Source organism: Osmia bicornis, chromosome 8 (genome assembly GCF_907164935.1).
Source record: "Osmia bicornis bicornis chromosome 8, iOsmBic2.1, whole genome shotgun sequence".
NCBI lineage: Eukaryota > Metazoa > Arthropoda > Insecta > Hymenoptera > Megachilidae > Osmia > Osmia bicornis.
Genome location: NC_060223.1, coordinates 2,490,440 through 2,634,618, shown reverse-complemented (window position 1 = coordinate 2,634,618; position 144,179 = coordinate 2,490,440). Strand labels below are relative to the sequence as shown.

The 144,179-nt window shown below is 39.4% G+C and overlaps 10 protein-coding genes and 1 long non-coding RNA gene across 12 annotated transcripts; 4 read left to right on the top strand and 7 right to left on the bottom strand.

The window, feature by feature from the left end:
• Window positions 1–21,050: 21,050 nt before the first annotated feature.
• LOC114882082 lies at window positions 21,051–22,517 on the bottom strand. The gene is made up of 2 exons (XM_046286650.1): window positions 21,533–22,517; window positions 21,051–21,444 (listed from the first exon to the last, which is right to left on the bottom strand). The coding sequence occupies exons 1-2, from the start codon at window positions 21,823–21,825 to the stop codon at window positions 21,162–21,164; spliced, it is 576 nt and encodes a 191-aa protein (XP_046142606.1). The 5' UTR covers window positions 21,826–22,517; the 3' UTR covers window positions 21,051–21,161.
• Window positions 22,518–36,729: 14,212 nt separating this feature from the next.
• LOC123988039 lies at window positions 36,730–47,790 on the bottom strand. Its single transcript, XM_046286668.1, has 2 exons — window positions 47,639–47,790; window positions 36,730–38,372 (listed from the first exon to the last, which is right to left on the bottom strand). Exon 2 carries the CDS (start codon window positions 38,089–38,091, stop codon window positions 36,730–36,732), a length of 1,362 nt encoding a protein of 453 aa, XP_046142624.1. The 5' UTR covers window positions 38,092–38,372; window positions 47,639–47,790.
• Window positions 47,791–56,642: 8,852 nt separating this feature from the next.
• LOC114882233 lies at window positions 56,643–58,896 on the bottom strand. The gene is made up of 2 exons (XM_046286667.1): window positions 57,672–58,896; window positions 56,643–57,568 (listed from the first exon to the last, which is right to left on the bottom strand). Exons 1-2 carry the CDS (start codon window positions 58,894–58,896, stop codon window positions 56,643–56,645), a joined length of 2,151 nt encoding a protein of 716 aa, XP_046142623.1.
• A 6-nt stretch (window positions 58,897–58,902) lies between these two features.
• On the bottom strand, window positions 58,903–60,453 carry LOC114882234. The gene has a single exon (XM_029199114.2). It carries the CDS (start codon window positions 60,451–60,453, stop codon window positions 58,903–58,905), a length of 1,551 nt encoding a protein of 516 aa, XP_029054947.2.
• A 6,798-nt stretch (window positions 60,454–67,251) lies between these two features.
• Window positions 67,252–68,110, top strand: LOC123988024. Its single transcript, XM_046286652.1, has 2 exons — window positions 67,252–67,796; window positions 67,907–68,110. The coding sequence occupies exons 1-2, from the start codon at window positions 67,479–67,481 to the stop codon at window positions 68,075–68,077; spliced, it is 489 nt and encodes a 162-aa protein (XP_046142608.1). The 5' UTR covers window positions 67,252–67,478; the 3' UTR covers window positions 68,078–68,110.
• A 7,311-nt stretch (window positions 68,111–75,421) lies between these two features.
• LOC114882148 lies at window positions 75,422–76,986 on the top strand. Its single transcript, XR_003790379.2, has 3 exons — window positions 75,422–76,621; window positions 76,696–76,865; window positions 76,942–76,986. It is a non-coding gene; the product is annotated as an uncharacterized LOC114882148 (long non-coding RNA).
• Window positions 76,987–91,630: 14,644 nt separating this feature from the next.
• On the bottom strand, window positions 91,631–92,258 carry LOC123988025 (protein nemuri-like). Its single transcript, XM_046286653.1, has 3 exons — window positions 92,176–92,258; window positions 91,958–92,104; window positions 91,631–91,799 (listed from the first exon to the last, which is right to left on the bottom strand). Exons 1-3 carry the CDS (start codon window positions 92,191–92,193, stop codon window positions 91,644–91,646), a joined length of 321 nt encoding a protein of 106 aa, XP_046142609.1. The 5' UTR covers window positions 92,194–92,258; the 3' UTR covers window positions 91,631–91,643.
• A 7,233-nt stretch (window positions 92,259–99,491) lies between these two features.
• Window positions 99,492–119,742, bottom strand: LOC123988022. The gene is made up of 2 exons (XM_046286646.1): window positions 119,655–119,742; window positions 99,492–103,043 (listed from the first exon to the last, which is right to left on the bottom strand). Exon 2 carries the CDS (start codon window positions 101,918–101,920, stop codon window positions 99,638–99,640), a length of 2,283 nt encoding a protein of 760 aa, XP_046142602.1. The 5' UTR covers window positions 101,921–103,043; window positions 119,655–119,742; the 3' UTR covers window positions 99,492–99,637.
• LOC123988026 lies at window positions 109,441–110,873 on the bottom strand. Its single transcript, XM_046286654.1, has 2 exons — window positions 110,621–110,873; window positions 109,441–110,560 (listed from the first exon to the last, which is right to left on the bottom strand). The coding sequence occupies exon 2, from the start codon at window positions 109,754–109,756 to the stop codon at window positions 109,448–109,450; it is 309 nt and encodes a 102-aa protein (XP_046142610.1). The 5' UTR covers window positions 109,757–110,560; window positions 110,621–110,873; the 3' UTR covers window positions 109,441–109,447.
• Window positions 119,743–121,721: 1,979 nt separating the features above from the next.
• LOC114882172 lies at window positions 121,722–123,553 on the top strand. 2 transcript variants are annotated; one of them, XM_029199055.2, is made up of 3 exons: window positions 121,722–122,584; window positions 122,662–122,793; window positions 122,975–123,553. In XM_029199055.2, exons 1-3 carry the CDS (start codon window positions 122,119–122,121, stop codon window positions 123,019–123,021), a joined length of 645 nt encoding a protein of 214 aa, XP_029054888.1. In that variant the 5' UTR covers window positions 121,722–122,118; the 3' UTR covers window positions 123,022–123,553. The 2 variants fall into 2 exon arrangements, with proteins under 2 accessions (XP_029054888.1, XP_029054887.1); XM_029199054.2 differs by having other exon boundaries at window positions 121,722–122,605.
• Window positions 123,554–137,984: 14,431 nt separating this feature from the next.
• Window positions 137,985–139,881, top strand: LOC114881631 (elongation of very long chain fatty acids protein 1-like). Its single transcript, XM_029198466.2, has 4 exons — window positions 137,985–138,206; window positions 138,787–139,058; window positions 139,146–139,448; window positions 139,632–139,881. Exons 1-4 carry the CDS (start codon window positions 138,161–138,163, stop codon window positions 139,797–139,799), a joined length of 789 nt encoding a protein of 262 aa, XP_029054299.2. The 5' UTR covers window positions 137,985–138,160; the 3' UTR covers window positions 139,800–139,881.
• Window positions 139,882–144,179: the final 4,298 nt, after the last annotated feature.

Below are 144,179 nucleotides of genomic sequence, written 5' to 3'. Positions count from 1 at the left end.
ATACATAAACTATACATTAACTTCTTATATCACCAAACTTTTAATGATTAAAAAATTTGTATATTTCTGACACAGTCAGCTTTTTGTCTGTGGCAGCGTTTATTGCCTGAACGATCATTTCGGCAAATGCACGCACGCAGATGCATGTAGGTGTATTTTAGGTGTCACACTCCGTTGTTCGTTCTCTTTTTATTTTGATATTATGTTGTCTTGTTATTCGGTTTGATATTGTGGTATCTGCTTGTAACGGTCTTGCACTCCGGCGTTCAGCTTACAGTGTGTGTGATGGGCTTATTGATGACAAACGCTTCGCTTACAGTATGGTTAATAAATCTTATACGCTTACCTTGTTGGTAATTACTATTCTAATTTTCTTACCCTGTCTGCATAATACTCCTATGTTTAATCTCCTGATAGTCCTGCTGAGCTGTGTTTATTCACGAGTTCTGGGTTTGGGAACGGTTATGTATGATTTGTTTCATCCTATTCACTTACATTCTGCTTTCTTTTCCTTATTGCGTCTGGGTGTCTCTCCCTCCCCTTTCTTCCCTTTTCGGTGCGCGTCGTTACATTGAATGCCTTTACGCGTGGAGGAGCTCCGGTCTTGTTGCAGTATATAGATGATGTACGATCGAAACTCTTCCACATGAACAGTTCCAATACTATTCTTTGATATAAATTCTTTGGAAAATTAAGTATGTGATCTTGCTTCGTCCGAGGTTCGAACAAGAGTGCCCATCCTCTCAAAGTCAGCTCTCTTCGATCCGTTTCCCCCCTTTGATTTTAGATCTTCAACGCGCTAAAGACTGAGAGCGATAAGGGCGAGGTTCTAGGAAAGGACCGTGACTATCGAATGTTTCGAAAGGAATGTTTAGGATTTGTCGACGCTGGTTTGACAAATACGTATTCGGCATTAATAAATGGTCCAATAAGAGTTTATTCGGTGAATGCAAATTCCTTTTTACTCATGATTTCTGATAAGTACGCTAGTAAAGGGGTTCGTCGGTTTCTCGTCTAGGATACAGTCGATTAGGGTTTCTGGGTATAATATCCCTACTTCCATTATGACGCGCCTGCGCTCGGCAGCCCATCGAGTGCAATGGAACACGGTGTGTTCTGCATCGTCGATTATGGGGGGATCACAGAACCAACAGTTCGGGGTGCTGCCGCGCTTGATTCGGTACAAAAACGAGGCAAAGCACCCGTGATTAGTTAGAACCTGGGTTAAATAATAATTTAAGTACAAGGGTGCGTTTTTCCTTACCCAATACCCTATATCAGGTATCAAGCGACGAGTCCATGCGCCATTACGTGAGTTGTCCCAGTGGCGTTGCCAGCTGGCGTAAGCCTCTCCTCGCACGGCGGCTATATATCTGTCGTGCTCGCCCACTGTGTTGGCTTCAAAGCCAAATCGTTGCTGACGGATTTGTATTATCAGGTGCCAGGGCATGCAACCGGTTAGGACGGTCAGGGCGTCGTGCGAAACAGTATAGTAGGAACGGGCTACACGTATTAGACCCAGCTTTTGCGTCGATAATAAATACGAATCATGTTTTTGTATTTCACGGCTTCGTGCCATACTGGTGCGGCGTATAATACAATTGACTCGGTAATATAGCAAACGAGGCTTATATCCTCCACCGCGTAGGTTCGGCAGAAGCCAGGCTAAATGTTGAGCAACTCTGCTGGCTTTGTTGGTGACGTTTAATATATGACTGCGGAAGGTGCGGTTGTTACTGAACAACGTACCTAAATACCGCATGGAGGAGACCGTCTGGATTACGGATGTTTCGTGCCGCAGGGTCAGGCCGGCGCGTACTCGGCGACCTGTTAGGAGGACGACTTCGGTTTTTTTGCGTAGCTAGGGTTAGGTTGTTTTGGCGATACCATACGCTAAGGAGTTGTAGGGCAGTCTTGGCTTTTTCGCGTAATTCACTTAGCAGGCCTAGTATAATCAGGGCTAGGTCATCTGCAAACGCGATGGTTGTTACGTTACGGGGTAGCGCGACTTCTAGAATTGAGTCATACGCCAAGTTCCACAGGAACGGTCCTAGGACTGATCCTTGTGGAACACCGGCGAACACTTCTTGTTCTATCCACGTGCCATCAGGCATCGTGGTACCTATAAATCGACTGCTCAGGTAATTTTCCAGCATTGCTATTAGGAGCGGTGGGAAATTGCGGCGGCGAGCGGCAGAGATTATATTCTCCCATTGTACGGTATTGAAGGCGTTCTTTACGTCTAGACCGATTAATAAGCAGTAGTTTCCAAAGTTGCAGACGCGATTCCACTCCGACATTACTACTTTCATTGCTTGTAGCGTTGATCGCTTTCGACGGAAGCCGAATTGGCGGGGGGATAGGTCTCTAGAATTTTGTAAGGCTTCTTCTAAATGTTCCCGCAGGGCGTATTCAAAGCCTTTGCCGAAATTTGACAACATGCAAAGGGGGCGTAGATCGGAAAATGTGTTGAAGGGTTTCCCGGGTTTAGGTATTATGACCAACCGTCCGATCTTCTATGAGGCTGGAAAGTATGACAGACGATAGCAGGCATTGAACAGGTCACGCACCCATTCTGGTGCCAGTCTATAAATGGGGCGAAGGGCTTCCCCGGTTATCCCGTCGCGCCCAGGCTCTTTTCCTTTCGATACTTCGCTAAGGGCTGTGGCGACGTCTCGGGCACTGAATGGATGGGGTACTCGCGGGTCTTCCGGGACTTCCTGGCGGCTTGGCGCGTTGTTTGACGGGGTAGGATTGATGTCTGTGGCGATTGTGGCTTGATTGCTGACGGAACATTTAAATCTATCGAGGCTCGACGCTTTGGGCGGGCGTTGCTTGGGCCGGGTTGCGGGCTGGGATGTCGATTTAGGATGGTAGCTGTGGCAATGGCGCTGCCGGGGTTGTTCATGTGGGTGATAGGAGGAGTTGTTTCATCTCTTGCAATTAATGGGGGTTCCGTTACGAATAATTGCGACACGGCTGTCTTGAATTCGGTTTCGTTAAGGCGAATTAGCTGCGAGCTTCCTTTCAATCGCTTCATTACGGCCTTATAAGGTTTGCTCCATGGATACCGGGCTACTTCGTTAATCATTTCGGACCATGAAGCATCCTTACTTTTACGAATAGCTTTGATTAAAGCATGGCGATCGGACAGCATGCGTTGGCGGAGGGGGTGCTCGTATTCGAGGGCGTTCGTTGCGCGCTAGGCCGCGCGGTGCCATTTTGCGCGAGATCGTGCTGCGGACAGTCAGAGTTTCGTTAGCTCTCTGTTCCACCAGGATACATATTTCCTCTTTTTCAATGTTCTCGGAACTCGTGCGGCTTCATACCACGATTCTAATTCCGATATGGCGTTGTCTATGTCTGCGCGACTTTCGAAGTTGAAAATGGTTCGTTCGCGAATCCAGGCGGGCGTTTCTGGCGGCAAAGCTAAATTGGCGGATATTATGGAAGCCCATTCTTCCATGCCGGGTGGGCTATATTGTATAGTCCATTCGGAACTCATTGAGGAGTTTGTGAAGGTGGGTGTGGCGGCGAAGCGGTGAACTAAATAATTATGGTCGGAGCCTGTATATTTTACGGATATGAAAGAACGGGTCAGGCGCGTTCTCAATTCGCGGCTGCACGCCATTAAATCGATTCGGGACTTCTGGCGATTGCGGGAAAAGGTTGGGCCACCCTTGCTGTTCACGGGTATTAAACCGGTTTGCTCACAGACGCGAAGTAGTCGATATCCTCGCGCGTCCGTCCTATCCGATCCCATTGTACGGAGCGCGCATTGAAATCTCCAGCTATGATCGTGGGCTTGGACGAAACGATTCCGGCCGATAAACTATTTAATTGGCCTTCATACGTGGCCATTGGTACGGAAGGGGAAAAATAGCACCCTAATATGATAAAATCGCGGGTTTCCAGGCCAACGCAGCCATCGGTGCTGTGTATCTTACGTATTGCGCCTAGCTCGGCGGCTGGCGGCGGCCGCTGCACGCACCACACACTCAGGGTTCCGCTGGGGTCGGTGTGCCACTCTGGGCGCGATGTCGGCATGATAATCGTGCACGGCTTGCCAGAGTATGTCCTGTGCGGCGGCGCGACAGTGATTCAGGTTCACTTGCAGCACGGTGAAGGCGGACATTGCTGTTTCCTGTTAATCGAATTGTGGTGTTAGTTCATGCGGATCGTTTAGTCGTGCATGTTATATCTACTATCTACTATCAATTGCGTTAACTGTGTTAATGATGTTTGAATCGGCTGATGACTTTAAGTAATTTGAGATGGCTTACTTTGAATTAGGGCAACAATTTCTTTTATTCCCTTGTGTTTCTCTTGTCTCTTCTTCTGCTCTTGTTCTTCTTCTTCTTTCTTCTCCCTCTTCCCTGGCTTCTTCTTCTTCTCAATAGGTCTTGATCTCGTCGATGTTCCTGCTGTAATAGGCATATAAGTATTTATTTTACAAGGTTAAGGGATATTTGCACCATTTGAAACGCAGTTGGACGGACAAGCTGTAGGGCGTTTTAGGTTGGAACGTTGTGAAACGTTAAGGATGCAGTTTGTACGATTGGTCAGCTGTCAGTTTGGTCTGAGAGTTCTCATTAACGATTGATCAATTGATCAATGATATGAACATCACTTCTGTCGGTTTACTTACTTGAAATGGATCCAAGGTCGCGATGTTTTGATGCGATGTACGTTCCTGGCTGACAGTTCAATGGATTATGGGACCGTTGAAGCTGTACGGGATGGATGAGCGGCGCAGTTCGTCTTCCCTTTCTCGGAGGGGATTGGCTGGCGCGATGGTCTCGACTACATGGGTGGGAGAGCTGGGGCGTGGTGAACGGAGGATGGGTGCGTGTATAGGATCAAACTTTATGAATTCTTGATGCGTTAGATTGTTCTGCTCCCTTTTAATTTTAATTTTAATTTTAATTATACCCTATCTTATGGTCATATTTCATTTGATTTCTGCTCCTTTGTCGCGCGTCTTGTATGATGTCTGACTGCAATTGGATGATTCCTGTTGCTCGGGTTGCTCAGACTTGATAGAATAAGTAAACGTGCCTTTGGCTGACGTTTTATACGCTTTAGTACTCGGCTTGTTTAATTGTAATTTAATTGAAATATATGATCGGGAGTTGGGGTTAACAACGGATATGGGTATGCTTCTTACACTTTTATTCGTCTTTATTCCCTGGTTTTGGTACATAATACTCGTATATTGCATCATTTCATTTGCACTCTTGCTACAATTAATTTCAGTTAATTTCCTAGTTCCGAATGTCATGAAATTTAGGCTATAGTTCCGAATGTCATGAAATTTGGAGGGTTGGTTGGAAGCAGGTAGACGACCCCAAATATAATATTAATAAAATACCTTAATGCCTCATACTTTCTTTCTGAAAGGCCTAAATCTAAATATAGTGCAAGAAGTTCGTGAGGTAACACGCCACTATGTTCCTTCTCATTTAATGTTGTTGATTTTTTGAGATCGCAGTAGCGAACTTAACTCATTATATCAATGTGGCATTTATTAATGGTTCGACGCGGCGGTCTTTTAGTTTTCAGTGATGCTTCTTGAAAACGTACTAGAGGTCTTCCTCGACTAGGTCCTGGCACTGAGTCAGGTACTTCTGGTACAGGTGAAATACGTCGATATTGATCTCCTTATTTAGCCACTCTGATGACGTTTAAAATAAGTAGCGTCTATTCCGTGAGCAATCTTTCCATTTTCTTTGGAGTGCTTCGCAAAATGTATGTACTTTTGCTTCCATTTGATCAGAACACGGTGTTGACATTCAACAATCCACACAATTTTTCTCTAACCCTTGAAATTTTTTCTGAACAGCTATCTTGCGCGATCCATTCCTCGACCAGATCCCAATTACGGATATATTTCTCTAATTAAATGATAATAACATCCAGTGTAGCAGTCTGTCGCAAAAACAAATTATATGGCAATTAATACAATAGTTTTTGATACAGAACCATAAAAATTACAGGATGATTTGAACCGTTTTTATTTAATTGCTTTTTTAAAACAAAAAAGGAATTTGTAAGTTGTAAACCAAAATTATATATACCTTTGGTACTATTTTCCATATTTAAGGTGTAACAAACAGTATTTGAAAAAAATCAACGAGAAAAACTAATTATACACGAGAACACTAATTTTTGGTATCTAGGTTACAATAAACAAATTATGGTAATTAACCCTCTATTGATTTCTAATGGTACTAACTATACTTACATTCGTATTACTAACTCACCAACTGATGATATTATTGCATAATTAGATTAACATTAAATCTTAACTTTTTTCATTTTGTCCATTGCATTCCGCACTGTGCGCACTAACGGCGCGCTCTGATTGGCCAGTGTTTTCGTTAATAACTCGAAAACGAAGCCTTTACCAACATTTTGACAAAGAAAAAGTTGTTTAGAATGACCTCACCAGTCATCCCTCTTTGGCTCCCTTCCAGTTCTGGGACCACCCTGTAGATGCAGATACTATGCCGGTAAAATAGAGAGTAACATTCATGTGATAAATTTTTTTTCGAGTCGCCAAAAATCCTTCTCGCAATCATCATTTTTATCAAAAAGGAATCTATTTCCAAAATGTTAATCAATTCGGAGCATGAAGGTTTTCGGACCTTCCACATAATGCTTTTTGCCTAAACAACAATTGTGTGCAATTTCAACCCCCTACCCCCTCTGATAAGGGAGGTATGAGGGTAAACCCACAAAACTTTACTATTTTTTTCTCGGAAACTATTTAAGATATTTGAACACATTAAAGTGCAAATAGTAGGTACTCATTAGCTGTATTTCATAATTGTTTTTTCAAAATCTTTATCCAACAATTAAGAGTTGGAAATTAATAAATAATTTTATGAAGGAGATTTTTATAAACAATCCCTTGAGTGACACCCACCGAAAAAATTAAGAATAATCCTTTACTATTTAAGTATTATCTGTAAAAGTTTCAAGAGTGTTGGATTTGTACAACATGGTTAAACAAAAATAAAACCAGTGCAACGCCCCTTCATAAGGCAAAGCCAGGCTGAATATTAGAGGCGCTCAACCTAACCGACTTACAGGAGAACACGTTGCACCGACCCGCCACGTTTTCTCGTACCAGAAACAGTTCTCAGAAAAGCATAAACTGTGTGTTAGTTAACAGTCATTTATTTAAATAATATATTAACAATGAAAACTTTTAATTAAGTTTTCTGGTCTCAACTTCTAACGTCCGTGTTTTCACGGTGTCCCTCGTTTTAAGTATGTGAGAGCTTTAAAAAGAGCTGATTATGTTATAGGTTACAAATGGCACCCTTATTAATTGTAACTACGGTGTTTCTCGTTTTAAGTATGCGGGAGCCCTAAAAAGAGCTGATTGTGTTATGTATAGCCAGGTTTTGAAGTAGGTGATCTGAAACAGAATACTCGAGAACTTAAAAAAAAAAAACACGCTTGTAAATAAGTTCTAATCTTCGTCGCTATTTTCATAAATAATTGGAATAATGTTAGTTTTATCAAATAAGTTAGTTAAAATTTCGGATGGTTTAATTATTCTTGATTTATAACGCGGGTGGGAACAACCTACCGTTCTGTTACCATTCGGACAATCACATGCATATTGCTTTATACCCGCGTAACTATTTACGTTTCATTCGTATTCTAAATAGCAGTTGCACGGTTTAGCGTTTATATGTCGCGACCGAACTTTCATTTTTATAATATTATTGTTTGCTGTAAATATTGTACATTGTAACCCTTTCGGGGGTTCACTCTTTAAAATCTTTGTCGTTACTAAACTCTCTCACAATCCTTTAGTATAATCGTTGGGCGCCAGCCACTCGCGGTGGCAATACGAAAATTTGAAAAAGGGGGCAGAATGGGGGTCGTTACAAGGGATGGGACACGGGGCAGTTTCGTCCTTACAATATCGCGGGGGAGTACGCAAGGAGGACAAGTGGTCGGAAGGGAGATCTCAGGTCGGGAAGGTTCACTGGAAGTTCGTTACGTTACGCGTGAGAAGAATTTTGTGAACGGAATTAATAGGGGGGGCTGGACAGAAGGGTTTCGCAAACGTGGAGACGTCGAATCGTCGGTACAATACGCGGACGCGAAGATACGCAGACGAGAAGATTACCGGAACTCGGAATACAATTTTTATATAATATAATGGGCTCACCGGTGCTGCACACCACACACAGACTCACTCCGCAAAATCTCAATGTCGTCTCTAATCGGTACTTTCGCAAAATCTCTCTATGTTCTTTTTGTGTTAGATAGCCTAGGCTCAATGACGGTTCGTCGTCGCGGCAGCGTCAGGACCGTCGCGGGATGATTTTTTGGGGAGGGGATGGGGAATATGAAGGGGCCTCTTCTGGCAACGGAATAGATCGGTTATCGATTGTCGATCTGTCGGTGTTTGGGGTCGATGGGGCCGGCGGAATCTCCTGCTGTGGCGGGTGGGCTGAGGTCTTCGGGCTCGGCGACAGATGGCTCCGGGTGGACGTTTGTATCAGCTTCTGGGCCGCTTCGTCTATTTTTTCCGAAGTCCCGCGTTGCTTTTCCTTTCTGGAAGGGTTGAAGATCTGTCGCCGGCCTCGGAGCTCCTTTTTGTGGGTGATCCTTGTTGCCTCCTTTCCGTCGCCTCCATCGGCCCGACACCGGTGGTCAGGGGAAAGGGGTAAGGTGTTAGAAGGGTTCGGGGTCATTTTTAGGTGGGATGTGAGATGGGAGAAGCGCAGCGATTGTAACGGGGGCGGCACAGGTGTCACCACGCTACAACATTTAACGCGTCATGTTCGTCAATTAATTCCGCAAGATAACACACCGCTTGAGATAATTGGTATGAGCCCGTGAATAATATTTTTAAATTATTTTCGTCTAATTTAGGAAAATTTATTAAACATGTATTAGATATTGTAACAAATGGTTTTTTACGTCGATTTATTCTTTCTATTTCTATAAATGTTTGTAATGAATTTTGTTCCTGTTGTCGTTCTTTCATATATGAAACTATGTTTTCGGTGAGTTCCGCGTCAGAATTTAATTGTTTCCCGAAAGTGTGTTGCAAAAATCCCGCTATTCGGCACACGGACCTTATAGACGGTAACATTTTATTATCAACGATATGGTGTATTAAACGATATTTTTTCCTATGGCTCCACGAACGGCTTCGACTACCCAACGTACTTTTGTTACAAATCGCGATGAATTTACTTCTTCTGAAGTTTATTGGGCCCGATTCCCTTTAAATGCTGGCATTAAAACATTATACCCTTCATCTTGGAGATGTTGTAGGGCATCCCGAAAACCGCGATCAACAATACAAAAAATCCGGTCTTAATACTGATTTTATTCCTATCGGATCTTCTAATAATATTTTAATGATTGTAGCATCATTTATAGTGGCGTTAAAAGGCCCTGCAATATCTAATATGTAGCCATTTGTGGTGCAAATAGTGAATGGCTTACACAATGGTACCTTTTTTTGTCCGGAGTACGATTTTCTTTGATATACGTTGTTTTTGCTTTTTTCATGTCTGATATATGTTCTGTCAAATATTATTGCTAATTGGGTTTGGTCAAAATTAAAATGTTTCGTGCTACGGGTGCGGTTTCATTTTCAATAAAGTACTGTCGGGATTTAGTATGTAAGCCAAACCGGGTTGGCAAAACATCTTTTTCAAAAGCATAGATTATCTGATGGTAATAATCTGATACTTGTTGTTCCTGTTCTAAACCAAGTATATTTTTTATGATGTTATTTGAGCTGCCAGTTCTAAGTTTAAATAAAAATACTACTAAAGCTTGCGTTATGGAACGAGATTCGCTACATCTCATACTAATAAACATATCCTGAATTTCTTTAATATTTTCCCAATTAAGCCCGGTAAAAGCATGTAACTGTTCATTTGATAATGAAAAATCCCCGATCTTATCGTGCAACGAAGAATCTACGTTAATTGCTAATTGATTTAAAAATAATTCTACATCGGATGCTTCTATAGAACTAAAGTTAGAATGTACGCGAAGAAGCTTGAGTTCATCTGTGAAAAATAATTTGTTAATAATGCGTGACCCGCAGCATCGATTATCTTTTGGTATATAAATTCTTTCAAACGCGAATGTTTGAAGGTGTGCTTCTAGGGGTATTATAATAACTTGCCGTTTGAATGACAAAGTGTGCAATACCGGTGCATAGACGCAACTCTTTTAAACTGTAATTCTATTTTGTTACTCTTGCTGCTTACCTCTGTCGTCAAATCAACGGAGACGGTTTGGTAGTTTAGTAATGTATGGTTTATTGTTCCCCATCTGGGGTTTCAAGGCGCTTTTTTGTTACGCAAGGAGCGTTCCCCCAACCTTGCTTACACTGATATCCTGCAGTACAAAATTATAAATACAGTTGTAAATAAAATGAACATAATCAAATAAAATAAAATAAAATAAAGTACAACACAGAAAAAAGCACATAAAAAAGCAAAATAAACTAACCATTTCCCCTTGCATCTGCCTCATACCATATTCTATTATTACTTTTAATTAAATGAACCGAAATTAACAAAAATTATATCTGCATACAACCGCTACTAAAACTAAATCAAAATAATCAAAATACCTTTATAGAATATAATATGTAGACTATCTAAACTGTACAGTTTCTTCTGATAGCTAATCCGTAGTATACTGCAAGTTTATCGATCATTTTGTCAGTTAGTTTTCCCTTCTCATCGACGATTGTGGTAACTGATTTTTTTTTCACATCACGAAGCCGTGTACCCATTCGTTTCTGGACATGTCCAATACATTCTTTTTTATTCACTAACGTTTCACCATATGGAGCAGCATTTAACATTCCGGTATATGTTTTAGAATCAGCGTCGCCTACGTAGTTTGTGTATTTCACTCCATATTTTTGTTGAGATTGCTGGAACATTTGCACAATAGAATCTACTTCCATTTTCCCGGAAGAGCCAGAATAATTGATACTGCATTTACTTTATGGCTTCTGCCCACCCTTCATACTCAATAGTATCAGTTTTTTGGGTCCAAAATTCACATGCTTTACAGTATGCACTTTTCACTACGAGATCGAAAACTTTTCCTGTGTAATAACCGATCAAAGAAGAAACGCCATACAGAGAGGTAAAACCTCTTTTTTTTCCACGTGCCGTCACCAGACACAGTTAACTCTAATGTATTTCCAACATTCTGCTTTTTACAAGTCTCTGCGATCTCTTCTTTGACGGCTTTACTAAAAAGTTTTTCAGCGACCGTTGTTACGCAACCGTGCATATGCTCAATTACTAAATCATAAGTTCCTTGTGCTAGAAATGGCGGCATATCCATCAATCCGCAAAATTTTTTACATCCTCGCAGCCCTATTCCTAATAGTCTCATAACAAAAATAAATCGTCTATTTATTTCATAAGGATGACGGATAAATGGACTCGAAGGAATATCCCGAGGCGCACAGTTGTTACATAGCACAACAATCTTGAAACCGAGGCCACGTGTTTGTGCTGTTTCAAATTTAATATTTTCTCCACATTCTTTGCACCTTACAAATATGGAAATTGCAGCAAAAACCGTGATAAAGTTCAAAATTCGATACTCAGACTTGCTATCTTCAGGCACGATTATTTCATTCTGAGCCTTCATTTTTTTTCACTGATGTGCTAAACGAATTCTCGTCTGTTTCGACCGTTCTTGGATTATAAACATTTTTTCGTTTTTTTGACCTCGATTTACGAAAACTGCTAACGTTCTCAAATCTCTCGAGCCTTTCGCATTCACATTCATTTTGGAGACGAACACCTTTTCTTCTAAAACAGACTTATAAATAGACACGACTGTACGGATCGGCGTCTGGAACAGCACTGCCCCTCGACCCTTCGGTCTACCTTCGAAAACAATGGATTAGATGGGCACCCAAAGAAGAAAGGGAGAGTCGCGCGGCAGCTGCAGCCTGGCTCGGCCGTTTGCGGGCCGACGGGTTGATACAAAACAGCCTGTATCTTCGACAATTTTGAGCGGCAAGGTTTCAAACTTTCAGAAAATATACTTAAGACTTTAAGAAAATAATATTTTTGAAAAATCGATTTTTTCAAATTTTCTAACTGTATATAATCCCTTAATATCAAGAAATAGAGCAGCAACTTTCTCTCCTTTATAGAAGGCTTGTTGAGTAAAATTTACGAAAATATTAAGGTTATCTATGCAAGATTTACCTTTTCTAAATCCAAATTGTGAGTTAGATATAAAGTTATTACGTTCTGTATACCAGGTGAGAAGATTGTTTATGATTTTCTCGAATAATTTAAGGAAGCATGATGCTAAAGCAATCGGCCTAGCTTTGTTACGAAATTAATTGGGTATTCCATGAGTCAGGATACAATCCAAAAGAAAAGCAATCATTAAAAACGTGCAGCAATATTCTTTGAAGAGCTTCTGGAATGAATTTTATGATTTCATAATTGATTTTGTCTTCACCAGGAGCTGAGTTACTTTTGGAGGATTTAATAGCAAAATCAACTATAAGGCGAATGTGTAAAAATTTCTGTTCGGAACGTAACAGTCCTCCCTCCTTAGAATCATCGTCGTCCCCGACGATGTCGAAAGTATATTTCGCAATCGGGTATTAGTTTTACGGCGCTACGATAAGCCTGGGATACTCCCGTAATGCTAAGCACTGGATTTATCGTAGCTCGGAGGTCAATCTATGGAAATAATGATAATGATTGGTATCTGTAATGACAAGTTCGCCGATTATACTGTACGTGGAGAAACTTGTTTAGTTGGTATGCAATAAGGGAGCTAATGCCGGTTCCGCCCGCGTATATTGTTAACAATCTGTGACTATTGGAAGTAACGTTTTTCGCACAGTCTAGTACCGGTTTTCCAATATTTCTACATCCCTCTAAGTCTATTTCGATCAATTGTGTACAATCCCTTATGGCAACGCAAATATCTTCGTCCATGATACCTAGACTGTCTCTACAGCGTATTATAGTTAATGCTTTTAATAAACGGAATACTTGTCCTCCCACCGACGAATGCATGCAGTTCACGTCCAAGATCCTTATATTTTTCAGGAGTGAAAGGGGGCCCAGACCAGAATTTCCCAGTATGTTGGTATAACCACTTAGATCGAGGGTGGTCAGGTGCGGCATATTTTCGCTAATTTCCCGAAGTAGATACGTTGTTACCCATCCACAGAAAGTCAGGCTGAGTTCCTGGATTTGGTGATAACGGCGCGGCAGTGGGATGGCATATTCCACCGGCCCAAGATCCAATTCAACAAAATCCTCCTCTTCTATGTCTTGTAGGTTCGTCCCTACCTCAAGTGATGGTTCCGTGAATGTACAGTAATGAAATCTGATTGTGTGTAATGTATTAGGTAGGCGACTATTGTTGGAAAGAGCCTGTAAAATTGTGTGATTAGTTAGTGATAGGCATGCATTTATGTCTATGGTTTCTAAAGTCTGTAAATTCGCTATGGCAGCGGCCAGAAAGAATGAATTTAATCTGTTGCATTCTTGTAAAATCAAACGTTGTAATTTTGGATTGATACTTATAAGCGCCCTTCCAGTCATCGCAGTTTTTATAGCCTTTATGATGGTCAAGGCTTTAGCTGTTTCGAATAATGCCCGTAATTCTGATTCTATTACGCCCCTACATCTCTCCAAACCTAAGCTGGTGAGTCTCGCTCCTACCTCTTTTAAGCTTCTAATTGCGGAAGGTCTGACTATTGCGGATGTTAAATCGATTTCGGTTAAATTCGGGCAGTGCTTAATGGCAACTGCAATTATTTGTGGGTTTAGCTTTTCTGCTATAAATTTTTCTGTTATTTTAAATGATCTAAGGTATGTTCCTGCTCTTTTGATTAACCAGTAAGGTGTTTTCGGGGTCACCCTTTTTCCTTCCCATCTGTTCGGCCAACGCCAATCGTTGAAATCCAGATGTCGGATATCGGTATAGGATGAGAGACTTCCAAGTCGCCACCACCTCGACACCAGTTCCAGTCTGGAACGATCCCCAAAGGTTAGGTATTGGGATATTTCCACCATCATTTCTAATGGTAACAGGTTCGCTGGAGCCAGATCGACCTCCGGAAGGGAATGCACGGCAGGCAGTGGTGGCATGAGTTTTACTTCATGCCGAGGATCCGCTGGAGAAATCTTGAGTCTTCTTCCTTGACATACAATGCCAAAGCTTCCTGCTTCCAACGCCTGGTTTGCACCCTCCTTAGTCCGGAACGTGATGAAAGTGTGGCACCCTGTTGATCTTCGCAGAACCGCTGCATTTTCCGCCCCATACGGTAAGAAGATCTCCAGAAGTTTGTTCTTCCTCGTATGCGGTGCCAGTCTGCTCACCATCCTGTTCTCCTCGCTCTCCTGACATGCCGCCATCCCGACCTACAGTACCAAATACAGTGGTATAAGCTATGGGAAGCTAACCGACCAACCGCGACAGGGGCCACATCGGAACATTCCCGTGGTTTTAAAAGTCTGTAAAATAAATCGAAGGAAGTATATAATTCAAAGACCGCCATAACCATTAATCCATTATTATTCTTGGAGAAGGTGATGGACGTGTGATAACGGTTGCTGATTCTTCTAAGGGAATTATTGTTGATCCGACTGTAGGAGTTGGTCGTCTATTTCTTCCGCAGAGATGGGTTACCCAAAACAATGCTCTCGTTGATCTCCAAAAATAAAAGAGTACTATTCCCAGTATTATTGTTGCTTAAGCTGCTATGGTTCCGTAGGTTAGGCCAAAATGAAATCTTTTCTCACAGTGATGTACTTCCAATCTTCCCAATTCATTTTCTATCTCATGTAAGGAGCCTATTGTGTTTTCTGCACCCTGTACAGAGTCGCCTGTTTGGTAACCATTTAGTGATTCTATTAGATGGCTTCGCTCAACATTGGGGAAGACTTCATTGATGTTTAAAAGTAAATGGGGATTGTAGAAAAATTGTTCCGTATTCACAAAAGTTTGTGTTCCAATTTAACGGAAAATTTCAGACATCGATTGTGAATCAATCTTTGACCTGGGTCTTTTATTGAATTTATCCAACGTAATGAATTTATAACGTTCATGATCACTAACTAAGGTGAATTTACGTCCGTATAAATAAGGTCGAAAATGTAAAATTTCACATAGAACTGCTAAACATTCTTTTTCAGTGGTAAAATAATTGTATTCCGGTTTTGTTAAAGTTCTAGATAGATATGCTATCGGTAAGTCATGACCATTGAATTCTTGACTGAGTATCGCGCCTATTGCATAATCTGAGGCATCTATTGTTAACGTAAAAGGTTTATCAAAATTTGGATATTGCAAAATGGGACTTCGGCACAATGCTTTTCGTAATTCTAAGAAACTTTGTTTTTGTTCTTTACCCCAAATGAATTTTGCGTTTTTCTTTAATAATGCTGTTAAAGGTTTGGCTTTTTCTGCAAAATTTTTAATGAAACGTCTGTAATAACCTGCTAAGCCTAAAAATTGCCTAATGTTTTTTCGGATTCTTTGGTCGAGGAAAATGTTTTACTGCTACTATTTTCTTTGGATCTGGTTTCACACCATTTCTACTGACTACGTGTCCTATGCTACTTCTGTTTTTAAAAATTCACATTTGTCCGGTTGTAAAGTTAATCCTGCGTCAGCTAATCTCATAAATAATCTTCTAATTTTCTTTTTATGTTCCTCTAAATTTTTCACATAAACGATTATATCGTCCAAGTATACAAAGAGTGCAATACCTTGCAAACCACGCAGTACCAAGTTCATTAATCTTTGAAAAGTTGCAGGTGCATTTTTGAGACCTTCAGGACTTCGAACGTATTCATAATGACCTGTGGGTGTGGTAAAAGCTGTTTTATAGCTATCTTTTGGATCCATTTCTACTTGTTGGAATCCACTGGTTAAATCGAAAGTTGAAAAATACTGTGCATCTCCTATATGATCTAATATTTCAGAAATGTTCGGTAACGGGTAGGCATCGCCTATTGTCTTTTCATTTAATTTCCGAAAATCTATTACCATTCGCCACCTTGGATTGCCTTTAGAATCAGGTTTCTTCGGGATGATCCAAAGCGGTGAATTATATGAAGAATTTGATGGTTTAATAATTCCGTCAGATAATTTATTCAAAATTTGGTTTTCTATTTCTTGCCTATGGATCGGAGGAAATCTGTATTGTCGCATATTAATTGGAATATCATCTATTGTAGGTATGTTTTGTTTGATAAACGCTGTTGCTTGCAATTTTTCATTAGGTAAATGAAATCTTTCTGGAAATTCTTCTATAAGACTTATTACATGTTCTCTTTCCTCGTCATTCAAATGATCTAAACGTAATCTTTTGATAATTTCGGAAACTCTGTCTAAACCGCTTATTGGAATTTTGTTTGAATCGGAGTCAAAATATTCTTCCTCCTCCGGAAAATTATGATATTCGAAGGGTACCAATTCTTGTGGAGGTAATTCTATTTTTAAGTCTTTTTCTAAGGTGTTAATAGCCAGGGCATGACACACGCCATCGTCGTTAACCGAGACTGCAGCTTCAAGCCATCAATATTATCAATTCGCGGTAAATATCCTTCTTTGAGATTTGAATTTACAACATCTATTGCTATTGCTTGTCGTGTACGAGCTTTAATCGAAAGTATTCGCGGTTTTAAATTCCTGCGTTGTGTAAACTGTTGCATTGAATTTTCGTCTATGAATCTAATCGGTCTAATCGGATCACTTTGTGTGACTAAAGTATTATGAGCAAAAGAGATTTCTGCCTGTTCTTGTCTGAGATATTCTTGTCCTAGTAAACCGTCATGTTTTAATGGAAATGTAGATTTTACGACGTGAAATTTTATTGGTCTGTCTTGCAAAGTTACTATTGTTGTTCCTATGGTTTTTAGCTTTTCCGGTGTTATTCCACTTAATATAGCCGAATCATCTATCGAAACTGTTGCATCTTTATGTAATGAATTTAATTTTATAATATTTATTTCCGCGCCTGTACCCACGAGAAAATTTGCTGAGCCGACTCGTAATTCTTTTGCATACATTTTAACTATGGGTGAATTTCGTTCCATTTCTAAGGTAAAAGATGTTCGTTCTCTTCCAGAAATTTGACTGTCGGTTGAAGCTGCGTCTTCTTGAAGCTCGTTGTCGTGTCTACACGACGAGCGTTTTATGAGTTTAAATGTTCGTGTTTATCTGGATTAGTTTTAACTGGATGAGCTGAAGGTGAACGTGATCTTGATGTAGAAGATTGATTTTCAAAAGGTGCGTTAGATGTTTTAGTTGGTGTAGGAGAATATGATCGAAATTTAGATTCAGGGTTTCTTGGACAGTTTTGTGCATTATTGGAATTGGAATTATTTGAATGAATATCACGATTTTGATAAGAAGTTGAACAACATGCTGGTGTATTACAGGAATGATGACAATGATGTTTATTAGGTTGGTGATTTTGTGAACAGCAAGAATGATGGTGTTGTGAATATCTGGATGTTCTGTATGGACTTGGTGTTCTAGAGCGACTTTCATATTGGACTTGATAGTTTGGAAATTCGTAATTATGGTATGGATACGAAGGTTGATATGGGGTATTAGAATATTCGCGGTAATTATTAGATCTGTAGTTTTCCCGTGGTTGATAACTATTTCTATGATCGGAATTGAAAATAGATCTATTTGGTTCATAAGATGGTATAATGCCTGATGTTATACGTTCTTCTACTTTTATTGCAATTTCTAACGCCTTTTCTAAGCTATCCGGATCTCGCGCTTCTACGGATCTAGCTAATCCGTCTGGTAAACCTCTAATAAACGCATTAATAGCAGTTGCTTTTACGGGTTTTAGAATTTTTGTCTGCGTCGTCACCGTAACTGTCTTTTAAAGAAGTATGCAAACCGTTAATCAAGATTCGTAACCGATCATAAAACGCGTATACTGATTCATCCCTTTTCATTCGGATATTTGAAATTTCGTACTGATAATATTCATATGTTTCTCCAGGAGCGAAACGGCGTTTTAAGGCCCGATACACACTAGCGGTTCGCTCCCGGTCCGGTCTCGGTCTGGTAAAATCTTACCGTACGACTAGATCCACACTATTCGGTTCGGTCCCGGTCCGGTAAAATCTTACCCCCTACAGATCTAGAGTCCCGAGCACTGTTCAGTCTAGAATCGTTTGTGCTCCAAGTCAGATCGAATCCAAAGAAAAAATATCAGAAAGATGCCATTTAATTTTTCAAATAAAGAATTAGCTATTATAGCTATTCTGTTAGATGAAGATGAAAAAAACAGAAGAAATGGAAAGAAAATAAATCGAACAATGTGGGTGCATCCAAGTTTAAAAACGAGACAAAATGAAGGCGAATATTATACGCTGTATCATCATCTAATGGAAGATGAACAAAAATTTATTAAGTATTTTAGAATGGGTTCTCGTACGTTTGAAATGGTACTTACAAAAATTTCGACGAAAATTTCCAAGAAAAATACCACGTTTCGAAAAGCTATTTCTCCGAGACAAAAATTAATGGTATGTCTAAGGTAATTAATTGTTTTTATTATATTATATACAGTTATTATATTCTTATTATATTATACACACAATCTATATACACTTATAAACTATACACACTTATAAACTATACACACTTATAAACTATATGCACTTATCAGACGTTAATTGTTATTAAAATTATTACAAGGTCGGGGAGTTGTGGATGGATAGGGTGGATCATATTGTGGGTCGACTATATTATTGCTATTGTGAGTTGAGTGTAGTGATGGAATGAAATGAGGTGGGGATGTTATGTGATATGAGGTGTGCGGTTCGGGTGAAAAATAGTTTTGTTCTTGAGAGGGTGAAAACGATGAAGAAGGGGAACTGAATACATATTTTTTTTCAATTTCAGTAACTAAATTGAATACTTTTGTTTTTACAAAATGTTGATCTTTTGCGTTAAAGTTTTTAACTGTTGTCGCCATTAATTAGAAAAAAGTGTCAATGGGTTGTACATTGTTCTTTCGGTCTTCTTTTTATTCTAAAATATACTTCATAAGTGTTGTGGAAGCGTTTTCTTCCTGTGTCTTGGCTTTATTTTTTCTTTTCTGTATTAATGGAGTTAATTCTGCTTCTTCAACATCCCTTTCTACGCCTTCTTCAATAGTTTCATCTTCTGTTATTGACGTTAAACGCGGTCGTTCAACATTGACAAACGTATTTAAGAATGCCATCTGGTCAGAGAATCGCCATTTCATAATCTTGGCTGCGGCTTGTCCGCTTCTAGTTTTTAATTTGGCCAGATATTTCCGGTACTGATCTCGTAACGACTCCCAACGAGTCTTTGCACCTGTAATTAAGGAAATAAAACATTTATTAAATAAAATCAAATCAAATTGAATATTTCAATCAATATAAGCAATCGTGTAATAAATAATGATCTTCGGTTTTGTATATATACAGGGTGTCCAATGACTACGTGTTCAACGTTTGAGGGATGATTGACAATGTGATTCTAAACAACTTTTTCCTTTGCCAAAATGTTGTCGGACGCTTCGTTTTCGAGTTATTAACAAAAAACACTGGCCAATCAGAGCGCGCCTTTAGCGCGGGCCGAACCACGAGAGTGTTGAGTTTGTTCTGCGTTCAAGCCGTGATCAAGTGCATCGGCACCACGTCGGTATAGTAGGACTCGTCGGGCAAAAGTTGTACGGAATAATGAATGAAAAAAAGGAAAGAATAATATAATCGAATTATTGGTTGCTCATGAACAACGAATAAAGTAATGAATAGGTGTCATGCAGAATAAATAAATCGATACTATTATTTTTTTCCTTTTTTTTTAAAATAAGTTTGCAAATAATAAAAATAGGATTAGAATGCAATAACTAATAAACATGTGGGGTAAACTACGTCTCAGGGGCCCAAAAGGGGGGGGGTCCCAGTACCCCAATGTTCTTCGGAGTGTCTGAAATAACGAAAAAATAAGTTTGTAAGTCCAGGAAATTAGTATTATGTGAGATATGATGTTACGAAAACTGACGTATTAAGCGCATTTTGTGAGGTTAGTGCGACGCCATGTTGTTTCCGCGCATGCTCTGATTGGTTCGCTTAAATGATTTGGTAACTTCCGCTTACCTTACTTAAAAACGTAGTGCTCCTTTATTGCTGCAATTAAGGATTCCATCAGGTCGATTTTGTTGACTCTGCAGAACCTCCTCCACAAAAATTCGCATAGGCGATCGGCAAAATCTGCATCGTGGAAGCGGCTCCTTCCACGCATTCAGTCTTTTGCCGGTCGCCAATTTGCTTCTATTTTTTGGGTGTGGGTCCCGTCTTCGGCTGTAATTAGATGTACAAAACGTTTCTTTTAAACTTACATCATATCAAAGTGACTGGCCACCGTTAGGTGGCCGGAAATTAATATATCCTAACCAACCCAACCAAGATGATTACCAACAAATTCGACGCTGTGGTTCACCATCTTATGTGTCAATCCTTGAGCAGCGAGACCCATATAACTCCTAAACGAGTCCGTATGGATCTCGCTGCCTGCAGCAACATTCTCCTTAATTAGGCGGGTCAATGTTGTCGCTTCTCTGTCTTCAACGACAAACATCCTGCAATCGTTGGTCACTGTGTCCACCATGCCGAGGACCCAGTGGCCTTCGACGATTCGGCCACGATTGTATTTTCGTTTGCCGAATTTGGCTTCATCGATCTGAAATAATATTTAAAGTAAAATAGTTAAGAAATTGAATAATATCAAAGTTACTTTAAAACAGTATCTAAATTACCTGTACAACGATTGCAGATCCGTCTTCACTGACTCCGTCTAATTTAGGCTTGCCCGCTTGCATTTTGCACCGCAACAGGACTGCTGCGGCCAATCCACCTGTCCTGAAAGGCTTCATTTAAATAGGCCCGGACATTTGTGGCGAAATGTGCAGGTGCACCATCGTGTTGGTAGAACATGCCCCTCCGAATTTCGGGAGGAATTACCTCCGCGAGATTCGGAAGGACATGTTCTAAGATCACTCTGTATGATGGGCCGTCCAATCTATCAGGTAGAAGGTACGGCCCAATGATAAAATCGCCGCAAATTCCGGCCCATACATTGACCGATCAGCACACTTGTCCTGCTCGTGTTCGAATCGCCAAAGGATTCGCATCGTCCCACACGTGCGAATTGTGGGCATTGAAGTACCCCTCCCTGGTGAAGAGGGCTTCATCAGTCCACAAGACGCACTTGCAGAACGTTGGATTCCGGGCGATTTCGCCCAACAACCACCTGGAATACTGAATCCGCTGGATATAATCTTGCGGATTCATGTGGTGCACCCGCACATACTTGTACGGGTGCATTCTACCGTCCTTCAACATCTTGTGGACCGTAGATGGCTTGATACTTAAATAAAATACAAAAATCACATAATTAAAACAATGAAACAATTCATTATAAAATTTTGATTTCTTTTATACATATTAAAACTCACTCTAAACGCTGACTGGCTTCTCGAATGCTCATCGTAGGATCACGTTCAAATGCACCTAAAACAGCATCTGTGTTGCGGTCTCGTGATCTTGTGTCGCGGACCACTTCACGTCTCTGAGGCATTGTTGAACCGGTATTGTACAATCGCGATGCCATTTGGCAAAAACTGTGTGCACTTGGCACGCTTGTTTCCCCATGAATTTCGCGATATTTTCGCACGGCAGCGTTCACGTTGCTGTTACACTGCGCGTAAACGCACATCATATTGTAGTATTCCGCACTGGTCCTTAACATTTTTCTTCTGGTTTTCTTGACGGTCTGACTTGAAATGGGATTGCTAGCTTTAGCGTTTGCTAAGTGGGTCCTATTTTCATTAGAAAGGGGATGTTCGTAGAAACTAACAAAGTAAAAATATGCTTGACTTGGCTTTTGTTCCTACGTTTTACATTTCCTGTTTAATACAACCTCACAGAAAGAAATGACGCGGTGTCAAGTCCGGTGAACTCGGTGGCCAAGAAATTGGTCCACCACGACCTATCCACTGTTGTGGAAATGCTTTATCCAGCCATGCCCGGACTCGGGTAGCGTAATATGGAGGAGCCCTATCTTGTTGGAACTACACGTTTCACCTAGTGGCAAGTGTCAGATCATCGAAAATGTTCGCTAAGTATAACAGTTTTCTAAGAACGCCAGATATGTTTGGGTCTTGACAGGTCCTTCAAAATAAATCGGTCCATAGACTTTTCGATTAATAAAAATACCGTATCATACCAGAACAGAGCCTCGGTATTGATGGTTGGTTTCCCTTTTCCAATGAGGGTTTTCACTAGCCCACATTCTGATATTCTGATGGCATATTAGCCCGTCGGTAGAAAATACTATACATTCGTCTGTTAGTAACATGTTTTTCATGAACTGATTGTCTTCCGCCAGCTTTCCCGTATCGCCTCTGCTAAATTGCAAGCGGGGTTCAAAGTGTCTGTCAAATAGTATATTGTTACGTCGCGAGCGAGTGATGCGGCGCGCGACGTACAAAAAAAAAAAAAAAAAAAAAAAATCTGGATTGATACGCGGATGAGAACGGTATTATCGCTGCCACCAGTCCCAATCGCGCTAACGATTGGAACAATTTAAAAGAATCGAGAATTTATAATAAGATTCCGAATTGATCAATTGAGTTCGTCAATGCTCTGGTCCCATACGGGCCCCTCGTGCGAATTTATGCAAAGATGGTTAGCGTGAATGTTAGGAATGTGTTAAACTAAAATGAATCGGAAACTAGTTATGTGTAACAAAAAGAAATATAATTTCAAAAGTAAAGCATAGACAGTAAATGAAGCGGTTTACAAAAGTTCGAGCTGTTGAAAATATAGGAAAAATGCAATTTAAATATATGTTTTAACAAGATCGGCGAAAATAGGTTATATTGAAAACTATTGAATTGTAAAACGGAATTTAAAAATGATTCGAGCGGCGATTTCGATGAACAATTAAATAACGTTGAGAGGAAACGGCCCCAAGGGGAAAAACTTCCAGAACCAACGGTATCATGGGCCGCCTCTCGTTATAACCAACGGAATTATTGTTAAAATTGCAAAATATTCTTCGATACCTTAATAAAATGTTGAACAGAACGATCTTGGGGGAAAACTTCCAGGACACGCGGTTTCAAGATCGCCCGTTTTGCCTCACTATATCCGGATTCGTCGTAGTGGAGAAAATGAAATAAATAACTCACCAAGCTCGTTGTAAAATAATATACGATAATAACTTTGGATGTCTTAACGGTTGCTGGTGTAGTCTGAAAATCTGGAAGGCGAAGAAAAGATGAGAACTTTGTCACACGCACTACGCGTTCGCGATCGGCCTTTCGACGGTATTACGATTACAAAAACGAAACGACAATTGCAAGATTATTACAAACGACGCGACGCGAAAAAAAAAAGAAAATATATTAACTATCGAACGATTTAAAAGCAAAAGCGAAAAGATAGAAAATGAAAAGTATGAAAAGAGTTTAATGTATTCGTAAAGTCTTTTGCCGCGGAAAACGCGAACTGCAATCTCCCGGCACTCTGCCTTTTTCAAGGACTTTACCGGGCAGCTAATTACAACGATTTTCGCACGACAACTCTTGCTTAACGCGAACACGGGCTCCCCGTCACGTACCTCACGATTTTTCGACGAAGAGTGATTTGCCTCAGTCAGCGATCGTATCTCAGGGTTCGACCCGCGATCATGGGCCCAAAGTGGGGACATCATTTGGCAAATCAGGGTACGTGTCGAAGGGGAAGGCCCGCGCGTATTGGTTTCGTCTAGGCGCGTTTCCCGAGTTCTCATCCCTTCTTGACCTTTCTTCCGACTCTATCTTCCGTAAGCTATCTCTTTCTTTTACCCCTCTAACGCTACGCGGATTTCATGCGTCGCAATTCTAAAGTTTCTAGAATGTTCGAAATCTGTTACGACTTTACTTGTTTGAATTTATTAATTAAGGAGAGGTTTTTATAGATGATATTTATAAATTATATTTCGGTAACGAAGAACATTTGCCCTTTAATAGATGATTAACTTACTATACTGAATAACTAGTAATGAATAACGCGAAATTTTTTCGTTCTTATTTGTATTCCGACGGTTTACGGAGAAAGGCAATCGATATTCATAATTATTATCAGGTCGCGGATATATGCAAATATGTTACTGCATTTAATCGTTATTTGTTCCGCATACGTCAATTTTTAATGGTTTTCGTATTTTCTAAACGCTCTACGTTTAACGTTTAGTTCATTGTCGATGTTTATTGCCTTAGTCGACCTTCGCTTGGAACGTTCTTGAACGTCGGTCGACAATTTCAAACCTCAGTGGTTGTCACGCAAACCCTCGCATTCTATAGTCATTCAAACAGTTTCATTCCGTTTCATGCTAGCTGTTTCGATCTTAATTGCATTCATTCTTTGTGGAAGAGTCGGCTGACGCATGCTTCGCAGGTAGGAGAGGTATCTCGCTAGCAGGGTCGAACAAGAATTTTCTTTGAAATGGCGCGGTTAGCTGAGAAATTTCCAAGTGGGTCGCACTGCTTAACCGCGCGGCGAAGGATGTTTATGATACCTCTCCCTTAACGGTTTTGACTTTCGAAGTTTTGAACTACGCAGTTTCGACTAGGCAATCATCCCAACGAAAGGTTGACTTTGTATTATTTGAAAGAGCTAAATATAGCCTCCTTTGTGTGCCTCGCCTGGGATTACTTCCAAATGCTACGCACTGGCGAGGTACGCAAACTTGGTATACTAACGGTTGAACTATTGAAGCTAATCAGAGAAAAGAAAAGGAAGAATTATTATTTTAATCTCAAACCTCTTTCTTGTGCTGCTCGTGTGGAATATTTTCAAGTGCAGCACACTCAACGAAGAGACACAAGTTAGAGGGAGCGCGAACAAGATACGCAAATGGGAAAAATCAAGAAAAATGCCCTTCCTTGCGCCTCCCGTAGGGGAAATTCTTCCGAGTGCAGCGCACAAGACGGGAAACGCAAGGTCGGGTTATGGAAAATTAACCCGGACGTAACAAGGGCTTCATCAGTCCACAAGACGCACTTGCAGAACGATGGATTCCGGGCGATTTCGCCCAAAAACCACCTGGAATACTGAATCCGCTGGATATAATCTTGCGGATTCATGTGGTGCACGCGCACATACTTGCACGGGTGCATTCTACCGTCCTTCAACACCTTGTGGACCGTAGATTGCTTGATACTTAAATAAAATACAAAAATCACATAATTAAAACAATGAAACAATTCATTATAAAATTTTGATTTCTTTTATACATATTAAAACTCACTCTAAACGCTGACTGGCTTCTCGCATGCTCATCGTAGGATCACGTTCAAATGCACCTAAAACAGCATCTGTGTTGCGGTCTCGTGATCTAGTGTCGCGGACCACTTCACGTCTCTGAGGCATTGTTGAACCGGTATTGTACAATCGCGATGCCATTTGGCAAAAACTGTGTGCACTTGGCACGCTTGTTTCCCCATGAATTTCGCGATATTTTCGCACGGCAGCGTTCGCGTTGCTGTTACACTGCGCGTAAACGCACATCATATTGTAGTATTCCGCACTGGTCCTTAACATTTTTCTTCTGGTTTTCTTGACGGTCTGACTTGAAATGGGATTGCTAGCTTTAGCGTTTGCTAAGTGGGTCCTATTTTCATTAGAGAGGGGATGTTCGTAGAAATTAAAAAAGTAAAAATACGCTTGACTTGGCTTTTGTTCTTACGTTTTACAGTTTTATTGCTCTGTCACAGAGCAACTGACCTTTTCTACGGATCTGGTTTATTTCACCCGTACATTGCTAATGTCGCCAAAAACAGATAGTTCAGCCCATGACTAAAGGATCTCAATAAAACTTTTCCGTTTACCCTTGAGAAATTTGTGAGGAACTCACAAGGAACCATACCGAAGTGTCAATCGTCGTTTTTGATGAAACTTTTAATTATACTATAATATGGGGCTGCAGGTATAACACTTATCTGCGGCACGCGTACTGTCATAAAGTAGTGTAAGGGTCGAGACACACTATCGGTCCGGTCCCGGTCCGGTCTCGGTTCGGTAAAATATAGTACAATGTATTTCTTATGGGCGTATGCACACTGTCCAGCTCCGGTCCGTTCACAGTCCAGTCTCGCTTCGATATTGCTTCGATAATAGCTAATTCTTTCTTTGAAAAATTACACGGCATATTTCTGATATTTCTTATTCGATTCGACCCGACTTGGAGTACGAACGATTCCAGACTGAAGAGTTCTCGACATCTGGCAGGACTGAGACCGAGACCGGACCGTGACCGAACAGTGTGCATCTAGTCGTACGGTAAGATTTTATCGGACCGAGACCGGACCGATAGTGTGTCTCGACCCTAAAAGGTAAAGCAGCTTGACGAGCTCACCGATATGTTTTTCCGGATGTTTGACTGTGCCTCTTGAAACCGATAGCGAGGGTCTACGGCAGGCCCGAAAAGTAAGAAACAGGGAAAGTATTATTTATCACGTTTAATTTGTCGTTAATAATTTGAAAGGTTGGAACATTTATTTAAGGGTTTTAGCTGAAGGTAGATATAAAGATATAACTTAATTTTAATTTCCCTTATATTTTATTATAATAATTTATACTGTTCGAAATACATATTTCAATTCGTTTTGCAGATTCCTTTTCCACATTTATTAAAATGTGTATTGGGATGTTTTCGCATACAGTTTGAATTTTGCTTTTTAAGTCTACAATGTTTTGTATTGGCGTTTTATAAATTTCCTGTTTAATACAACCTCACAGAAAGAAATGACGCGGTGTCAAGTCCGGTGAACTCGGTGGCCAAGAAATTGGTCCACCACGACCTATCCACTGTTGTGGAAATGCTTTATCCAGCCATGCCCGGACTCGGGTAGCGTAATGTGGAGGAGCCCTATCTTGTTGGAACCACACGTTTCACCTAGTGGCAAGTGTCAGATCATCGAAAATGTTCGCTAAATATAACAGTTTTCTAAGAACGCCAGATATGTTTGGGTCTTGACAGGTCCTTCAAAATAAATCGGTCCATAGACTTTTCGATTAATAAAAATACCGTTTCATACCAGAACAGAGCCTCGGTATTGATGGTTGGTTTCCCTTTTCCAATGAGGGTTTTCACTAGCCCACATTCTGATATTCTGATGGCATATTAGCCCGTCGGTAGAAAATACTATACATTCGTCTGTTAGTAACATGTTCTTCATGAACTGATTGTCTTCCGCCAGCTTTCCCGTATCGCCTCTGCTAAATTGCAAGCGGGGTTCAAAGTTTCTGTCAAATAGTATATGCACTGCTAGCGGCTTATACGGTTTCATATTATTTTTCTTTAAAATTTTGCGAATTATTGATTTGGATATCCCACAGCTCATTGATGATTCTCGAAGTGATGCTGCCAATTTTGTACTGACAGCTGCTAGCACATGTATTTCATGATTACGCGTGTCAGTGGAAACCCTCTCTGTGACACCCTCTGCCTCATGTACCATACCAGTTATTTGAAACTGCTCACAAATTTTTTTTATCTGAAAATTTAGTGATTTTATACATATAAGTGCAAGTACTTATAATAAAAAGATCCTTTACCTCCTCTTGTGTATTTCATTCTCTTCAGTTCTTTTTTTAGATCTGCGATCTGTAAGATGAAACATAAACATAATTATTATAGTACACTTATATGGGTGTTGAGTCCACGCTGAGAAATCGCAATTATATGTATATACTTACTTCTTTTTTGTATTGTATTAATAATTTTTCTAACTCTGTTCTTGAGTTGCGATCTTCACGCCTTGGAGATCTAGATATAGACGATCTAATATTATAATACATCGTTCACGACGTTCATAACCACAACTCTCTTCGATCTTTCGGCTCTCGGCCGACGATCTGCTTGCAACATTCATTTTTTCCTAAACATACGTACAGTAAATAAACTTCTTATTTCATAGAATAAAGAAGACACGAATGTATGTGCGTGAGCAAGTCATGGACTTTTAAATGTGAAAAATCGCACATCACACAACACATAGAATAGTAAAAGTGACAGGGATAGTGGGGAGCGTAAAGGTACTTACCATGTTTTCTTCTTCACAGTCTGTGACTTTCTGATGCTCGGACCTTTGGTAGTCCCAAAAGGGTTGCTCAGACCCATATCGTCTTTCTCACTCACTCGTTATTTTGTATTTCACTTGCACGAAGGACCGAGTGGCGCTGAACATTTCCTTTGATCATGATCGTTTACGCTTAATGTTATGATAAACAATCCATTTATCATCTCCCGTTATGTAGGACAGGGGAGAAAAAGGCGTTTCGTCTCGGGATCGTCTGTCAGACTCGTCCAGTGGGGCTGCCCCAGACACCTCTATTGTACCGCTATTCGGAACTTATCAGGCCTATCCGACTCTTATACAGGGTGATTCTCTCGGAGCGCAACAAAATAGCCGCCCCGCACAATGGAACCCTGCTGTGTTTGCGGGCAAAAAGACCGCCGGACCCAAGACTGCTCTGTGTGTGTTTATGACTAATCGTAAGACGAAGACAAGAAATGGAATAGAAGAATATGGTCAGAAAAATCTTATTCCAAATTCAGCTTTCTTTATTTTATTTATTTTTTTTTGTTTATAACGAGGGGGAAAAATGCTTTACGCAGACCGGATTAGCTGTTGTGTAATCCGGTACTGTGGGGCTCTCAATTTGGTTTACCCACTAAAAAACCCACCTCGATTTCAGCTAGAAAATTTTATGTGAATTAACGTGAATTTTATATAGTTATTAATGTGAATATTTATAAATACTTATGTTTACAACATATGCTGAAAATGCTCACCTTTGGCTTCCAGACATCTTTGAATGCGCTTCTCAAAATTTCTTGAAACATTTTGAAGCATTTCTGCACTAACATTCTCTATTTCGCGGCGGATAGACTGTTCTAATTCGCTAATCGTTTGAGGTCTGTTCTTGTATACACGTGATTTTAAAAATCCCAATAAAAAAAAGTCCGGAGGACTTAAATCTGGTGACCGGGGTGGCCATAAGTTTTTCGAAATTATTCTATTCGCAAAAAAACTTTGTATTTCCTGCATACTAATGTGTGAAGTATGGCACGTCGCCCCGTCCTACTGGAAATATCCGTCCGATAATTCCATGTCCGTTAATTGATTGACGAATTTATCGAAAATTCGTAAGTACGTTCCCGTACTAAGAGTGTTATAGAAAAATATCGGACCGATAATCCGCTGACGAGAAATGGCGCACCACACCCCGACTTTTCTCGAATGTAAAGGCGCGGTGAAAATTTCATGAGGGTTTGTTTCATCCCATATTCACGTATTTTGGGAGTTTAAATATCCATTTACATGGAACCAAGCTTCATCCGTGAAAAAAGTGTAATTCAGAATGTGGGTATCATTTTCAATAAGCTGCTGGAACCACTGGCAAAACTGCACCCGTTTCGCGTAGTCAGGCAGAAGCAGCTCTTGTAATGCGATACGCATGCAGCTTTGCCGTTTTTGCAGGTCTTTGACACGTTGAATAAGGCACCTGAATCTGTTGAGAGAGGTGCCTCAACGATGTCGATGGCTCTGCTAGCAAATGATCCCGCACATTCTGAAACGTTTCATCGGACATTTTCCGGCCTCCCCCGTGTAGTGGCATAACACTCCCGGTTTTTTCAAATCTGTGCACTAGGGTCAGTGTTTTTCTCTGAGCCAATTGTCGCCAGTCCCCAGAAGTGTTCGCAATCCCGAGCGGCCAGGCTTACTCTCTCCTCGTTGTCCGAACCCAATGCATCTATGTTGCCGTTGGACGCACGCATCTCGTGGTTATGAACGCAAGCTGCAGCCTCCAACCACCCGGGTCCGTTTACCCCCTCTGACAGACGTTTCGCTCTTACAACGTCATCATCCCACTTCGGGTTAAACAAATATTAATCCCACAAAGGGTTAAACAAATATACTGAAATTTGGCGACTACTTGATTTTGACGGTAAAATAAAAAATATAATTTTTTACGTTCTTCTCAGTGAATACAACTGCTTCTCACAAACGGAAGCAGCACTGCCACAAAATAGCAAATCCTAATATCCGGAAGTAATCGAATAAACGGATCTTAGTTCTTTGTAGCGGCCTTTTGTTACGATGTCGTTTATTTTTCTACTGAAATTCCATAGCAGGTGATTGGTGCATTCTATTTTTTGTATATCATATACTCTTTATATGGATCATTGTCCAATATCTTCTTGTACACACTGCTATCGCCATCGGCAACTAATATAGAGTATACTAGATCGTGCATTTCTATGCTGCATTTGAACCCTTCGACGATAGCAGCACTTTCCATACCGGTTGAACTTTGCTGATGACCCCAGTTTTTGAAATAGCACTGCTCGCGCGCTGCTTCTTTCTTTTTGCTGCTGTTTGGCAAATCATACAAAATGTATTTTTTACGCTGATATACAGCACTTTTTTCGTGTGGTATCCCACAATAGCTCCTACGCCAGAAAGAGAAGTAGTCCCCTCCACGGTATGATCTTTTCATCCAGCTGCCATCTGCGACAACTGCAATCCACGGCATATTAGATACTGGATGTATATCGCCTCTTGCTATAGCTAATTCTCTTTCTTCTTTTCCAGCATCTTCCATTTCGCGTTGTGCGACCACTTCGAAGAAATCGATTATGTCATTCTGACATTTCTTGTAAATTCTTTTCTTCATACAGGACACAATTTACACCAGTCAATAATTCTTCTAGTTGATTATATCCGCCGCCCGTCACCATTGTTGTGGAAACAGCGGTGTGGTTGATGTCCATAGTGCCATTGCTCTGTCGAAGACAGGGTATGCGCTATACGTAATTGCACATTCGGCACTGTACATGGTACACTTTTTCCAATCCGTATTGTTGACATCTAACTATGTCAAAATGTTCGATGCCACATCCAATAGTCGAATGTGTTGCAAGATTTTTTATTTGTTCAAAAACATATGCAAAATCAACAAAATTTATTCCTTTCGAAATTTGCGTTTCCGACTGTTGTGGCTCCGCTTCTTCTACCACCCAGTCGCTGTTGTAACTTGCAACATCTTTCATCATTCACTATCAGCTCATTACATTCCGACACTGATTTAATTGTTTCTTCGCCTTCATTATTGTTATTTATTTGATTTTCTTCGGCATCGCACACTTTCTTCGTGTGATATCCCACGATGGCGCCTACGCCAGAAAGAGAATTGTAATCTCCTCCGCGGTATGATCTTTTCATCCAGCTGCCATCTGCGACAATTGCGATCCACGGTATATTACATGCTGAAAGTACATCGCCTCTTGCAATAGCTAATTCTCTTTCTTCTTTTCCAGCTTCTTCCATTTCGCTTTGGGCGGCCACTTCGAAGCCGTAACTTACCTTTCTCGCCACTTCTTATTTTTGGACAAACGCTTTGTACATAAATTAGGCTTGTTCCTTTTTGTATTGCCTTTCAAATACCGTTTGTTTGTATGTGCGACTTCCATTTTTTTTCCATCGCAATGGAATTATCGCGCACTACCATTCCACTACTAGCACACTTATCAGCACTACAATTACGAATGACGCAGAAATGGAACAATTCACAAAGAACATTCTTCTGCGTCTTCATCGTAGTGCGAACGACAGAAAACTGATCAGCTATCGTTCTCACTGCATTGGTTGCAGATCCTAAGAGGCTGAACGAAAGATAATGGGAAAAGGACAGATACAGTCACTCACAGTGAAAATCGTCCACCCGGGCGTATATTAGTCTAAATAAAACAATAAATACAAACAAAATACAATGATTGCGCATATTAAATTATTCTACATAAATAACTACGTAATATAATCTAAAACCAAAAGATTCTGAGGAATAATAATCGAGATATTGAAACATATTGAAAGATAATGCATGGACATATTGAAAAATGCTTTATAATGATGGCTCGTTCGCGTTGTAGATTTACAATAATTAGGCGGCGAATAACACCTACAGAGTTTTTTTTTTCGTGGATGCGTCGAAGGGCAACTTCCTCGGACAGTCGGTAGATATTCCTCTTCTGTTTGTCTTAACCACGCCGTTGTGCTGGCTCGGCTTCTTCCTGGTGGATTCGTCCAATAATGGTAATACAATAATTTAATGGTTATGATTTCTTCTTCGACGTGCGTTATTCCGCGTCTCAGACAGCTCTCCTTCCACACGCTCATCATTAGGGTGGCCCTTATTTTTCGACTTCCAATTTTTCTTCGTCGCACCCGCTAAAATTTTGACACTTGGTGAAAAAATGATAATTGCAAAGTCTCAGCATGATTGAACAACAGCAACCCGTGCCGCAATCGAGTTGAAGTTTTAAAATTTATACGATTTCGCGTTGACATCGAATGTATTTGTATCATTTTGTTTTATAAATAGTAGCAAATATTTTGTACTAAAAATATAATTTTTTACATGTATAATTTTATCGTTCGTGTACGATTTTCAAAAATATACTACAAATTACTGAATCTTACCGCTAAAGTTAATATGAGTCTTATTGCGTAGTTGCGGAAGCGGCTATCTCAAATACGAAAACCAATCTCCTATTCAGCTAGCCCTTAGAGTTCTTATATAAAATAAACCAAATTAGACAATATATTCTGATATTAAAAAAATGTATAGTAGAAGCTCTGCATGATAGATATACAAAAAGGTTCCCGGCAGTGGTGAATATTACCTGATCAAGGGATTAAGGTTTTTTGGTTTTTCCCAGCAGAATATTTTGGAAGCGATTGCGTTATATCGTTCGAGGGTGTTTTATGATATTACCTGGTAAAGTCTCTAATGACTAAATGTATCTACTGTTAGTCACAGCGGTCATTTTTCATTCTGTTTTGTGAGTTCGAAGTGTTCGTATCGTGAATTTAGTTTGAGAGTATAGTGGAATTGAAAAGATGGAAACCAGAAGCGCTGACAGAATATTTTTGTTGGGGCATGATGAAAGCCAAATTATTGGCTCCAAATTACCAAGCAATGGACAAGTTTTGCGTGTTCTGTTTTATAATGTGCATAAAGTTAAACTGGAGCTCCGTCCAAGCGCAGCTATAGTGATAAAGAAAGCGGAAGCTTTCTGGGCTAAAGCACGTATACCTACAAGAACAACGTACCATAGCATCGATAAGTTGTTAAAATTGCATAATAATTGGCATTTGTTACAACAATCTCGAAAACGCCGAAATGAGATATAAGAAAGAAAGGAAAGAGAGTTTCTTGATTCGTTGGATGATCTTTTTGACATCGCTCACTCTGACGCTTTAAATATTATTAAAATCGAAGAAGATAAATTTTTTCTACTAAATCAGCGAAAAAAATGACGACCTTTTTTGGAAATGCTTGGTGCTGACAAAAATATAATGGCGAAGGAAAAGCGACAAGCAGTTCGGCTCCAGCAAAAAGAGTTCCGAAAAGAACGATTTGAAACCATGATGGAGGTTGAAGGTATGACATATTTTTAATAAAGTTTTTCTGTTGGTCTATGCATTCTATATCTTATTTATGTATCTGCATTATAGAAGAAACAGAACTACAGTCTTCATCAAGTAGAACAGAAAATATTGTACACGATACTACAGATATTTCATTTGTGTCTGAATCTCTTACAATACAATCAAGATTATTAGAAAATTTACTAACTGTTGAACAAATTATATACAGCTCCCAGTTGCCCAGCAGTCACATTATCCGGTGGCTCAAACGCTACGTTACATATCAAGTTTAACGCTAAAATTTAATAATTTTGTGTATATTGTTAAAAGCCGAATACACATGCCAGTTTTACACGTGTAAAAAATTATATTTTTATTACATAATAGTCACTGATACTTTCAAAATAAAGGGCCCCAAACATATCCGATGTTAACCTGAAATCTTATAAATTTTAAAACTTCAACTCGATTGCGGCACGGGTTCCTGGTATCCAATCATGCTGAAATTTTGCAATTATCATTTTTTCATCAAGTGTCAAAATTTTGGGGGGTGCGACCATGAAAACACGATGGAATTGATATGTTGCGCAAGTCTAGCATGGCGAGAAAAATTGAAACAAAGCCGAAGCCCATGCTTCTGGTGGTAATACAAAGAGTGATGGCCTTTAAGGTATGGATGGATTCTAACCTCTCTGCAGCCGTTTGCTCATTTTTGACTCCCGGAAGGAGTTTCTCTCTAAGTGCTTTAGATAGTTCAGCGTCTATCAGGGCACCGCGATCTCGTCTTAAATCATCGACACGCTTACGTTGAAAGTTACGGCGAGCCGGTGACAAGCGGGGTGGTCTGGCGGTTACTACGTGGTCGTTGATGTTACGCGATAAAATAGGCATTGCCTCGGCGCTGGTAGGCGCCTTAACCGCTGCCACAACAGCATTTGAATGTTTAAAGAACTTTTTAGAAGACATTTTCGTTCCTAGGCTGCAATCAGTACCTATAAAAATGCGCGTCCATGAAAAAGTCGAAAAAAATTTGGAGCTCTATAACTAAGTGCGACCCTACTCATCACGCGAGGGCCTTCGCGAGGCCCCCCACTCTAGGGACGGACGCGACATCTAGAAACGCTCGTTACAATATGGCATTGCAAATAGAATCATGTCCAAAATAAAATAATTTTTAACAAAAAATACAACCGACTTCGAAATGCACTAAAAAGTATGAAATAATTTCTACTTCATTTATACAAATACCCAACAGCTATTAATAAAACCTATTTACTCGTTAAATAGTATACTAAATACATTTAAACCTTTTCGTAGGCGGCGCAAAATTAAAAACTTTTCTTATACTAGAAAGATTCAAGCGTCGATAACCTATCAAATCATTATTGACAGCATCGTATATTCGGGTATTTTTAATTTTGCGCCGCCTCCGAAAAGGTTGAAATGTATTTAGTATACTATTTAACGAGTAAATAGGTTTTATTAATAGCTGTTGGGTATTTGTATAAATGAAGTAGAAATTATTTCATACTTTTTAGTGCATTTCGAAGTCGGTTGTATTTTTTGTTAAAAATTATTTTATTTCACACTTTTTAGTGGAACGAGCAGTATTTGTAGGATGCCGTAAGGTGGTTTACCGTTCTTATTGGTTAATTGCAACAACGATAGTTTTTAGTGATAACAAGTTCCATACAAGTTATAACAATAGTTATTAACAATAACAAATTGCATAAATTTTTGCAAGTGAGATATCGCGGAAATGTGAAAGGTTTCATCGCAATCGGTTCATGCCTTGGAAAGTATACATGTATACAAGAAACAGTAGAGAATCGGCGACTGCATGCTGACTCATACACCAGTAAAGACACGTAGGCATACGTAGAATTCAATGTAGTAGTAACAATAGTTTTTTACGAATATCTCGGAAACTAAAGCTTTCCGTTAATTATGCATAATGAAAAAGTTGTTCAGAATCATTTCCCCGACAACATATTAAAAGCTCATTGAAATCGTCCAATTTTGACATTAAAAACTTCCTGTATTTTACAATAACAATGAAAAAATGAAAAATTTTTTTTCAATGGGACCAACCGGAAGACATACCCTACAAGATATAAAAGGTTTCGTTCCGATTGGTACACTTATCTCGGAGTAATCGGTGAACACACACAAAAAAAAAAAAAAAAAACAACAACAACATACATACTGATCGAATTGAGTAACCTCCTCCTTTTCGAAGTCGGTTAAATGAACCTCACAGTGAAAATCGTCCACCTACAACAACGTTTGATAAATTGCAATAGCTATTTGATTTTGTAATTTTTAATGAGTGACGCTTATAGATTTTTGTGTGCTGAATCCGAATCTCTAAACCATTTTTATCTAACTTTCATAGTTTTCGAGATAATCAATCTTAAGCAGAAATTGCAAATATTCAACTTTGGAAATGATTTATGCTTTTACAATAGCAGATATTCAGGTTCTTTTTGCACGCAATAATTCTGTGGACTCTACCGAATAAAATGATATACAGGGTGTTCGACAACAGGTGGGCAATATTTTAAGTTAATATTCTAGGGATCAAAATAAGACGAACATCAAGAATAACGAAATAGCGTTTACGGCTTTGTTTTCCAGTTGTTAACGTTTTAAAAATTCGAGTAAAAAGTGCCAGAATTCTGCAATCCGCTCAGCACCGACGACCGAATGTCAGGTTAGCAAGGGTCGGTACAGTCATAAGCAAGAATCGTTGAATAGTAGAAACTTACCTCGTGCTATTCTCCTATTTTTTTTTTTATTTTTCATCTCGGAGGAGGGGAAATGCTGTTACGCACACCGAAACAAAATTCGGTAGAGTGGGACTCTCCGTTTTCGATATACCCACCAAAACCCCTCCTCCTGCACCACACAATCACCAAATTTAAAAATAAAAAATTTAACATTAAAATCACATTAACTAATGATCACTATTAACACTAAAACACATCACATCAAATGTTCAACATGTCCACCGTTCTGTTCAACACATACGCGAATGCGTTTTTCGAAATTCAGTCTGTTACGTGCGGCGCGCGCGCGTGTGACTGTGACGCTACTGTGTGGAAGTGTCAGCTGATGTATGAATGTAAGAGTATGAAATGTGGTAGTGTGTTAGTCGAGCAATGCAACTATCGATAACGTAACGCGCGTGTGACGCCGCGATCGCTGGAGTATCTTTCCTGGTTCCTCCTGTATCCCATATTTTTATTCCACACATTATAATCCCTAATTTTTGAAGGAACATTCATTCTTTCCCATTTTTCGTTTCTATCATATTTGTCTGTTCTCAACTTGGGGAATTCTTTTTCGCTTTCAATATCAAGATCATATCTACGTCCCACGTATTTGTCCTTGAGGATCTCTCTAGCCTGAGAATAAGAAACATTTTTGTAGGCCATGGTTTTTTTAAGCTCGCTCTCCCTTTGAAATATTAGGCACTCTCTGGCATTTGCCCTATGAGCCTCCCCACAGTTTACACATCTCTGCTGTTTATTACATTCACCATGAAATTGTTCGCTGCCTACCATGCATCTTCTAGATTTTGCTTTACATACCGCCTGTAAGTGTCCGAAACGGAAGCATCGGAAGCATTGCTTAACAGATTCAATGAAAGGTTCCACCTTGAGCCACACGTGGCCTTGGCCTATATACAATCTAGTAGGGAGGGAATCCCCTTTGAATGTTAGAAGAATAGCGTCACTATCCTCCCAGACAGCCTTCCCATCTCGTAACCTGTGTCTTTTTAGTCTTTTTGCCTCGAATTCACCTTGTCCTACCATTATGCACTCCTTTAACTCATTCAGTGTGCCCTCCCATTCTTTTGTGACACCTCGTCTAGTACGCTTTCTCCTAGGTATGTACGCATTGTACCCTGTTTCTCTTCTCCTACCATATTCTATAATTCTGTTTGCTTCTTTCCTTGATCCCATAGTTAGTTCGGCCCTTGAGAATTCGACCATTCTTATTTCTCTCAGCTTTATACCTAGAACATTAATTATACTGTAAATCTTAACCAAATTATATTTCCTTTTGGTGGACATTTTTTCCTTGTTTAAATTAAGACATATGGTATACTCCCCGCTTTCCAGTTCCTCCATATAAAATTCTTCATTTTCATCCTTTACTTTGTTATACGCGTGCTCTCTTACCTTGTTTTCACTTTTACTGATTTTCTCTGTGGGTTTTCCCAGCCTTTGCGTAGTAATCTCTTCTTCCTCACTTTTGTTTAATTCTTCAACTATTCTATATTTATTTTTAATACCAGTGGATTCAATTATTCTGACTTTATTCGCTTTAGTTTCTCTTTTTGCTTCCTTGCCGTTGTTCTCTTCCTTTGTGTGCTCCTTTGAATCTTTTCCGTTATTTGTAATACCAACTTTAACTTTACTTACGTCTTTGTTGTCAGTTCTTCCTTTCGATTGGTTCATTTCTCGCACTATCCTTTCTGTTATTGGTTCCGCCATACTGCCAACCTTGTTTTTTACGTTCATGTTTCCCGCTTCTTCTTCCTATGAAGACTCTTCTTTATATTTTCTTTTGATGATCTTTCCGGGGCTGCTATCCTGGAATGTGATCATTTCCTTTATTTTACATTCCTTACCTGTTCCATATTCTTTTCTTCTTAATTCATCATCTTCTTCGTCATATCGGGCTAGAGGAGGCGCCTCCCCATAACCCCTTTCTTTTCCGTCAGTTTCCTCTTCCACCTTATCTCCTCCTCGCTTGTTACTATTATTCTTTATTTCTCCTCGTACGACTGTCTTGGGTCTTTCTGGACAAAGAAAATACGAATTTCAATTATTAGTTTTGATGCGCCGTGAAGCCGGAAAATTTATTAAATATGTGGGATTTGGAAAGTCTGGATCAGGCAGAATAAGCGATGATAGACACATATATATATATATGTATTTATTTAATAAAAGGAAAAAAGAGACAAAGGTCAGCTACTACTATACTACGTCGCTCTACGTAAAACTGCGGAGTTTCCTCTAAGGCGGTCGCAACTGGTCTGCCCGTTTTCCTATCGACAGGCACTTTCGTCCCCATTCTCTCTCTCTCTCTCGTTCGTTCCTTAAAACTAACAATAAGAAGGCAGGCACGCGGGTCTGCATCGTGTCGTTCTACCGCGCCTGCAGCCAACCCAAACTCTGGGCGACCCTATCATAAACAGTGCCCACTTGAGAGCCGCGCTTGCAGGCCCGCAATCCCACAAATATTTGTGAGTTCGGAGATACGCTAGTCCCATACGGGCCCTTTCATCAGATCGCTAATATAATAGGATTTATGAAGGAGGCTGATAAAAGGTTATGTCAAAGAAAATTAGATTTGATTAAAATGAATCAAATGGTATATTATAAAATAAAAATGTTAAAATATAATGGAATACATATAATATTGAAAGGTATAAAATATATAAAATATTGAAATATAATAATAATAGGTGCAAAATATAAAAATATAATGAAATATAATAATGCGATTAAATATAAGAAAATGCAGATTTAGCTCGTGAACAATTTAGATTTGAGACACAATTATTGGCCGGAAATAGACAAATACATGCGATGAAATACAATTTAGAATTAGGAATTTCCAATTGAAGAAGACTCTTACAATCAAAATTGACGTAGTCAATTCCTGGAAATTCACTACTGGAAATTCCTCGATAAAATATTCATAAAACGACCGGAAGAGTAATGGAAACGACTCACCGGATTATGGGGAAAAATTCCGTATAATGATCCAAATTCTATTGCTGCTATTTTCCTGATGTCAGATTTCTGGAGGAAGGAGAGTAGAACACACACCCTGAACTGTTGCACCGATACACAATTTTGACGCGTGAACTATTGCGAAGTCTATTAAACTACGTAATTGCATATATTTATTAAGAAATAAAGTTAAATTGAAGAATGAAAATAATGAATAAAATAATAATCGGAATAAACGAAAAATAAAATGAATACACGAAGATAGAGTCTTTTGCCCTATTTGCTACTTTCGAACAACTTCGAACAAAACTCGTCTCTGAACCACTTCGCGGACCTCCGACACGCTGCTGGCGATTGTACGTCGAAGAGTGTCGCAATCTGCACCTCTCGGAGAAGACCAGAGCGGGCCTCGTCCGAAATTGTTTACATTGCGTTGTTGTGCGCCCAACGAATTAGGCGGCGGTGTCGATGCGTAAGGAGGCGGGGTTCACTTATCGGTGGTGCAGCAGGGCTATGTGCGTTCCTTTCTCTGTTTCAATCTTTCTCTTTCTAATTCGCGAATATTCCTTTACTCCTCCTGTCATACTAAAGATTTCGTTATTCATTAAAATATAATAAATTTGTTATATAATGTTTTGATCTTAACGTTATAGGAACGAAACATGCCTTTCAAAACCATTACAGATTACTGAATTTGAACGAATGCTAAATAAAAATTTAAATTCGCATCTTGGACTGACCGGCGTGGTGGAAATACAATATTACAGTGTTTAGTGAATTAGTAGACAATTCGGATTATTATAATGTATGTATAAGGAATTTCGATCATCCTCGGGGAACCGATAAGGAACGTTCTAGAGTGCTCAGGATTATCGGACCACACGAATGATGTTTCGGGTTTACATCCGGCGATACTCAGTACCAAGGACAACACGTGATTTTGAGTCGTGGGACCACGCTGATTTCGAGGAAGGAATTTGTTACGCTAACAATCGGAATTATGTCTGGAAAAGATAGACTATCTCGAAATATCAAAGATCGTTTTGCGTTCAATCAGGGGAGGTCCAGAATGTAAAACAAGCTACCGATGTTCACGGTTTCCGTTCGCACCTCCAACCAAGGTCAAAGGTACGACGGATCAAGATGATGGGAGCAGGCCCATCAAAAAGGACAGAGGGGGGGGGGAGCAAACATGGCTTTCGCCTAGACAGGACTCGAATTGACAGGATCCCAGTAAATACTGAGGACAATTCGATGATGGTAACGTTAACGATACCGCCAGTTAATACGGAGGACAATTCAATGAGGGGGGTGGATACAAGGTGAATGTGTAAAAATTTCTGTTCGGAACGTAACAAGTCTCATCCGATGGAAATCGCCTAAAACGTTTTGAATTATTCCCGATGTAAACAATATTCGTTGTAATTCCTCACTGTTCGTTATCGGCGTTGAATACACTAAATTCTTCAGGTGTCCCCATAGAAAAAAATCTAAGGAATTGAAGTCGGGTGAACGTGCAGGCCAAGTGACGGGTCCCCCTCGGCCAATCCACCTGTTTTGGAAACGTTCAACACACTCTTTTTTAATCACTACAGGATCACCATGATACGGGTCTATATCGATAATGCCCTTGAATGTTTTTGCGTCACCATCTCTGATGTATTTGGCATATTTGACATCATGTTTTTCCACTGACCGTTCGAACATCTCGATTACGGCGTCGACCTCCATTTTCCCGGGACTTCCTCTATGATTGATAGTGCAAGAATCTTCGTGTTCTTCGTACCAATCATTGTAAGCTGCAACATCCTCAGTTTTTTTTATGCTTCCACAAATTACAGCCTTGACAAAAGCTTGATTTTATAACTGTATCAATCACTTTCTTGCTGTATTTTGCCTACAAGCGTGGTTACTCCGAACAGTGAGCTGAAACCTCGTTTCCTCCAAGTGCCATTACTAGAGACAGTTAGATGTGTAGGGTCAGTATTAGGTTCAGACGCTTCTGTTAGCTCTTTCTTTCGCAACGGCTTTTGAAATTATATGTTCATAAACTGCATGTGAAGCTATCTGCAGATTTTCCAGGCAACTGTAGTACGTATTAATTGCTAACCCTTGGCATATATCCATCATGCTGCAAAATATATTGATGCTTTCCCTTCCTACACCTAAAAGTCTCATTACTACGACAATTCTGCGATTGATTTCGAAAGCTTTATTAATGAAAGGTGATGAATTGATATATTGTACACTGAGTCCCATCGAAGTTGTCGCAGTGAAGTTGGCTACACATTCACTAACCATTCACGCCGCGCCAACTTCACTGCGACAACTTCGATGGGACTCACAATCAGTGTACACTAAGTTCCATCGAAGTTGTCGCAGTGAAGTTGGCTACAAATTCATTAAAGCATTCACGCCGCGTCGGCGAGTGAATGCGTGGCCAACTTCACTGCGACAACTTCGATGGGACTCAGCGTACACCGTAACAACTGCACTGCAATGCAATTTTAAATCCTAGCCCACGAGGAGCAGTTCGGGAAAATTTAATGTTTTTCTTGCACTCAGCACAAATAATTAACGCAGATGTTACGAGCCGGAGGGGGCGGCTGCGTAGCCGGGGCTTAATTTAGGTAAATGGTAATTGTTAATGGCTTGACCAGTGTTGTTATTAACACTGGGAGCCTAAGGAAGTAGACGTGGAGACGAACCTACGTATGGCTAACGTAGGGAGCTCCAGGAGGTTGGCTATGGTGGACGAACCTACGTATGGCTAACGTAGGGAGCCTCAGGAGAGTGATATGCGGACGAACCTACGTATGGCTAACGTAGGGAGCCGCAGGAAGCGTTAGTATTAGGTCTCGTAACTTGATTGATGTACCTCGAGCGGTAAAGGTACACCTTAGTGGGTTTCTGGACAGTAAATATAATTGTACAATAGTATGTAAATTAAACTAGTATGAGTTTATTCTCTATTCCGGACCTTACAATTGTTGTGTGTAATTGTCGTGGTATTCAATGAATTGAACTCTAGGTTGCACGTTTGAAATGAGTTGAATAAATAAAGTTTAGTTTCGATTCCGCGAAGCAAGAATCTAATCCTTCTCGGTTTTCACGAACACGAGCAAACGGGGGCGGATTACAACGATTATAATAATGCTTAACAGCCGACAACGTACTGTATAGTTACTGTGAGTGCTTGAAAGGGACTTGAATACCCGATCTCGCAGAGTTTCCTCGTTGCAGAGATTATCCGAAAAAGAACCTACTGATTCTAGACTTCAACTAGACCCGAGGTGCCCTTGTCGCCACCCTTTTTATACTCAAAAACTAGAGTAAAAAGGGTGGTGGGGACTGACTCTACGTGACCCGTAGGACCGCGCCCTTGCTTTGCGTTGGTCTCGAATTTTCTAGAAGACGGTTGGTGTCGGGTGCACACATCCGATTCCATATAAGGAAATTTCTTGAGAAGGGTTTGTAACACCATATAAGGAAATTTCCAAGACGGATACGTAACACAGACAAGGCCGTGAATACCGAAAAAAATTCAAGAATACAATAACCGTAATTATTTTCTATTATAATTTCATCATCTTTCGAACTTTTTAATTTCGCTGTTGAAGCACTCGTGAAACTTGTATCTTGCTCCATAGAATAACGATTGGGTGGGGCTTTTCTTTTTCTTTGTCTATCTGGACGCAAATTATTTCCTCTTTTACTTTTTTTATCCATTTTATATTAAAAATTTGAATTTAACACTGAAAAAACACACAGTTCACAGGGAACGCACATCCACGTGGCTAGACGGTTGACCTGAACTAAACTGAACTGAACATAAAATATGAGCAACAAAATACGTCACAATATGCTTATAGAACCTTCGAGATGCTCGTTTGTCAGGTATATATTGAGAACAAAAGAATTTATACTACCTTCTTTCCATTCAGATAGCTGGAGGGTATCTATCGCTACTATTGATTCGTTCTGGCCGGACCGATTTAGTTGGCGCGTCACAAAATTAACTATAGCTCCGAAAATAATTCGAATTTCCGTAAATCCTCTTAGAGGCTTATTTTTAAAGGCTTATTTTTTCGAATTTCTAGACTAGAGTACCCCCTTAATGGCACTTCTTCTAAACATGATTGCAATTTGTCCTGCAGGAATTCCAAATAATTCTGTCCTGTCAACCGATGAGGCAGCACAACTGGACCAATAATATGGTCACCGACAATTCCGGCCCAAACATTAACTGAAAATTGTCGCTGTGAATTTGCGACTACAATGGCGTGTGGATTTTCAGTGGCCCACATATGATCGTTGTGACAGTTTTGCACACCGTGTTTGGTGAACGTTGCCTCATCGGTGAACAATATTTTGGAACAGAAGTGTCAGTCAGCAGTAATTTTTTGCAACATCCATGTTGCAAATGTCAATCTTCTTTCCATGTCTCCTGCTTCTAATGCTTGGACGCGTTGAAAATGGTACGGATGAATCTGTTGCTCCTTTAAAATTCTCCACGCTGTATTGTGGCTGACACTTTCTACTGCAGCAATATCCCTCGTGCTGGTGGATGGATCCTCTTCTACGTGCTGCATAATTTTCTCCTCTAAGTCCGGATCCCGTTGATCATGTCCGCCAGATTTTGTTCGGCAGAACGAACCTGCAGTTCTTAATCGTTGATGAATCCTCGTAAATGTTTTCGAATTTGGTATTTTCCGTTGTGGGAATAGTCGTTGATAAATCCTTCGAGCTTCGCAAGCCTTACCATCCGCTCGACCGTAGCACATATGAATGTCTGCACATTCTTCATTACTGTATTCCATTATGGATTACAATAATGAAACACTTCAGAGACACTTCACAAACACCTCACAGACACTTCGTTGCAACGTATCTAAGGACTGTCAATTCGAATCTGCTGCTTTCGCATAGTGTTAGGGTATACGTTAAATTTCTGCGTGGAGGGGTAAAAATACGAAAAGAATTTCAATGGGGGAAGGAAACAATTCAAATCAAGGCACAACAATATTTCGAAATCAAATGCGAGAATAATAAAATCAAAACACAATATTTCGCAATCAAAATCCAAAGAGAGAAAAAAAGGGGGGGAAAGAGACAAGAAAAAAAAATTGAATCGGAAGAAGCCTCGATAGAGTGCCCACGGTCGGCAAAAAGCACGGCACCTCAATTGTATCGGCAAAACGTGAGCAAAAACCTTTAAATTGGGTGTGTCGTCCGATCGCAAATAACAAGACTGGGTTATTTGGTTGAGAGTTTATTCTTCACTATACAGACGTTTCTCGTACTCTTAACGTTGAACTAAGACTAATTTTGCTCTTCTAGAGAGCTTGCCTTTATACTTGGCATTGGGGTGTGGTGGTCGAGTAGTAGGGAGGTTTTTCCAGGAAAGGACGTTTTTAGGCGGGAAAAGCGCGGCCGGAATCACGTACGGGTCCGGTGGCTGGATTCTTAAAAGAAGTCGTAAATTTTGCGGTTACAAGGTTTTTGGATTTTAGGGTAGGATCGATAATGATTCGATCCCTACAAACTAGTCCCGAATTCCGGGACTGAGAGGGATGTGACAGGGGTTGGAAAAGTTACATGGGTCCTTTCTCTGAATTTGGGAAAACAAGGGAAGTCCCTAAAGATGATTATCTTTAAGGGTTACTCGACAGGGGGACGCACAAGAGAAATATACGTACAGGGTGTTCCGTAACGCTTTATCACGCTCTGAGATGGTGGTAGGTGGGGTGATTCTGAACAACTTTTTCCTTTGCAAAAAAGTGGTCCGAAGCTTCCTTTTTGAATTATTAAGCAAAAACACTGACCAATCCGAGCGCGTATAACGCGCGGGCTCAGGGACGGCAGCGTCGGCTACGAAGCGGGGCTTGACGTAGGTCGCGAACGAACGGCTCGGTACCTCGTTAGCATAGCACAATAAAATAATTGCAATGGTTGAACATTTTTAGTTGTTGTTTAAAATAAATACGGAATCTAATCTCTTGTCGCCTGTCATTGTGTAAAAAAGGAATTTTTAAACATTCTAAATAACAAATAAAATTGTTTGAAATGAAATAATGAATAAAAATTTTAAAACAATTTCAATGAAACTTACCCATTCGTTCGTAAATTTACCTGCTATGTTGAAAGCAGATAATTCCTACCTGGGTCAATCCTGGGTTATTGTGTCGGTCTTCGTCACTCGACGAAGAAACACGTGTGCAGAACAGCTGATTTCATGGTCGGGCTAGTGAACTTGCCTCGTTAATTGCACTTAGGTATTGCACTTATGGAGCCCATTTCGGGGTCGATTTTTTCACTAAAACGACCGCATAAAATCATTGTCACTTTTCACGCACTTTAACCTTATGACTTGAATTATAATTGTACGTAAATAACTAAATTCAATTGAATTGTCTTGCGACCGTTTACTAGGCAGTCAAGACGTTTGTGACGTCACAGCTAATAGCTTCCATGTTGCGCGAAGTCGCGGTCCGGGGGAAAGGGAAAGCGAAGACAAAAAGGCCCGAGAAGAAAAAGGACATTCGGCACGCAGTTTTCGTGCAGTGAAGTGCAGTGTGCAAGACCAAAGTGAAAAGTGAATAATTTTAAACAGACTATATTAATTTCAATTCTGCAAAATGGATGCTGTTGTTACGTGCGGCGCGCGCGCTTGTGACTGTGACGCTACTGTGTGGAAGTGTCAGCTGATATATGATGTGACCCTTCGGGGGTTCACTCTATACTCTCTTCACACACTTCTTTCGTATAAACGTTGGGCGCCAGCCACTCGCGGTGGCAATCAAAATTTGGAAAAAAGGCTTTAATGGGGGTTGCTACAAGGGGTGGGACACGGGCACTTTCGTCCTTACAATGTCGCGGGGGAGTACGCAAGGAGGATTTGTCGAGGGTTAGGGAAGATCTCAGGGTGAGGAAGGTTTTCTGGAAGTTCGTCTACGTTACGCGTGAGGATGCTTTTAGACGGGAATGTTAGGGGTTGGACAGGAAAGGTCTCGAAAATATAACGTGGGATAACCGACGCGATACGCGGACACGCAAGTTCGCAATCGAAGATCGCCGTTGCCGAAACTCACACTCTTACAATTTATAATAGTGTTAAGGGCTCACCACAATACTTCACACTCTCACAAATCGCTTCTCGATGCTCTCAGAATCTCTATATTCGCTCTCTTAATTCTCACGGTACGTTCTCTATTTAGGTAGTCTAGGCTCAATGACGGCTCGTCGTCGCTGCCGCGACGACGGGACCGTCGCGGGATGATTTTTGGGGAGGGGATGGGGACTAGGAAGGGGGCCTTTTCTGGCAACGGAATAGGTTGGTTATCGATTGTCGATCGGCCGGTGTTCGGGATCGATGGGGCCGGCTGATCTCCTGCGGTGGCGGGCGGACTGAAGTCTTCGGGCTCGGCGACAGATGGCTCCGGGTGGGCATTTGTATCAGCTGCTGGGCCGCTTCGTCTGGTTTTCCGAAGTCCCGCGTTGCTTTTCCTCTCCTGGAGGGTGGAAGGTCTGTCGCCGGCCTCGTAGCTCCTTTTTGCGGGTGACCCCTGTTGTCTCTTTTCCGTCGCCTCCATCGGCCCGACACCGGCGGGCGGGGAAAAGGGGTGAGGTGTTAGAAGGGTTAAGGGTCATTTTTAAGTGGGATTTGAGGTGGGAAAAGCGCAGCGATTGTAACGGGGGGGGGGGGGGGGGGGGGGGGCACAGGTGTCACCACGTTACAATGAATGTAAAAGTATGAAATATGGTAGCGTGTTAGTCGAGCAATGCAACTATCGATAACGTAACGCGTGTGTGACGCCGTGAAGCCGGAAAATTTATTAAATATTTGTGAGTTCGGAGATACGCTAGTCCCATATGGGCCCTTTCATCAGATCGCTAATATGATAGGATTTATGAAGGAGGCTAATAAAAGGTTATGTCAAAGAAAATTAGATTTGATTAAAATGAATCAAATGGTACATTATAAAAATAAAAATGTTTAAGTATAATGGAATACATAAAATATTGAAATATATAAAATATTAGAATGCGAAGAGTATATAAAATATTGAAATATATTAATAATAGGTGTAAAATATTAAAATATAATGAAATATAATGCAGATTTAACTCATGAACAATTTAGTTTTGAGACACACAATTATTGGCCGGAAATAGACAAATACATGCGATGAATTACAATTTAGAATAAGGAATTTCCAATTGGAGAGACTCTCAGAATCAACATTGACTACATCAATTTTGACTACTGGCAATTCCTTGATAAAGTATTCATGAAACGACCGGAAGAGTAATGGAAACGACTCACCGGATTATGGGGAAAAATTCCGTATAGTAATCCAAATTCTATTGCTGCTGTTTCTCTGTTGACTGGTTTCTGAAGGAAGGAGAGTAGAACACACACCCTGAACTGTTGCACCGATCGAAGTTTTAACACTCGGGCTATTCCAAATTTAAATCTACGTTATTATTAATGTAAACTACGATAAAAAAAAACCAAATTTAAAATAAAACAATATAGTGTAGGAGAGAGAAAGGCGTTTCGTCTCAGGATCGTCTGTCAGACTCGTCAGTGGGGCTGACAACAGACGATCCCTGGCCCAGATACCTATCGTACCGCCGTTCGGAACTTATGTATATCTGAACGGCATGCCGGGAGTGCACTTGCGAGAGAACACCGATCTCGTCGCCATCTAGTGCTCCCCGGCCCGAACTCAAGGCGTCCGGGGAGACGAAACTCTCTCCCCTCCACTAAACGCCTACAATAGAATAATTAAAAAGTAAAATAAATCGAATTAAGAATTTTTATACACGAAGTTGAGTCTTTTGCCTCACTTGTCACTTTTCAAGCTAAGTACAAAACTCGTCTCAATATTGCTCCGCGGACCCGCCGACACGCTGCTCGCGATTGTACGTCGAAGAGTGTCGCAATCTGCACCTCTCGGAGAAGACCAGAGCGGGCCTCGTCCGAAATTGTTTACATTGCGTTGTTGTGCGCCTAACGAATTAGGCGGCGGTGTCGATCCGTAAGGAGGCGGGATTCGCTTATCGGTGGTGCAGCAGAGATATGTGCATTCCTCTCTCTGTTTTAATTTTTCTCTTTCTAATTCGTGTACATTCCTTTACTCCTCCTGTCATACTAAAGATTTCGTTATTCATTAAAATATAATAAATTTTACAAAATTGTTTTGATCTTAACGTTATAGGAAGGAAACATGCTTTTCCAAAATTATTACAGATTACTGAATTTGAACGAATGCTAAATAAAAATTTAAATTCGCAACTTGGGCTGACCGACGTGGTGGAAATACAATATTACAGTGTTTAGTGAATTAGTAGAAAATTCGGATTATTATAATGTATGTATAAGGAATTTCGATCATCTTCGTGGAACCGATAAGGAACGTTCTAGAGTGGTCAAGATTATCGGACCACACGAATGATGTTTCGGGTTTACATCCGGCGATACTCAGAACCAAAGTCGACACGTGATTTTGAGTCGTGGGACCACGCTGATTTCGAGGAAGGAATTTGTTACGCTAACAATCGGAATTATGTCTGGAAAAGATAGACTATCTCGAAATATCAAAGATCGTTTTGCGTTCAATCAGGGGAGGTCCAGAATGTAAAACAAGCTATCGATGTTCATTGTTTCCGTTCGCACCTCCAACCAAGGTCAAGGGTACGACGGATCAAGGTGATGGGAGCAGGCCCATCAAAAAAGACAATGGGGGGGGGGGAACACACATGGCTTTCGCCTAGACAACAAATCCCAAAATGAAGGAGACCATTTTCGAGAAGGCGGAGAGGGGGGAACACACATGGCTTTCGCCTAGACAACAACAAACATGGCTTTCGCCTCGGACAGGACTCGAATTGACAGGATCCCAGTAAGTACTGAGGACAATTCTATGATGGTGATATTAACGATACCGCCAGTCAATACGGAGGACAATCCAATGAGTGTGTGTGGGGGGGGGGGGACACAAGGTGAATATGTAAAAATTTCTGTTCGGAACGTAACACTGTTACGTTCCGAGCGTGATACGGCGCGCGACGTACAAAATATAAAAAGAAAAGAGATTGGGGAAATTGATGTTAATTTATATTATTATTTCTTTTTCTTTGGATGATTAATACGCGGTTGAGAACGGTATTATCGCTCCCACCAGTCCCAATCGTGTTCGACGATGTTAGGTCGGTAACGATTGGAACAATTTAAAAGAATCGTTTAGTTAATAATAAGATTCTGAATTTATTTATTGAGTCCGTCAATGCTCTGGTCCCATACGGGCCCCTCGTGCGAAGTTGTGCGAAGATGGTTAGCGTGAATGTTTAGGAAGGAAGTGTGTTAAACCAAAAATGAATGTGAAACTAGTTATGTGTAACAAAAAGTATAATTTCAAAAAGAGAATAGCATAACAATAAAAATGGTGTAATTAACATAAAGTTCGAGCTGTTAGAAATACAGAAAAATGAAGCATATATATATATTAACAAGATCAGTGAAATTAGGTAATAATGAAATCAATTGAATCGTAAGACAGAATTTTAAGATGATTCGAGCGGCGATTTCGGTGAACAATCAGTACGCAGTGAGAGGAAGACGGTCCCAGGGGGAAAACTTCCAAGACCAACGGTCTCGTAGGCCGCCTCTCGTTATCGTAAACGGAATTGTTATTAAAAATGATAAATATCTTCGATACCTTAAACGCAATGTTGCACGGAACGATCTCGTGGGAAACTTCTAGAACACGCGGTTTCAAGATCGCCCGTTTTGCCTCACTACTTCCAGACTCGTCGTATTGGACAAAATGAAGTAGACAACTTACCGAGCTCGATGTAAAACAATACACGATAATATATTTAAATTCTTAGCAGTCGCTGGTGTTGTCTGGAAATCTGGAAGGCGAAGAAAAGATGAGAACCTGATGCACACGCACTACGTGTTCGCGATCGGCCTTTTCGACGGTGTTACTGTTACGGAAACGATACGAAATTATATACGAAACGACGCGACGCGGAAAAAGGAAAATATTAATTAACGGTCGATTTAAAAACAAAAGAGAAAAAGATAGATATTGAAAAGTGTGAAAAGAGTTTAACGTATCCGTATGAGTCCTTGACACGGTAATCGCGAATTGAAACACTCTCGACACTCTGCCTCGTTACACGGAGGAACTTTGCCGAGCAATCCGATTACACGTTTCCGTAGACAACTCTGTCTCTACGCGAACACGGGCTCCCCGTCACGTACCTTACGAATTTTCGACGAAGAGTGATTTGCCTCAGTCAAGCGATCGTATCTCACGGTTCGACCCGCGATCATTTGCCCAAAGTGGGGACATCATTTGGCAAATCAGGGTACGTGTCGAAGGGGAAGGCCCGCGCGTATTGGTTTTGTCTAGGCGCGTTTCCCGAGTTCTCATCCCTTCTTGACCTTCCTTCCGACTCTGTCTTTCGTAGGCTATCTTTCTCTTTTTACCCCTCTAACGCTATGCGAATTCCATGCGTCGCAATTCTAAAACTCCGGACGTCTGATTAGGGCTCTTATTGGTCTCTATGCTCTCTATGCCTTCTTTTTTTTTATTATTTCTGCTAAGTACGTTAGTAAAGTGGTTCGCTGGTTTTCATCCAGGATGCAATCAATTAGGGTCTCTGGGTATAATACTCCTACTTCCATTGTTCGGCACACGCGTTCGGCAGCCTATTGATCGCAATGGAATACGTGTGTTCCGCATCATCGATTGCGCGAGGGTTGCAAAATCAGCAGTATGGTGTGCTGCTGCGACCGATTCGATATAGAAATGAGGCGAAGCATCCGTGATTGGTTAGAACTTGGGTCAGGTAATAATTTAAATGCAGTGATCCTTTCCTTTTTATCCACTTCCCTATATTGGGTATTAAGCGGCGGGTCCATACACCGTTGGGTGTGTTGTTCCAATGGCGCTGCCAATTGGCATAGGCCTCCCCTTGCTCGGCGGCTATATATTCATTGTGCTCTTCTATTGTTTCAGCTTCGAAGCCGAAGAGTTGGTGGTGTATTTGCACTACTAGGTGCCAGGGCATGCTGCCGGTTAGAACTGTTAGGGCATCGTGTGATACGGTTCGATACGAACGGGCTACGCGTATCAGACCTAGTTTTTGCGTTGACTGTAGATAACGGACCATGTTCTTATATTTTACAGCTTCGTGCCACACTGGTGCAGCGTACAGTACGATTGACTCTATAACGCGGTATTATAATATACGAGGTCCATATCCTCCTCCGCGTATGTTGGGCAGGAGCCAGGATAGATTTTGGGCAACTTTTGTAGTTTTATCGGTAACTTTTGTTAAATGGCTGCGGAATGTGCGAGTGTTGCTGAATATTACGCTTAAATATCGCATGGAGGAGATGGTCTGTATTACGGAGGTTTCGTGTTGTAAAATTAAACCGGCGGGTATTCGGCGGCCCGTCAGGAGGACGGCCTCGGTCTTATGCGTTGCTAGGCTTAGACCGTTTCGGCGATACCAGGCATCGAGTCGTTGCCTGATTAGGGCGAGATCATCCGCGAATGCGATAGTTATTACTTTGTGAGGTAGTGTGACCTCTAAAATGGAATCATAGGCCAAGTTCCACAGGAATGGTCATAGCACTGATCCTTGTGGAACGCCGGTGAATACCTCCTGTTCTATCCATGTACCATCGGGCATTGTTGTACCTACGAATCGACTGCTTAGATAATTTTGCAGCATCGCTATCAGGGGAGGTGGGAAATTGCGGCGGCAAGCTGCAGATATGGTATTTTCCCAGCGAACGGTATTAAAATCGTTTTTTACGTCAAGTCCAATTAATAGGCTATGGTACGCATATTGACGGGCGTGATTCTACTCAGATATGACTACGTTCATAGCTTGCATTGTGGATCGCTTTCGACGGAAACCGAATTGACGAGGGGATAAATCTCCGGAGTTGATTACGGCCTCTTCTAGATGTTCGCGCAGGGCATACTCGAAACCTTTGCCGAAGTTCGATAGCATACAGAGAGGGCGTAGATCAGAAAACGAGTTAAAAGCTTTTCCGGCTTTATGTATTAGTACTAAGCGGCCGACTTTCCAGGAAGTTGGGAAGTATCCTAGGCGATAGCAGGCGTTAAACAGGTCACGCACTTATTCTGGTGCTAATTTGTATATGGGTTGGAGTGCCTTTCCGGTTATTCCATCGCGACCGGGTGCTTTTCCTAGGGACACTTTTACGACGGCTTTAGCGACTTCGCGGGCACTGAACGGGTAGGATCTTTGCGAATCCTCTGGGCTTTCCCTGGGGGATGGTTCTGTGTATAATGGGGAAGGGTGCGTGTTTGTTGTGATTGCTGCTCGATTGGTAGACGGGGCATTTAAGTCTGTGGAGGCTGAGCCTCTTGGGGTGGCATTGCTGGGTCCGGGCTGCGGGCTGGGTGATCGGGTGCGCGCGGTAATTGCAAGGGTGGTAGCGGTTGTGGATTCGGTATTGGTATGGGTCGTGGGCGCTGGCGAAAGGTTTGGTTCGTCTGCGACTGTTGTTGGAGGTTCGGTCACGAATAATTGTGATACGGCTGTTTTAAATTCAGCTTCGTTTAGGCGTATTAATGGGGTATTCCCTTTTAATCGTTTCATTACCGCTTTATAGGGTTTGCCTCATGGATAACGGGCTATTTCGTCAATCATTCCGGACCATGAGGCATCCTTGCTTTGTCGAATGGCTTTAATATGGCGGTCGGTCACCATGCGCTGATACAAGGGGTGTTGAGGGTTGTTTGATACGCGCGAAGCTGCACGTCGCCATTTTACGCGTGATCGTGCCGCGTCTAATCTAAGCCTCGATATTTCTCTATTCCACCAGACTACATATTTTCGCTTTTTGGTGGGATTCGGGGATCTCGGTATTCGCGCTGTTTCATACCATGACTCTAACTCTGATATGGCGGTGTCTATATCTGCTGTGCTTTCAAATCTAAAAATTGTTCGTTCTCGAATCCTCGGTGGTGTTTCCGGCGGCAGGGATAGGTTGGTGGCAATTATTGAGGCCCATTCTTCCTTGTCTGGTGGTCCATATTGTACATACCACGCGGAATTCATGGAGGAGGACGCGAAGGTGCGCACGGTGGCAAAGCGATGTACTAAATAATTGTAGTCGGAACCGATATATTTTTCTGACACGAACGAACGGTTTCGTTCGCGACTGCACGCTATTGCGTCAATTCGTGACTGCTGGCGGTTGCGGGTGAAGGAGCGTCCTCCTTTGCTGTTTACGGGAATTAGGCGTGCTTGTTCGCAGACACGAAGCAGTCGGTAACTGTGTGCATCGATGCGATCTGATCCCCATTGTATGGAGCGCGCGTTAAAATTTCCGGCTATGATTGTGGGTTTGGTGGATGACGCGATTCCGGTCGCCAAGCCGTCTAATTGGCCTTCGTAGATAGCCATTGTTAGGCAAGGGGAGAAATAACATCCCAGTATAATAAAATCGCGAGTCTCTAGGCCAACGCAGCCATCGGAGGTGTGTACCTTGCGTATCATACCTAGCTCGGCGGTTGGCGGTGTCCGTTGCACGCACCATACGCTTAGGGTTCCGCGAATTTTGTAGGAGGCCAAGACCGGGTTGCGGGAAATAAACGAGCAGTTTTAAAAGAAAAATAGTTTATTATATGAACAATAACGAAGACGAGATCGAACTGGTTACTAACTGCGTCGCGATTCCTTTCGTTCTTTTTATATAGGTTGCCCCACCGAGAAGCTGCGATCCTCTTTTGTTTCCTTCTCGAAGGATCTAGAGTCTAGAATATTCTGGAGACGCCTTGGCAACCCGTCAAATCATACATCGCGTCTACAATAGTGATCTTTCCGTTGGGTTCGGTAGTGTTGTCGTCCCGTATAGAGCCATCCTTGAAACTGTATGGTGTTGGTAAGCGTGTTTTGTGATATGTGAAACGGTTTAAATTCTGGATCTGTGTATAATTCAAAAACTATGGAATCTAACAGAATAGAGTAACTGAGTAGATCTTTAACAAAAGTAGCAATAACAGATCTAAGACATTAATGTTTAGCGGAGATTTTAACAGTTCAGCGTCTATAAATTCAATTTGGTTAACAAGGCTAAAGATGCTTATTAATAATGATAGATTTGTAATTACAGAATACGGTTTGATTCTCGATGAGGCATAGATAAATTACAAAATTTGATGAATTTGAAATAAATTGCAGAAAAATAGGCGGAAACGTCCCGCAAGGGAACGACTTGAATAGGTAAGACTACCGAAACCTGAAGGCTCAGTACTTCTTTTATGTACTTCTTTATTAAAACTTTTGTTTATTTCCACCGCTATTTCTGACGCAGAACTAGATGGTTTTCCTTTTACAATATTAATAACTTTTCTCTTTTCTCGTACACTCAATTTTTCAGGTTGACCACATCGCGGAGCACTTAAAAAATTTTTTGTGTTAGAAAACCGTTTAATAATACTTCCAATTGTAAAAGGACTTCTGTTAACCATATTTCCTACAGACGAGTATGAATGCCCCTCATTAAACAAATGTAAAATAAGTTTTCGCTCAGTAACAGTCTTTTCTTTTGTGCTCCATTTTGCACGTTTCCACGTTAGCTTTTGTAAATAATTGAATAACGAGTAAACAAATCAATCAGGGAGTTCCCCGGAAAGAAACAATGTACCAACCTTATAAAAGTTTCATTCTAGATCCTAGACAAAAGCATTTTATTTCAATGTGCCAATACTTTTGTTCCATTGAAAACTGCCGTTAATGTGCATTTTATTATTCTTCTTTGTTTTGCAATTAATTAGTATAAATATATTTGTAATATTCTCAAAGTATAAACTTAATAGTTATAACTAATAAAAAGAATTAATCTAATTCTGTGCTGTTTCTTTGATTTATATGCGTTTCTATAATGAAGAGTCAGGTGTGCCAATACTTTTGTTCCTAACTGTAAATCGGATGTACCAACGCGTTTCATTGGAGTTCAGTGTTTGACAATAATGCGAACGCAGATTTTTTATTTTATTTTTATATTCAACTAATGTAAAATTAGGAATGTTCATTTATGCTACAATATTTTCTATAATGCACTTTGTCTTTTATCATGATTTTTATAATCTGATAAATCAGATTTCCACAAACACGGATGTGATTCATAAAGATGAACAAAAGTCATCATTTGGTGATCATTCCACTTCGATATTGTTTTAAAAATGGTGATGCAGCGATTGATGTTATTGTACACAATCTATTTTTCATCACCAATGATGATTCGTTTCAAAAAAGAGTCGATTTCGTATCGTTTGAGATGCATATCGCAAATATTGATTCGTTGTGTTAAATGAATTTCTTTCATTCCCTTGTAATCCCACCATATGCATAGCATAACTTTTTTCGGGTGGAGGTCTCCCCCCGGAGACGATAATGAGCGTTGATTTTGTTTGCCCCAAGATTTTTTTCGCACCATATTATTGTACAATACCCACTTTTCATGTGACTATTCGTCTCAAAAATGGATCACTTTCATTCCGTTTTGACAAAGTGTAGCATATGGAAATTCGATCCATCAGGATTTTCTTCGACAACGTATGTGTTCAGGATTGGTGGAAATCCTGGAAGGATTGCGCCGGTAGAAAGAATTGACACTTGCTGGTTCGGGTTTCACAAATCGATTTATTTGAGTCAAGTATAAAATCAAGTGAACACGATGATTTGACAATTGATATTTGATCGTACAATGATCCGCCTTGAATTATGAGACACAAGAAAATGAACTGTCTGATATGATGAACAATACAAGGATTTTACATGAATTGATACGTAAGTTGATACAATATTGAATTGATCTGTCACCTTGATCAGTCGTGATTGAACAATGCGTTTACAAAAGCAAACAGCGACTTCTCAGCGCCGTTAATTATATTAATTCAGCCCGCTGCTGTGATGTGCGTGATCGACACGTGGTTGGCGGCTCGCGTGTACAATGAACTATGTGTAAATGAACAATACCTAGTGATCCTGGTCGCGTTGACAGTTGCGCAGGATCGTGATCTTGTCTGTGAATGTTTTGGGTGATCCTTTTCTGGTGATCTGCACTTGAACACTTTGCTTGAGCGATAACTGTTAAACACGTGTTATACCGTGGTGATCGTTGATCGATAATGGCGTCGAAACGCTTGAACCGGCGAGAAGACCCCTGCTCACGTGTAACCTAGATGGGCGACTCCCGATCGATGAATCGATCGACCGTGAGCGCCATCATGGCTGAGCGGATTCTCAAACATTTCCGCCTGCCATCAGCAACTCGTTGATGATGTTTCTGCAGGGGTGAGCTCAGCTTGATGGTGAATAGGCAGGATGACAAGCTTGGTGATCGGTCGGACGAGAGTCGTGGTTGCAGTCTTCACGGTTGCAACGCTGGTGAGGGCATCCTTGCCAGGGTGAACTTCGGTCACTCTTGCGAGTGGCCACTTGCTCGGTGGAAGATGCTCGTTTGTGAGCAGCACCAACGAGCCTGTCTTGATGCCGTGAAACGGATGATGCCACTTTGAAATTGACTGAAGTCTCTGCAGGTAGTGTCGAGACCACTGTGACCAGAAGTGTTGAACCCTTTGCTGGATCAGCTGCCATTTCGACAGTCTACCTGGTGAGACGTCGAGCAGTGATGGTTCTGGTACCGTGTTGAGTGCTGAGCCGATGAGAAAGTGTCCAGGGGTGAGCGCAGAGATGTCGTCGGGATCGTCACTGAGCGGCTCCAATGATCGTGAATTGAGCACCGCTTCGATCTGTGTGAGGAGAGTGGAAAACTCTTCGAAGGTTAGTAAGAGCTCACCAATAGTTCTCCTGAGATGATACTTGATCGATTTCACCACAGCTTCCCATTTTCCTCCCATGTGAGGAGCAGCTGGTGGGTTGAACATCCATTGAGTGTTGTCTGCTGACAGAATCGATGCAATTTGTTGGTGCTCCTTTGAACTTGACGTGAACAGACGTTTGAGCTCTGCCTGTGCTTCAATAAAATTTGTACCACAGTCAGAGTACAATTTGTGAGCGATCCCTCTTCGTGACGAAAATCTTCTGTAGGCTGCCAGAAATCCCTCGGTAGAGTAATCGCTGACAACCTCGAGGTGAACAGCTGATGAGGAGAAACATACGAACACGCAGATCCATCCTTTGATCGTTTTCGAGCCTCTTCCCTTTGAATTCTTCACTGTGATCGGTCCTGCATAATCGACACCAGTGTGAGCGAATGGTCGTGATGGTGTGACTCGAGAGAGAGAGAGGTAGTTGATCCATCATCTGACGAGCACGAATCCCCCTCTGACGAGCACACACGACACATCTCAAGATGTGAGATTTTACAGGAGCTCTACCACCGATGATCCAGTACCGTTGTTGAATGTATGCGAGCGTGAGCTGCGTTCCTCCGTGAAATGTTCGCTTGTGAGCATCTTCAATGATGATCTTCGACAGGTGAGCGTCCCGTGGGAGGATCGCTGGATGTTTTTCATCCCTGTTGAGCGCTGTGTTGGTGAGTCTTCCTCCTACTCGTATTGTTCCCTGTGAATCGATGAAGGCAGTGAGGCGACTGAACGGGTGAGTTGCAGGCAGGGTTGAGCCTGAATTGAGCATCTTGATTTCGCTGGTGAAATACAAGTGTTGAGTCGCTTGAATCCAAAAGAGCTGCGCCTTCTCCATGTCGCAGGATGGTATGATGATCACAGGAGGAGTTTCGAGCTTTCTCTTAAGCCGTGAGGCAAACCTGAAACAAAGTGCAGTCAGTCTATACAGCTTAATAAGAGATGAATATTTATAAATGAGACCCCAATGATAACTTAGCTTTTGAGCTGAAGCAAAGAGTGAGACATTGGGTCTCACTTCGAGCTCACTGGTTAGCGTTGAGAATTCCTTTTGCTCTGGCCAATGATCTTGATCTAGAGCCATCCATGGTGGGCCTTTCCACCAGAGCTCTAGTCTTTGAAGTTGATCGGTCGAAATGCCTCGGGAAGCACAGTCGGCTGGATTAGAAGTACCTGGAACATGCCTCCAATGCGCATTTGGAGTGAGTTCTTGGATCTGAGTGACTCTGTTCCGAACATAATCCTTCCAATGTGATGCTTGCGATTTGATCCATATGAGCGAGACTTGAGAATCCGTCCACAGGTGCGTTGCATTGATCTTCACCTTGAGCGTTGATTGAACATATTTTGTGAGTTTTGCCAATAGGAGTGCTGCAGACAACTCTAATCTTGGTATTGCGAGCCTCTTCAGTGGTGCAACTTTTGTCTTGGAACAGACAAGTGACGTCATTGAGTTGTTGGACGGAGAGCTAACAGTGATATAAATCACTGCTGCCATGGCAAGTTGAGAAGCATCAGAGAATCCATGAATTTCTACAGTTGAATTGTTCCATGTGTTGAACCATCTTGGAATCGATAGCTTAGCCAAGCTGTTGAGATCTTCTCTGATGATGAACCATCGTGATACAATTTGAGACGGTAATGGATCGTCCCAATTGATTTTGTGTAGCCAGAGTTCTTGTAATAGCATTTTTGCTCATACTATTACCGGTGAGACGAAACCTAATGGATCAAATATCCGAGCCACTTCGGACAATACGAGGCGTTTTGAACACTTACTTGGTTGATCTGTGATCGTGGATGAAGAGCCAAATTTATCGGTTTGAGGCATCCATTGAATTCCGAGTAATTTGGTAGTGCAGTCGTCAAATGATATGGGAGCTGACGATTGTGTGGATGACGAAACAGCCCGTAGAAGATCTGGGTGAGTCGCATGCCATTTTGCGAGTGGAAATCTGCCCGCGTTGCACAATGCAATCAGCTGTTGAGCGACCTCCACAAGTTCCGGGATTGAGTCTGCTCCTCCAAAGATATCGTCCGCATATCTGCCATGTGTGAGCGAAGGCGTTGCCAGAGGGAATCGATGACCCTCATCGTGAACCAATTGCATGAGTGCTCGTGTCGCCAGGAAGGGAGCCGCCTTTGTGCCATACGTGACTATTGTGAGCTGGTAAGGGATGACATTGCGGTCTTCATCGATCCAAAGAATTCGCTGGAGATCCCAATCATCCTTGTGAACTGCTACCTGGCGATACATTTTTGTGATATCTGTGGCAAAAATGTGGTGATAATGGCGAAGCCAAATTAGAACATCTGTAACATTCAAGAGCAAATTAGTACCAGTATGTATTAAATCGTTGACTGATTTGCCTGATGTCGTAGCTTTTGATCCGTTGAATACAACCCTGAGCTTCGTTGTTGAACTGTCGAGACGTAGAACTCCATGGTGAGGCAAATAGTATGGTTGAAGATGAGCAGAGGTTTGAGGTGTTGAACCGTCAGAAGAGACCCTCAACCCTCCTGATGCCGAAGCATCATGTGCCAAGGTCATCTCCCCATCAGGTCCAACGTTCTCAGCCTCTCTTGATGAAATCCGTTGATGATCTGGAGCCTTTACCATGTGTCCTAATTCCTCGTACTCTTTCATGAACTCGACGTAGAGCTGGTTGTATGTTGAATCCTTGGAGAGTCGTCGCAAAGTGTTTTGTAGACATCTTTGAGCAATCTTGTGTGAATTACCTAGAAGTGATGCTGGTGCCTTGAGTGGAATGCGAACGATGTACCTTCCTGTGTGATCCCGAGAGTGAGTCGCACAGAAATGTGCTTCGCATTCTTCTTCCTCCGGGGTGAGCGTGCTTGGAGCGTCCATTGGTGACTCTTCTTGGACCCAGAATTTGGTGAGCAGCTCTTGCAGAATGCTCTGATCATCTTGAGCAACTGCAAAATGTGAATGGTTAGTATTTGAGTGTGATTCGGTGACTGGACCAATGACGAGCCATCCAAAAATGGAAAGTTGAGCAATTGGTGTTGTTGGTGAGCCTTTGATGATGTTTGGCTTGATGATCCTTCCGTAGAAATCCGCTCCAATGATTAAATCGACTGGTCGAGGTGTCAAGAAATCATTGTCCGCCAACCTCAATTTTCTGATGTGAGGCAAATCCGGAGTTCTCATTGAGAACGATGGCAGGATTGTCGATACGGCTGTGAGCACGTGAGCCTGGATGCAGACAGTCTGCTGTGAATGCATCGATTGGAGTGTGACAGTGACCACACCCTTAGTTTCAGTTGATTTTGTTCCACCAACACCAATGATTGTGATGGATGATCGGTATCTCCGGAGGCTGAGCAGGCGGGTGAGTTGTTCGGAGATGAACGAGATTTCGGAACCGGGATCTATTAAGATGCGGATTTGATGAACTGTCGTTGAGATGGTGAGGTTGAGCGGTTGCGAGGAGCGTTCGATGATCTGGCGGTTTGACGGCTGCACCGAGTTCCTACTCGGTGGTTTGAGCAGATGAGGAGGCTGTCTTAGGCGAACTGGCTTCAGCTGGAGAAATGATCGGCCACGATTTCGGCTTCGTTGCGGATGGAGGCGGATGGGATGACTCACCACCATGAATCATCGTGTGGTGGTGATTCCCACACTGCTTGCATGTTTGAGCCGACTTGCATGAGCGGACGTTGTGCCTGCCCAGGCAATTAAAGCATAGGCGCTGAGCCTCTATACACTGGATCCGCAGCTTTGGTGTTAGGCTTCGGAATAGAGCACATTCGACGATGTAATGCTGCCCTCCACAGCAATCACATCGCTCGAACGGGGATGGTCGTTCCAGATACGCCTTGTCCAGTGGAGTCGTTCGTTGATCTGGCTGGCGAGCTGGAGCTGCAGCTACTGCGGCGTGAGCTGGTCTCCTTAGCTGAGCGGGTTGAACTGCCTGTCGTTGTGGTGCCGGTTTTTGTTGAGCAGCCTTGGTTTGATCCTCGCTTAGTGATTCCAAGGTCCTCACGCGTGCGGTGACGAACTCTACCAATGAGTCGAACTTAGGGAATTCGGTAGTCGTCCCAAGCGACGACTCCCACCTTTCCTTTGTTGTGCAGTCCATTTTTCGGCAAACCTGGTGAACCAACATACAGTCACCGAGTGTGCCAGGCTCGGTGAGGTTGAGCACGGCGTTTCTGGTCTCCAAGGCCGTGGACATCAGCTGACTCAAGCTCTTAGCCTGTTCTGCGCCCATGATCAGCGGACCAGCAGGTAGTGACGCAAGCTGGTCCAGGTGAGCCTGAATGAGCCGACGTTTATTTTCGTAGCGGCTCTTGAGCTGGGCGATGGCTGAGCCGAGAGACGGTCCGGTGAGCGACAGATTGGCGACGATCTTTAGTGGCTCTCCTCGCAGGCATCCTTTCAGATAATAGAATTTTTGGACGTCGTCCAAATCCTCTCTGTTCATGACCACGGAGGTGAACAAGTCTACGAATGACGGCCAATTTGTGTAGCTGCCGTTGAACTTGGGCAGCTCGATGTCCGGAAGCTTCGATTGGGTAGTTGATTTGGCCGATTGATCCGTCTGCTGAGCTGGTGATTGAGCGGCGAGCTTGGCCCTTTCCTTAGCCACCAACGACTTGGCGTCGGAATAGGCGTCTTGCATCTGCACAAAGCACTCGTCGCTGAAGTACGCATGATCCGTCATTGAGGAGGGCCACACGACCTCGAAGTGAGCGTGCTCCTTCCCAAAGGCCTTCAAGGCCTGCTGCTTCAGGTCGTCTAATTCCTCTTTGGTGAGATGTCCGGCATTCTCCTGAAGCTTCGTAAGCAGGCGCTTCATGGAGCGGAGTCGTCCTTGCTGAATTCTGACTTTGAGCTGCAGCTCAACGGGCAGTGTGGAGGGCACGTTGGCGCGCGTCGCGAATAATGCTTAACAGCAGACAACGTACTGTATAGTTACTGAGTGCTTGAAGGGGATTTGAATACCCGATCTCGCAGAGTTTCCTCGTTGCAGAGATTATCCGTAAGAGAAACGTACTGACGTGTATCGAACCGTTTCTAGACTTCAACTAGACCCAAAGTGCCTTCGTCGTCACCCTGTTTATACCCAAAAATTGGAGTAAAAAAGGACCGCGCCCTTGCTTCGCGTTGGTCTCGAATTTTCTAGAAGACTGTTTATGTCGGGTATGCACATCCGACTGCATATAAGGAAATTTCCGAGACGGAAACGTAACAGAGTGATAGGACCGCAAACATCAGTATGAACAATAAATAATGGTCGTTTTATATGACTTTTATCCTTGGACTTTTCAAATGATCGTCTTGCTTGTTTGCCATTTATACAAGCTTCACATAAATTGTCAGTACAGGTAATTTTATTAATTTATTCTATGCCATCGACCATTTGTTTATTTTTCAATTCTAAAAATTTTAATTTACCAATGTGGCCTGAGCGTCTATGCCACAGTTCATAATTATTACATGTTGTATTATAAATATAAACAGTTTTATTACTAACCCTTTTTATATTAATCTTAAAATGAATAGCAGTTAAATTGTCTAAGGGCTTACCAATCATCACGGTTTTACCATTATTACTAATGTTGACTCCCTCCTCATTAAAGGTAATGCATAATCCTGCCTGCTGCATTCTTCTAAAGGATAATAAATTGTACGGAACTTCTGGACAATAGAGCACGTCTTCTAATATTCCGTCTACTCCCACATTGCTGGTAATCTTGATTTGCCCTTCTTAATCGCTGTTATGTATTGTCCATTTTTCGCCACTGAAATATTCAGTGGTGGTTGTAGTTGGATGTAGCTTGAAAACACTTCATCGTCTTTAACTATATGCTCGGATGCTCCAGAATTCAGCGGAGAAGTTAATTTTTCGGTCGCTTCCTCTTGATGGTTTCCAGCCATAAATGCGAAACCAGATGTACTTTGAAGTACCAAGCTCTGAAATTTGCACTGTTTGAACAGTTCTGGTTTTGTCTTCATTATATTGTACAGTTCTCTTGTGATAGAAGCAGTCTTTTATTTTGTGACCTTTTCTGTCGCAATGATGACACTTCGTAACCTGCCCCTTCTTATTATAATATTTTTAATTTTTAATAAAGTATTATGGTATAATTTAGCAGAGTGTCATCATTAAGTATCTCTACCAGTTCGTTGATTTTTATTTTATTATCTTTTACGTTTCTGGTGATTTCTTGATGAACTAATCGTTACGCCCCGGTACGAGGATTCGAATCAAAGAAACCTTACTTACCGGAACTTCATACTATGCGCTTCCTTTTTGTCAACGCGGTGCGTACGTCCACGTCTGACACCTTCGTGTTGCCGCCTTCGGCAACGACGCACCGGCGAATTACTTTCTCCAGCAACTTCATTTCGCCACTTTAAAATAGCTATTTTCGCCAACAGGTATATATAATATTTATCTGCGTCAAGCTGTTAACGGATTGGAAAAATGGTATTATGTCGCCAAGCGGTGACACGGGACGAATATACATATATTCATCTTGTTAGTGTTGAATATTTCAGCGGTCGTTTGGAGGGAGGCGATGAGTGTGTCACGCGGGCGCGGTCGAGTTTCAACACGTGTTCGTCATTTTTATCAAACAGAATCCATCAAGCTCACGGTTGTTTGGAAAATGTCCGTTGCATTAGTGTGTAGCCCGGAGTTCGTCGACAAATATTTGGTCTAACTCGTATACGCGGTCAGGGTCTTGTCCGAATGAAAAATTCTTCTATTGCTGAATGACCATTGCTGAATCGCCAAGTTTCTAAAGGGATTGGAACATTTCTTTAAAATCACGCGGATTCCAGAGATAGAGATGCACTTTATCATCGATCAAGTCTCGAAAGGAATTGCGAGTGAATGTTATGATATTGCATCAGATGAAATAAAAACATGCAATGAATTTCCTCGCGATTTCTTAACCCAATTTTGAAGCGTGTCAGTACAACATAAAATGAAATCGAACTTAAAGACAATTTATTTGAGGGAGGACTCGGGAATGACCAGGATTAGGTATGCTATGCATGTGATTGGGGATGCGATGGATATTGAATCGCGATACAATAATGAAGAAATCATATAAGTACTGGTTAAAACATTTCACCCAAAGGCTGTACGATGCAGCATCCGTGCATTATATCACTTCAACTGACGTATTCTTGACGAAAGTGACCAAACGGTATCACAGAGGCGCAGTAAATCGTTCACGCCTCAGGAATTTTGAATTGCTCACCGAGCTTAGAGGAAATTTTTACAACAAGAAAAGGAGGAAAATTCTATGTATGGAGAACAAGCCAATCGAAGACCATACCTAGGAGACAATATATTACGAGCTCGAAATCAACCTAACTAGCAGTCATTAATACAAAATGCCGGGCCACGACCCTGGTAAGAGCTTGGACGCCCATCATAAAACATGGTTGAATTAACGAAAAACGAGTGGCGAGTGTTCAGATACAAGAACTGCACTCTTCGTTATTGACAGTTCAAGGAACTTCCTCAAAGAAAGAAAAGGAGAAAACGATCGACCGAGAGCGCAACATTGTTCCCGACAATGCGAGAAGAATTGGTATCAGCACATGATCTATGTAAGTCACAGTCCGGCAGTCCCGATCTGCATCTAAGGTATTATTGGATACCGATAGTACCGTTACAGTAATAGCTGAAATGTGGTGTCAACAACACATCAAAGTGTGTCCCACATTCCCAGCAACCAGAAACTATGTCGTCGATGCAACGAATCTAAAATCAGCACATTTAAAAGGGTAGATTCTCTCAACAATCCGATTCAATAACACCGAATTATATGCACCCATGATCGTCGTGCCAGATTTGGTACACAACATAATCATCAGAATAGACGTAACATAATTTATGAGATCCAAGATCAAGCTTGGAAAGGGTTTCCTGCACTTCAAAATCAAGGACCGACAAGAACAAGTAAGAATAATGTCGTGACTATTCTCAGCTATCAGCTACGCAGATTGGTTAAGCACCGGCGCTTAAGTGCCATCGGCCTTCTTACGGACTTCGTTATGTCTATTACCTATTATGATTATCGATCGATGGTGAAACGTTATGGTACAACACTGCTCTCCATTGTCAAATGACTAGCTTGAGGGAATCATATACCTCGAACCTGTAACAATAACGCGTACAAATTCGGGCACGGACAGCCGCCAGTGCTCATTTTACTATTTGTTGAGTATACTACCTTGAGTGCAGTAGACGTAAAAACAATCGATATGTGGATCCGTGGAAAATTGGCATGCGACATGATTCCAGAACAACTAGATCTCTTATCTCGAGTCCTTATGTAACATAAAGAAGTATGGAGATACAGCCCTGGACTGATTGCAAATGAAGAGATGTCATTCGTTCAACGACTGTATCCAATATCGATGAAACATCTGGACCAAGTTGACGTTGAGATATAAAAGATACTGGAACATAACATCATCCAGCTATCCAATATCCTGTACATAAATTGTCATGAAGAAAACTGGGTTCATCAGGCTTTATTTAGAGGTGCGGATGCTGAATCGAATGTTATTGGGTGATTACAAGATATCAGAGACGCAGTTTTTCAACGATTTCCTGGAATAGGATACATGTGAAGTATTGATTTGACGAACAGTTTTTAGTAGGTTCCTCTCATTCCCGATTCTCCCAAGTATATGGTGTTCCTGTATTGTGGTCAATGTTATGAATTTGTCGTTAAACCGTTTGGGCTAAAAGCAAATAGTTTTAATCTTATTCACGCTCTAAGGTTGATATTGGCCAAGGTGAAATCGTTTGCCATTAACTTCATCGATGATAAATTATAGCCGTGCTCAGACGAAGCACTTTTGAGCCACAGGCGGTCAGAGCGTCGTCGGAATGTGCGACACACCGATCACAGCTCAACCACTCGCGGACTAATCGCGATATGCATTTCTCAAATAATAATATAACATCGGAAAATGATCCGCGATTGGTTGACGTGTCGCACATTGCGACCACGGCTCAACCACCGTTTTGTCTTTCGGCTATGGTTCGTCTGAGCACGGCTTAAGCCGGGTATCCACCAGTATCAAACGCCCGTATCGTATCACCGTTCCGAACCCTTTTGAATAGGCAGACGTTGCCTCGTTGCATGCAACGGCATGCTGCGGCGCGGACAACATTTCTTCGTTTCTTGATATAAACGGTTAGGCAATAGGACTGGGCCACTACAGGCGAGGAGTTTCGTTTTGCTGCGTGCCGTTCCAAAGGAACGGAGGCAACGGATCCATCCGAAAAATTTGTCGATTCTTTGCTGTTGCATCGAAGGAAAGGTTCATGCGTTGGCACTTGACATAGCGTTTCGTGCCGTCACTTGGGTTTCAATTTATTTGAAATCTTGCGGTATTATTGGATTCATTTCAAAAGCGATGAAATTATTTATGAATTTAATCTAATTTAATTTAGACAAATTTTATCGTCTAAATATATTTAAACAGATCAATTATCTTCGGTGCTACGCTGTACATAAAAGAGCAATGTTAATAATCACCTGTGTGATTATTGAAAAAGGACAATGTTAATTTTCCAGAGATTTTTCCGTTGCCGAGTATCGAAAGTTCTATTGGTCTGTGATACGGAGGCGAAGGAACGGGCCGATCCGAAAATTGTCGGTTTCTTGTCGTTCAAAGGATTGGTTCGGAAACCACTTGAAACGTAAAAACAACATACCCAGGCGAAGGCCCGAAATGTTATATCAAGTGGAAACATGACACTTGAGGCACGAGATAATATGATTTGGAATTGGATACATCAGTGAGATAATACTAATGCAACGACTGAACTTTGTTATTTTTCATTTTTTTCTTAAAAAACTGTTACCAAGATATTTGTGACGTTTTTCTGATTAAAATGATACCAAACACGATATGGTTTGGATAATTACACTAAAGAAACAGCATGCAGCAAATCGAAACTTCTCGCCTATAGGAGTTTATTTCAAGACACGAAGAACTATTGTCCGAGCCGTAGCACGCCGTGGCATGCAACCAGGGGTCGGAAACTCTCACTGATTTTCTTGGCTTTTCAGTTTTAGTTCCCTGCTGACGGACAGTACGTAGATAGCGCTACTACGACGACAATCAGCGCCGCCTACATTGGCGTCGTTTGGCGTTGTTTGGCGTCGTAGCGTCATAGCATCATAGCGTCCATTTTGGTGGAGTCCAGTGGTGTTGTTAAACGTGTTTCCTATTAGTAACTGAGCATAACTGAGGTGATTCATAAAATGGTTCAAGCGTGCTGCGTTTTAGGTTGCCCATCACGGCACGATGTGCCAAGCCATTGCTTTCCATCTAATTCGGAGCAGCTCGAAAAATGGAAAAACATTATTCCATTTAGAATGGATGTGTCGAGTCTGAAAGATTTTAAGAAACTCAGGATTTGCTATTTGCATTTTGCTGAGGATGATTATAAATTGGGATATGCACAGCGAAAATTAAAAGATAACGTTGTTCCATCGTTGAATTTAAGTGGATATTCTGAAGAAAATCCAAGTATAAATGCATCAGTGCATGATGTGGCATTAAATATACATACACAACACGTAAGTATTGTTGCACTGTACAAAATATTATAAGCAGCACAGTTTACTGTTATAAAGAAGATTTTTTATTTATTATTGGTTAAAAAGTATAAGAGTATAATATATTTTAGAATATTATGGAAGATGTACATGAGGAAAGGAATGATGATGTCCTTACAGAAAATAAGAATATCTCTTATGAAGCTAGAAGGCGAAGCATGAATACAAATACCCATATAATTTATACAGAAGCGATTAAAAAAGGCGAGAAAAATGTATTGCGTAGCAACAGGACAGTTTAATTTCATTTTAAATATATTATAATTTTCATACCATTTCAGATTTATTAATTTATTTTCCTATCCCTGCAGGTGGCTGCTTTAAATCACAGATCTATGATTTACAGATAAGAAATCGGCTAAATCATAAATCTATGATTTTTAGCAGTCACTTTATGACTATCCCAAATTTAGTATTCTATATATATACATATATATATATCATTCTGAGAAGTACTATATATATCAGAGACATATATAGTATACTTATATATATATATGTCTACTTTTAGTACATTCATGACGGATGGTTAGTAGATGGCGCTACAGTCAATGTTAGACTTCTTGTAGAGGGGAGTTTCCGACCCCTGCATGCAACGAGACAACGTCTGCCTATTCAAAAGGGTTCGGAACGGTGATACGATACGGGCGTTTGATACTGGTGGATACCCGGCTTTAAGTGCATCGACATCATTGGAGGAGCATATACTACATCTCTCAAGGCTGTTTGAACGCTCATATGAGTATAATTTAATCATCAATCTAGAAAAATGTCAATTTATGGGGAGGGAAGTAATGTTCTTGGGCCACATTCTGTCTTTTGACAAAATAAAACGAGCTCCACAAAAGCTGGTTTACATTCGCGAATTTCCAACTCCATGTAATGTGAAACAGCTTCGAGAGTTTTTAGAATTAATTATATTTTATTTGAAATCATGCTGAGATAATTGCACCCTTTAGAACTTATAAAGAAAGGGCAAACGGTGGGAATGGTCATCAAGTCTTCTAGTAGACTAAGCAAATGTGTGAAATAAGCGTACTTGATTTTCCAAATCCTATACGATAATACTATCTCTTAGAAAAAAATTAAATTTACAAAAAGAATATCACAGTTTATCAAGATAGCTGAAATAACGGACAATAGTTTGCAGCCGTGATCTATAGAGCGATGGATTTTGTTAATACAATGTTACAGGCAAAACCGCGTTAATTGAGTTTTAAAAACCCACCCCTATAAGTTTCGATCTGAAACTACTATCTCGAAAACCAGAGGAGATACATGAAAATTTCTAATGGAAAAAATCGGATGGCTTTTTATTTATTAGATACTTGAATAGGTTTCTGTCAGTTATGTTTTTGTTTGTTAGTTAGTTAAAAGACTTTTATTGTATTTGAGGAAATATCCTGCTTTACAAAGTCCAAAAAAATGATCTTTTCGCGAATTTTTTGTAAGGGAAAGAAACAATTGATCCTCATAAACTTTTAGGTATATTTAAACATATATTTGATGAGTACAAACAAAGTTTTTTTCTCATAAAATTATAAAATATGCCAGATTCATCAGCCGATTCCCGGAGCGCCTTACCACTGCAGTCTCCAATTGGCGGGAAGGATTCTGGTCGTAATTCTTGTCTGAAATGAAAAAATCAAAATGGTTTTTAATGTTCCTATATTTTTCTTCTGGGTGAACTAAGAAAAAGCAGAAAAAAGCGCTAAATTATAAAATTTTTTAAGTTAATAAGAATGTCTATTTAAAAAAAAAACATTTGACTTTAACGTTGTTTCAAGCTGAATTAATGAAGGTATATCAAGTAAGTACTTACAGCTAATCTGTTATACCAGAGCCATTAAGTATGCTTTCTTCTGTTGTTTTTAATGTTTTTAAGCCACAGTGTAGATGTTTGGGGGCTAATGGCCAGACAATAGAATTAAAGCTTTCGTTATTATTTTGTGTTTCACCACCCAAACATCTTTCTAATAATTCTTTTGATGATTAATTCATCGTAAATTAGCTTTATAGCGTTTGCGACATCTTGATGAAGTGCCGCTTCGTGGTCGAATTCATCCAGTGTTTTCTCAGCTTCGGCTTTATGCCATTTGCACCAACTCTCTGACCCGACTGGACAGTGCATATGTTGCGGGTTTTCATTTGTTGTGTGACCCGATCGCGGGGGTGCACTCTATACAATACTTCTCGGTTATACTCGAAATTTCGTTGGGCGCCAATCACTCGCTGTGGCAGAGGAAAAGGGAAAAGGGGGAAATCCCGTTACACACACTGCGCGGGGGAGTTTACGAGGAGGATTTTCGGGGGGTGGGAGATCTCGGGGTAGGAAGGGTTCTCAGGGGATTCCGTACGTTATGCGTGGGAGAGAAACTGTTAGACGGGACTTCAAAGGGAGGAAAAGGGGATGATCGTAAACGCGGAATACCGGACGCAGGCGGAAAGATCGCGGACGCGAAGTTGCCGTTACGGGACTCAAAATATAATTCGTTATCATACAATATAGGGGACTCACCGGTGTTGTGCACTGCACACACGCACACACAACTACGCGATTTCGCGCCTCTACTTAGCTCGTGATCGCTTCTCCACGAGTCGCAGGTAACCGTTCTTATACATCTTTCTCTAATCGCTTTTGGAAATCACTCATTGTTATTCGCTCTAGGATCGCTCTATAACGTCGTAACGCAAAGTGACGGGTGGTCGCGTCGTCACAGCAGCGGTGACGTGCCCGTCGTAGGGAATTTTTGGGGAGGGGATGGGGTGAGGGAAAGTGGGCCATCTTTCGGATTTGGGGATTGATCGGCGATCGATGGGCCGGTAATCGGGATCGGGCGGAGACTCGACAGTGGTGGCTGCGGGCTGTAGTATTTGGGCTCGGCGACAGATGGCTCCATTCGGCTGCTTTTCCGCCGTTGTTAGGCTTAGTGGACCTTCGTTGTGTGTCCAGGGTTGCTCCCTTTCTGGGGAGGGGTGCTGGTGCTGTCGCCGGCCTCGAAGCTCCTTTTCCTGTTGGCAGCTTGCTGGGGTTTTCTCCGTCGCCTCCATCGGCCCGTTACCGGCGGGTGGAAAAAAAGGGGTGAGGTGATGAAAGAAGTGATAGAAGCGCAGCGATTGTAACGGGGAGGCACACGTGGCACTACGTTAGTGTCTTATTATAAGGTTTATGTTGTAAAGGTGTATCACATACAGAAAAATTATAAATCGATATTTCTTAACTTTTCGTTCGCAGAGGAGAAATATATTCGGGTAATTAATATTTTTATTTCATCAAATGGTCATCACATGCAGGTTCAGAATAGTTTTGGAGGTATCAAATGTTTTTTAGCACGCGTTTGCGATGCGGTTAGCGATTATTATGACGTAACTCGTGTTTCCACCACCGAGAATCTTCGTACTACTTTATCACCTTTTGCAATGATAAGGGGAATAAATTGATACTAATGTTTATAATGAATGTGATAGAGATATATATTTGATCGAAGTGTCTACAGTTATTTACATATGTGCCTAAAACAGACAACTGGACTGCGCAGTCACGTGTATCACAAGGGGTGCATTACATTCCGTATGTAATTGTTTACTTTTCTCTGTAGATCCTCGGATTCTCTGTATCTGGACCTAAAAAATACTATATGTTAGATGTTTATTATCAAATATTTTTGCATTCATTAGATGAATTAAGTGAATGACTTTTACCTTCAATAATTTCTGTTTGCAGCACTAATAACGTGATGTATTTTCAATCTTCGTCGCTGTCATCGTTTATTGTAGGATTTACGTGTTCTGTATGAAATATTTTGCTGAGTATTTCTGCAGGCCTTACAATTTTCGCAATATAACGAGCATGCGACAAATAATAAATTATTGCAGCTAAATGGGAACAGCATCCGATGGCTCGATTACCATTTGCACAATCACAGAAGTGACGCTTAATTCCAGAGCAACCTATAGCATTTGGTGTATAGTCTATATTCCTGTTTTCTTTTAAATAACTGAAATTAATTTTGTTATTGTCATTTATTATTTCTGCGAGATACGACACTGTTTGCGAAAATTGGTAAGACCCGGTAAAAAATATTCGCAAATCACGTTCCGTTATTTTTTTAAACGGAGTCTCTCGTCTATTCCACCGATGTATCTCGGCTTCTGCTCCCAAGGTATTTTCTTTTTCTTTTTGTTCCGAAATTCTCGAAATTATTTCTTCGAATAATTGTAAGTCACTGTGTAAGCACTTTCCAAACATATTTTGTAAAAAACAGGCTATTCGGAAGTATGATTGTACTGTTGAAAGCAACTTATTGTCTAATTGGTGATGGAGAAGCCATCGAAGCCATAGAATTATTGGCTTCTATAGTGGTTAATTGATGACGTTTCCCTTTAAGAGCTGGCATTAATATCGTATATCCTTCGTTTTCTAAATGGTTGTGCACGTCTCGGAATCCTCGGTCAATGATGCATATATCTCCTTTCTTCAGTAATGTTCGCAGACCATTGGGATCTTTCATCACGATTTTCATTATTTCCGCGTCATTTTGTGTGGTATAAAATGGTCCGAGCATTTCAACAATATATCCAGTCGTTGTGCATATCGTAAATGGTTTGCATAATGGTAATTTTTTCTGTCCCGAATATGATTTCCGTTGATATTCATTATTTGAACTTTTCCTATGCCGGATATAAGTACCATCAAAAATTAATGCCAACTGATCGGTTACGTTGTGTAATTTTTTAGCAATAGATGACGTTTCTATTTCGATTAAATGCTGTCGAGAAAAGGCAGTCAATCCAAAATAAGTCGGTAATATATCTTTCGTGATTATTTTATTATGATTTCATCGATCATCAGGTTCTTTGAAAAACTGAAGGACATCATTCGGATATTGTTTTAATTTTTTTGGTTTTAAAAACCTTAAACTGGATAAATATGGATCCGAAGAAATCAAAAGTCCGTGAAACACGTCTTCTAGATTCTGCAAACGAGAAAATTGTCTGGAGTTGAATTCCCTTAATCTCTTGAAGTCCTTATTTCTTGCTTCCTGGGCTTTTTCTCCAAGTTGGCCTATAGGTAGAATTGCTTGGGAAATTACTTGTGGACTATGAATCAATATCTTGTGAACTGTTGTACTCATATTGTACCATTCGTAAAGGTTCACGAATTTTTTGGCTGTATTCAAACAATATTGTTCAAAAGTTGGAACATCTACATATATGATATCCACTAGAAATTGTAAGCAAAATGTAATAAAATCTTTTAATCAAGTCTTTGTCTATACCAGTTCGAAAAATCGACGAGCTGTGTTGCCGTCATTCGAATTTCCATAATTTGTTTTTGGTTTATCTACCAATAGACCAAGTTATAATTTAAACTGGTCTTGAATTTTGCTTTTCATTTCATTCACTTGCTTTTTGTGTTCGATACTCCTAGCTTGCCAGTGCTTAATACAAAATTTGTATGATACTCGTAACAAGCATTCGAAACAGCAAATCCAGGCATGGAGAGGTGACAATCCAAATTTTAAATTACTTTCATGAATTGGTTGAGACAATACCAAATCAATATTATTAAAATTCTTTGCAGTAAGATTACATATACATATAACATTTTTGTGTAGATGAATTCCCTGTTATCGCGTTGCAAACCTTTCCGTCTACCATTGTTAATATTAACTGATATGTTATATGTATTTTTCTCTCCTGTATAGTAATTTCTGTTGGATGTAATTGTTCAATTTGGTTTTGAATGTTTGCGACTACTTCATATTAAATCCCTCGTTTCATGTATGAATTCAACATAAATGGGGCGGCAATATCTGGGTGAAAATGTTCGAATATTTTGCCATATAATTTTATCCTCTGTTGTGTTTTCAGAAACAGATGTAAGTTGTATTGGAACGAGAGATGACGCGAATATACTACTATCAGATTTTGTGGGATTTTCAAATTTTTGTTTGTATTCGTTCATTCTGGATGCTCCATCACATCCCCACTTTGAGACCAATTTAAAATCACATTTTTCCTGATCAACACTTAATATAACTTCTTTTTGTACTAAACATAGACGATTTGCTGTGTGATCTGATAATTCCTGTAATGGTACTTCCGCTGTTGTTTCTGATATTGAAATGTTATTTGGATAGCACATTTTTTTCGCCTCGATTAAAGATTCATACCTTGGGTATAAATTACAACCATGTTTTTTTGCAGTATTTCTTAGTACATTGTATTGTTCTTTGCTCAACTTTGCTTCAACTAATATTGATAAAGCCTCTGTGGGTGTGTACGGAAAGTGACGGTTTAAACTATCACAATACGCATTCTTGTATTGTTTCGCTTTATTTGGAGATGTGAACATAATATCTTTAATGATTTCAGCTTCACCTGCTTTCTTTTCAAATCTTAATTTCATTTTAGTTGCGTATGCCAACTCATCTGTAGAGTGTTTTTTTCTTAGATATTCAGTTCGCATCCTTTTGGTTCGATCACTCAAAGATAAAAAGTCTAGCGATGATGGCCGTCCAACAATACGCTAAACAAATTTTTCGTTATGTTTATACCAATAATTTTTTTTTTTATATATTAAGCAGATTTTATAAAGTAACTTACGGATTTCTTTTTGCCAACTTCCGAATTCAAGCTAATAGTATCGACATTGTATGTCAATTGCACAAGACCATCTAACCATTTTTTATTTTTTGCATTAAATCTATTTTGATTTCGATCCGATTCTTTCCATTTTAAATTAAATGTTGAAACGAAACGACTAAGTTTTTTTTTGGTCTCATCCGATAACTCTTCAATACCTTTTTCATTTCTTAAGTGTTTAAAAAGTTTCTCTACTGCATTCCCGTCACTAGGAATACCTCTTAAAACTTCAATTAGTTCTTTTCGATATATAAATATGGAATTACTACTTGAACCTACGAAATAAAAATATTAAAAGGATAATAAAAATTATCCTCAATCTATAACGCTGAAATTTACGTTCAGTTTTAACTGGAATGAAAAGAATTCGCAACCAAATTCATTTGGGATCCATATACTGTAACAATTTCTGAGCAACAATACTTACCGCACTGAGCACTATTCATGTTATAAAATTGAAAATTTCTTATAGGTATTTATCTAGCTTCACGGTCGACTAATGCACTGTTACAGATCGTACTGTCTTGGACTAATTGTTACTCGCAGAATGTTTGTTTCTAAGCAACCAACTTTGCGAATAATAACAAAAGCAACGCAACAATGAAAAAAAAATGCAACGCATACCTACCAAAAGGCATTCTATAACAGCAAACTTATCTACACAAAAATGTTATATATGCAATCTTACTACAAAGGATTTTAATAACATTGATTCGGTATTGTCCCAACCAAATTACGAAAGTAATTTAAAATTTGGATTGGCACCTCCCCATGCCTGGATTTGTTGTTTCGAATATTTGTTACAGGTAACATACAAATTGTGTATTGATGATGTATGAAATCATAATAAATTAATCTAATCTATTAAGAAAAAATATGGGAAGAAATCATTTTTTAAACTTGTTCATCCCTTCCCCATTAATTAATTTTTTCCATGTATATACTTTATTTTATATGATACGTCATAAAATGTAATAATATCTGATTTAGAGACATTTTTGGAATTTTTGCCACGTTTTGGCGATTTTGCACCACTGTGCGGCGGTGTTGCGTAAGGAGGCGGGATTCGCTTATGGGTGGTGCAGTAGGGATATATGCGCTCCTCTCGCTGTTTTAATCTTTCTCTTTCTAATTCGAGTATATTCCTTTACTCTTCCTGCCATAGTAAAGATTTTGATATTCATTAAAATATAATACATTTTACAAGATTGTTTTGATCTTAACATTATAGGAAGAAACATGTTTTTCAATATTAATACAGATTACTGAATTTAAACGAATGCTAAATAAAAGTTTGAATTCGCATCTTGGACTGACCGGCGTGGAGGAAATGCGATATTACAGTATTTAATGAATTAACATAAAATTCGGATTATTATAATGTATGTATAAGGAATTTCGATCATCTTCGCGGAGCCGATAAGGAACGTTCTAGAGTGGTCAAAATTATCGGACCACACGAATGATGTTTCGGGTTTACATCCGGCGATACTCAGAACCAAAGACGACACGTGATTTTGAGCCGTGGGACCACGCTGATTTCGAGGAAGGAATTTATTACACTAACAATCGGGATTATGTCTGGAAAAGATAGACTATCTCGAAATATCAAGGATCGTTTTTGCGTTCAATCATGGGAGGTCCAGAATGTAAAACAATCCATCGATGTTCATGGTTTCCGTTTATACCTCTAACCAAGGTCAAAGGTACAACGGATCAAGATGATGGGGGTCAGACCCATCAAAAAGAGGACAGAAGGGGGGGGGGGGGGGAGACAACATGACTTTCACCTTGACAATCGACGATGACTGCATTAACAATGCAATCCCAAAATGATGGGAATAATTTGTGTGAGGGTGGAAGGGACAGTTGACAGTACCCAGCATTAACAAATGCCTCAGTTAATACAGAGGACGATTCAGTGATGGGGGGGGGATACATGATGAATGTGTAAAAATTTCTGTCCGAAACGTAACACTAATCTCAGGTTTTAAAGTTTGGGGGGGGATGTTTTCTCAGTGCTTTATAAACCGAAGCGTTTTCGTTTCTACGACTCATTATATTCTTCCATTCAATATGGCTACCATTCCCCGCTTGCTACCAACTCCTCGCATTCAAGGCAATCGCTGAATATCATTGTAAGTAGTCTTCAACAATTACCCTTAGCGTGTAAATTTTACTTATTTTTAACTAGTTGTTTTTATCTTAACAGTCGAAATTATACCGTTCTTTGAATTGGCAAAAAGGGAGGAGGCGGTGGTGCTGCCCACGAATTGTCAAGAGCGGCAGTAGCGGCGCCGCGAATACAAAAGGCGTTGAAACGCATCGTGGACGGAGGTCGATTTATTCGACCTTCGTTATCTATTCTGGGAGGAAATCGATGTAAGTTGCCTGTCTGTTTTTTGTTTTTAATTTATTAGATTTGGACTGTGTATTAATTTTATTTTGTCTGTTACAGCCAGATTTTTGGTAGCCGCAAAGATCGAAAGTTTTGAAATATTTTTATATTACTTATATTATACTATGTTTTATTATTGTATTATTTATATTATGTTACTTATATTTATAGTATGAATGTTTGAATTAAATTCATTTTTATTTTATTTTGCGCGTAGTAGCTATTTTGTATTTTTAAATATGCTCTTTTAGAATTTACCTTTCCTATAATTCTTTACCTCACCCTTGCCCTTACTTCGCCCATTAATGTAATATAATATGAAAATAAAATTATATAACAATTATCAATGTAATTTATTTTGCCTCATCCTTCCCCTTACTTCTTTTATTAATGTAATACATATAATATAATATGAAAATAAAAGTATTTAACCGTTTTCAATGTAATTTATTCTTTGCTATATATTAAATATTATTAGTTGTTCAAATCGGTGTATAACCCTTTGCGAATAAGGTTTTGTATTTACTAATGTAACGTCCCGGAATTATACGCGAGCACGCTACTGCACCGACGCGTAGGGAGAGCGGTTCCCTATGAGAAGGCGACTCGTATTTTATTATATATATATATATATTATGTATATTAAAAGGAAGGGATTATAGGTTCGGGTGGCACGCGGTGAAGGAGTAAAATCCAACGCTAGATTCCTTTCTCAAAATGATAATATGTGAGTGTTTATTCAAGAAATTAAATGTGGTGTCTTGTGTATAATATAAAAATAAAAAAAGAAAGAAGGTAAGTAATATAAAAGAATATTGAACGTAATTAAATAATGTGATTAAATATTGAATTTAAATAATGAATTGAAGTAATTAAATATTGAATTGAATTAATGTAGTTAATTAACAAATGTTGCGCCCTGTGTTTGAAATACAAAAGAAAATAATGGTATTAGTAATGTACAATGAGTACGCCCTGGATTGAAAAATACAAAGAAACTAACAATCGTGTTTGTGCCTAAATTGGAATACAATAAAAGAAAATTAGATTATTACAAAAATAATTCAACCTAAAATAAAAATACAGAGTAAATAAATTGATTAGTGAACGCGGTTCTAGATACGATTATAAAACTTGAATTTGTAATTTAATATAATTTAATATAATTTAATATAATATAAATGAGTTGAATGAATTGTCGGGAAATTGGCCAAGATCCGTTCTGACGCTGTAGGAGTTGGCTCGTTCGGCCGCAGTTCGGTTTCTGGGCAACTTAGCCGTCAGTGAACAGGCCGCATCCAAGGAGCTTCTGCTTTCGCTCGCTCGTTAAGCTTGGTAGCGAACTCTGCAAAGCGGTATCGTCGCTCTAGAGCCAGTGTACTGATAGGCCGCATCCAAGGAGCTTCGGCTTTCGCTCGCTCGTTAAGCTTGGGTGCGAACCTGACACGTAGGAGAACCACTGCGAACCGATAGTTGAGCGCTCCGGGTCTGACGCGGAACCTTTGCCGCTTTGCCGACAAAAGAGTCTAAGACAGGCATGGGCAGATTTTGCTCATTCGAGCGCGCTCCCGATTCCTCGCGAGCGGCCGCGAGCTGCAGTTGCATCGTCGATCGAGGAGAAGGCGTTTGTTCTACTTGTTAGTCGTTCGCTATTCCATGTAGTGGGGATAGCGCTTGGAAGAGGTGGGGTACATGTGCATCTCACCGTAATTAAACAAAAGAACGCAACGTCGAGAGATTTGAGGAGTGGGGCATAAGCCTTGTCTGTTTCATTTCGCGTAGCCTTCCTCTCCTGCGGCTCGCGAGACGCTCGTGAGCGCCGACGAGCGCTCGTGCTCGATTTACTACTTGCTGCCCATGCCTGGTCTAAGATTACTGAATTCTATATAAATCGTATCATAGACCCGTCTCGGACTACGATCAGAATCGAAGTGAAAATTCTTTGCCCGGCACGCTCGTATTTATACCGGAGAACTGCTGACGTAGCAGTTTTTTCTACCTGTGTTTTCGATACCGGAAGTGTTCGGACTTTGACCTGCGCGTATGTGACTCCGTGCGTATCGCTATCTCTGACTACGCGCTATTGCCGTCTCTTTCTACTCTGCGCTTGTTCCTATCTCTTTCTATTCGCTATTGCTGTCTTTCTCTATTTATTTCGCGCGCTGTGTCGATCTTTTATCGACGCGGTAGAATTATCAACGCGGTAGAATTATCGACGTATATTCTGAAGTATATAAAATTTTTGTTAAACGTAAATATTAATAAATATAAGATTCTGTTTAGTTATTAAATATAAATATAATTATTGAAATCAATGTAGTACAAAAATAAATAAAACGAATTTGTAATTATATAAAAACGAAAAAAAAATGAATAAATATATTAATAAATATTAATTATTAAATTTCTCTTGTTCATTCTTCTTGTAGGATGTTACACTAACTCGGCACGTAGCCGCTGACCATGTATTTCCAAGTATCTTTATACGCCTGCAGGGTTTCAAGTTCTTGCAAACCTTTTAATTTCGTGTGAGAGAGAAGCGTTTGATTCCAATTTGTTACAACATGTAAGATATCCGACAGATTAATCTCAGAATCTGCTGGAAATGCTGGAGGTGTCGGACGTTTTCATTGTTATTCGTTATTTACCATGGAACACATTGTTTTCATTGTTTTTCGTTATTCACCATGGAACACATTTCGCAAAAACAACTGCTTGCATTAGAAGCATTCATCACCTCTAACGAGTAGTTTTCAATAATTACTTTGAGTGCATGAATTTTATTAGTTTTTATTTGTTTTTAATTCGTTTCTTGTTAACAGCCGCTACCCTGCGGTCGTTGAGATATATTTATAAAAAGGATATTCCCAATATTCGTCGGGAGCGGGTTGAGAGAAGGAGAAATGTGGATAACATATGGGTGGAGGGGAAAATATCCTCGGAAGCCGATCTTCTTGATTTGTGGCGTTTGTTTCGGGAGGAGCTGGATGTGAGTTACCTGTCCGTTTCTATTTTTAATTTATTAGATTTTTACTGTGTATTGATGTATATTTTATCTGTTATAGCCGGATTGCCAGCAGAAATAATATAGAATACAATATATAATAATATAGAATAGAATACAATATATAGTAAAGATAAAATAAAAGTATATAACCATTATCAATGTAATTTATTTTTTGCCACACCCTTCCCCGTGCTTCTTTTAATAATATAATAAAATAAATAATATAGTAAAGTTATATAATCGTTATTATTATAATTTATTCTTTACCTCGCCCTTCCCTCTACCTCATTAATGTAATAATATGAAAATAAAATTATTCAATCATTATTCTTTGCAATGTTCGAGTTCTTGCGAACCTTGCAATTTCATGAGAGAGACGTCTGACTTGGAGTTCTTACAAACCTTGCGAATTCATGCGAGTTGTTCGACAGATTAATTTCAGAATTGTTAGAGTCGTTCGGCAGATTAATTTCAGAATTTGCAGTATGATACTGGAAGTGCCGAGTGTCTTAGTTATTTCGTTAGTGTTTTCGTTATTTACAATGGAGCGAAAAATCACTTCTTTACAACTTGAGGCGTTGCCACATTTTTTAAAACAGAGCGTAAGTGGTTTTTTAACAATTACTCTTAGCGTGCTAATTTTATTTGTTTTTTAATTAGTTGTTTTTGTTAAAAGCGAGTGCAATGAATCAATTGGGAGTTGTCTACGTGGCGGACGTCGCAAGAGTTTGTCCAGAGCAGGCGGCCAACCGGAGAAATCTGGATGAATTGTGGGTCGAAGGAGTGCGAAAGCTCTGTGAGAACATCGACGTCTTCGACCTACGCTACCTTTTCGGATATGAAATTGATGTAAGTTGCTTGTCTGTTTTGATTTATTAGATTTATTAGATTTGTGTATTAATGTATATTTTATTTTATTTTATCTGTTATAGCCGGATTGGTGATAGTGATTTTCCGCCTTCCGCTCGCCCACCACGAATTTCTGCACGAACTCGCCCGCCACGTTGATGTAAGTTGCTTGTCTGTTTTGATTTATTAGATTTATTAGATTTGTGTATTAATGTATATTTTATTTTATTTTATCTGTTATAGCCGGATTGGTGATGCTTCTCCTTCCGCTCGCCCGCCACGAACGAATTCCTGCACGAACTCGCCGCCACGAATATTCATTATCTTATTTTATGTTATTTCATTTTATTTTATTTTATCTTATTTCATTTCATTTATGTTAATTATTTTCAATTATTAGTATTATTATATTATATTACAGAATTGTACGATCGAAACTCTTCCACGTGAACAGTTTCAATACTATTCTTTGAATAAAATCTTTGGAAAATTAAGAGTTGGATCTTGCTTCGTCTGAGGTTCGAACAAAAGTGTCCGTCCTCTCAAAGTCAGCTCTCTTCGATCCGTTTCCCGCTTTGATTTTAGATCTTCAGCGCGCTAAACACTTGAGAGCGATAAGGGCGATGTTCTGGGAAAGGACCGTAACTACCTAACGTTTCGAAAGGATGTTTAGGATTTGTCGACGCTGGTTTGACAAATAATTATTCGGCATTAATAAGTGGTAAAATAAGAGTTTATTCATGAATGCAAGGGAAAAAGCCCGAAGGCATAAAAAACCCTTGAAGATGTTTGAATAAAAAGGGAAAAAACCCGAAGGCGTAAAAAACCCTTAAAGTTTGAGTTATGTGTGTGAGTGTGTCGCGTGTGATATGATTGATATAGTGTATATGAACGTTCGACGTTCTTGGTTGCCGGCGGGACCTTGGGTTTGTGTTCAGGGACCGGCAAGGTCCCGGGCGATGCGCTTTAATTGTTGCCGCCGCGAGGTCTCGGGTTTACGAACCGGGTAAGGCCTCGGGCAGATGATTCGATTGTTGCCGGCGGGACCCTGGGTTTGTAATCAGTGGGCTCGGTAGGGCCCCGGGCGTTATGTGAATTTTCTGTTGGCGCGACGAGATCTCGGGTTTACGAACCGGGTAAGGCCTCGTGCGCATTGTGTTTTTGAGCAGGAAACTGATATAATCGAGTAAAAGCACCCGACTTCGTAATAGAAAACTGATCGCGGCAAGACACTATTGAATTCTGAACTACGCGGTAAAGAAAAGAGAAAAACAAAACTGTTCGATCGTTCGCGACCGTGGTCCGTTGGTGACTGTTTTATGGAGGCAGGGCGACGCCCCTTATTTCCAAGTGCTTCGACGTTATCTATTTCTTAGAACGAAATTTCAATCAACCCATATCGGGCACGTTTTCTAAATATTTAATAGTGGACGCTCCAACAGGAATAAATAACTAACTAACTACGTATTCAGTTTATTTTTATTTGTATTTTTTATAACCAATTATAAAGCCAATAAATTTTTTCTAAGAATTTTTCATATATAATTAAAAAGTATTAAAAAGTTATTAATATAATTTATTCTTAGACCTACGCCCCCCCCCCCCCCCCCCCCACTCCATTCATTTGTAAAATTACGCCTTAAGTCCTAGGGAACGGGAATTAAAAGAAAAAAAAAAGGGGGGGGATTGCCAACAGAAATAATATCGGAGAGAGGGAAAGGTGAAGAGAATCGAGCGCACGAGAAGGCAAGAGAGGAGAAAGCTATCCGCGAATGTTGCGACCTCGCGGGACGACTTTGTTTAATTGCGCTGACTCGATTAGACGACCACTCTACCGTTAGAAGTTAAATAAATAAATATAGTATATAACCATCATCAATGTAATTTAATTTTGCCTCACCCTTCCCCATACTTCTTTTATTAATGTGATATGAAAATAAAATTATTCAATCATTATTCTTTGCAATGTTCGAGTTCTTGCGAACCTTGCAATTTCATGGGAGAGAGAGAGGCGTCCGACTCGGAGTTCTTGCAAAGGGTCTAGCCGTATAAGCATAGTGAATCGGCCCCAGCAACAATTTCGGTTGATATTTATACCACATAATGCTTTTTGCCGAAACAACAATTGTGAGTGACACCCTAACCTAACCGACCTACAGGGGAATACGTAGCGTCGACCTTTTTTTTTTTGTTTGTTTGGGTTTATTGAAGAGGAAAATGCATTTATGCACGCGCGGGCTACCCTCTGTTCGCACTATTCGGCTAGAGAGGACCCGGGCAGTGTGGGACTCGTATCCCCAGAAGGGGGGCCTGGCGCCCATTGGTGGGGGCAAACCCAAAGAGGCAACCCAGAAGGGGCAACCTGATAGCTCTACCCTAAAGGGTGGGCATAAAAGATAGGGTCACAGCCCATAAGGGGCGACCCGGCGGTGCCCGGAAGGGGCGTCCGCGGCCTGATACACTACCCACTAAAAACCCCTCCCCTAACGTAGGCCGCCGGAACCGTTTCATCCTTAGAAGGATATCCAACATGAACACAGCGATAGCCGCAACGGCGCTTCAGCTCCCTAGCTTTCATATACGCTTTCGTCTACCCTCAATCTGACATGCGCTAGGCGACCATGATAGATTGAGGATCCACGCCGTTACACCTCCGATCAAGCGGTAGGATGTTTCAACCTGTACCACGTAAGCACGGGATTTTTCTTCGGCCACGACCAGGAACCGGAGGATTCCCAACTCGACGGGTGGTCGCGCCATGTGTTCGCCTGTCAAGACAGGGCTTCTTCTTCGGTCACGATCAGGACCCGGAGCACCCTGCTCAACGGGTGATCGCGCCATGTATTCACCAGCCTGCAAATGCGAGGTCAGGGCTTTCTCTTCGGCCACGACCAGGAACCGGAGGACTTTCCCACTCAACGGGCGGTCGCGCCCCCGATTCACCTGCCAGGCAAATGCCAGGACAGGGCTTCTTCTTCGGCCACGATCAGGAACCGGGACTTCGCATCTCCCGGTTGATCGCCCCAATCTTCGTCCACCATGGTAGGTTGAAAATGATGATGTGGCTTTTCCTTGCAGTCATCACGCCCACCTGTCCTTCCACGAGGACAGGCCATTTTTCTTCAGCACGGCCAGGTACCGGGCAAGTCCTTTACCCGGTTGACCGTGCCCCGTCTTCTTAGGCTGCAACCCTCGTTGACTTGTCCCATACAAACATTATTAATCCATCCAACATAAACGCGACCATCCAGTCACACTACATTCGATACATTTACCTAATCCATTGCGCTGAATATGCAATGAGGTCAATTATACTAAGGAGACGAGAAGGTACAACTTGAGTCTGTCCCCCTCAATAATGGCGGCCCCCAAGAACGTAACCAATAAAACCAAGCCCAAAATGAACTGCAACCAAAAAGCAATTCGCGGAAACATGTCCAGCACCAAACCCCTACGAAAAGTAAGAACTGGTAATTATGTTATATTATAATATTATAGACAAGTATGCGGACGACCGTCAACCCCGCCGATCCCCACAACCCCGAAACACGTTGTCAAGGCAATCGAAACCGGCGAAACCGCCTTGTATCAATACAAATGCAAATAAGACAAATTATTGAATGACGCATCAAAATAAAGTAACTGATGCGACAAATAAGTCAAGTCAAGCATAAAGTACGTAGTTAATAAACACTATATCAGTGTATAGACTAAAATAAATACATAAATAAGTAAATGAATAAATAAGAATACTTAAATGATGAGATTATAACAAAACCACGCACAACACAGCATTTGGATGGATAAAACCATTCATCATCATAGAAATGAAACTAAAGAAAATACATCATATCCATACCTTCAATTGATCTGAATGACTGAACGAGAGAGTGAATAATGAGTGAATGAATGAGGCGACTAAGGAAATGAAAGATTAAGGAAGATAAAGAAGGTAGGCGTAAGTGAAGGAAAGCATGAAAGCATGAATGTAATACAACATTACCAGTAAGGAAAAGGAAAAGGAAAGTGAATGAACACCCACCACCAACAAATAAACTGCCCAAAAACAATATACACCAAAATCACAAAGGCAAAAGCAATCACTCATCGCACCACACCATTAACAATCACACTAAGATTGAAACAAAACTAAATAAAAACTAAATAAAATGAAACCAAAACGTTGACTAATTTGCATCATCTATCCTCTTCTATCCAAGGCCCAGGCCGCGCGTGCAAGTAGACTGTCCTTCTTCAACCACAGCAGCCATGTTGAAAATCTTGCACGCGATCACGTTTTCATTGTTTAACAATAAATTAATACCATATTTAACCGAAAAACGCATCAATAGCACTTGCGAACAGTAAATGAACACGACTTTAATAAAAAGAAGCTACAACGCATAGCAAAATAATAAAAACCGAGACCAAGCACCGACCCCGCGCCCTTAGGCAGGAAATAAATAAATAGGATAGAGGACGATAGAGAATTGAGCAAAAACTATATAATGAAAGTAGATAAATAAATTAATATTCTATTCACACTTTATGATTATACAGGTAATCACTGACTTGACCATGCACTAGTGTTCCACATCAAGTTCCAGATTCAGATGTGTAACGGTTCGCTATTAAATACGGCGGTGAGAGGAAGAAACGTTGACGAATTTCACAAACACAACACTATATATTTTAACAATTATATTCATTTCGTGGATTTGGTCGAAATGTGCACTCACGCCATCACGTAAGCTATCGGCAATACACTACGCGAAAGAATGAGTATGAATCCGCGAGATTGAGCGAATAATTTGCTAAGAAAAAATCAAAGTAGCAAAACACGTACCATTCGTAAGCTATGCGTAACGATAATCCTACGTAGCGCCGACCTACCACGTTTCTTATACCAGAAACAGCTCTCAGAAAAGTATGAACTCTTCTTTCCCTAAACGGTGTGTTAGTTAACAGTCATTTATTTAAATAATATATTAACAATTTAAATTTTTTAATTAAATAATTTTACTTTTTACCCTATTCTGAGCGCGATGGTTGGTATCGCTGCCACCAGTCTCGAGCGGGTTAACGCTCTCGACAAATTAAAAGACGAAAGACAATTATCAAGATGTTAGAGTTTAGAATTTAACTTTTTAATCTTTCGTTTGGGTTCGTTCAGCGCTTTAGGTCCCGTACGGGTCCCTCCTTGAATCTGTATGTAATGGTAGGCGTGTATAACTAAAAGAAATGTGTTTGGTGTGTTTGAAATAAATTTGAAACTGGTTAACTGGTAAAACTGATTTAATTACGAATAAGAATCAAGAATATGAAATTAACAGAATTAATAATCAAGAATTAACGGAGTTATGAAAGTCAAAAATTGAAGATGTTTAAATTTTGAAACTCATTATTGAATAATACCAGTTTATACGTATCGATTAACAAGGGTAAAGATGATTTATAAAAGTAACAAAAATATAATGCACGCTCTGAGATTACACTTGAGGATTACACTTTATAACGATCGCAGGAGACGATTGTAGCGATCCCGTCTTCCCTTGTATTAATTTGAAATTTGGCGTATTTCCGCCGTGAGGATACACCCTAGCCGGAGATATTCTCGGCACCCCCGAAAGGGCAGGACTAAGGTGCCCCTGTTACGAGCCGGAGGGGGCGGCTGCGTAGCCGGGGCTTAATTTAGGTAAATGGTAATTGTTAATGGCTTGACCAGTGTTGTTATTAACACTGGGAGCCTAAGGAAGTAGACGTGGAGACGAACCTACGTATGGCTAACGTTGGGAGCTCCAGGAGGTTGGCTATGGTGGACGAACCTACGTATGGCTAACGTAGGGAGCCACAGGAAAGGTGTAGAGTGGAAGACGAACCTACGTATGGCTAACGTAGGGAGCCTCAGGAGAGTGATATGCGGACGAACCTACGTATGGCTAACGTAGGGAGCCACAGGAAGCGTTAGTATTAGGTCTCGTAACTTGATTGATGTACCTCGAGCGGTAAAGGTACACCTTAGTGGGTTTCTGGACAGTAAATATAATTGTACAATAGTATGTAAATTAAACTAGTATGAGTTTATTCTCTATTCCGGACCTTACAATTGTTGTGTGTAATTGTCGCGGTATTCAATGAATTGAACTCTAGGTTGCACGTTTGAAATGAGTTGAATAAATAAAGTTTAGTTTCGATTCCGCGAAGCAAGAATCTAATCCTTCTCGGTTTTCACGAACGCGAGCAAACGGGGGCGGACTACAACGATTAGAATAATGCTTAACAGCAGACAACGTACTGTATAGTTACTGTGAGTGCTTGAAAGGGACTTGAATACCCGATCTCGCAGAGTTTCCTCGTTGCAGAGATTATCCGAAAAGAACGTACTGACGTGTATCGAACTGATTCTAGACTTCAACTAGACCCGAGGTGCCCTTGTCGCCACCCTTTTTATACTCAAAAACTAGAGTAAAAAGGGTGATGGGGACTGACTCTACGTGACCCGTAGGACCGCGCCCTTGCTTTGCGTTGGTCTCGAATTTTCTAGAAGACGGTTGGTGTCGGGTGCACACATCCGATTCCATATAAGGAAATTTCTTGAGAAGGGTTTGTAACACCATATAAGGAAATTTCCAAGACGGATACGTAACACCCCTTTTGATAGAGTAAGAAATGAATTGTGAAAAACGGAATCGTAACACGATTTTAGTTGTACGTAATTATCGATACCTCAAACGATGGAACGATCTGACCGGAGAATTCTCGGAACCCCGAAGGGCTGGACAGATCGCCCGTTTTGCCAATAGATAGTCGTCGTGCTCAAAAATGGTGAATGGATCGACTTACCGAAACGCTGTTTAATACAATACAAGATAACAAATTCGCTTGTAGAGATCTCTATGTTCGCTGGATATTCTGGAACACCAAAGAACGGTAAGGATTGTGAACACTGCACTTGTCGCGGCGATAATGAATTAAACGAAACGAGTACGTCGACGAGAGACAAACGAATACGACGGAAAAGAATATAATTATTTTATCACCCGGAATGAAGCTAATACGAAATCCTACGCGAGCAAACAATTTAAAATAAGAAAGAAAAGATAGAAATTTAGGGAGAAGGAAGGTTTAACGTGCGCGTCTGTGAGTCCTTGTTAAGAATCCGACGATTTCAACTCGCACGGCACTCTGCCTCGCTACGCGGAGGACTTTACCGCAGAGGAAAACTGTCGCGATTTCCGAACAACTCTGTCTCTCGGACACACGGGCTCAAGATCACGTACCTCGACGATTGATCGATCAAGAGTGTCGAAATTTGCGCGAGATCGACGGGCGAAGGGCCCGTCGCGCGATCATCGTCCTTGGAGGGGACGGATTGACGAATCGTGGCACGTGCTTAGAAGTGTCGCGTGCCCGGTGATTGGCTAAGACGCGCGAGCTAGACGAAGATTCTTCATCCCCTTTCTTTGGTGTTCCTTTTTCTTTCTACTACGTCGCCATGATAGTTTCAACGGTTTTCTAGAAACTACGCAGTATTTCCTTTAAATGTATTATTGCTAATTTACAGCTATTGATTTAATTTGATTTTCCAAATATTGAACTGTTAAATGATACTATTAATTTGACTGAAACATGAATGATCTTGAAATTGAGATATATAATTTAACAATTGAAACCGTTATCCGTTTATTTTCCTTTAGCAGGATCAGAATTATTTATCTTTCCTGATTTATAATAAGATCTTATCAGCGTAAAAGCGGACGATGCATTTACGATGATCGCAATGCCGATTATGCATTCACTTACAATCTTTCGCATAATTACTTCGGTGGAATCGGCATTTCATTAGCGATGAATTTAAACATTTCTACCAGAACGTTCCTTTGTTCAAAATTCGCCGTTGTCGCTAGGTAGTTCTTAGAATTTCGAACACAATAGTGTTTATTGCTTTGAACGACCCTTGATTTTCGAACGGCGGTCGAACGTTCGCGACGTTAATCTTTGTAAGGGTTCTCATTTATTTTAGTTTCGTCGTTTAAATTCATATTCATCCATCCATTCTTTTCACACTATCATTCGGTCAGGTAATAATGATCCTGATCGGACCGGCTGACGCTTTGTGCAAATGAGAGGGAGAGAGTTTTCTCGACAAAGAAGTTATTACGGTTTTCCCGTTTCTACGCAGTTACCAAGGGAAATTCCCGGAATGCGAAGCACTGGATAACTGCGTAGCGCTGGTGTTGTGCTAACGGCTCTCTCTCTCTCTTACGAGCTAACGCGAGTTTTTGTGCGTTACCCGATATTAAACTGTCTTGTATATCTATGGTTGGCGACGATAGTTTCAAGGAGGGTCACATAAACTATTGTAAAGAAGGAAACAGAAATGACCTTTCCTCGTGTACCTCGCATGAGAAATTCTCGGAACCCAAGGGCTTGACAAGATACACGATTCGAGGGTAGAATAGAATAAAGAAGAGAAAGCAATAGAAGAAGTCAAAAATAGAAAAGAATTAAACTCAAACTCTTCCTTGTACATCCCTGCATGAGAAATCCTCGGAACCTCGAAAGGCTTGACAAGTATGTACAAGGTAGAGGAGGAATGAAAAGATTGGCGGAAAAATGAAACACCCACCTCACGAAATCCTCGGAACCCCAAAGGGCTTGATAAGGGACGCAAGGCGGATAAATTCAAAATTTTCCGCCGGGGCGTAACAAACGCATTTGTGGGATTTTTCTGATTAAAATGGTACCAAACACGGTATGATTTGAATTATATTTATTTATTAAAATAATAATAACCCGAAAGTGAAATATACTAATCCCGAGGCAATAGAGATAGGCAATCAACATGAAAATATTTCTAGCAAAGTACTAAACTGGTCGATGGCTTCATAAACTTATTGTTGCCACGGTTCAATTCAGAATATTTCTGAGCAGCGGAACTACTGTCTGCAAATTAGGTGCTTTATGATGTTAGGAACAGCCCGTGATTTCCATGAAACCGGAGTTTCTTCCTATTGAAAATTAAAGTAATTTACAAGCTAACAGTAATAACAGAATGATAATAGAATAAATAAACAATAATAATAAAATAAACAAAATAGAATTGACACCTCGGCTACATATCTATAAGGCAGACCGTACACCTACATCAAACGCGCAACATGCAACACGTCGCATGTTGTGTACGAACGTAGAATAAGTAACGCGGCACAGTACAAACGATTTGTACGGACGCAGAATCGACACCAAGACTGGATATATGCAACATTAAATGCCCAGAATCGATACCAAGATTGGATATATGCAACGTTTAAATGCCCAGAATCGACACCTCGCTTGGATATATGCAACGTTTGAAACCCGAGCCGACGCCGCAACCGGTTTTCATTTCCAATCCTCCTTTGCTTTTCGCCAACTTTTAAGGGCACAGACTCCTTGTGCCATGACGTGTATGCGTGCGCTCACACAATCAACGGAAAGCATGCACGTATACGCCATGCGTGAGAGAGACACTCGATTTCGTAGATTTCGTTTTTCGTCTCGATAATTGCAGAAATGAAATTTTCGCGGGTACAGCACCCACGGGTAGACTTCACTACAGGGTGGTCTGGTCCGTTTCAACGCTAATAAACACCATACGTTGAGAAAAATGGTATTTTCGACACTGTAAGATTGAGACAGACGCTGTTGTAAGCAAACAACATGGCTGCCGAATGCTGCGTTCGGCTGCATGTTAGCAAATATTGGACGATTTAATGGTTTTTCCACCCACAGCACACCAGACCACCCTTCCTTGAACTAGCACAATGTCACTGAAATTCGATTTTTCACAATTTATCACTTCTGGAAGACGTAAAACGAAATTTACGATTTGCACGCATCAGACGTCAAATAGACGTAAGAATAGTTCACTGATTTTCCGTCAGAGGCATTGATGGTATATTTGACCACGTTATCATCAGGGTCGATAAAAACAGAAATCAGTCGATAAATGTAAATTCTAATTTGACATCACAAACGGCTACGCGAATATACCCACAAGTAAGGTATAGTTGCCGCTACATATGAAGACTTCTGTTACGCTGTTCACACCTGTTACAATTTTAACCATCAGCACAATGAATCGGCTCGAGCCGAAAAAGAAGTCTGAGAATAAAACAATACATATATTAATGTGTGCAACAATAAATCTTTTTTATTCATATCTATAATCATGTTTTTTTATCAATGAAATTACAGAGATATGCCAGATAAATGAATTATAAAACTTGCACATTTTGTAATATTTTGCATATTCTATATGCAAAAAGACATAGAAGGCGATATAAATGTGCTGTTTGTATTCCTATTAATGTATCTATCATTTACTGACGAGATTTTGATTCCTGTCGGGCATACAAAAGGACAGCGCTAACGAAAGAGAGGCAGTAAGAACGAAATAATACACATAACGTACGCGACCACAAAAGTTATTGGAATGAAAACTACAGGACATTAATAATGTCAACACTTTCGCTTAAAACTAATTTATTGACTAACTCTTACACTACACTTATACATTACAGTTACACTAATTCTAAACGCGTCTATAAATACAAAACAAAGAATCAGCGGCCGATGCTCGCCGGTAACAGCTGATCGCGCGGACGGCGTAATGCGTGCGAGTGCGAGTGAGAAAGGAAGATGACGATACCGAAGGCTTGGCGAGATGGACTGTTCTATCGCACGGAACACCGGTTTTGTCTTTCGTGAATATTCTCGCCCGCGGGTTCATCGCGATTATTCGCCGAAGATTGGGTACAAAGAGAATAAGAAATAAACAGGTATGTAAGAATTTAGTATATGTAGTGATATATTTATTAAAATAAAAAACTATAATTGAGTAAAAAATTTTTTAAACAAAACTTTAATATATATTGAAGATAACTTGACGCCCGCCGCCTCTTCTACCGCCCCGGCGTCCTCCTCTTCCGCCACGACGGCCGCCCCATCGACCACCTCTGCCTCCGCAGCGGCCGCCGTGACGTCCTCCATACATCAGGCTTTTTACCATTTTTTTCAGCTGAAATATAATAATAAATTTTATTAAAATTGTAACATTATTAAACAACAAAAAATAATCGTGGAAATTCATTTGTTACTATTGTGGAAATGATTTCCGTTTCACGTGAATCTAATTGTGCGACATTTATTACATAGAAAAATCACGTTTTTACTTACTTGCGACAAGGAAACCTTCGTGTCCTCCGCCTTAACCTCCTTCTTTTCTTTTTCTTCTGGAATCTTCTTTTCTTTTTCTTCCGTATCTTGTTTATTTTGTGGTTCTTCCTTCACTTCTTCCTTCTCTTCCTGTTTGTCTATATCCATCTGTGAAGAAAGTAATTTATATACAAATAACGTAACATTGATATAATATTCTACTTGCCGATTATACGCACCTTGTTGCTTTCAGACATGTTGGATCTGAACTGTCTCTTGTCATGGATGCTGAAAGCACTCGCATGGTGGTGGGGATCAGGACCGTGGTGATTGACTTATAAAATAGACCCTTTCCTAATTTCTAATTTCTAATTTTACAGATTGAATTTTTATTTTCATGTTATATTTTTTTCTTGCAATCTCAAATTATAATATTATAAATGAATACAACTTCCAAACTTTTTTTTATAATAAATATCGACGTCATTGTTCTTTTCTTTCGTAGTCCTTAGAAACACTCCCCACCACGGTACCCGATGTTTCTCGGTACTGTTTTACGTCTTCGCGACAGTTTTCGCGATAGTTGCATTCGAAGCAAGGAATAGATTGCATCATTGAATTTATTTCAAAGCTTTGAAAGTGTGAAGTGAAGTGAGAGGTGAATATTGTTGTAAGATAGTGACAATGAGTGATACTGAAAATATTGTCGTGGTTGAAGATATGCGAAATCAGTATGAAGAGCAGTGTTTGATAAAAAATAAAAGTCGTCGGTCAAAATTACCAATTAGTACGAAAAGATATTCAAAAAAAAGATCATGTCGCGAAAGAAGACGGCGTTTAGCCCTTCAGAATATTTCAAAACCGTCAACATCCCATGGACAAAAATACACTCCCGAGAAAATTTACTTGCCATTGGATGATGAAACAGAACCGGCAAATTGTACAGAAATGTTTGAAGAAACGACGGAAGAATTGTTTATAGAAGGTACAACTTCCGAAAATGAAGAATTGATCATAGAAAAAACTGTAACGAACGAGCCTGAAGAACAATTCTGTCTAACAAGTGGCTTGAGTATCGTGGACATGCAGCACATCTTTGCCGAATTGCAAAAAATAGGTGACCATGCCAAAAACAGGGAAGACTGTGGAATTAGACACCTGAAAATAACCGGCATGAAACGGTCGGGCCTGAGGACCACCCTCAGTGTAATGTGCGATATGTGCAAATATACAGGTGAAATCCACAGTGAACCTGATGAAAGCAATCACATGGAAACAAACCAGCGTGCCGTTGCTGGAACAATTGTGAATGGAGGCAGTTATGCCCAAATGGAAGAGTTCCTTGCAGCGATGAACATACCCTCCATGTCGAAGAAAGAATTTAGAAAACATCACGATCAAATAGTGAAAACATTAATTGTTGCTGCAGAAGAAGAGATGGTAATAGCGGCAGAGGAAGAAAAACGCTTGGCCATTGAACGAGGCGATATTGTTTCCGGATGTGGAATCCCTCACATCCCCGTTGTGGCCGATGGAAGCTGGATGAAACGATCATACCGGACTGGAACGTACGATTCCGCGTCTGGAGTCGGCGTTATAATTGGATATCACACGAAGAAAGTTTTATTTATCGGTGTGAGAAACAAGGTGTGCAGGATTTGTCGATGTGCTGCGAAAAAGAAAGAAGAGCCACGAAAGCACACCTGTTTCAAAAATTGGCGCGCAAGCCAAGCATCAACGGCTATGGAAAGTGACGCTATAGTCGAAGGCTTCAAGACCAGCGTAGAAAAACGTGGACTGATTTATTCCACACTGATTGCTGATGGGGACAGCATATCAGACAATAATAAAATGGAATTACAATTTAAAAGAGTTGCGTCTACGCACTGGTATTGCATACTTTGTCATTCAAACGGGCAACTTATTATAATACCCCTAGAGGCACGCCTTCAAACATTCGCACTTGAAAGAATTTATATACCAAAAGGTAATCGATGCTGTGGGTCGCACATTATTAACAAATTATTTTTCACAGACGAATTCAAACTTCTTCGCGTGCATTCTAACTTTAGTTCTATAGAAGCATCCGATGTAGAATTATTTTTAAATCAATTAGCAATTAACGTAGATTTTTGTAGATTTTTCATTGTCAAATGAACAGTTACATGCTTTCACCGGGCTTAATTGGGAAAATATTAAAGAAATTCAGGATATGTTTATTAGTATGACATGTAGCGAATCTCGTTCCATAACGCAAGCTTTAGTATTTTTATTTAAACTTAGAATTGGCAGCTCAAATAACATCATAAAAAATATACTTGGTTTAGAACGGGAACAACAAGTATCAGATTATTACCATCAGATAATCTGTGCTTTTGAAAAAGATGTTTTGCCAACCCGGTTTGGCTTACATACTAAATCCCGACAGTACTTTATTGAAAATGAAACCGCACCCGTAGCACGAAACATTTTAATTTTGACCAAACCCAATTAGCAATAATATTTGACGGAACATATATCAAACATGAAAAAAGCAAAAACAACGTATATCAAAGAAAATCGTACTCCGAACAAAAAAAGGTACCATTGTGTAAGCCATTCACTATTTGCACCACAAATGGCTACATATTAGATATTGCAGGGCCTTTTAACGCCACCAATTTGGTGGATAAATACAACATCACATCATTTTTTTTATTTCTATTCCGATAATCACAACTTGTAATATTCCATAAGCATTCATTTGAATGAATATCTTCAATAAATAATAGAACTTTCTCATTTGACCACATATTAAATAATAATAGAAAATAAATAATATACACAGATTAAAAATAATTAATTAAACAATATACACAGATTAAAAATAATATGAAATACTGAAAAATATTGAACACGAATTTAATTGAATATGAAATGATCACGAATAAACATAAATAATATACACAGATTAAAAATAATTAATTAAACAATATACACAGATTAAAAATAATATGAAATACTGAAAAATATTGAACACGAATTTAAGGTAAATGTCCCCATTACCGACCGCTCCCCCATTAGCGACCAGATGATTTTGTTTTTGTTTATAGCAACATATAAAGCGATATAATTAACCAAAACGTTTGTATATTGTAATTAAAGTATTTTATTTATTATTTCAGTTAATATTCTTTAAATTTTTATTATTTATACTTAAGTACAGTAAGGTATATATTTGGACCTGTTCATTAATACGAAAGTGGACAGATTCTAAGAAGGTAAAGTTGAATTAGAGATACTATTCAAATCATTAATGTTACTACAAAAATATATGGATTCATATAGTAATTTACTCGAATTAACTAGAAATATGTGTGGAATCATAATGTGAAAAGAAAACATTCATTTTCTATCATTATAATAGCAATAAATCGTGGTCAGAAATAGATACGTTGAGAACAGATCTGTGCTAATTTTCGGACATTTAGCAAGTGTTATTGTTAGGCTTAAGTAATTACTTATTAAACTTTAAATACGCGTATTATTATCAATTTTATAAAAAGTAGTAACATAAGAAGTATATTCTCTTTAGAAAATAACAATGGTGAAAACAAAGAGAAAAGAACAGAAACGTGTAAAATACACGGCAAATGAATTAAAAGAAGCAGTTTATAAAATAAAATCTGGAGAACCTATACGTAAAGTCAGCCGTGATTTTGGAATTCCGAAAACGACATTATTATATAAGAAAAACGAGTTGGTACCATCAATAAGACGAAGTGGACCGCCCACAGTTTTAACTGATGAAGAAGAAAACCAGCTGGTTGAGTGGATATTTCATATGCATAAAGCTGGATATCCAATTACAAAAGCCCAAATTATAAATAGCGTTACAATGTTAGTTAAAGAACTAAAACGGGATAATCCTTTTAAAAACGGCCGACCTGGACGCAGTTGGCTTGAGAGTTTTCAAAAACGACATCCGGAATTGACGCAAAGAATTGCACAAAATTTAACGAATGCAAGAGCATCCGTTACAGAAAAAGCTCTTCGTGAATGGTTTGCTGAAATTAATAGCTATTTTAATAAAAATGGGCTCTGCAATATTGATCCATCCAGAATTTTTAATTGTGACGAAAGTGCTTTTTTCTTATGTCCGAAAGGAGAAAAAGTTTTTATATTTTTCTTATTGTGAAATGTAGACTTACATAATACTCCAAATGACCAGAGAAACCAAACAATTTTGATTGACGATTTGAATGAGGGTACTGCCATTACAAATAATAATATTGAATCCATCCCCGTCATATTTGCTGAGGAATTAACCGAAGAAATGCAAATTGTTAATCATGATCAAATTCCTCCAGAAGATCCCTCCTATCCAGAAGATGTCCAATCTTCCTTTCCAGAAGAAGAGTTAGTATCTCCTCCCTCTTCTGTGCAAAATGTACCGACACCATTTCAAAAAATATTATTTTGGCCAGGAATTTCAGTAAACAAAAAGAAAAGAAATTTAAAGGAAAAGGTGCCGTCGGTTGTATCCTCTGAGCAGTGGCAAATATTCCACAAATCGAAAGAAGAGGAGAAAAAAAAGAAACAAGCTGCAGTTGAAGAAAGAAAAAGAAAAAGAGCAGAAATATCTTTGCAAAAGAGAAATGAAAAAGAAGAGAGAAAGAGAATAAGAAATCTAGCTGCGGAACAGAAAAAGAAAAAAATTGAAGAAAAAAGTCGAAAATTAGAAGAAATTAAAAGAATCAAAAAATAAAAAATTATTATAAAGAACTTAATAAATGTATTATAGTTTTGATAACATGTTAATAAAAATTGCTTTAGGTTGATGAATATAAATTTATACAATAAGTGAACTTGCTGGTCAATAATGGGGACATGAGATGGTCGATAGATGGTACAAGTCGGTCAATAGAGGGGACTCAGATCAAAAATAATTTTTACTATAACTTTCGTATAAATAGTCAAATAACACTTCAAAACCGATTCAATTGGGAAACTAAAGACTTCAATGAATATAATAATTTATGTCTTACTTAAATATTGTTGAATATTAGTAAGAAATTACTATTTCTAAACAGCCACATTCTTAAATGTCCGGTAATGGGGACATTTACCTTAATTGAATATGAAATGATCACGAATAAACTGTTTCTGCAAATTTATTTATTATTTGTCTGCAGATATTGTCTGTTGTTTTCCGTGGAAACGGAAAACAAAATACTTACCCGTGGACTGTCCGCGGATTGTTTACAAATTGCGTTTTGTCCGCAGACAGTGTTCGAAGACTGTATGCGGACACATGTCTGTGGACAATTGTCTGCCAGTCTGGACAGGGCTTAAGGTTTGGGCCTGCCGTCCCGCTGGCCGCCCGTGGTATCAATTTCAAGTGGTACTGCTTAACACGCGGCACTTTTCGCGCGAACAGGATCCCTGCTGTTATTTCCCACTGAAGGGAATTTTTCCCGTGAAAAATCTCCAAATTTGTTAGTGCAATATCTCGTAAACAAATGAAAATCAAGTGTATACATGCAAGCTTAATGGATTCGATTTCAAAAGCACTATCAAATGATCGAAAGAAAAATATATAGACCCATTTAAAAAACCAAACTTTGCCATTATATTTTTGAAAATAATGATGCAAAAAAAAATTTGTCTACGTCAAGATGTTGCTCCATCTTACCATGCAATGACCACCAAAGCAATTTCCTGTATCTTTAATAGTTTAGGAAATATTGGAGTGTTTCCAGTTACGTGGGACACACTGTATATTTCTATTACATTAGCAGGATCAGTGCCCCTCCAGCCTTTGTTTTTGATCTCACTGACCAAAACATCATCTGGCATCTCTTCTTTTTTCCTCTTTTTCCCCGTTTCCCACTCTACTAACAACCCTCCCTTCTTGACAAAATCACACATATTATTTCTCTCTTCCTTCGTTAGATTCCTATTTATGACTCTATCAGCTACACTTTCGGCTTTACAACAAGCCTCATCCACGGATCTAAATCCGCCGATAACTCCTCCTCCCTCACCACTAAGGTTCTCATCAAAGCATCATACACCAACCCCTTCCCCTTTATTCTATGTTTCATGATAAACCTTTCCAACAAGGCCTCCGCCCTAGATTCCAAATCCATAATACCCGCTTCTGTGTTCATTACATTTATTGGGGTGGAAATTCTATACCCCATTGCCGTTCAAACACCAGCGTTATGGAGTTTCATTATCTTGTTCATGGCTTTCCCATTCTCCCAAAAGTAAACAAATAGACCATATTCAATTACTGACCTAATCAGTCCCTTAAAAAATATAAGCATTGTACTAGGCTTAACACCCTTCTTAATTCCCGCGATAAATCTCAGTATATCCAGCTTCTTTCTAACTTTATTCACCACCATCTCAATGTGTTTACTGAAGTTGAGTGACCGGTCCAGGATAATCCCCAAAAATTGCGCTTGCTCCCTTCCTCCCCATCATCACCTATTCTAAACACACATCGGCCCTTATTCCTATCCCTGGCCCGTGAAAAAACTACCACCTTTGATTTTCCCTCTGCCAATCCCAAATCCAACTCCTTTAGGTTACTTAATAAAATATCCACTGCCCCTTCAATTTTTTCTTTCAAATCCCTTACATTTTCCCCTGACACGTACACTACGATATCGTCCGCATAAAGTAGGACCTTCACGCCCACCCGTTCAATCCCTCTACATATTTCCGAAGTATAAATGTTGTATAGTAGGGGACTCAGGACCGAACCCTGTGGGAGTCCCCTCATAACCCGCCCATGTATTGCGTCCCTGTACTTTCTACTGCACAACGCAGATCTATCCTTCAACCAATTAGATAGAAAATTAACTAGCATTTTAGGGCATTTTCTTATCTTCAGGAAATTGATCAGTTTAGAGTGGTTCACGTGGTCACAGGCCGATTTAACATCCAAGAACACTCCGCATGTTTCTTTTTTCTCCCTAAATCCCCTTTTGATGTCTATAGTCAATGTGACCAAGTTATCCATCGTTGACCTCCCCTTGGTAAATCCACTTTGTCTATAATCCAAAATCTCCTCTTTCTCGGTCCATTCCCCCAGTCTATTCTTAACCAGTCTCTCCAGGATTTTACCCAGGCAGCTGATCAAAGATATATAGTATGTTAAAGTATCTTAAATCTAAGCCATAACCCATCCAGGACAGACAAAACAAATTCTTTAGATTATGTATTACAGTATCCATACCTTCGTTTCCTATTATTCTGTTGTTATACCAGTTTTTTTTATTCTTATCAGCTTTTTCCCTTCTTCTATAACAAACTTTAAACAACCGCTGCTAACCCATTCCTTTTTCCAAATTACTTTGTTCAAAACCATTTTTAGGCCTAGGATATTTCCCAGGGATTTGGTCGCCTACAAGCGAAACTAATCCAATTTCTTGGGAAGACCCTTTGGGTATCTCATTTTCCTTTATAATAAAATAAAAAATTACAAATCTATTATAGACAGTAACAAAAAGAAATAACAAAAATAACTTTTGATATCCATCCATATTAAAATTATAACAAAAGAAGATAAAACTAAAATAGAATTTTCTCCTAAACAAAAAGTGCATCCTTGATTGATATTCCATTTTTATCTTAACATTTAAATTGAACTCATTACCATTTATTACACACCATACGCTCAAAGTTTTTATCCACACACAAAACCACACTTTATTGTCCTGATGCCTCGTCCTCATACTCAACTATTTTTTTATCACGCATTCTGCCTTCTATTCTTTTCATAAGCTCCTCCAGTCTTCCTCTTCTGTAATCCTCTTCCTGATTTGCTCTTTCCCTTGTCCAACCGAAGTCCTGGTGGGCACGGATTGCCATTTCCTCAAATTCTTTTTCTTTTGCTTCTTTCTCTTCCTTTTGTTTCTCATACCTCTCTTGTCTCCTTCTCAGTTTTTCCTTCGTTTTCTCTGGGATTGGTACATGCCAATCCGGTCTATGTTTAGTAACATTCCAGTATATGTACTCCTCCTCTTCCGTCCTCTGACTTGTAGGTTTCTTATCATTTAGAAGCTTCTCTACTTCTTGCTCGTACCCCTTATCGGATATAAGTCTCATGAGGTCCGCAAGGAAATCCTCTTCTCTTTTTTTCTCCAATTGTTCAATTAGTCTTTTTTGCGCTCTTTGTTCAATATTGCTAATCCTTTTTATCGCCCTTTCCACTGGCAAACCATTTCCATATTCGTATTCGGTTTCTTCCTGATTCGTCTCCTCTTCTTCTGTTTGGAGCGCTTCATAAACGTTTGCTACTCGTATAGCTGGGCTTTGTGGACCCCTACTCCTGGACAGCCTCATTCTTTCTTCTTCTCCTAATCTACCTCTGCCTCTTCCTCTTCCTCTTCCTTGGGTGGGAAAACTTTTCGACACATCCTGCTCTTTTTCCCATCTTCTCGCACCTCTCATACTTGCGCCTGCTTTATTCTTTGCTTCTCGTAACTCTTCTAGCTCGTCATTTAAGGGGACTTCTTTCGACTCCCAGTATTCTGTCCTCCTCTTTGGTAATGATGGGAAAGATGGAAAGTCTCTGCTTCCCCCATCTCTACCAATCGCTTCGTTATCCCAGTCTTCGCCAATTTGTCTGGCCACAATGCCTTTTGCTGTTACGTAAGCCACATTTTTATACGCCATCACTTTACGAATCGCCCTCTCTCGTTGAAACATCCAACAAGTCTTTGATAGAAATGTGTGATTCCCCCTACAGTTTATACACACCGCGGATTTTTCACATAACCCATGTTCTCGCTCCAAACACACTAAACATTTCTTAAGCGCTTTGCAGAACTTTTGGATATGCCCATATTCAAAACACTTATAGCATTGCTTCACTGGTTCTACATATGGGAATACTCTGAGCCCCACATGACCCTCACCAATCTTAATTTCCGTTGGTAACCGGTATCCCTTGACCGTAACCAATATTGCTACACCTTCAGTCCATTTACTAACACCATTGTTATACGTTTTTTTCCTAAGCCTCTTAAACTCGAAGTCTCCTTGTCCAGGCATAACGAAGTCTATCAGCTCCTCAATAGAATCTTCCCCTTCAGTAATCACTCCTTTTCTAAATCTTTTCCTATCCGGTAAGTAAGCCTCAAACAGCGCACCTTCTTGTTCCGCCATTTTGAGGATTGCGTTCGCTGCCGCCATGTCGCTAAAAGTAAGTTCAGCTTTATTGTAGCCCACCATTTTTAAGCCGCGTAGAGAGCGTGCCATTGTTCCCATAATTTTATAAATCTTAATTATATTATTTCTTTTGAATTTACTAGAGTTTACTTTTTTAAGGACCATCGTAATCATATATTCTCGACTCTTCAATTCTTCCAGGTACATTTGTTTATTCTCACCTTGTCTTCTAAAGCTTTTTTCTTGTCTCTTTCCTATCTCAGTTCCTTTCTTTCGTTCTTTCTCGTCCTTACTTTCTTCTTTTGTTTCTGTGGAGTCACTGGCCGTTTCTTCTTGCTGCACGTGTCTGCCTTTTTCCCTTTCAACTATTGGAGAAGACAGAAAACTTGTAGGATCTTCTTCATTTTTCCTTTCTCTTTTATCTCTTTTGTTACCTTCCAATACTACTATGGTTCCTTCTTCAGCACCTCTCTTTCTCGTTTTCCTGCTTTCTTCACATACGTCTTTATCGTCCAACGGGTACCTTTGAGAATGCGACACCGCTTCTTCTTCTTCCTTCCCCTTATTTCGGGCAGGGGTACCAACACTTATTAGTGCTGCCCTCTCTGGGCTATCAAGTTTCTCCCTAGTCTTTTCCGTTGACTTTTCTTTGTCTTCGGCCTCCTTGTTTTCTTCTACGATATTTATCTCCTCAATGTTGGCACTAACTAACGGTCTCTTATTCTTCTTAAGGAATTCAAAAAACTCCCTAGCTTCAACGTCTTCGTCCAAATATTCCGCTTCAAAATCTTCCGAACCACCTTTATTTGCGACATCCATATCCTTAGTTTTCTTCAGTCTTTCTCCTTCACTTTTGCTTCTCTCTTTTATTCTGCCATCCTTCTTCTTCTTTCCCTTCTTTGGGTTTGGAGCTAAGATCCCTCCCTGCGGCAACGGTTCGCCACAGGGAGTTAACACGTTCTCTCTTCCTTCTATTTTTCTGGGGTCTGCTTATTTAGGCAACCCCCAATGACAAAACTCACTAATAAAACTAACCCCCTAAAAAATTTTTTGTTTAAAACACTACGCCCCAAGAAAAATCTCTGGAAACAAACTCCCTAAAAACTCTCCTCCTTCTTAAACACGTCCGATCCCTACGGTTGCCACCGTGGAACTCAGATGTGGTTGTGAATTTTCTGCATTAAAGCTATGACTATAGACCAGATATGTGTTGTCATTTCGTTCACGTAAGAAATTGTGTAGTACACAGGTTGATAGAATAACATAGTTAACATTTTCTGGCGCCATTTTAATTCTTCTACAAAAAATTCTAAATCTTTGTGTTAGAATACCAAACGCGTTTTCCACCAATCGCCGAGCCAATGAGAGTCTGTGATTGAAATAAGTCTTATCAGTATCTGCGATTGATTGGCGTCCTGGATATGGTCGCATTAAATAATTTTTTAGCGGAAATGCTTCATCACCAACTATAACATACGGTGCAAACGTTGTTGAGTTGGGTAAATATTTTCCTGCAGGTATATTTAGATTACCGTTTTCCAAGCGTTCCCTTAGAGTAGAACGCGCAAAGATACCGCCATCGCTGTTTCGGCCATAAGAACCAATATCAACTATAATAAATTTGTAACGCGCATCAACTAACGCTAATAACACTATGGAAAATGTGTTTTTGTAATTGTAATATACTGAACCACTATTAGCAGGGGCTTCGATAGTACAGTGTTTTCCATGAAGGGCGCCTATACAATTTGGAAAGTTCCACAATGTTTCGAAATCTTGCGCTATATTTTTCCATAATTCCTCTATTGGTACTGGCATTACTTCTTTCATAAGTGTACCGACAATAGATCGGCACGTGTTTTTTACAATTTCACTTACAGTTGAATGACCTAATCGGAAACTATATGAAATAGTTTTAAAAGAATCTCCAGTCACCAAATATCTGAAACATTATAAAATTTAACTAGATACTTACATATCTTACTGTCAACTACTTACATTTATTTGTTACAGAGGACATCTGTAAAAAACGGTGGTCTAATATAAGGGATCAATTTAAAAAACACAGAAATAAGCGGAAAGTAAAAAGTGGCCAAGGTGCTATTAACATAAAAAAATATAAATATGAAGATACTCTGCAGTTTTTGTTGCTGCATGAAGAGGAGCGAAACACAATCTCAAATATTGAAACTACTCAGAACTCAGAGCAGACTCAGGTCGAAACAGAAATAGATCAACCAGATAATCAACTGCTAGTCAATATACAAGATAATGTTGACACTCTACCATCGAATAACAATTATTCAATTTTATCACCGCAAAATCCCTCGTCTGCGGGACAATTCGTTCGGTCGCAAAACCGCTACCGTCGCACGATGCCGAAATCAGCACAACCGACTGAGTCCGCGTCCAATACGCTAATGAAATACATTGTGGAGAATAATGTAAAGCACCAAAAAGATATTCATCCCATTGACGCATTTTTCAATGGCTTGGCACCCACTATAAAAAGATTTTCTCCCTACCATCAGCATGTTGCAAAAGGAAAAATATTTGCAATTGTGCAAGAGCTGGAGTGGGAACAATTGTCAACAGAGCCGTGTTCTTTTGTATCTCGAATACAAGGAGAATCGTCATCACCTAATGATAATTCAACGCCAACATATTATGTACCAATGACACCAACGCGTCCAATGCCAGCGACAACCGTATCTAATATGGATACGACCTTTATTTCCCAATTTACTATAAATAATGATTAACTACCATTTAATGTAATATAATTTTTTCTTGGCATATTAATAAAATATCTATTCTGAAATTAATTAAGTCCTTATAAATTACTTACCTGAGACACACTGCTAATCGTTCAATAGGTGAAATAGGCTTCTGAAATCTGGTGTTTTGCTTAGTAAGGTCAACTGTTAGTTTTCCAAGTAATATATTCAAACACTCTTTAGACATTCTAAAATAACCATAAAATTTAGATTCATCGTCTATTAATTCTTTATACAGTGTTGCAAATTCTCCTTCCAATTCTCGCTTTTGCCAAGCTGGATGCACGCCCCACCTTCTTTTTTTCTTTTCAACAGACCTTTCCATCTCTTCTTCATCCAGAGCAATTGCAATAGCTGCTAATTCAACTTGCGAAAACTGCATAGTTAACAACGTAAGCAGATGCTTCAAGACACGTATCTGAGCCGGTAATGGCGTAGCATGCATAGTATGCCCGGACGATGCCCGACGACAACGGCTCGGCTCCGACACGGTCCGTCTCGGGCACGGTGTAGCGTGAATCATCCTTTATGCTGAGTAATTTGTAAGGAGATATATAGAGGCCGCGAACTCGCGAGCCCCTGCGGGTCCGCAACCGTACCGCCGCCGGCTCGCGCCTAGTATCAACACCGTTGCCAGGTGGCGACCGCGCGGATCGTGAACCCGCGAGGCAAACGGCCTCGCGAGAGATTATATACCGCGACGCGAGCCGAGTAGAGCCAGAATGGTTCTCTGAGCGACATTCCACATATGTACTACAGCGAAACAGATCAACCACGTATTTTTGGACTCCTTACACTCCTACAGCAGTGTTTGGTGACGAGACGTGTTTGCGACCACCACCGAAGGTACCACTGTTCCACCAGCCACTGTCGGGGATACCCCAGACGGCTTCCTGACCGCCGGGCCGGACCACACGCTTGCCGGGCGTCCGCCGGAGCAACGGTCTTCTCACTGTCTGGACGAACGAGACGCGTATCGCGACCGTTCGCCCCAGATGCTGTTATGATGGGTACTTATTAAATGTATTATTATTATTTTAATATATGCACTTTATTACATTAATACCTGTTCCACATGTTCTACGTATCTATATCGTACACGCGCTCTTGCATACCTCTCATTCGTCGCACTCTCACACCGTGCCCTCTATACCTATCATTACAGATGCGACATCCGACTCCACGATAACCTAGACTTCCCGCTACCTCCGCCATCTCGCACCTTAACCGCGCCGGACCGAACCGCCGAACCGTGACCGCCGGACCGAACCGAACCGCGCCGCGCCGCGCCGCGCCGCACCGCACCCGTTAGCCGCTAAGCCGTAGTTCTAAGCCGTAGTTATAAGCCGCGTTCATAGGCCGTAGTCTTAAGTCATAGCTATAAGCCGTTAGATTGTAGGGTCGCCGAGGGCCGTAGAATAAGCACACTGTACATATAAGCAATAAACTATCGTATACCCATCATACACCCGGACTCAACTCACTCATTCTCGAGACCCCCGGTCAACCGACTGAGTCGGCACCCACCGGTGGGACGAAACCGTCACAAATTTTTCACAATCTTCATACGACATCCTAGTAAAGTTTTTGAATCCTACTTCATTTCTCAACAAGTCTTTTTTTGAAAATCTTTCTTTGCCAGCACCGACGCAATCTTTTTCTTTCAACACTATTTTCTTTTATTATTAAATATGCAGCTGATGCAAGCAACAGGTCTTGTTCAGACATTTTTTCAAATTTCAGAATTGACGATAATGTGCACATAAACAGAATCTACAACGAACTGCCCGTCATCAGCCAGCGAACAATTGTGCAACCGTTTGTGTTGCGTTTGCGAGCTGTTCACGAACTATGTCTGAGCTTAGGTGTGAATTCTGTTCGTGAACATTTCTATCCAGGGTAGACCCGGCATAATAAAGGTCGATTAGTTACTGGTCAGTGGATTTTTGTTGATATTGAACGACCAAGTAAGCAACTATTCATTGAACCAGTTCCAAACAGAAATGCTGAAACGTTACTTGGTGTTATTCAAAAGTGGATCAAACCGGGAACGACAATAATATCGGATTCTTGGAGAGCCTATAACTGTTTAGAGCATCAAGGTTATAAACATCTAACTGTTAACCATAAAATGAACTTTGTCGATTACGATACGAGAGCTAATTATTGGATGGTTTTTTGCATGCTTTCGGTGTGTGAGAGAAAGAGAGGCCGAGAGGGAATTTGCGTACATGCGTTAAAAACAATCGAAAAGCAAGCGAGCAAGAAAGCAACCGTTTTCTGTTAGATACGTTTGAACCACGAGAGCGTGTAGAAGCCAATTTTTTTTTCAGCCGCTGTGGCAACTTTCATATATTCATAATTTAAGCGTTTGTCTGTTTCTATTATTATCACATTTACATATATTAAAGTTCATTTTATTTCCTAAGTTAAGGCATTAGTTATTCATTTAAATATTCATCACTAATATTCCTCGTTATGGAACTCGTACGTCTGATTACGTGGGATATATAGCTGAGTTTTTATTCCGACGTCAACATGATGTTAATGAGCGTATAATGGCATTTTTCGACATAATGGCCGAAATGTTCCGATTTCTGACGAAACACAAAATGAATAATAGGTATACAATATATAAAAGGTGAAAGTCGCCCGTGAGATAAATGGATCGTTAATAATCACGCGGAAAATTTTAATAAATCCACATACCAATTCAAATTACAGCTCGCACGTGAGAATATGTTAAGAAAGGCGAAAAAACGTCAAGAACGCGCTAACGTCGGCCGCGAACAATACGAATATAAAGTCAGAGATCAAGTTCTCATAAAAACTAATCCTGTGTCGAACGCCGCGGACCGAGAAATAGCGAAGTTTTTCCACCTGTCCGAAGGCCCCTACATAATCCATCGGCAAAAAGGGGCAGCCACATTCGAGCTACGATTCCCGGAATCGGATAAGTTAAAGAGCACGTTTCACGCGACGTGTTTTCGCCCATACAAACCTCCCATCCGTGAGCAATTCTAGAAGTGAAGAGGAGAGGATCAGGGGAGGAAAGTCCCCATCCCCGAACCCAGTCACGTGGTTTGCGATGATCTACCACCAGCAGGGTCTCGTAAGGGGGGATCCACGTCGCTATAAATGGGACCGGGTCATTAAGTTTCGGCTCAGTATCTAGTCGAAATGCAAAGTAATCGAGTAACCAAGTATGAGAAGGAACTAGGGACTATGGGGTTCAATGTTCCCCCTGGTGGACCAGACGGACGAGGGCCACCCAGACGGGCGAAGAGAGAACCCGGGTGGATGGACCCTTGATTCCACTGTACCCACGGAAGACTCCATGGCCATGGAGGCAGTGGCCAGGCAGATACCGGGCAGGAACTGGGACACAGACCTCCACTAAGAAGCCGAACCGACAGACGCAGACACTCAGGGATGGGATCCCGGTCGATCCCAAGTTTGTGGGGGATCTGATCGACGTCGCTGCTACTCCACCGGACGATACGCTGCTCAGTGTCGCAGAGGAGGGAGGTCAGCGGTCCCAACATCAGGAGTTGACTCTCCTTGACCAATCCATCAACGAAGGACCATTCTTAAAGGATTTGGGGATGCCCCCGTTAACACCCGCCCCCCAGCAGGCAGACGCAACAGAGGGAAATTCGACGGGAGGACACGTTCGACCCACCGATTCCAATTCCGGCGGTTGACCCCATTGACCCGCTGGGACTGTTGAAGATGGCCTGGGCGTACGAGGCAGCCAAGGCCAAAAAGGAGAAAACCGAGTGAGTTGGAGTGTTGGGTGACAGTTGTATAGTTTTCGGTTATTAATATTGTGAGAATACAAGTTATGTTCAATTTATCGATCATTTTGCGTTGTGCGGATATATTTTTGTTATCAAGTATACAGTACCTTTTATTTTATTTAAAGACTGAGTTACGTTAAGTTGATATATTATTTTGCGTTGTATTGTTTTGTTTATTAAGTATCCGAACAGTACGTATTATTTTATTTAGAGACTGAGTTATTTGAAGTTGATATATTATTTTGCGTTATATTGTTTTGTTTATTATCCGAACAATACGTATTATTTTATTTGAAGATTGATTTATTTTAAGTGGGTATATTATTTTGAGTTGAATTGTTTTGTTTTCTTAATTAGCCAAACAATGCATTATTTAAGTTAAGTGTTTGCAGAGATGCGTTTATTTTGATTTTCGTTTTGCTTTAAAACAACAAACCGACTGTGATGTTATGTTTAAAGACAGTCAGTTATTATTAAACGTTACCGTGCATATATCCGCCTCTTCTTTCTTCATTGCAGATTGCAGAGTGCGTTCTATTTTGTTTACATCCGTTCAGAGAGAGTAAATTATTGTCAGTTTACCGGTATGTAACGACCCAGAGTGAGTACGTCACTGCACCGACTTGTAGGGAGAGCGGTTCCCTTAAAAGGCGACTCGTAATCAGTGTTAAAGGGATTATAGGTTCGTGTGGTGTGCGGTTAAGGAGTGAAATCCAAACACTAATGTGCTAGAAACTAATGGAAAATTGTTTATTCAAGAATAGAAAGGTAAGTGAATATTGAAATATAATACAAAATCGCTAGTATTACAATAAGTGCGGCTAGAATTAGGAATACAATAAGAAATTATAATTATTTCGCCCTAGATTGGGAATACAATTGAAAATATGTAATTAGTAATTAATATATGTAAGTAAAAATTAATAATTGTAATTAATCGTAGTAATCGATAGCGCTAACGCGAATGCGGCGTGGTCTTCTTAAACAGTCAACACTCTGTTTGTTTTCAACAATAATTATGGAAATTAAATTTCCAGAGGTTTGTACGAAACCATTGGAATCAAGTTAACCCTTCCTACAGGTCGCAATCGGTTTCTGGTTATACCAGAGCCGTGTTAGACGCAGGCCGTTCAAGGAGCTCCGCTCCTCGCTAGCTCTTTACACTTGAGTGTTGGCTTAGCGTAACACCTGTGTAACACGTTGCGCACCGCGAATAGGAGGTCCACTGATCCGTAGTCCTGCACGCCACCAGTGGAATAGTAGGAATTAGCTGTAGCTCGCGCTCTATCGCTGCCTAGACAGTTCAGCGCAAGCTCTTCTCTACTGATCAGAGTGTTGTCTGTTTCAGACCGAGGTCTGAGAAGATCTGCTCTAAAACTGTGCGGAACGCCTCTATTTATACTCAGATTTTGCTGAGTCGGCACTTTTTTTCCGCATAGAGTTCTTGGGGTAGCTGGGTTTTTCCCGTCACGTTGTGGTCCAGCATCCCCACTCTAGAATACTACCCCACCGTATGGTTACTGGGGTTGCGCTCGCGCGTGCGTGGTCGGACGTCGATAATTTATCGGTAAACTGTTTTACCGTCCGACTTATCGACTAAACTTTTATCGATGTATTTAACAGACTCGGTTATCGATGAAAAATGAAAATGTTTATTACAGAAATTTATACATTAAATATTAACAATAAAAATAAAATAGAACACCTTGTATGAAATATAAAAATTAATTACAATAAAGAAAATGAAAACAAAAAGATATTGCGCTTGATTATCGGGTCGTTACAACTTCCCCCGCGCGTTTGTCTCTTGTCCTCAAGAGACAATGATTTCGTCTTTTCAGATTACATAGAGCGCAGCAACATTTCTCCTCGCTGTTTCTTGGAGAGGCTGACAGGATTCCGAAATATCGCATGATTTGTCCATGATTATGTCTTGGATCGGTCCTTTCTGTACTTTTATAAGTCCTCCAATCAAACTCCGGTATGTCGACTGTAACCAACCTCCACTGTGGTGGTGGTGGCGGTGGTGGTGTTGGTGGTGGTGTTTCTTCCTTTAACATTTCTTCCTGCGCTGTCATCTTTGAAATTTTGTATAAAAGAAATAATTAATGAATGAAATAAATCTTTGATGATACAATTCTACCTCTTTGAATTGTTTCAAGGCTCTTCTCAACTTTCTTAATCGTTCTCGCCGTCCAGCGCGACGCACCATTTTCGCTCTCTGCGAGTTGAATTTAGCTGCGCGTGCGTAGCGTCGCTCTCTATATCTCTCTCTGTTGCTCCTAGTTTCTGTCTCTTTCTATCTTTTTCTATGCAACATGGCGGACTTGCGAGTCTGCGCATTAATACTTCGAACGAATTGAGAATGGTTTGCAGGAATTTGGAATAAATGAACCCATTTGTTAAGAATAATGAATAAGAACGATTATATATATATTTTAAATAATTATTTTACAACAGAAACCATTAATTAATGCTGATTATTAACAACAACTCTGTACTCTCCGCTTTGAATAACAACATCTTTTATCGAAAAAATATTGGGGTCCTTCGTTGGCAAAATAAATCCTTCGCGAAAAACCTCCTTGTGTTCGTCATCGGCTGCAAACAGTCTACTCCTGCAGTCAGTGCAGGAGGCTGCAGGTCTCATCCTGCATAGCATTTTTTTGCATATAATGCAGTGGATGTAATTTATATTTGTATTTTTTTGACACGTGGTTGTGCCACCCCATAAAGAACCACATGTCCTTTGCCTCTGGGACCATCTTGAATGCACAATCAATGCATGTTCGGCCAATACTTTGCGCCAAATTATTATTAAAAACCGGGCCTATGTCACGGATACATACGGCGTCCAGAATATATTGTCCAATTTCTTCAAACTACAATAAAAACAAATTGTCTTATTTCTGTGATAACTTATATTAAAATATACATTCTACCTCATTCAGATCCATTTTTGTTTAAATTCTTCTTCTTTCCTTTCTTATTTTCTTTAATAGCGTTTTTTTTTGTGCACTTGTACCTTGCGTTCTTTACGCTTCTTAGCAATATGGCGGTAGCTTTAAAATTTTGCATGTGCGCATGCGCATGTTCAGAAAATCATATAGATTGCCATATCGATTTTTATTTTTGATCAATGTTGTAGATTGGTCGATAGGCCCTCTTTAGTCGATCCTTGTGAACTATCCTAGTCTTTTTGGGACCTATTTGTAATTCTATGTTATTCTTTTCTATGTTTCTTAAAACTTTGTACGGTCCTGTATATTCTTTTTGTAGTTTACTTCTTCTTGGTGGATTTAATAACATGACTTCTTCTCCTGTTTCATAATTAATTGGTCGTATCTTTTTATCATAATAGTATTTCTGTCTGTATTTTGATTGTTCTAGATTTGTTTTTGCTGTTTGCCTAATTTTATGTAAATTTTGTAATAGTTTATCTACATAATCTGGATATGTGTCTAATGTGTCAGTTGGTGTGAATTTTGAAGGTAATCTTGCTTTTTTTCCGTATACTAGTTCATGAGGTGTGAATTTTGTCCCCTCATGAACACTTGTGTTGTATGAAAACATTGCTTGTTGTAGCCATTCGTCCCAGTGTTCTTGTTTAGAGATGTAGTGTTTCAAGTACTCAACTAGAACGTGATGGCTTCTTTCCAGGGACCCGTTTGACTGAGGATGGAAGGATGATGTACGGTACGTCTGGATATGGAAGATTTTAGCTAACTTTTTGATAAGCGAGGATGTGAAGCATGTTCCTTGGTCAGTGAGGATAGCTTTAGGACTGCCGAATTGGCATATAAATGAATTGGTGAATGTTCTTGCGACGTCCTCTGATGTAGCTGACACAAGTGGAACCGCGACGGAGTACTTGGTCAAGTTGTCCTGTATGGTGAGGATGTAACTGTATCCTTTTTGCGTCATAGGTAAGGGTCCAAGAATATCTAAGGACACCTTATCGAATGCGTCTGAAGGAGTGTCTGTGATGACCATAGGCTCCTTATTTTTCATCTTTACTAGCTTGGTTCTTTGGCAGCTGATGCATGATCTGATATAATCGGTAATTTCTCTTTTCATGTTTTTCCAATAATATTTGTTCCTGATCCTGAGGTAAGTTTTTCTAATTCCTTTGTGTCCTGCAACTGTGCTTTCATGATTTTCTTTAATTATACTTCTTCTTTCATCCTTAGGTGGAGTTTGGATTGTTCCTTTGCAGACGATGATGTTGATGTTTGAATCTGCAAAGATTACTTGAAGAATTGCTTTTAACCCTTGCTTGTCTGGCATGCTGCATTCCTGGATTCCTTTTTGAATTAACATGTGACGAAGAGTTTTAATTTTCTGTGGTAATGTTTCTTTATAATCTATTAATATTCCAAAAATTAATTTATTTTTAATTTTATATTCTGTGATATTGTCTTGTGGTTTAGAAATTTTAATCTTTTCTTTTTCTATTAACTGTTTTGATTGGTAATCTTCAGGTTGTCTTTCTTTATTAATGAATATTACTGCTGTACCTCTTTTCATCCATAACTGGTCCTCGGTTTCTTCTATTCTGAATATGACTGGTCTATTGCTAATTATTTTTGGTTTAATTTGTTTAATCGTGGATGGTTGTTTAGGTTTGTCTTTTCTAATTTTGATAGGTGTGATAGGTGCTGATAATGTGTCACTTGAGGTTTCTTTTTCTACTTTTCTTTTTATTATAGGAGATCTTTCTCTTGTGCTTGAAGAGGAATCGATTCTGGGTGGTTCTCTGAAGATGTGTTTAGGCAATATCGTTTCTTCATTATAGTCTTCGATTTCGTCTCCAATTATTACAGGTTCTTGAACTATAAGTCGTTTCTGTGGGATGATATATTTTTTATCTTGTGGAGGTTGATGTACTTCCACCATGACTTGTTGTTCGTTAGGTTTTCTTTTCTTCTTGATCTCTTCAAAGGAGTATATCTTTGGGTTTGGATTTGTTCTCTTCCTTGATTTTGGTGGTTCTTCAGATATATCAGTTTCGTAATATTGAGACTCGTCTGAACTTGTATAGTCTTCTTTTATCCTTTTTCTTGCTGTTCTTCCTCTTTGAGATGGGCTTCTCTCTCGTATGTTATCTTTTCGGTATCTTTTCCTTATTTCAACATCTGTGGAGTCATCTCGTGGTCGTGTTAATTGTTTGTGGCTGATTTTCCTTTTCTTAATTTCTCGTGAACTGGACGAGGTTGTTGGCCTTGGTCTTCTTGGATATTGATGCCATTCTTTCTTCTTTTTATGATTTTCAGACTCCGTTGTAGTTATTGGTCTCGGTCTAGTTGGATACTGATGTGCTTCTTTTTTCTTTTTAAATTCCCTAGATTCTGACGTCGTTGTTTGCCTAGGGCGAGTGGGATATTGATGCCACTCCTTCCTTTTTTTGTGCTTGCCTGATTCTGAGGTAGTCGTGGTTTGTCTGGGGCGAGTGGGATACTGGTGCCACTCTTTCCTTTTCTTACGCTTCTTCTTTGATCCAGACGTAGTTGAGTGCAGCCTTTTCGCATTTATTTGTAGAGCGTTTATATCTTCGACAGGATTTCTAGATAGAGCATCAGCGTTCATGTTTTGTCTTCCTGGTTTGTATTTAATTTCGTAATCGTATTCGCTTAATCTCAGTTTCCATCTCATGAGTCTTGATGTTGGATCTGAGAGACTGTTTAACCAGATTAAAGGTTTGTGATCTGTGATCAGGTAGAATTTTCTGCCGAAAATATATGGTCTGAAATGATTTATTGCGAATATTACAGCAAGTAGTTCCCTTTCTGTTGCGGAGTATTGTGTTTCCGGCTTATTCATTACTCTTGATGCGTATGCTACTGGCTGATCTTTTCCTATCTCTCCTTGACTTAGGACCGCTCCTACTGCTGTTCCGGATGCGTCAGTGGTTATATTAAATGGTCTCTCAAAGTCAGGATATTGTAGGATTGGCTCTTCGCATAATACGTTTCTTAAGAATTCGAAAGCTTGCTGTTGCTGGCTGGACCATTCGAATTTTTGCTCCTTCTTCGTCAAGTCAGATAATGGTTTAGCTATTTTAGAGAAGTCTTTAATGAAACGTCTATAATATCCGCACAATCCTAGGAACTGTCTGATATTTTTGACAGTCTTCGGAACGGGGAATTTTTGGACCGCTTCAACCTTTGCTGGGTCAGGTTTTACACCGTCTTCTGTAATTATATGACCCAGGTATGCCACTTCTTTCTTTAAAAATTGGCATTTGTAGGGTTGTAAGCATAAATTTGCTTCTCTAAGCTTTATCATCATTCTGTTGACTTTTATCTCATGTTCTTTTAGCGAGCTTGCATAAATTACGATATCATCGATAAACACGAATAGTTCCAGTCCTTGTAGTCCGTCTAGGACGTTGTTCATCAGGCGCTGGAATGTGGCTGCAGCATTTTTTAAACCAAAAGGCATTCTATTGAATTCGAAATGCCCGAATGGTGTTGAGAATGCTGTCTTATGCTTATCTTCTGGATGCATCGGTGTTTGATGAAAGCTAGATTTTAAATCAAACACGGAGAAGTATTTTGCGCTTCCCACTTGATCCAGGATATCCGTAATGTTGGGTAGCGGATAGGCATCGCTGATAGTTTTTTCATTTAATTTTCTAAAATCAATCACTAATCTCCAGCATTTATTTCCTTGTGAATCTTGCTTTTTTGGTACTATCCATAAGGGGGAGTTAAATGGTGATGAGGAATGCTTGATGATTCCTTTTTCCAGGAGATCATTTACTTGGTGATTGATTTCATCTTTCAACGCATGAGGATATCTGTATTGCTTAACATTTACAGGCACCTCATCCGTCGTGATGATCCTGTGGTAGATTTTATTTGTTGCTGGAAGTTTATCTCCGTCTATATAAAATCTGTCAGCGTGCTCTTTTACTATATCCTCTACATTGGTGAGTTCTTCTTGATTTAAATGACCTGTTTGTAATATTTCAAGAATTTGCTGAGCTCTTTTAGGTTCTTGATGGGTTGTTTCTTCGTTTTGTGGTGCCTCTTCATACTGTTGCAGCTCTACTGCTGGCATTTCAATTTCGATGTCTTCTGCTCCAACGTTGATCGCATACAGAAATGCTATACCATCACGATTCGTAACTACAGCGTTTCCCATATATATTTGTGGGTGAAGCTGTAATTTTGGGACAAAACCAGTTTTGACTTCAGTGTTTGATACTCTTATAGGTATCATAGTTTTTGTCCTGGATGGTATTACCACTGCTGGTTGCTTGAATGGTATTATATTGTTATTTACTATTAGTATAGACTTGGCGTAATTGATGCTGACTCCACTGCTTTTGAAATACTCTGTTCCTAAAATTCCGTCTTGTTCTATTGGTAGTTCTTCAATGATGTGGAATATGGATTCAGTTTCCAATATCTTTACTTTGATGTATCCTGTTGTATAAATGGAGCTTTTAGTGATTCCATTTAATTGAAAAATTGCATCTGTATTTATAATAATTTCTTTTGAAATTGCTTGTTTTTTAATTATATTAATGTCTGATCCCGTGTCGACCATGAATAAGGCTTGCTGATTTTTGAAACTTTCGCTTACTAGCTCGACACTGGGAGATTTATTTATTTCTCCTAAGTTTAGGTACAAATTTGCCTTTTTACGTACCTGTTGTACTTGAGGAGTTTGCTGGAGTCTTTGGTTTCTGTTGCGTTCTTGATATGCCTTTTTCCGGCATTTCTGAATTGTATGGCCAATGTTTTGGCAGAATTCACAAATTGGAGGTCTTGTTCGTGTCCAATTTTGACCCTGTCTCTGCGTAGGCTGGTTCCTATAGGTTTGAGCTGGCTGCACAAAGTCCTGGGGGACTCCCGGTCTTGCTGGTTGGTCCTTAAACCAGCAAGTTTCCAAGGTGTGCCCGGACCTTTGGCAGTGTTGGCAGTGTTTTGCTGGCCAGCGGGCCCTCGACATTGATTGTCTTTGGAACCGCTGACTGCAGCATACACTGGCGTTATGCCCGTATCCATAGCAGTTGTCGCATTGTTCGGCCGTAGTGAATCCCTGTGATAACTTAGCTTTGGTCTGGCTTTCTAAATTCTCTGCCTCGGCTACAATTGCTGCACTGATTGCTTCGTCAAGGCTGTTGAAGTTCTGATTTTTCATTCGGTTATATACTTCCTGTTTTAAACCGGTGAGGAAAGCTTTAATTGTATTAGTTTCCGACGATCGGTTGTATCCTTCAATGTTATCTGGGAATTCTAATTCGTTGCAGCTTTTAATTTGTAGTAGAAGTCCTGAGACGCGGCTGCCGTAGTCCACGACTGCCTCAGTTGGACCCTGTGCGATCCTTGCCATGTCGCCGCATAGCTGCATCGAAGTGAAGAGTGGTGCGAACCGTGATTTTATTACGGCAATCAGTTCCTCGATGGTGTCGTAGTCTCCGTTTAGTACCACTCTTGCTGCTTGTCCGTAGAATTTGTTCCTGATTAATTGTACCAATCCATACTCAGCATTAGGAGAGATTATATTCTTCGCTTTGAAACAGCTTTTTGCAAACTGATAGACTGGTATGTTGCGGCCGTTGAATGCTGGTACGATGTCTGCTGCATCGCGAATACTGATCGGTCGGCTTCCTTCAGTCGATCCATTGGCCGATCCGCTGGCTGATGCGCTGGCTGGTTGATCGGCTATTCCGTTTGGCATCTTGATTCTTGCTTATTAATATAGTATATATGTATGTGTATATGTATTATATATTTATTTTTTTTTATTTTCTCTCTTTTTTTTTTATATTCTTGTACTTTACTTTTTATTTGTATTTGTCTGTTTCTAGGCTAACCATTAATGTCCGCAGAGATACGATTTCTCCTTACCACTCGAACAATCCCACCGCTGTCACCAAAAATTATTATCTCTAACTACGTGTAACGACCCAGAGTGAGTACGTCACTGCACCGACTTGTAGGGAGAGCGGTTCCCTTAAAAGGCGACTCGTAATCAGTGTTAAAGGGATTATAGGTTCGTGTGGTGTGCGGTTAAGGAGTGAAATCCAAACACTAATGTGCTAGAAACTAATGGAAAATTGTTTATTCAAGAATAGAAAGGTAAGTGAATATTGAAATATAATACAAAATCGCTAGTATTACAATAAGTGCGGCTAGAATTAGGAATACAATAAGAAATTATAATTATTTCGCCCTAGATTGGGAATACAATTGAAAATATGTAATTAGTAATTAATATATGTAAGTAAAAATTAATAATTGTAATTAATCGTAGTAATCGATAGCGCTAACGCGAATGCGGCGTGGTCTTCTTAAACAGTCAACACTCTGTTTGTTTTCAACAATAATTATGGAAATTAAATTTCCAGAGGTTTGTACGAAACCATTGGAATCAAGTTAACCCTTCCTACAGGTCGCAATCGGTTTCTGGTTATACCAGAGCCGTGTTAGACGCAGGCCGTTCAAGGAGCTCCGCTCCTCGCTAGCTCTTTCCACTTGAGTGTTGGCTTAGCGTAACACCTGTGTAACACGTTGCGCACCGCGAATAGGAGGTTCACGGATCCGTAGTCCTGCACGCCACCAGTGGAATAGTAGGAATTAGCTGTAGCTCGCGCTCTATCGCTGCCTAGACAGTTCAGCGCAAGCTCTTCTCTACTGATCAGAGTGTTGTCTGAGAAGATCTGCTCTAAAACTGTGCGGAACGCCTCTATTTATACTCAGATTTTGCTGAGTCGGCACTTTTTTTCCGCATAGAGTTCTTGGGGTAGCTGGGTTTTTCCCGTCACGTGGTGGTCCAGCATCCCCACTCTAGAATACTACCCCACCGTATGGTTACTGGGGTTGCGCTCGCGCGTGCGTGGTCGGACGTCGATAATTTATCGGTAAACTGTTTTACCGTCCGACTTATCGACTAAACTTTTATCGATGTATTTAACAGACTCGGTTATCGATGAAAAATGAAAATGTTTATTACAGAAATTTATACATTAAATATTAACAATAAAAATAAAATAGAACACCTTGTATGAAATATAAAAATTAATTACAATAAAGAAAATGAAAACAAAAAGATATTGCGCTTGATTATCGGGTCGTTACAGGTAGTACGAATTAAGAAACTAGGACTACGCGGTATATAACTGTTTTTGTTTTCTTATGGGATTCGCTGAGTGCCAAAGTAAAAACTCTTTCCAATATTTAAAGGGTCAATAGTTCGAACGTAATAAAAAAAAAAAAAGGGAGAAAAAGGATCACGTCTACTCATGCGTAAACGTGCCCTTTTTCTTTCTTTTAGAGGGGGGCATATGTAACCGTACATATTTCTCCGGTCACATAGATAAGGTAGAAATGGATATTATCCATCGAAAGAGGATTTTTTTTTGCTGAGAATATTGTACAAGACACAATGACATATGATCAGCAGTGCGGTATCACACTTGCAGATCGATTAAATTATATCACATGTGTGTTACAACACCCTGAGAAAGAAGCATTGTGCTACAAGAACAAATTGAAGTGTAACAAAAATAGATCAACATTAAGGAAAAGAAGGGGATTATTTGATTTTCTGGGAGAGATACAAAATAAATTATATGGTGTGGCAACAGAGAAGCAATTAAAGAACATTCATGATTTGATAAATGATGTACATAATGAATCACTCCGAAACAGCCAGGAAATTCAGCTAATTAGAAACAATACTATGACACTCAATAACCACCTTGTAAAGGGATTAGAGCATCTATCTCAGAACCTATACAAAGAAATAGGTAAACTCTCTCACTCGATTCAAATATGGGCAAACAGTGTTGATGATAACTTACATACAATAAATGCTGAATTGCAAGAGATCAATATGGTGTCTATGATACATACAGCAACTCTTACAATTAATGCTTATACTCATATTTTACATGATATGATCGGTGCTTTAGACACACTAACAACCCATTATCAAGACACATTGATTAGTGTTTCACAACACACTATATCTCCCCGTTTCCTTAAAGATGATTTGCTTTCCCAACTTTGGAAAACAATATCAGCCAATATTAAGACAAGCTTACAAATAGCTGACTCAGACACAAAATTATCTCTCCTCATATCATCCATCTTTAGCACATACACAACTCGAACCAAATTGGTTATAGTGCTCCGTATACCTCTAGTTCTTAATCCAAAGAATATTACTTTTTGGGATCCCAGATCAGTACCCATCATTAAAGGTAAGTACAGCTATGAGGTGATCTTACAGGATAACATTCTTATTCTCAACCAAGCAGACAAAGAATGGGCAATTATGGATCACACCGACTATATCATATGTATACGAGAATCAAATCAAATATGCGAAGTTGATATCATATGGACATCTTGGAACAGCCCTTGTTGTCACTTAAGTGTTCATCTAACACAGTATGGGTCACAAGAAATATGCCAAGTAAAGCGAACTAGTCATAATGAAGGTGATATCCCCTTTATAGTCGCATCAGGGGCAAGATCATGGTTAATTTCCACTAACCAAGATAAAATGGAAGCACGACTAACATGTGCTGGTTATCAAGGAGTGCCTTCACACAACTCAGTACAAATGTTACCTCTACTTGGCATTGTATCATTACCATTGTTCTGTGAAATGACTATAGGTAATCACAGAATTCATAGCCCTTATGCTCAAATTGGCTCAACTGAAATGTTAGTAGCAAGTTCTATTGAGGAAATTCACTATGAATATCAAGATTTTATAGTGGTCAATATAACTAAAGAGGTGCCATTTTTATCATCTCAACATCATAATAGATTCATACAACCGATCATTTCAGAGGATACTCTGTTTGACCACGATATCACCTCCATTAAGGGATTAAACGAGAAGTTAAAAAAAGAGGGATCTGTGTATCTTGATGATATAAACAAGTTACAGTCAAAATTTGAGAAAGATGAAGTAACCTATAACTCTTCATTGTCTGATTTATCAAATTACCTCAAATCATTCCATCTATGGGATTACTTGATTCCAACTCCATCAGTATTTAATGTCATTATAATAGCTTGGCTGTCTTGGCTGACTTTTAGAGTAGCTAGAGTCCCTTACACACCAACTGGTACTGCACTAGCATTGATGGCTCCAAGTCATCAGAGCTTTGCATATCCTGTAGGAGATGTGAACAACACATCAGCATCTCTAATAACACCACACTGTGGGTCTGTCCAGATTTGGCTCTCTTGGGTTCCTTTAGTTTGTCTGGTCGGAATGGTGATCTTGCACCTACACATACAATCGTTGTTATACTTATACTATACAAAATTGTCAATCAGGTTAGGCTGGACACCTGTTAACAGAGTTCAAATACAGCATAGTGGTGAAAACAGACTTAACATTGGGATTCTTTTGAGATTTCATTCACTATTTGGGCAAGTGATTACCCGTAGGGAAATTGTGGTTCAGGTAGCGACCCTTCCAAGCAAGCAAGATGATTGGTATGTAAACAAGGACTCTCGCAATTATTCAAAAGCTATATCCGGTAAATTCTATAGGTCATCTAAAGAAATCCGCATTAATGTCGACTGGAACATGATATGTTTGAAGTCTCGTTTATTCACATCAGTGGACACATGTCAAGATTTGCCCCATACTATTCTGCTATATAAAACAGACATTTATAGTATGATAAACAAACATCTACCTTGGTATTGGTGGAAATGTGAGGTAGAAGCGATCACATCTATAGCTGTAGCTAAACCTCTAATTGGTGATTACTTGTATAACTATTTGTATTAGATTCTCTCACTATTATACTTGTTTGCATATTTTATTTAAAAATATCACAAAAAATATATATAATCAGCCTATGACTATACCTGTATCTATTATCCTTTAAAAAAAAAAAAAAAAAAAAAAAGCTTCTGTAGAAGCGGCGTGGCCTACGCATCCCTTTCCCTATTTGCGATTTGTGCGTAGAGAAGGGGTTTCTCCCACTATGCGTAGGATTGAGCGATCTAGATGTCGATCTAAGGGTCGACACTCTCGTTCCAACCGGCTTGCGGTTAGATCACGAAATCACTGAATCGTTACGCGAAAACGGTACAATTTTGTAAAGTCAAAACCGACTTGTGTTCGTTAAGTAAGCCACTTGCGTCGCAGATAAATTGTATGCGCCTCAAACAGAGGAGTCGTTAAATTAAGCAGATTCACGGCATTGCTAATCGATTTAGTTAAACGAACTCTTGAAAGTCGGAAGGACAGAGTCATTTTATAAAGGTACAATATACATATATATATATATATACGTTTTTTTAGTAAAGTTCGTAAAGTAAAGTTAAAGTAAGTTTAAAGCAAAATAACCAAATAATATCATTTAAATCATTGACGTTATATACATATCTATATATAAATATATCAATATCTATATATATCTTCTTCTTTTCCTTTTATTTTCAAGTAACATTTGTTGGTATCTGACAACGGCGAAATCTGTTAGCGGGACATAGTCCCTTACACAGATCTTTCCTCCGTTTCATTTATACGACAATTTATTAACGATTGTGTCAACCTCCTTACAATCATACGCTCAAGACGTGGAAATATTCCTGTGAGTCACTGCCTCCTAGATTATATTTTCCAATGATCTCTAAATCTTATTTGAAGGATTGTAAATAATTTGCCGGACCACGTATCCACAATTATTTTTACAAGTGCCAACAATAAGAGACGTGAGCGAGTCGAATCTAAGGGATTTCCTCTACCTACATATTTTATAAAGCGTTAACTTCAAACTCCGCCGTTATTTAAATTCGTCTCATATGCGAGCTGTAATATTGGTTCTCAAGATCACGCGCCGTGCGTCCTCGTGATACGTTACGTGTTTACCAGCGTGTAACGACCTGAGAAAACACAACACTTTTTTTCATTTCATTTTATTTGTTATAATTAATTTTTTTATATATATTTCGTACAAAATGTTTTATTTAATTTCTATTGTATAATAACTTTGTAATAAATAGTTTTCATTTTTTGTCGATAACCGAGTTTGCTAAATTCATCGATAAACGTATAGTCGATAAGTCAGACGGTAAAACAGATTATCGATAAATTATCGACGTCTGACCGCGTATGCGCCACGGCAACCCCAATGAACACGTGGTGGGGTGAAGTTCTAGAGCGGGGATGCTGGACCGTCACGTGATGGGGAATTCCACTTCCGCTCCGGCAGGCGAACGGAGCAGTTGGGTGTGCTGAGGGAGCTGGGAATTCGCCGTGTATAGGGTCTTTATAGGGGAAATTTACTCTGAAAAGTGAGATAAGGTTTTTTAGTAGTGGGAAAATCGTTAATTGTGCCTGTGAAGGGGGGAGTGGGAGATAGTGACTTTCTTTTTGTCCTGGGCTGAGTTTTCTCGGTCCAGGGATAGAGAAACGGAGGGAGGGTGCCCTCCCAAGTGGCCGAGCCATGCCGCTTGGGAGCAGAAAACGGAGAATAAAAGAAAAGTTGAGAATTAAAAGTAAAAGCTGTGGTGAAAACGATGAAGTGCATGTGGACTGTGATCTAAATCTGGAAAAACCTAGTAGTGATGGCGAGTGGGAAGCGGAATATCTTGAGGAAGATGTTGAAGCAAGGGAATTTTTTGCCGGAAAAACGGCCAACGTAAAAACACCTCAGAGGGAGCTGAAGGTGGCGGATATTGTGGCGGAATTCGAACATAGGGATTTAGGAGAAGTAACCAATCAGCAGGAGCCGTGTAAAGCACGGATGGAAACGAATATAGAAGAAGCAAGCTTAGTAGTTGGCAACATTGAAATTGAAACAGAAGGACCGTTAGGATCTGGAAGCGTCGTAGTTGGAAACGTATTAGAATGCCCTGATCAGACAAAGGTGGAATCAAGAAGAAAAAGGCTGAGGACCACAAGTGAGGAAGGTACGGAAGAAAGTACACAAGGTAAAAATAAACTCCCGTAGAGGAGAAAGAGTTACTCAATCCCGCAATTGATACAGATAAGGAAGCAACGTTGGAAAGAGACTCTGTGGAATCGCCAAGGATTTTTGGAAACTTGGAAGCTTCAGAAGAGAACGGACTACCTAACAAAGGAACGGCCGCTCCCCAATCTGAATTTAACACATCGAAAGGTGAGAAGTAAAAAAAAACCTATTACGATGAGGAACTGGCCAGTAGAGAATATCTGGTCACGGTGGCGCTTAAAAAAGAAGCTACTAGTAAAATAAAACGCAGAAATGTGATTAAAATTTATAGGCAAATTAAAAATAGAGGTAAAATGTTAAGAGGTTTTAAAATGGTGGCTCTCAATAGGGCGGAGCTTGTGTTCAGCGAGATGGCGGCCGCCAACGAAATTTTGAGGAGAGCCGATGCTAGAAACGTTTGCTTCGATGCGTATCTGCCACAGCGCAAGAGAACGAGAAAGGGAGTGCTTACGGATTGGGAAGAATCAGTCGATGCCCTTGAAGAGGCGCTCATGCCAGGACAACCGGAAGCAAAGTTCGAAAGACTGAAAAGGAAGACGAATAAAGATGGGAAAATAGAATGGGTTGAGGGAATTGCCATTTTGGCAACTTTCAAGGGGGATCAATTGCCAAAGGAATTGTGGATTGGCTACGGTCATGTGAGCGTTAGGGTTATACCGTACGTTGAATCGGTTAAATAATGCTATAAGTGTTTTGGATTCGGTCATGAGCAACGACAATGTAGAAACAAGTTCAGAAGGTGTATCAAGTGCCTAGAAAATGAACATGGCCCGTGTGAAAGGCCAGTGAAGTGTCTAAATTGTGGGGGAGATCACACTAGCCTATCAAAGGGCTGCTGGAAATATCAAAGAGAAAAAGCTATGTGAACCTGGCACCCGACTTTTAAAAAATTAACTTTTTTTTTTCATAAAACGGTAGTATATCGTTTGTAGTTGATTGTAGTAAAAATATTTTCGTTTGTAGTTGAATCAATTAATAAATAAACAAAATTGAAAAATTGACCAGTTAGATGACCTGAGTGTGAATTTAGAAATAAATTTATTTTGAGAAAATAAAAACTTTATTATTATTATTTATAGTTTAATACCCATTTCCCAATAGGTTATGGGCCCAGAGTACGTTTAATTAGTTAACTGTGTTGTTTTATAATATTATTTAGTGTTAATAGTGACTATATAAAAAAAAAAAAAAAAAAAAAAATGGAAGGTTCTAAATCTAAAAGAAATATTAAGCCGTTCGACGGTTCAAAGTACAGTTCGTGGAAATTCAGAATTCTTTCCATTTTTGAAGAATTAGACATTATTAAAGTGATTAATGAAGAAAAACCGAACGAAGTGACCGAAGAATGGAAGAAGGCTGAAAGAGTTGCGAAAGCAATTATAGTAGAATATTTAGTGGACTCATTTCTTGGTTTTGCAAAAAATAAATGGTACAGCAAAAGAGATTTTGCAAAACTTTGATAGAATATATGAGCGGAAAAGTGTAGCGACGCAGTTAGCGATCAGAAATAAACTTTCAGCTCTCAAATTTAAAAGTGATAAGCCGTTAATCGAGCATTATAGTGAGTTCGACGAATTGATCACGGAATTGATGGCAGCAGGTGCGAAGTTGGAGGAAGTGGACAGGGTTTCTCATTTATTAACAACGCTCCCAAAAGCATATGAAGGAGTAATTACGGCAATTGAAACTTTAACAGAGGACAATTTGACTCTTGACTTTGTTAAAACAAGATTAATGGATCATGAAATAAAATTAAAAAGTGAAAATAGTGATATCACTGCCAAGGCGCTTCAAGCTAATCAAGAAGACAATTCAACATTCCGGAAGAATCAATACCAAAATCCACGATTTAAGAATAATTATAAAAAAGGGAACTATAATAATAAAAACAAGAGGAATTTTAGAAATAAATTAAAATGCCATTACTGTGGAAGAAATAATCATATTATTAAGGACTGTTTTTTTCGTAAGAAAAGGGAACAATACTTACTTGAAAAGAAAAGGAACAATAGTCACTCAAGTGGCGGCAATCAACCATCAACTTCATACGCAAATAAATCGCAGGATGATGTCTCGTTCGCTTTTATGGTGGGAAATAATTCATATAAAAGTGAAAAAGGCCTCAATTTTGTTCTAGATTCTGGAGCTTCTGACCACATTGTAAAAGACGACAGCTATTTTGAAAATTTCGTAGAATTAAATCCACCAGTAAAGATTTCAGTGGCCAAAAACGGACAATTTATAACAGCAACAAAAAGAGGAAATATAGGTGTAATCAGCGATACAGGAGTAAATGGAATTTTGGAGGATGTTCTTTATAGTCCGGAAGTGCAACAAAATTTACTGTCAGTAAGAAAAATGCAAAAGGCGGGTATGGAAATTATTTTTAATCAAGAGGGAGTTAAAATAATGAAAGAAGGAAAAATCGTTATAAATGGTAAGCCAGCAAATAATTTAATAATAATTAGTTTCTGGATTAATAAGATGAATAGTAGAGTTTTTAATGTTGAAAAAGATAGTTATGAACTATGGCATCAGCGTTTAGGACACATGGGTAAAAATAAGTTTTTAGAAATGAAACATAAACAAATGTTTGATGATATGAACCGAATTGAAAATGTTATACCTAGCGAGAAGTTGTGTGAAATCTGTATATTAGGCAAACAATCTAGATTACCTTTCAACAAAGAAAAAGACAAAACTTTTATTAAACGACCGTTATTCGTAGTCCATACAGATGTTTGCGGTCCGATCACTCCTTCAACATATAATAATAAAAATTATTTCGTTATTTTTGTGGATCAATTTACACATTATTGCGCAACATATTTATTGTCATATAAATCAGAAGTATTTACAGTCTTTCAAGATTTTATTTCGAAGAGCACTGCTCATTTCAATTCAAAAGTAGTCAATCTGTACTGTGATAATGGTAGAGAATTTTTATCGAACGAAATGAAGGAATACTGTGTACAAAATGGGATAACTTATCACTTAACTGTTCCGCATACTCCACAATTAAATGGTGTCTCAGAGCGAATGATGAGAACAATTGTAGAAAAAGCTCGTACAATATTAAACGGTGCTAAATTAAATAAAATATTTTGGGGAGAAGCAGTGTTAACTGCGACTTATTTAATAAATTTAACTCCTACCAAAGCATTGAAAGAAAATAAAACACCATATGAGTTATGGCATAGTAAAAAACCTAGATTAACATATTTAAAAATTTTTGGTAGTACGGTCTATGTTTTAAATAAAACTAGGAAATCGAAGTTTGAAGAAAAATCCTGGAAAGGTATACTTCTTGGATATTTTGCAAACGGTTATAAAGTATGGGATGTACAGACTGAAAAACTAATTATGGCAAGGGATGTAATTGTTGATGAAACTGGTTATTTAACATCTCGTCCAGTGGGTAGACTCGAAAAAGTAAATGATGGAAATTTTACGATTGAAACTGATGCATCTGACAATGGGTCAAAATCAGTAGAGTCTTCAAAATCATCTGATGTTGGTGATAAATCAGATAAAGAGTCGGAAAGTAAGTCTGATAGTAAATCAGATGAGTCTGTACAAAACCCGTGCAAAATTGGTAAATTAGACAGTAAATTAAATGATTTTATAAGTGGAACAGATAAGTTAGAAGAACAAACCAATAAACCAGTATCTTATGATAAAATTGAAAAAGTACTAAAAGAATTAGAACCACGAAGGAGTGAAAGGATAAAAAGCAAGCCTCCAGTTTCATATGAAGAATTGAATAATGATATAGGTGATTATCTTATGTGTGCGCAATCAGTAGTTTATACGATTCCAAGTTCATTTCATGAAATAAAATATAGAGACGATAGAGATAAATGGGAAATTGCTATTAATGACGAAATTAACTCATTGTTAAAAAAATAAAACATGGACACTAGTACCAAAACAAAATGATAAAAATATAGTCGATTGTAAATGGGTTTTTTCCGTTAAAAATGATGAATTCGGGAACCCAATGAAATATAAAGCTCGTTTAGTTGCTCGTGGTTTCAATCAAGAATATATGGTAGATTACAATGAAACTTTTGCACCAGTTGCGCGAATTACTAAATTCAGATTTATCCTAGCGTTTTCAAATCAGTTTAATTTATTGGTACATCACATGGATGTAAAAACTGCTTTTTTAAATGGTAAATTAAAGGAGGAAATATACATGAGAATACCGGAAGGAATTGAGGATAATGGAAATCAAGTCTGTAAACTAAATAAAGCAATTTATGGTCTAAAACAAGCAGCTAGATGTTGGTTTGAGACATTTGAAAATATATTAATAGAGAAAGGATTTAAAAATTCAGTAGCAGACAGATGTATATATTTGTTAGACAAAGGGGACATAAAGAAAAATATATATGTAGTATTGTATGTGGATGACTTGATTATTGCCACTTATGAAATGTCTACAATAAATAATTTTAAAAGTTATCTAAAAGAAAAATTCAGTATGACAGATTTAAAAGAAGTTAAATTATTTTTAGGAATAAGAGTAAAGAGAAGTGAAAATAAAATTACTTTAGATCAAAGTGTTTATGTAAGAACAATATTGGATAAATTCAAAATGTCAGATTGTAAAACAGCAAATACACCCTTTCCGAGTCAATTAGATTATAAAGCTTTAAATTCAGAAGAAAAATATAATGCTCCGTGTAGAAATTTGATTGGTTGCTTAATGTACGTTATGTTATGCACAAGACCAGATTTAAGTATCCCAGTAAACATCTTGAGTAGATATACAAACAAAAATAATAAAATACTTTGGCAATATTTAAAAGGGGTTTTGAGATATTTGAAAGGTACAATAGATCTAAAATTGACATATAAACAGGGTGATTATAAGGATATTCTGACAGGATATGTAGATTCAGATTGGGGTGGAAGTGACAATACGGATAGGAAGAGTACAACTGGTTATGCGTTTATGTTATATGAAAGGTGTGTGATTTGCTGGAATACAAGGAAACAGTCTTCAGTAGCAGCTTCATCGACAGAAGCTGAATATATGGCTCTATTTGAAGGTGTAAGAGAAGCCTTATGGTTGAAAAGTTTAGCAGCTAGTATTAATATTAATATAATCAAACCAATCGTAATCTATGAAGATAACAATGGATGCATAAATATAGCGAACAATCCAACGAATCATAAAAAAACAAAGCACATTGATATAAAGTACCATTTTTCAAGGGAACAAATTGAGAAAAATGTTATTAAATTAGAATTTATTCCAACAGGTAGTCAATTGGCGGATATACTGACCAAACCTTTACCGGCGCTAAAATTGAAAGAATTTAGGAAAGGATTGGGTCTAGAGTAACTTGATAAGTTTAGTTTATGTATATGTTTATAAGTATGTCTTAAAAAAAAAAAAATAAAAAAAAAAAAATATTAATAATTGTAACGGTAATTAATAATGTTAATTAGAAATTAATAGTAATTAGATTTAAGGTATGGTCTGGATGGGTTTTTCTGGGTTTCCCCATTCTTTAACAACAAATGTTGGACCATTTGTATTTTGTTCCCAGAATTAGAGTTAAAATAAAACACAAGGAAGACGATCTGTATGGTAATAATTTTTTTTTGTAGTACAGTTATAAATTTTTTTTTGACTAGTTAAATTAGTGTGAATAAGACCGGCTTGTTTTTGAGGGGGCCTGTTAGTTTATCTGGAAATAATCAGGTAACAAAAACAAGTCCAGTGTCAAAGGATACGGACAGAGTCATGGTTTACACAACAGTCTTTAGGTTGGGGACCGATGGGTGTATAGAGTTTTCCAGGAATGGCCTGAGCAATAAAACTCCGGGCATTTCTATATTTAGTATTTCTAAGTGGACCCAATAGGGGTTTTTCCTCTGACGACTCTTCACTTCAGTTTTAGTTTTCTAACTGTGCAGACGTCTCCTGAGTGTGAATTTAGAAATAAATTTATTTTGAGAAAATAAAAACTTTATTATTATTATTTATAGTTTAATACCCATTTCCCAATAGAGGCAAATTACAAAAAAGGGCTAACGAAGGGTTTTTAGGTGTTCGCCTCCGATTGTTTTGACTTTTGGATATGTTTTAAAGGACCGAAAAATAAGGTATGGGTGTTTTTTTATCTTGGCCCGTTTTCATATTTAGGGGGTGAAACGACCCCCTAAAGTTTCGACTACAATAGGTTTATCTCGAAAACTATCCTAAATAGAAGAAAAGTTTTGTAAGGAAAACTTTCATGGTTTTTTATGAACATATAAATGCTGTCCATAAAATTTGTAAAAAATAATTTATTTATAACAAAAAATTGGTTTATAACATTATTTCAAGTAATTGCAATTTACATAATAACAAAATGAACATACATTTTTCTCTGAATCGCGAGAAACAGAACACCTTATTATCTCCGTTCGGTTTAAAGATAGAAGAAAATGTAAGAGAAAAAAGTTATACTGTTTAAGGATGCAAATATGGGGATATGAACAAAATTTCCGATTGTTGTCGTTTTCAAGGTCTTGTGAAGGTCATCGATGATTTTTAGATTGCACCATATATTTTTAACATCATAGAGTTGTAGCTGATGTCAAGACGAGTACAACGGTGTGATACACTATGACCTTCAAATGACCTTGAAATAAGAAATTTATGATAAAGCAATGATAACTTCAAACTTTGCAATCAATTTATTTAAATGAAATGAAATGTTCAAAATGATGACTTTGAGCAATGATGCAAGCATTTAAACGTCCTGCAAGGCAATTAATTGCCCCTTCAATCGTTTCTGTTGAAATTGATCTACAAGATCTAACTATTCTTTCTTGCATGTTCTCTGGTTTACTTGATTGATCACGATACACATCATCTTTTAGTGTTCCCCATAAAAAAAAATCAAGAGAAGTTAAATCGGGTGAACGAGCTGGTCATGGTATGTGTCCATTACGTCCTATCCAGCGACTTGGAATCGTTGATCAGACGGAATAGAACCTATTCTTCTGTTCAGGGTCATTTGAAGGTCATAGTGTACCATATCGTTGTATATGATGTTAAAAATATATGGTGCAATCTAAAAATCATCGATGACCATCAAAAGACCTTGAAAACGATAACTATCGGAAATTTTGTTTATATTCCCATATTTGTCTCCTTAAACAGTAAAATTTTTTTCTCTAACATTTTCTTTTATCTTTAAACCGAACGGAGATAATTAGGTGTTCTGTTTCTCGCGAATCACCCGGTATACTATGTTTACATTCCATATTTTGCATATTTTATTAGTACATAATGCGTCACGTACATACGCCGGGGTCGCGGTCACTATCTTTCTTGCAACGATTTTCTCTCGCAAAGAACATAATATATGACCGGCTTTTTATTTATTTCTTTCTCTTGTTTTTATCACCCTACAATCTATACAGGGTGTCCCAGAACTGGGGTAGGAACGGAAGAGGAATGATTGGTGAGGTCATTCTAAACAACTTTTTCCTTTGCCAAAATGTTGGTTAAGGCTTCGTTTTCGAGTTATTAACGAAAAACACTGGCCAATCAGAGCGCGCCGTTAGCGCGGGCCGAACCACGAGAGTGTTGGGTATGTTCCGCGCGGTCGTGATCAAGTGCCTCGACACTACGTCGGTATGATGGGATTCGTTGAGTAGAAGTTGCATCGAAATATGAATAAAAAAAAGAAAAGAATAATTGTATCGAATTATTGATTACTCATGAACAATGAATAAAGTGATGAATCGTTGTTCATGTAGAATGAATAAATCGAATTGATTCAACACTTTTATTAGTGTACAATAGGAATTAAAAAAAAAAAATACTTTGTAATCATTTTTGAAAAAATATGGAAAAACAAATATACGATTTGGAAATAAAAAACGTTTCCACATAATAAAGAAAGGATTGAAATAGAATAACTAATAAACGTGTTAAATTGGAAAACATTTAAAAATAATGTAAATAAAATTTACCCATTCGTCCGTAAATGACCCAGTTGTAATGAAAACGGTTTGCTATCACTGGGTCATTGTGCCGACCCTAACCACTCCAGGAGAGAACACGTTACGGTGAACAGCTGATCTCCGGGTGGGTTCACTGAACTCACTCAACTGCACGATCGCTATCACTGTTTAGACAATTTCTTTTTTCACTTCTAAATATTCTCATTCAATTGATACCGACGTTAGTGGTACTTCTCCTTACGTGCAAATAATTTTTGGCCCCGATAGGGGCCGATTGTGTCAAATAAATAAATATTACCGACATTTGCGGTAGTTGTTTCTACGTTTTCCAATTTTTTGGTGGCCCCGAAAGGGGCCGATTTGTCACAGTTGAGCTTCTATTAAAAATATGGCTCCACGAGCCCCCCTTCCGCTGCAACACAGGCTTCTGCCCTTTTTTTTATGTTTCGCCGCACTCGTTGCAGCATCGCTGGGGTTATACAGACAGCAGCGGCGTGTATGCGCGCCACTACTTCCGCGGGGGAGGAGATGAACTCCCTGTACACGTGGTTCTGAAATAGTAAATAAAAATACGAAATGGTGAATACGTGTACGTACGTATCAAAAAATATTTTTAAAGTAAATTAAAAGCTGTAACAGCATACGTACCTTTAAGTATCCCCAGAAAAAAAAATCCAGCGGATTCAGATCCGGTGATCTTGGGGGCCACGCAACAGGACCTCCGCGGCCAATCCACCTGTCCTGGAAGGCTTGACACAAATGAGCGCGAACATTTGCGGCGAAGTGTGCAGGTGCACCATCATGTTGATAGAAGATGCCCGGCCGAATATCTGAAGGAATTTCCTCCAAGAGATTCGGAAGGACATCTTCTAAAAACACTCTGTACGATGAGCCGTCCAATCTATCAGGTAAAATGTACGGCCCAACGATAAAATCACCGCAAATTCCGGCCCATATGTTAATTGACCAGCGCACTCGTCCTGCTCGTGTTCTAATCGCAAACGGATTCTCATCGTCCCACACGTGCGAATTGTGGGCATGGAAGCACCCCTCCCTGGTGAAGAGGGCTTTATCAGTCCACAAGACGCGCTTGCAGAACGATGGGTTCCGCGCGATTTCCCCCAACAACCACCGGGAATATTGAACTCGCTGGTTGTAATCCTGGGGATTCAAATGTTGCACCCGCACATATTTATACGGGTGAAACGCGTGGTCCTTGAGTGTCCTATGTACCGTGCTCTGGCTGACACTAAAATAAAACATAGAAATTACATAATTAAAAGAAAAATTATGTTTTCATAAAAGAAATTGTTATACTTTCATTTTATAATTATGATTTCTTTCATATTGAAGCTTACCTCAAGCGCTGGCTGACATCTCTGATGCTGGTAGTGCGGTCTTTTTCGAACTCGTGCAATATTGCATCGGTCTCATTAACGGCGCGTTCCGTGGTGCGACCCACATCATGCCGCTGCGGCATTAATGAGCCGGTGCAATATGCACGATTCGCCAGCATTCGGAAGCTTTTTGGCATTGGGGGTGTTTTCCTCGCCATAACGTTCCCGATAGATTCTTGCTGCAGCCTCCGCGTTGCAATCAGCTTTTGCAAATACAACAAACATGTTGTAGTACTCTGCACTAGATCTTGCCATTTTACTTATTATCACTTCAACTGTCTGACTTGGAATGGGACTGAGAGCTTTAGCATTTTCGAGGTGGGAACAGTTTTAACGCGGGAAGGGATATTCCTAGAATTTAACAAATTTAGAATATTTGGAAAAAGAAGCTAGCATTCTTACGTACGCGATGTGCTGTAAAACGATACTTTTTTTCAATCACTCTGATTTCAAATACTTGCAAAGCCAACGAACGAGTGCGTAACATGATATGAGCTTCAATATCGGTGAGACAAAAATGAAAATTTTTCATTTTTTTTTAAATGAAACTTTTACTACTGTACTTGTAAGGTTCTCCTGATTAAAAAAAGACCAAACACAACATAATTTGAATTATAACTACTTATTTATTTATTTGCATGATATCTTAAATAAATGAGTAAATATCATGCAAATTATATCGTGTTTGGTCTTATTTTAATCAGAAGAACTTCACAATTACATGGGAAAAAGTTTCATTTAGAAGAAATAAAAAACAAAAAAGTTAATATTGTCTTATCGATATGATTTTTTTCAATCCCTTTAATTCTCGGACCTCCCTTTTTCGCTCTTTGTCTTTATCTAGGTTCTCGATTACTCTCAGTTATCGAAACCGATTTATGGCCACGTGCGTCACAATATTGGCAAACATAGAAAAGGACAAAGAGCGAAAAAGACCTCGCAGTCGCTCCAACAAACAGTAGCAGTCCCATTTGAAGTTGGCAAGGAACACCATTAACGTCGTCAAAACGTTATGAAGTAGTGCGGAATATTAAATATTAAATGTTAAATAACGTGACAGGGGCCACCCGAACAGTGTATTACAGCGGAAGGGGGGCACTTGGAGCCATATTTGTTATAACTCACCTGTGACAAATCGGCCCCTTTCGGGACCAAAAATTATTTGATCGTACGGAGAAGTACCACTAACGTCGGTATCAATTGAATGAGAATATTTAAAAGTGAAAAAAGAAATCGTCTAAACAGTGATAGTGATCGTGCAGTTGAGTGAGTTCAGTGAACCCGCCTGGAGATCAGCTGTTCGCCGTAACGTGTTCTCTCCTGGAGTGGTTAGGGTCGGCACAATGACCCAGTGGTAACAAACCGTTTTCATTGCAACTGGGTCATTTACGGACGAATGGGTAAGTTTTATTTACATTAATTTTGAATGTTTTCCAATTTAACACGTTTATTAGTTATTCTATTTCAATCCTTTTTTTATTATGTGGAAACTGTTTTTATTTCCAAATCGTATATTTGTATTTCCATATTTTTTCAAAAATGATTACAAAGTATTTTTTTTTTAATTCCTATCGTACACTAATAAACGTGTTGAATCAATTCGATTTATTCATTCTACATGAACAACAATTCATCACTTTGTTCGTTGTTCATGAGTAATCAATAATTCGATACAATTATTCTTTTCTTTTTTTTATTCATTATCCGATGCAACTTCTACTCAACGAATCTCATCATACCGACGTAGTGCCGAGGCACTTGATCACGACCGCGCGGAACATACCCAACACTCTCGTGGTTCGGCCCGCGCTAACGACGCGCTCTGATTGGCCAATGTTTTTCGTTAATAACTCGAAAACGAAGCCTTAACCAACATTTTGGCAAAGGAAAAAGTTGTTTAGAATGACCTCACCAATCATCCCTCTTCCGTTCCTACCCCAGTTCTGGGACACCCTGTATATCAGATGACCAAGGAGTTATCTCATATGACTCAAAATCGATATTAACGTCATGAAACAGTATCAGAGAATTAATCATATGTACAGTAAAACCTGGATAAATGCAACCATCATTGGGACCCAGTGGTTGCGTTTATCCAAGCGAGGTGTCGAATCTCGGGTTACACGCGACGACCAGCCAAGCGTGAACGTAGAAAGAGACAGAGTGGCAGAAAGAGAGAGGTCCGATGATCAAAGGAAAGAGCCGAAACGTATCGGTGTGACTAATACTAATTGAAGTATAAAACTTTTTTATTTTTGACTTTTTTTTATTCAAACTTTTACTAACGCATTGGTGAAATTTTTCTGATTAAAATGGTACCAAACACGATATAGTTTCAATTATAATTACTTGCTAAAATTGATGTTAAAGGTTGGCGAAAAGCAACAGAGATCGAAATCAAAACCAGTCGCGGTGTCGGCTCTGGTTTCAAAGGTTTCATTTATCCAGGCACGGTGGCGATTCTGGGCATTTAATGTTGCATTTATCCAAGCGAGGGATCGATTCTGCGTCCGTACACATGTTTTGTATTCAGCCGACATGCCGATTCTGTGTCCGTACACATGTTTTGTATTCAGCCGACATGCCGATTCTGTGTCCGTACACATCTTTTGTATTCAGCCGACATCATTTATATTCAGTCGTGGTGTCAGTTCTATGTTGTTTATTCTATTACTATTGTTTATAAATATAATTCAAACTATATCGTGTTTGGTGTCATTTTAATCAGAAAAATCTCACAAATGCGTTAGTAAAAGTTTCATTAAGAAAAAGTTAAAAATAAAAAAGTTTTATCGTTCAATTAGTATTAGTCACACCGATATTACGGTCGGATCATATTACACGGTTTCCCCGTCGAGCGGCTCGGTTCGCCTAGGGGGATCCCCCCAAGTGGAGGGGATAGCGATGTTGCACTTATCCAAGCATTCTTTCGTTGCATTTATCCAGGTTTTACTGTATATACTACTGTGTCCAAAAAGTAAAGTGACTTTTCAATTTAAATTTCGCGGCTTTATCCAAATTGATAAATGTTTTTTCGGCAGATTAGTAGCTCTGTTTCTGTCGTCTGTTCCAAATTTCAGGTCATTATCTTCAATTGTTTTTGAGATAGGCTCTTTTATTCTGATCAATAAAAGTACATTCGGCGATTGTCATAATGAATATCTTTGTTGAGCAAAGAGTTTGCATCAAATTTTGTTTGCGGAATCAAATTTCTGCAGCGGAAACGTTGGTAATGTTGCGGAAAGCCTTCGGCGACCAAGCTATGTCGAAGAAAAATGTTTATAAGTGGTACAAAGTGTTCAAAGATGGCCGAGAAAGCGTTGAAGACAAAGAGCGCCAAGGACGGCCATCAACGTCTACTGATGAAAGCCACATCGAGGAAACAAAAAAATTGGTGCTCAAAAATCGTCGACTGACAATAAGAGACGTTTCTGATACTGTTGGCATTTCAAGAGGATCAGTCAATACCATTTTAAAAGACATTTTGGGCTTGAAACGTGTCAAGTCTCGATTGGTACCGAAAACACTCAATTTGTTCGAAAAAGAGCGTCGCGTTAACATCTGCAAGGAGATGATTTCTGACTACGAACCGGTCATGAAACGCATCATTACGGGAGATGAGACTTGGATCTATGCCTACGACCCGGAAACAGCCGACCAATCGAGCGAATACCGTGCTAAAGGTGAACAAAGACCGAAAAAATCGCGCCAAAGCCGTTCAAAGATCAAAGTCATGTTAACAGTTTTCTTCGATTACCATGGTGTGGTGCACTATGAATTCCTGCCGCCGGGACAAACTGTTAACAAGGAATATTATTTAAATGTTATGCGTCGTTTGCGTGAAGCCATTCGTAAGAAGAGACCGGAATTGTGGCGAAACAATTCTTGGTTTTTGCACCACGATAATGCGCCGTCCCATACGGCATTGGTTATTCGTGATCACTTTGCGAAAAATGCGACTCATATCGTTCCACAGCCAGCGTATTCGCCTGATTTAGCACCGTGCGACTTCTGGCTATTCAATAAACTCAAAAGACCGCTCCGGGGACATCGTTTTGAGACTATTGAAGAGATCCAACGTGAATCGCTACGCGCTTTGAAGAGCATTCCGGAAGAGGACTTTTTCGACTGTTTCGAGGAATGGAAAAAACGTTGGCATAAGTGCATTATGTCGAATGGGGATTATTTTGAAGGGGATGAAATTGATTTGAATGAATAAATAAAGATTCTTCATTTTATAACACAAGTCACCTTATTTCTTGGACACAGTAGTAGTTCTTCAAACCATCGTTCATGCACCTTGCACTTGGGAAGTTCTGCCATTCATGCACGAGTCACTTGATATTTTTGTACCCTTAGCAATAGCAGTTTATCAAATCATGTGTTATATTTTGCGAAACTTTGCTACTTATACCTCGACAATTGGTTAATTCTTTAATTAAATCCGAGCGTTCAACGTGATCCAAGCATTAATTGATTGGAGTGGACACTGTGAACAAGATGTACATAATGCGAAACCAACGGGTAAAGAAATCATAATTAAGACGATACCAAAAGGTACACTGGGCGAATCCAACCTCTATATGTTTATGGATTTAGGGTGTGAAAGAATTATGCTAGGCGTCCCTCCGATGATGTGCTGTTACATAATTACGATGTTAATCTTCATTTAAGAACTAATGTAATTAAGTTACAATTACTTGTACACAATCAACTGTCTTCACCAAGATATAAAAATCTATTCCAGTATGCTTGGTACAAAAGTGGGTACACAGAAAAAAATCAGGAGATTTTGTGAATCCTGTAGATTTTACTTTCGAACGGAACACACAAATGAAATCTGCACTCTGTGATGAACAACAGATAGTTAGATGCTCTTGGTGGAAGAAAACATTTTGTTTAAAATATGTTTTTCATGAATATCATTTCTGCGACAAATATGAATATTAAGTGAATCATTTTGTAAACTGCATGCATCTTATAAAAAATTAAGATTATAAATTTATACCATATTAGGATTTATGGGTGGAAGCAATAAAACAATGTTAAAGTTTTTTATATAGAGAGAAAAAAAATATTTAATTATTAGAAAAACTGTTGAAGGTTATAGCTGCGATGCTTTAGATTCAAAGGCTTCGTTCGAACTGACCGAAAACGATCCTGCCTGACGCGCATAAGATTTTAGAAGAATGTTTACGTTAGTGTAACGACCCGATAATCAAAAAAAAAAAACAATATCTTTTTCATTGTAATTAATTTTTATATATTTCATACAGTGCAAAATATTATAAACTATAAATAATTTGACTGACACCTAGTATACATGGTAAATGGCAGATATCGTAATGGATAATACTTGTACATTCATATCTGGCATGACCGTGACTCGGCGTATGCATATGCATAATATCATGTAGAGAAAAATTTATGTTCTTTTTTGTTATAAATGTAAATTGTGATTACTTTTAAAATAATGTTATGAACAAATTATTTTTTCCAAAATTTATGACCAGCTATTATATGTTCTTAAAAAACCATAAAACTTTTCCTTAAAAAGTTTTCTTCTATCTATGATAATTTTCGAGATAGCCTATTGTAGCCGAAACTTTAGGGTCTCGTTTCACCCCCTAAATATGAAAACGGACCAAAATAAACAAACACCTATACCTTATTTTTCGGTCCTTTAAAATATATCCAAAAATCAAAACAATCGGAGGTGGACACCTAAGAACTCTTCCTTGTTAGTACAAAATAATGAAACCAGTGGTCTCATACTAGAGATCGTACACTGACTGAGTTGCGTTGATTCTGTCGCGGCGTGTGACACTAACACATATTCGATGACTGCAGCCAATCGACTGCCGGCGTAAATATGTGTTAGAGTCACACGCCGTGACAGAATCAACGTAACTCAACATACACAATGATGTATCGTTCTTCTATATAAATACGATTCATTTATACCTGAAAGCGGCAGACGACGCGTACCTAAGCTTCAATCGTAACATATAGGACCGATAGTGAATTTTATAGTTGAACAGGTGTCCGTATTTTTGAAGCATCAAACGCTCTACGAAAATTCTGTTAGAATCAGTTGTACCTGGATTTTTGTTTTGATAAAGCGAAAAGAAAAGTCATCGAAGATGGATTGGGCGGAAACGTTTGATTATTACTGGTATCAAAAGGCCGGTGAGTAGTTCTCTCCGTAAAATGACGAATTTTTGGTTGGATTGCAGTTTCTCGAGTAATTGATCTCGACTATTTTATCGGATAAATCAAGGTCGGAGAAGACGATAGGAAGTGTCCCGAGGTTGATATCACGTGGCGTTACAAAGTTATGGCCATTTTAAAAAATCATAATTTTTCAACAATTTTCCGATAATTTCGAAACCAAAAAATAACCTAACCTAACCTAACATAACCCAACCCAACCCAACTTATCAGCTAGAATAGCTAGCCTTTGAATTAGCTTAGTGGGAGGGTGGGCATAGGTAGGGTTAGGGTAGGGTAGCTTAGTTTAGTTAAGGTTAGGTTCGGTTATTTTTTGGATTCAAAATTATAAGAAAATTTTTGAAAAAATGTGATTTTTTAAAATGGCCATAACTTTGTAACGCCACGTGATATCGACCTCGGGACACTTCCTATCGTCCTCTCCGACCTTGATTTATCCGATAAAATAGTCGAGATCAATTACCCGGGAAACTGCAATATGACCGAATTTTTTATCACCGAGAACATTTAATGAAGAGGATCGTTATCGTAATTTCAGATCCCAGAGCTAGCCAATTACCGCTTCTACAATCCCCGATTATCATTCCCGTTATCCTCTGTTTTTATTTATACCTCGTCCTAAAATGTGGGCCAAAGTTTATGAAGGACAGAACACCGTACGATCTTAAAACCTTTATAATGTGGTACAACATCTTTCAAATCACCAGCAATGCAATCATAGTGCAACAATTTATCAGTGCGGGTTGGTTAAAGGAAATAACACTATTTTGCGAACCAGCAGATTACTCTAACAGCCCGAAGAGCATGAAGGTATTTGAAATTCAAAATTCCCGTTCAATTGTTAACACGCTGAGTCCAGGAAGATTTAAAAATTGGAGTTTTGAACCAATTTTTCAGGTGGTTCATACACTATGGTTGGGGCTACTAACCAAAATTGTCGACCTCCTCGAAACGGGAGTGTTTGTACTGAGAAAAAAGGACAGACAAGTTTCGTTCTTACACCTGTACCATCACGTATCGACACTGTTAATATGTTGGATTATAACGAGATACACCCCAGGCGCAGAAATATCGTTCCCTATGCTACTGAACTGTGCCGTACATGTGATCATGTACTCGTATTATTTATTGAGTTCGTTTGGAAAAAAATGGCAAAGGATACTTAAACTAATCAAACCATGGATAACTATCATACAAATGGCGAGTACTAACAAACTAGTTAAAGTAAGGTTCGAAAGATTTTTGACTTGAATGTCACAGTAGAAATATCAACGTACAGTCAGACGCATGATAATTTATTATTTCAAGATACCAGAAACTTTTGAACCTTACCACATATATTTGTGAGGTTTAATTTATTTACATGTTCATTCTTTGTCACAGGTGCAATTCATCGTTATGACAGTATACTTACTACAACCATTTATGCCACACTGTAATGGACTTAAGACACCGTCGGCTGTATTAATACTGAATTATGTTATGAATTTCGTTCTGTTTTACAGTTTCTTTAAAAATACGTATACGAAGCCCGCTAAGAAAGTGGAGTGAATCGTTTTGAAAGGAACTCAAGTCACTCGTCAATCATTGTGGTAGTGAGTTTCAATTAAAATCAATAAAATATTCCATCGAACATTTTACTGATAATACCTACAGACATTACTTACAAGGGAACATCGGGGACTGATATACATACTCCGATTTTGATGAAACTTTGCATAAATATTTATTAGACCCGTTTATGAAGATAACTGTAATTCGTTGGTGCCCGTTTTTCACTTTGAGGGAGATATCAACCCTTTTAACCGTCTTTTCAACTGTACTACTACATCGGAAGTACTCTGTATATTGTAGAAAGTCTACAAAATAAATGTACTTCATATGATGAAATTAATCTTGCAATAGGGAAGATGACAATCTCCAAAGTATAGAATTTTTTTATTTATTTCTAAAGTACAGATGATATTAGAGTCGTCTATGTTAAAATATTATTTTTTTTATTCTGCTAAATAATTAAAAATAAATAATAAAGATGCACAATTTTTAAAAAATTCACGTGACGTGAAAACGCTCTCTGATTGGCTCATGCGTCAGTGACGTCAGAAGGCATATAAAGTACCGCTATACCACGCTATACCTGGCTATACCACCCTACACAACGCTATACCACGCTACACCACGCTACAACCAGTTATTATTTGTTATTTATTATTATTTGCTTCATATATTAAAGTAAAATGATCTTCACAACAGTAGTAGTTTGAGTTTGTTGGTTGATCTGTTCGATGAGCTGCCTTGAACCACAAATTCCGCACTTTTTCATTTCTCGGCACTTGAATAAAAAGTTTTTCTGGATTTTTGAGTTGTGTATTTAAACACAATGGTACAAAGCACCAACGGTACGTCTGTTGTTTACTCATAGTTGCAGATTTTTAATCGTTTCGTTAGTTCGCTATGTAAACGTATACGCTTTATTCGGGGTTATATGCCATATGACGTCACCGGCGAGTACGTGGTTTTACCGCGTTTTTGGTCGATTCAAAAATCATTATTTTTAATAATTTTTTTCTCAGTCATTTTTGCATTTAAAAATCACAAACGAAAAATTACAATAAAAACCAAATAAACATTCGAATAAAAATATTTCTGAAAAATAGTATTCTTCCCTATTATGAAAATGACATGTAAAACGAATGGAAAAATGGTTCTTATCAAAATCTTATCAACGTTGAAAGTATAAGTTGAGTTAGCGGTCAATACAGACAGATCAAACAACTTAAATCAAAAATTCCATTGGAATAATTAAAACAACTATACACTATAATACATCGTTGAATTCATAATAAATAGGCGCTTTTATTGATTGAAAAAAAAAGTAAAGTTTTTCAATACGGAGGGAGAGGGGGAATTCAATTTTGCAAAAAGGATGATTAAAAAAAAAAACTTACACGCAACTTTATAGACCTCAAGAAACGGTATAACTTTTATTTGAACTATTTTTTGATATCTTTTGTTGTTTACGATTTATAAGCACGTATATAGAAAGGGCGGTTCGGATAAAAGGGTTGATATCTCCCTCAAAGTGACAAACGGGCACCAACGAATTACAATCATCTTCATAAACAGGTCTAATAAATATTTATGCAAAGTTTCATCAAAATCGGAGTGTATCAGTCCCCGATGTTCCCTTGTTAGCTTTAAATAATAGATTGCAATTAAAAACGTTTTACTACTTATAATAAAATTAACCACGACTAGTGTGAGATTGCAAATAGTAATTAATATATTAATGAATAACAGTGATTGTACTTCAGCTATGTGACCCTGGCACCCGACTTTCAAAAAATTAACTTTTTTTCGGAAAATGGTAGCATATCGTTTGTAGTTGGTTGTAGTAAAAATATTTTCGTTTGTAGTTGGATCAATTCATGTTGGATTATTCAACAATAATTCTTATACAAAAATGAATCGTTGAGAAGCACTGTCTTTTGTGCATTTACGATAGCCTGACAGGCACCATCAGGTCTGAGGGCCTGTGACTGTTTACTGTTAAAGGCCAGGGTAATAAACACGATATAGACGAAGTTTCTTTCTTTAAGTGGACGGCAGATTTCCTTTCAGGGGTCTATGCGTTGCCTCACTTCCAGTTCGAATTTCACAGAGTAAACATCCTTCAAAGCCAGTTAAGAAATAAATTTAAAGTATTAATAAAAGACTAATCATTTACCCCATAATCCAATAATTCATAAATAAACAAAATTGAAAAATTGACTAATAAAAATTGAATAAAGTTGCTGACTCTGCCAGTCAGTCGTAGTAGAAAAGCTAAAGAGAGAACATTACAAAGAATTCAAAATACGTGTTTCTTTTATTACTTAAAATACCTTAATTCCCATAAACCAATAGTTGTATTCAAAAGTGCGGATGAGTAATCTATGATTACTTGTTTGGGAATCGATCCTCCGGAACGCAACCACTCTCGCATCCAATACGTTAATGTGTTGGTATCGTGCTTCTCGGAAATCAACTGAAATAAAGGCAAAATCTTCTGGCGATAACCGTAAACAGCCTGGTAAAGATAAACGACTTGTTTCGAACCGTCGGGTTTTGGAATTTGTTTTACCAGTCCGCCAGTTGCATCGATACTAATACTACCAATATTGTCTTCGTTCTGAAATTTTTTATACAGAAAAAGCTGTGTGGGACTCCAATACATCACATAAAAATGATCCAGCCCAATCTCATAAATACAGCCATTAAAATGTTCACCATAATTCATATCCGACACTGAAGTAAGAGCCGCTTTAACTTTAAACAATCCCAACTCTTTATCTTGAGTTTCCTGTTTTATTTTACGCGCAACATCTTCCGATGGTAGGTTGGCTGGTGCAACATCTCCGAAATCCATTAATTTGTTAGCCTCATTCCGTCGCCAAGCGTAAGTAGATGTACCTTGTAATTCTTTTCCAGTGCGCATTCGTCTATCACCACGAACTTGCCGCTTCTTTTCATATACTATCATGCGAGAATCGAAAGTGGAAATATATAAAATCGGACTATCTTCAGTTGTAGCGGAAATGCAACAAATTTTGACAAGCATTTCGGAGCATAATGTAACCTCCGAAGAAGTTGAACAATATTTGAACGAGTATAGTGAGGAAGAAGAAACATGTTCAAGAAAGGCTGATGATACGGACGAAAGCAGGGATAAAGACAAGCATGAAGAAAGCGTTGAAGATAGGATGTAAGCTATTGTAATGCAGATGTTCCAGATATGTTTGAGGAGGCGATAACAAGCAAAAGAAGGAAGCGATAGACCACGAGATGAAGAGAAACCAGAGAACAAATATGTTTTGGACGTGAAATGGGTTTTTAGAAAGAAGTCAGAAGGTATCTACAAGGCATGATTGGTTGTAAGGGGTTTCCAGCAAGTTGAAGAAATAGACAATACTTACTCACCAATAACAAAAATGCAGACTCTAATATTATTGCTAGTTTATTATTGCCAAGAAACCTTGTATACAGATCAAGTAGATGTTGAAACAATATTTTTAAATGGAAAAGTGATCTCTGAAGTCTACGTAAAACAACCGTCAGGTTATGAGAATGCTAGGGAAAAAATATATAAACTAGGTAAAGCGTTGTATGGATTAAGGGAAAGCCCCCATTTATGATATGAATGTTTTAACGATTATATAACTAAATTAGGTTTTTATAGAAGTGAATATGATTATTGTCTCTATGCTAAAGATGAAAATAATGAATCGATATACATATATATATATTACTTTTTGTTGATGACATGTTAATCTGTGGCAAACATAAACAACAAATCTGCGATGTTAAAAGTAAATTATCACAAAAATTCAAAATGAAAGACATGGGTGAAGTCAAAACCTATATTGGAATAGACATTTAATATGATAACCAAAGAAGTAACATAATGACCTTAAGTCAAAATAAATATATAAAGTCCTTAGCAAAAAAGTATAATATTGAAAATGCAAAACTATATAATACGCCAATGGAAATTAACCTGAAACTGGTACCTGCCAAAGAGTTAAATTCCAATGTAAAATATTGAAACTTATTTGGTGCAATATTATTATATATTAGTTTAGGTACCTGACCTGACATCGCTTTCAGTGTAAATTACTTAAGTAGATTTGAAACTAGTTATGATGACTAGAAACTTAAAGTTAACATATATGAAAAAGAAAAATGCTGAAATTATGTATTGTTTTGTGAATACTTACTGGGCCGACAATATTACTGATACAAAGTCTTTATCAGGTTTTGTCATATGGTTATTTAATAATGTAATATTTTGGACATTGCATGAACAGGGTACCGTAACCAAATCATTCACATTTGCTGAATATACCGCGTTGTCTGGAGCAGTAACTGAAATAAATTTATTTCATAAATTTA

Excerpts from the sequence above, each read along its gene's own strand:
- LOC114882082 (XM_046286650.1), bottom strand. The coding sequence starts at position 21,825 with ATGTTAAGGACCAGTGCGGAATACTACAATATGATGTGCGTTTACGCG. Across the intron at positions 21,445-21,532 it reads GAAGCCAGTCAGCGTTTAGA|TATCAAGCCATCTACGGTCC; the intron begins GTGAGTTTTAAT and ends ATTTTATTTAAG.
- LOC123988039 (XM_046286668.1), bottom strand. The coding sequence starts at position 38,091 with ATGAACGTAAAAAACAAGGTTGGCAGTATGGCGGAACCAATAACAGAA.
- LOC114882233 (XM_046286667.1), bottom strand. The coding sequence starts at position 58,896 with ATGCTATTACAAGAACTCTGGCTACACAAAATCAATTGGGACGATCCA. Across the intron at positions 57,569-57,671 it reads GAGATGTGTCGTGTGTGCTC|GACCGATCACAGTGAAGAAT; the intron begins GTCAGAGGGGGA and ends TCGATTATGCAG.
- LOC114882234 (XM_029199114.2), bottom strand. The coding sequence starts at position 60,453 with ATGCATTCACAGCAGACTGTCTGCATCCAGGCTCACGTGCTCACAGCC.
- LOC123988024 (XM_046286652.1), top strand. The coding sequence starts at position 67,479 with ATGGTTCAAGCGTGCTGCGTTTTAGGTTGCCCATCACGGCACGATGTG. Across the intron at positions 67,797-67,906 it reads TAAATATACATACACAACAC|AATATTATGGAAGATGTACA; the intron begins GTAAGTATTGTT and ends AATATATTTTAG.
- LOC123988025 (XM_046286653.1), bottom strand. Across the intron at positions 91,800-91,957 it reads CGAAGGTTTCCTTGTCGCAA|CTGAAAAAAATGGTAAAAAG; the intron begins GTAAGTAAAAAC and ends ATTATATTTCAG.
- LOC123988022 (XM_046286646.1), bottom strand. The coding sequence starts at position 101,920 with ATGGATGTCGCAAATAAAGGTGGTTCGGAAGATTTTGAAGCGGAATAT.
- LOC123988026 (XM_046286654.1), bottom strand. The coding sequence starts at position 109,756 with ATGACAGCGCAGGAAGAAATGTTAAAGGAAGAAACACCACCACCAACA.
- LOC114882172 (XM_029199054.2), top strand. The coding sequence starts at position 122,119 with ATGCCGCTTGGGAGCAGAAAACGGAGAATAAAAGAAAAGTTGAGAATT. Across the intron at positions 122,606-122,661 it reads TACGGAAGAAAGTACACAAG|ATAAGGAAGCAACGTTGGAA; the intron begins GTAAAAATAAAC and ends CAATTGATACAG. Across the intron at positions 122,794-122,974 it reads TGAATTTAACACATCGAAAG|GGCGGAGCTTGTGTTCAGCG; the intron begins GTGAGAAGTAAA and ends GGCTCTCAATAG.
- LOC114881631 (XM_029198466.2), top strand. The coding sequence starts at position 138,161 with ATGGATTGGGCGGAAACGTTTGATTATTACTGGTATCAAAAGGCCG. Across the intron at positions 138,207-138,786 it reads TTACTGGTATCAAAAGGCCG|ATCCCAGAGCTAGCCAATTA; the intron begins GTGAGTAGTTCT and ends TCGTAATTTCAG. Across the intron at positions 139,449-139,631 it reads GGATAACTATCATACAAATG|GTGCAATTCATCGTTATGAC; the intron begins GCGAGTACTAAC and ends TCTTTGTCACAG.